The sequence below is a fragment of the Chenopodium quinoa genome, unplaced genomic scaffold (genome assembly GCF_001683475.1).
Source record: "Chenopodium quinoa cultivar QQ74 unplaced genomic scaffold, ASM168347v1, whole genome shotgun sequence".
Lineage (NCBI taxonomy): Eukaryota > Viridiplantae > Streptophyta > Magnoliopsida > Caryophyllales > Amaranthaceae > Chenopodium > Chenopodium quinoa.
In genome coordinates, this window is record NW_018743574.1 from 3,925,132 (window position 1) to 4,039,836 (window position 114,705).

General features: G+C 35.1%; 10 protein-coding genes across 18 annotated transcripts; 5 read left to right on the forward strand and 5 right to left on the reverse strand.

The window, feature by feature from the left end:
- The first annotated feature begins 6,113 nt into the window (after positions 1 to 6,113).
- Positions 6,114 to 19,226, forward strand: LOC110682137 (MORC family CW-type zinc finger protein 3-like). Of its 2 annotated transcripts, none has more exons than XM_021858385.1 (17): positions 6,114 to 6,478; positions 7,623 to 7,667; positions 7,898 to 7,979; positions 8,620 to 8,788; positions 9,248 to 9,407; positions 10,470 to 10,809; positions 11,671 to 11,854; positions 12,393 to 12,494; positions 13,101 to 13,427; positions 13,741 to 13,824; positions 13,903 to 14,061; positions 14,999 to 15,082; positions 15,448 to 15,585; positions 16,987 to 17,099; positions 17,781 to 17,944; positions 18,567 to 18,638; positions 18,845 to 19,226. In XM_021858385.1, the coding sequence occupies exons 2-17, from the start codon at positions 7,631 to 7,633 to the stop codon at positions 18,952 to 18,954; spliced, it is 2,325 nt and encodes a 774-aa protein (XP_021714077.1). In that variant the 5' UTR covers positions 6,114 to 6,478; positions 7,623 to 7,630; the 3' UTR covers positions 18,955 to 19,226. The 2 variants fall into 2 exon arrangements, with proteins under 2 accessions (XP_021714077.1, XP_021714078.1); XM_021858386.1 differs by having other exon boundaries at positions 18,570 to 18,638.
- A 17,516-nt stretch (positions 19,227 to 36,742) lies between these two features.
- Positions 36,743 to 40,328, forward strand: LOC110682138 (plant intracellular Ras-group-related LRR protein 4-like). Its single transcript, XM_021858387.1, has 4 exons — positions 36,743 to 38,122; positions 38,390 to 39,306; positions 39,424 to 39,613; positions 39,997 to 40,328. Exons 1-3 carry the CDS (start codon positions 37,513 to 37,515, stop codon positions 39,568 to 39,570), a joined length of 1,674 nt encoding a protein of 557 aa, XP_021714079.1. The 5' UTR covers positions 36,743 to 37,512; the 3' UTR covers positions 39,571 to 39,613; positions 39,997 to 40,328.
- A 2,062-nt stretch (positions 40,329 to 42,390) lies between these two features.
- On the reverse strand, positions 42,391 to 46,217 carry LOC110682139 (mitochondrial phosphate carrier protein 1, mitochondrial-like). The gene is made up of 6 exons (XM_021858388.1): positions 45,948 to 46,217; positions 45,072 to 45,421; positions 44,937 to 44,980; positions 43,809 to 44,023; positions 43,600 to 43,724; positions 42,391 to 42,832 (listed from the first exon to the last, which is right to left on the reverse strand). Exons 1-6 carry the CDS (start codon positions 46,074 to 46,076, stop codon positions 42,781 to 42,783), a joined length of 915 nt encoding a protein of 304 aa, XP_021714080.1. The 5' UTR covers positions 46,077 to 46,217; the 3' UTR covers positions 42,391 to 42,780.
- Positions 46,218 to 47,256: 1,039 nt separating this feature from the next.
- Positions 47,257 to 48,782, reverse strand: LOC110681788 (transcription factor SRM1-like). The gene is made up of 2 exons (XM_021857912.1): positions 48,469 to 48,782; positions 47,257 to 47,716 (listed from the first exon to the last, which is right to left on the reverse strand). Exons 1-2 carry the CDS (start codon positions 48,780 to 48,782, stop codon positions 47,257 to 47,259), a joined length of 774 nt encoding a protein of 257 aa, XP_021713604.1.
- Positions 48,783 to 50,517: 1,735 nt separating this feature from the next.
- On the reverse strand, positions 50,518 to 50,844 carry LOC110681789 (transcription factor SRM1-like). Its single transcript, XM_021857913.1, has one exon. The coding sequence runs from the start codon at positions 50,842 to 50,844 to the stop codon at positions 50,518 to 50,520; it is 327 nt and encodes a 108-aa protein (XP_021713605.1).
- Positions 50,845 to 53,140: 2,296 nt separating this feature from the next.
- LOC110682140 (monosaccharide-sensing protein 2-like) lies at positions 53,141 to 62,588 on the forward strand. Of its 6 annotated transcripts, XM_021858389.1 has the most exons (13): positions 53,143 to 53,335; positions 54,334 to 54,512; positions 54,599 to 54,745; positions 54,846 to 54,922; positions 55,009 to 55,210; positions 55,400 to 55,474; positions 55,570 to 55,671; positions 58,300 to 58,407; positions 58,573 to 59,139; positions 59,738 to 60,268; positions 60,703 to 61,067; positions 61,371 to 61,558; positions 61,657 to 62,588. In XM_021858389.1, exons 3-13 carry the CDS (start codon positions 54,682 to 54,684, stop codon positions 62,099 to 62,101), a joined length of 2,724 nt encoding a protein of 907 aa, XP_021714081.1. In that variant the 5' UTR covers positions 53,143 to 53,335; positions 54,334 to 54,512; positions 54,599 to 54,681; the 3' UTR covers positions 62,102 to 62,588. The 6 variants fall into 6 exon arrangements, with proteins under 6 accessions (XP_021714083.1, XP_021714081.1, XP_021714082.1 ...); XM_021858390.1 differs by lacking the exon at positions 54,599 to 54,745 and having other exon boundaries at positions 53,146 to 53,335; XM_021858391.1 differs by lacking the exons at positions 54,334 to 54,512; positions 54,599 to 54,745 and having other exon boundaries at positions 53,141 to 53,335.
- A 925-nt stretch (positions 62,589 to 63,513) lies between these two features.
- Positions 63,514 to 68,031, forward strand: LOC110682142 (branchpoint-bridging protein-like). The gene is made up of 2 exons (XM_021858395.1): positions 63,514 to 65,987; positions 66,902 to 68,031. The coding sequence occupies exon 1, from the start codon at positions 63,668 to 63,670 to the stop codon at positions 65,951 to 65,953; it is 2,286 nt and encodes a 761-aa protein (XP_021714087.1). The 5' UTR covers positions 63,514 to 63,667; the 3' UTR covers positions 65,954 to 65,987; positions 66,902 to 68,031.
- A 20,673-nt stretch (positions 68,032 to 88,704) lies between these two features.
- LOC110682144 (RING-H2 finger protein ATL80-like) lies at positions 88,705 to 89,582 on the forward strand. Its single transcript, XM_021858399.1, has one exon. It carries the CDS (start codon positions 88,923 to 88,925, stop codon positions 89,463 to 89,465), a length of 543 nt encoding a protein of 180 aa, XP_021714091.1. The 5' UTR covers positions 88,705 to 88,922; the 3' UTR covers positions 89,466 to 89,582.
- A 94-nt stretch (positions 89,583 to 89,676) lies between these two features.
- On the reverse strand, positions 89,677 to 98,600 carry LOC110682143 (MLO-like protein 10). 3 transcript variants are annotated; one of them, XM_021858396.1, is made up of 15 exons: positions 98,094 to 98,594; positions 97,727 to 97,784; positions 97,333 to 97,538; positions 95,922 to 96,038; positions 94,651 to 94,711; positions 94,446 to 94,534; positions 93,369 to 93,443; positions 93,180 to 93,268; positions 93,013 to 93,062; positions 92,829 to 92,869; positions 92,582 to 92,755; positions 91,140 to 91,175; positions 90,968 to 91,035; positions 90,800 to 90,860; positions 89,677 to 90,318 (listed from the first exon to the last, which is right to left on the reverse strand). In XM_021858396.1, the coding sequence occupies exons 1-15, from the start codon at positions 98,250 to 98,252 to the stop codon at positions 89,944 to 89,946; spliced, it is 1,659 nt and encodes a 552-aa protein (XP_021714088.1). In that variant the 5' UTR covers positions 98,253 to 98,594; the 3' UTR covers positions 89,677 to 89,943. The 3 variants fall into 3 exon arrangements, 2 of the variants coding, with proteins under 2 accessions (XP_021714088.1, XP_021714090.1); XR_002503377.1 differs by having other exon boundaries at positions 90,301 to 90,318; positions 90,947 to 91,035; positions 98,094 to 98,600; XM_021858398.1 differs by lacking the exon at positions 95,922 to 96,038 and having other exon boundaries at positions 98,094 to 98,595.
- A 2,638-nt stretch (positions 98,601 to 101,238) lies between these two features.
- Positions 101,239 to 102,309, reverse strand: LOC110681790. Its single transcript, XM_021857914.1, has one exon. It carries the CDS (start codon positions 102,307 to 102,309, stop codon positions 101,239 to 101,241), a length of 1,071 nt encoding a protein of 356 aa, XP_021713606.1.
- Between the last annotated feature and the right edge of the window lie 12,396 nt (positions 102,310 to 114,705).

Consider the following 114,705-nt stretch of genomic DNA (forward strand, 5'->3'; position numbering starts at 1 on the left):
ATTAAAAATTGGGTTTTTTATTTTTTACAGTTTATTTAGAGCCTCTTAGTTTTATCTATAACCCTGTACATTACGAATTTTACAGAATAAGATTCAAAGTAAATATAATCTTTGACTGGTAAAATAAATTTTAAATAGTAAAAACAATTTTGATATTAAATCATATTAGTTTTAATTACTCCCTTTGTTTTTGATAAATCAACATGCAATCTTGTTTGACTTGTTTCAACTTTTAACATATATTGTCATGTCATGAATGTTATTAACATTGACATTCATAGTTGTTTTATACAAGGTGATTGAAGAAATTAATGTTACTCACTCCGTTTCATATTTTATGTTCTTGGTTGGAGTCTTATAATTATTACCAATAGGGAATCTGATATTGTCAAGTCGAGTCTTGTTTGAAATTATTGAATCTCAAAATTAAAAATCACACTGAAGGAATATCATTTAGAAACGAAGAAAGTGGTATATATAAGTTTTGGTTATTAGAATAGTTTTTGATGATTAGAATTGATTGAGATTTAGATTAATTTTTAGTGCTAAAAGTTTTTTTTTTTTTTTTTTTTTTTTTTTTTTTTTTTTTTTTTTTTGCATAAAAATCAGGTTGAGTTCTTTTTTAATTTCATCCAATAGCTTTTTCATGGTAAATTAAGCCTACAATGGCAGAGAAAACCCAGTAGATTTTACTATGGTAAATGTTTGTTTAGTTTGAAAAATGGTGGGACTTGGGGGCTCAATGAGTGTGCAAATCTTGATCTTGATATTAGAGATGATTCTACTGAAGATGGAGTATTATTGGGGTTGTGTGAATACCAAAGATAGTATTCCTAATTTAAATTTTTAGTACTACCTAGATTTTGATTTTGAGGTGATAAACTAATGAATGCATAGTGTATAGTATCGAGTTGTGTCGTGTTAGGTGTTATAGATATCTAATAATCTCATGCTTTCTGGTGATAGATATGCATGTTTTGCTTATTAAATTAGGGGGTGCATATCAGAATTCATTAGCATTTGAGGTGTTTGTCTCTTTAGCTACCTTGGTATTATTATGGAACAAACAAATAAGTTAGTTAAATAGACAAGTACTACATAAGATTGGTGAGAGTATATCAACTGTACTTTTAGACTCTAGCTATGGTATTTTTGTAAAAATAATTATCACATTTTTTTTTTTGTTATTATTATTATGGATAAAACAAAGTTAGAGTGACAAGTACTACATTTGAATGGTGAGAGTACGTATAGTATTTGTACTTTAGCCTCGAGCTAAGGCTGGTCATCTGATAACTAATCAACTATGGTACTTCTTTTCACATTTGTGTTGGTTATTTTATCTTGCAAATATATTTTTTTTATGGTCATAACCTAGTACCATTCCCTTGCTCTTGCTCATGCATATTGTATATATATGTATACTTACTACTCACAATATACTCGTGCCTATTTTCAGTTGTAGTTTACATTGAAGATTGAGATGCGTATAAATGAATCATTTTACGCGCAAAGAAATAGCTCTTTGCCAAAAAGACTAAGAAGGGATCAAGGGGATTACATTCGATGCTACCAACAACGAGAGTGTTCAAGTATTTTAGTCCCTATAGATGATCATGGACACTCTAGAAGTTTTGGTTCTAGGTCCCAGCAGCTAGTGGATGATTCTGAATACCCTGGAACATTTCACCCTGATCATTATATGACATTGATAAGACCAATAAATGCAAGACCAAGTATGATTTCTGTTAGAGATTACATAGAAGAGGATGTGCATCCGGATCAACCATTATCTCGGTCAGAGTTTCTTCATAGAGGAGAATATCCTGTTGATCCATCTTATATTAGCTGTGAGTGTTATTTCATTAGATTGTTTACAATTTACTTTGGATGAGAGAAATCAAATTAACAATTACTTCTGCTAGGATAAGTTGTTGATGTTTAGTTCAAATTACACTAGTGACAATTGGTTCTTGGATGGAGAGATTATATTTGCCTTCCTAACTTGTTTGCTAATTTTTTGTAGACCACCCGGATGAGCAAATGGCTCTAGATCAACAATCTTTGCGATCACATATTCCTGGAAGAAGCAGATATGACTCTCCATCTTGTGGTAATTGTGAATGTAATTGTGAATGTAATTTTATCACAAGTTTGTTTGCAATTTATTCAGACAAAAGACAGTCATATAAGTATCCTCTTCTGTTCAGTGATACTTTTACATGTTTAATTTCTTTCCCACTCTAATAATTATTGATAAAGTATACATTGTAGTGGAAAAGGCTTGGAGATAGGGCTATGGGGCTAGATTTTAATTCATGGCCGGCTTGTTGTGGCCTCATGGGTGGAATTTGGGTAAAAGAGGAGTGGAAATAGGGCTGTGTTTGGTTGGAGGAAATTCTTTATTTATGATAAAACTAATTTTCACATTTTAATGCTACAATTATTATGAAACAATCGAATAAGTTAGTTAAAGTAACAAGTATTGCTCGAGCTAAATCTGGCATGTTTTAGTTAAGGTATGATATTTCCTTTGGGAATTATGTATGTTGATTGAGTCATTGTACAAATAAAATACAGCAATGTTTCTGTTTTGCTCATACTTATTGTATATAGTAGCTGTGAATGTGCTTTAGATGGGAGAAACCAATTTAATACTCTATTAAGGTGACAATTCAGGAGGGTTCAATAGTTTGCCTTCTTAATTTGTTTGCTGATCTTTCTTAGCTTGCCTGGAAGAGGTGGTTCCGAACCAACCAATTTCACGATCAAGTTATCCTGAAAGAAGAGGCAGATATTCTGATACTCTGGGTCCGGATCAACCAATTTCACGATCAGGTTATCCTGGAAAAAGGAGGAGATATTCTGATAATCCATCTTATGGTAACTGTGAATGTTAATGTATCACAAGTTTGTGCTATTAATTTAAGTAATGCTATCTGAATGATAATACAATTAGATTCTAGACAAAGGGAAGAATGTTTACCTTCTTACTTTGTTTACTCATCTTTTGTAGATCGAGCAGGAAGGGATGTGGCATCATATACACGTTCTAATCTTCATGGAAGGAGAAGATTTTCTGAAAATAGCCGATCTTATAGTAGATGTGAGTATGATTACATAAATTTGTTTTACAATTTCATTTACCTGGGAGAAATCAGTATAAATAATACCTCCCGTCAGTATTTAGTTTGTTCAACATACAAGTATATGTTGTAGCATGATAATTAAATCTGGTCAGAGAGAGTAACCGTTAGGCTTCTTAATTTGTTTATACTGTCTTCTTTAGATCAACGAGACTCTACAAAGTATGAAGACCCTTATGAGGAAGCTAGACATCCAAGAAATTACAAGAGAAGGCATAATGAATATCATGCAAAACGATGGGAGGGCACAAAAGAACGTGCCTTTCATGGTCGGGATAGATTACCATACATGCGAAGTAGAATCACTACTTCAAACAGATCTTTCAAGAAAACCAGGACTAATTCTGCAAAGTTTGGTGGTACGTCGAATTCTCCTTCATATGATTCGAAAGGTAACTAATTAATGTATGCAGCTTACTGATTATATCAAGTAGTTTTAATTTTCTGATGTTTTTTGCTTGTAGTTGAATAATGTTTGAATCACGTAAATTTTGAAATTTCTTTCCAGGCTCTGCATCTGCCTCTGGTTCATACTCTGCAAAGGTGTTGGAAACGAAATCCTCAAAGGGCAATGAAGAAGTTGACTCTACTAATAAGCTTGCTGCTAATTTATCCAAAGATAATGCTGAATCTAACCTTACAAAGAAGCCGGAAACAATGCAGTTTAATGATAATGCAGAAGCTGACCTTTCAAAGAAGCTTGCAACAAAATCTTCCAGAGATGATGCAGAAGCTAACCTTACAAAGAAGTTGGAAACAAAATCGTTGAAAGATAATGCAGGAACTAATCTTACTAAGAAGCTTGCAACAGTAACGTCTAATGATGATGCAGAAGCTAATGCTACAAAACCATCCAAAGTTGATGCAGAAGCTAATGCTACAAAGAAGCTTGCGACAAAACGATCCAAAAATGTTGCACAAGTTAATGCTACAAAGAGGCCTGCGACAAAACCATCCAAAAATGTTGCACAAGTTAATGCTACGAAGGAGCTTGCAACGAATCCATCCCTAGGTAATGCAGAAGCTAAACTTACAAAAGAGCTTGGAACGAAATTGTCTGAAGATAATACAGAAGCTAACTTTACTAAAGAGCTTGGAACGAAATTGTCTGAAGATAATGCAGAAGCTAACCTTACAAAGGAGCTTGGAACAAAATTGTCTGAAGATAATGCAGAAGCTAGCCTTACAAAGGAGCTTGGAACAAAATTGTCTGAAGATAATGCAGAAGCTAACCTTACGAAGGAGCTTGGAACTAAATTGTCTGAAGATAATGCAGAAGCTATTCTTACAAATGAGCTTGGAACAAAATTGTCCCAAGATAATGTTGAAGCTAACCTTACAAGGAAGCTAGAACCAAAGCCTTCAAAACTAGATCAAAAAGAAGTCAAACTCGAAACACATGATAACGGTAAGCTATCAATTCTATCATTTCATATACTATTATACATGCATGTTTGGTCATAACTTTTATTTCAATAAATATAAACAAGATGTGGGACTTTATTTTTATAAGTTACACAGTAAAGAGGGGGAGAAAGTATCACTCGTGAACGTGACATGACCATAATAACAATTGGAACTTAGGTCATTGGTACATCTTTTTTAACTTGCTCTAAATCAGATGGAAATTACAAAAACTTTTTTTTTTTTTTTTTTTTTGGGTTTTTAAATGTACTCCTTTTATCTCTTAATGACTTCATTTACTTTCTACTTACAGAGTTAATATTTGGCACATATTTTTAGTAAACTTGGAATAAGTTATGGTTCACACGTTTTTTATTTAAGGAAAAGTAGAAGCAAAAGCGAGTGGTAAATAAAGTGTTGAAAAGGGGCGGTAGGATAAAAGGTTAAGGTAAAGTTTTATTCATGTAACTGATGTAAGTATGAGGCTTTAAGTAATTACAGATTTATAGGTGGTCTACTGTGTTAATTACACTAAGTCACTAAGGTTTAAGGTGGCCTAAACTTTAGCTCTAATGGATTATGCTTACAGCCAGAGTTTCAATTTCTTTAGCACTAAAAAATTTAAAGTTGTCCAACTTCTCATCTTATTTAAGTAGAGTAATATCATATAGAATGGAGGAATGAAGACTCCTCATTTTTTAGTTGTCAAAATTCATAGCTGCATTGTGTAATATTTGTGGTTGACACAGTGCTAGTAGAGTGGATTAAAAGTTAAATCTGTTTTATGGAAGATACTACTAATAAAGAGAAGATAGAGAGAGTGAGCCAATTATGAATAACGTAGGTGTGAAAAGTTATAAGATTGTAATAAATAGGTGGATAAGTGTAAGAAAAAGGTGAATTAAGTAAGAGTATCGTGGGAAAAAATGGGTTTGAATGTAAATGGGATAGGCAAAAAAATAGAATAAATCAAGTACGTGAGCAAGAAATTAAAGATGAGTAGAACTAAAAATGAACATAGAGGGTTTGAAATAGGTGGGGAGTCATTTAATTTACCGTGCAATATTTATAATTATAATTTTACCAATACATGTACAGAGTATATGATTTGAGATTGATAATACTACAACAAAATAAGGTTGATTTTTATCTTTTGTGAATGTCAACTATTCCTTTCGACCCTATTTGTTCTTTTCATTGTCTGATTAGAAAAGTTCAAATAACTATCTCATTTGGAATTTTTTCGTATGTTGTTAAAAAATTCTCATCATTTTCCCTCTAAATAATTTGATGAAATGTGCCAATATGTATTACTAATTGAATTTTTCCGTAATTAATTAAATTTCATTAGTAGTTGGCATTTCATTAATTATCTTGTCTATTTTTTGATTTTGAAAATTGAGATTATGAAATTCAAACCTTAGAATATCTATAATTAATACTCCTCCTTGCGGTAATGAAAACCTTGAATGGAACCGTCATCACCACAATAACAAAAATAGAGTAGTCGTAAATAAGCAATGAGAAAGTAATACTGGTATCGACAAATGAAGTAATTAAACGCCAACTGTATTTGTACCGTGAATCGTCAAGAGAGAGTCAAAAAGACAAAATTCTCTCTCCTACAATCTCCATTTCCACTTCCTCCTCTCTCGTCTCACACTTTTTCTTCTGCTACTGCTACTGTAACTGCATTTTTGCTATTTCCTACCTCTCAATGTTTACCCTCTTCCTTCTTCGCTGATTCTAACATTTCGTCGCTTTTCTCTCTTTCTCTCTCTCTCTCTCTACTTTCTCTCTCTACTTCTGCTACTGCATTTTTTCTCTCTCTCTACTCAATTTCTTCTCTACGATCACCTCCATTTCTCGCCAATTTCGTCGTTTTTTTCGCATTTCTAGGGTTTACTAAGCGTCGGAGTTTTTTACTGGTAATATTTGTGGAGAATTTTCGATTTTTTTTGTATAATTTGTTCTTAATATTTTTTTTAGAGTATAATTATTGCTTCATTTGTTGATAAATCTTCTGTCTTTTGTTTTAATCTATTCTTTTAAATCTCTGTGATTGTAATATACTTGATTTGTGATCAATGTTGGTTTATTTGGAGTTTTTGTGTTCATATTTGATTGTATTGTTTTTACTCTGCTTTATTTGATTTTTTTTATGTAATGCAGAAAATTTTATTTTAAAGTGTATGCTGAATGAATGCTTAAATTTGTGCTTTTGATTGAATGCTTCAAATGTGTAATTCTAGTCCTTTTGTCGTTGTCGCGGTGTTTGCTGCAATTGGTGGTGGTGCCGTGGTGGTGGATGAAGTAATGTGAGTGACTAGGCCTGATTTTTTAATAATCTTCGTATCACAACGGAGAAGCATTATGGAATTGTAGTTATTTGAGAGTAATAGCTTTGATGAGCGGATGAAGAATTGATGATTGTTTCATGCAATTGTAGTTAATTGAGAGTAATAACTTTGAAGATAGGAAGAAGAATTGAAGAATGAAGATTGTTCCTGTGTATGTAGTTATGTAATACGTGCTAGGCTTTTGAAACTAAGTTATGGAGTAGTGTAGGGAGTTTTGATGTGAAGTTATTTGTTGTAGAAACGCTGAGATTTAAGAATTTAAGCACATTATGAAAGCGAACTTATAATTTTTCAGAATCAATACAATTAAAGTTTGATGAAAAATCAGAAGATTACGTTGATTTATCTCAGTCAAAGCTCACAATCTAGTGTAATTTTGTAAGATTCAAGCGGTGGAGCCGGAAGAAGTGGTTGAGATTGGCCTTTTCTAGTTTATTTTGCTTTATAGTGGTTGTATGCCTTTTATAGTTTATCATTTGTACATATTTCTACCTCCCTTTTCTCACATGTTTAAGTTAGTGTTTGTAATACTGCGTTATTATTAATTTCTCTATACCATCATGTATTTACTAAGCTGGTCTACTGCTTGTTTTTTTGTGTGTTAATTTTTCTTCCTAGAAGCAACTCTTGGGAAAAACCATATTTGTCTTGATGAATTTTGTTTTTTCTAATCATTATGATTAATTTAATTTTATTATTTTCCTTTCACTAGGTTCTGAAATGATGGAATTGAAGGCCAATTTTTCCGCCAAGAAAGGTAAGTCTTTAATGTGGATCGAGTTGGTTTTTTATTGAAAATATAGTTGATCAATATTATTGTATGAAATTTACTCAAAAAAAATTTTTAAAAAAAACTTTTTTTTATGAATTGAGATCTTGAACACCAATCTTAAAATTGGCAAATTTATAATCCCTTTTTCTTTACTTCTAAAATGTGTAATTTTTTATTTATTTTATTTTTATTATTTTTTTCTGTGGCTTTTGCAGATGCTTCATCATGTCACATTAAATTGAAGAAAGATGGCAAATTTATTTGTTATGCAAAATGCACCAATTCTCTCATTCAACAGTATGTGCATTCTTCTTATTTTTCATGTCATGATGAATTTAGTTTGTGTCCTATTGTGCAACATAATAAAGTTGAGCTAATTCACCCCACTTCAATCAATAAATACCTCTATTTAGGGCCAATGTGATGGTCTTATTTATGTGCTATTGCCTATTAGCCTATTAACACTTATTCTTCCTTCTGTTTTTGGATATTGGAGATGGACTTGAAATTGAAGGCTTGTCTAATCCTTTTTAAAAGACTGTCAAATGGCCATTTTTTTGGTTGAAAAATGCTCTCTTAGGTATATCTTAATCTTGAATGGCAGATATACTCACGACTTTTGCTTTACCATATAAGTGAAATGCATTAATACAGTAGAGTGTGTATACAAATACAATACCTCCAAGAATGCTTAGTATGTACATCAACAATTATACATCTTCACTTTACTTGCAATTATCTTCATCTTACATAGTTCAGGAATGTGATTGTAATCTTTGCTACTTTTGCTCATACCTACTCATTGTTTACCATTCTTTCTTTGTCTATAAGAAAGATGATTTACTCATAGTTCTTTCCTTTTTTTGCGACAATAATTCTGAAAATGTCTACTGAATGTGGATTTTCTGGTAATCACTATTTTATTTCTAACTTGCAGGTCTTCCTCTTGGAATGTGGATATAGTTAAGAAGAAAACAGTTGAAGGTCTTCTTGATTTGCCAACGTTTTCACTTTTTCCGTCATTTATGCCAGTGCCTGAGAAAAATGTGACAGATCAGAAATCTGAATGGAATAGATTTCTTACCTTCCTTTACGACAACGATAAAGTTAGCATTACCCCCTAAATTATCTTTATCTATCTATATTTATGTTTTTATTTGGATAAACTTTCCTCTATTAGTAGATGGTTCTTAATTTCCAACTTGAATGAATTTATCAACTTCAAAGTGGCAGTATGCTGACTTTTGTGCAGCCTTAATACCAAATTGGTTTCATGACACTTTCACCCACTTCCTCCTAAACCCAATTACCATATTTCATGCTACCATGATGTGATTCATCAATTATTAGTTAGTTTTATATTTGAGGCAACTAATCAAAGCATAATCAGAGCCAATTTACTAGTTTTTTTTTTTTTCAAATCGCCATCTATTGTTATTTTTGGTAACTGAAAACTTTAAAAGTACTTATGTGAACTTTCTTGGAGATTTCTTTAGAGGATTGGCAAATGCATTTTACGCCTGCAGTCAGTATGTGTAATGATGTTCTGCTATTATGTTTTGAAGGTAGCTACTGTAAAACTTGAGAATCTGAAGATTCATGTATTTCCTTCTGCACGCGAGCCTAATGAAACAGATGATGGCCTGTATTTCTCCCAAGCTGTGGTGGCTTATGATTTGCTGGAACTATGTGACACCTCTGTGGATCAAGGGCATGCAACATCAGGTGAGTTCTCCCCCGAGTATCTAACCTGCACTGATTAGGTTTTCATCTCCTCCATGACCTTGGGTGATGTTGAGGAGTTTTTTTTTTTTAAAAAAAAAAAAACATATACAACGAAGCCTTAGTCCCAAAAGGATTAGGGGTCGATTAACATGAATCGTCAAGGAATTGTCCGCAATATATAGAATAAAGATAGAAAAGTGTTTTGTTGATATTGGACGGGAAAAAAAATGTGCAAAATAAACGGTGGCAGTGTAAAGTAAAAACCCCAAAAGAGGAAATAAAATTAAAAATTTGAGAAAGTTCTGTAAAAATCGGTGTAAGGGGATGTAAAAATAGATGAAAATTATGTAAAGTAAGAACACTGCAAAAGTTTGGAGAAAACCTCAACCAAAAAAATAAATAGAGTTTGCAAAACACAATGAGTTTAGGTAGCAAAATATAAGAAAAAAAGTAGGTCATGACATGTCATGGATTTAAATACTTTAGTACAAAAGGAAGAAAGAGAAAGATGGACGGAGTTGCTTTCATTTTCTTTTTCTAGGCATTCATTAAATGCATAATGCATCTACAGTGTATGTGTAATTGTATTCATAGTGATGCTTGCTGTATCTCTTGTGACACCTAATTGTACCTTAACTTCTCACGCTTTTCACATTAAGCAGTCTCACCAGATCCCAACGCCAAGGAAAAGTATGTCATAAAATAATTGTTATTGTCACCAAGGATGTATCCATTCGAAAATGCTTGAGGAAAGATTTTAGGCTGTCGTACTCAGAAATGCCTAATTAGAGAACTGTGAACCTAATCTTCAAGGAAATGTATGATTTGTGATCATAGCTGCAAAATTACAAATGGATCTGGTTCTTAAAATAAAGAGTATATCTCAATCTATGTTAAGTGTCGGATAGAGAAGTTAAAGAACTTATGAACCTTACAAACCATAGCTCAAGCCAATAATAATCTGCTGCACCCTTTCCTTCTCTATGAACAAACCATCAAATTTTTTTATGGTTATAGCTCAAGGTAATTGTGGCTACTAATTTGAATTTGTGGTTCTTACAGTTATGTGTGGAGCTACAACAAAGGCAGTGAGCTCATTACCGAGTACTAATCCATTATCGCTTTCCAATTCTCCACATCCCTCCATGAAACACGTTGCGTTTGAGTCAGGTGCTTATGTGAAGGGAAGTAGTTCAGCTGAAAAGGCTACCTGTTCCTCTATTTCCAAGTGTCATGAGCATAATAGTCTTCAGCTCTGTTCCACAAAGGAAGATGTTGCCGCAGAAAGAAATTTTGTTACAAACCCAAGTTATTTGAAAACTCTTGGTCATGCTCATTCTGGTTGGATCTTTGGTGCAATTGCAGAGCTTGTTGATAATTCAAGGGATGCAAGGGCATCAAGGTCAGTTGAAATTCTGTCTTCCAGATATTCACCCTTCTATTTAATCTTTTGTTTGTGTCAAATGAAAATCTTTTTGAGAATTAACAATATTTAAGCTGATCTTATAGCTAAGTTTATGTATTTTTATAACTTTGTGCAATTCATTGATTATGAATTTACTTCAGGTATAAAACTTCTTTTGTCCTTAACTAATATGCCACAGCTTTTGTTGGGCTTTCCCAAAATTTGTGCACTTTCTAAATTTTTATCTCTAATTTGTTTGTATCACCCTTAATCATAGGCCACATTTGAAACCTATCATGTGCCAAGGTAGAAGGTCTTGTTTGGCAAAATTAGCGGTGGTGGATAGCTTTTAGTGGTTGAGTAGCGAGTAGTTGTGACTTAGTAGTGGATAGAGGTTAACTCTCAATGTAGCGGTTAATAGTATGAATGTTTGGCAAAAATAGCAGTTGAAATATTAAAATACAATTAAAAAAAACACAATACATAATTTTTTAAAAAAGTACACAAAATTTTATTAAGGCTTTGATTGATTGTATTGTCAAATTCTACTTGCTACTTTCAAACGCTAACATTTTTAATGTTTTAGAAAAGCTACCAAAATGCTACCTCTACCACTAATCCTTACATGAAACGCTACGTTACCAAACACGGCCGAAATGTAATTTGACTTGGTTCAAATGCTACTGCCAAACTGGGCAGAAATGTAATATTTGCATAGGGAGTTTTGTATTTATAACTTTTCTTAATTCTCTCAAAATGACCCAATCAAATGTGGCTTATCATTTAGTCATGGATGGAGTACTACTTTGCGTCCTGTTATCTGCTATGGTTAACATCATTTATGAAATTTTTAAACAGGCTAGAGATTGCTGTTGAGACTATATTTGATAAGACTGCGGGATCTGAGATTCCTATGCTATCTGTAATTGATGATGGTGTTGGAATGAACCACCAAGAGATATTGAGTATGATTTCATTTGGGCACAAAGTACCTGATGAAGATAATCAAGATTGTATTGGAAGATTTGGTGTTGGTTTCAAGGTACTTTATCATCAAATTGTTTTAATTTTACATTGTCCTTGGGCAACCAGTGGAAGAGATAATATAATGAATACTGTTGTCAAAATTGAGGCTGAAATGAATTAGTAGATGAGATTATGTTGAGCCAAAATTTGTATCTGAGCTTTCTAGCCACTATGTCATCTGCTGTACACTATCTTCAGTTGACTTCAGCATGGCTTTTGTATGCTCAATTCCTGCTTGGTAGCTCTAGCTCCCTGATGCATTGTTGTCTGCAGGTGACTTTGTGATGACAGTATTTACAGTAAGGTAGATAGTTAAGATTCCCCATGAGGAGGGGCTTTTTTTGTTGCATCAGAAATTTGAATCGGAACTATCTGCATCATATAGTTAAATACTCTGCAGCATTAATTGAGGGGTTGTTGTGTGACTTATGTTCATGAAGTTTTATGAGCTCATTCAATGTTTTTAAATTTCTTGCTTTTGTTAGTTTGAAATGGGATCTTTCCTCCTCATCTAATTCAAGCTATGTTTTTTTTTTCTTTTTTTTTTTTGTTAGACAGGATCAATGAGACTAGGCAGAGATGCTCTAGTCCTAACACAGACAACGCATTCTCGTTCTGTTGCGTTTCTTTCACAATCATTAAATGAAGGAAAGGACGTAAGCCACCACAAACTGTTCTCCTCCCTGCCCCTCATCCACTCCCTTGTGTAAAATCTCTCTGTGAAACTCCCGACTTTTGCTTTGTATGTGTATACAATGTGGTTATAATCTGGGGTTCAAAATTTACCCCACAAATCTCTGTCTCTCTTTCCTTTAATGTGACTTTGTGTCTACTCAATTTCTTCTGTGTTGCCTATCTTAATAACATCAGTTGAGAACCCTCCCCCCCCCCCCCCTCTATGCTTGTGTAATACGAAGTAAAAGGTTTTGCTGCATGCAACAGAGTTCAAGTTGGATTAACAAGATTCATATAATCCGTTACAAATTATTATTAGAGTTGTTACTACATTAGTTGGTAATTTCAGCTGCTACAAATGTTTGGATATCTCTTTTTGTCTTGTATTAATAAGTTATGGTCAATTTTAAAAGCACTCTAAGTAAGAAAAAGACTGTAGTTTCCCAAATTCCCTAGGTAAACTGCCTTATTGCACGAGTATAAATTTTCAAGAGGACACTTCTGTAGCCCGTGGGCATTACTAAGTTGTTCGCAATTTACTAGATGTGCATGATTTTCATATCGGTATGTGTCTTCCAATGATGCAGAATGTGGAGATACCTGTTGTCAGCTACCGTCGACAAGCTCAGTGCATGGACATTGATACAAGTGTACATTCTGAAGCATTAGCAAAGAACAACCTGAATGCGATAAAGCAGTTCTCACCATTCAATGAGTATCTAATTGGTGAAAAGGCTGGCCTGTTTAGAGGAAATACAGGAACGCAGATCTATATATGGAATTTGGATAAATGGGGCGCAGAGTACACTTTGGAATGGCAAGCAGGCTTGTGCGGTGGGAGTACCTTTCACCAGGGTGACATTTATATTCGTTCTAGACGTGTCAGAAAACGTCCTGGACAGACAAGTCGAAAGGTGTGGAGCACATTCTCCTCTAATATTTCTTTCTTCTGATGCTATTTCTAAACATATTGTAAGTTTTTTTTTTTTTGCAAATTTTGCCTAGTATTGTATTCTGTCGATAACTTCTTTGTGTTATCATAACTTTTATCAAAGATTAGACGCTTTGCCTTTATCTAGAGTATATTTCTGTTTTATCATTTTTTATGTTGATATTTAAATTATTATTGACGTACCTGGTCAGCTTTATATATCGTAGTTAAGTGGCTATGCTTTTATAATTATGATTAATACTTATTGCGTTTTTCTCCACCTTGTTCCTTTCCAGGTTTCCTTAGATTATTCACTTCGTTCATATTTGGAAGTCATATTTTTAGAGCCTAGGATGAAGATATATGTTCAAGGCTCACTGGTAATTCCACTTTCTCTTGCTATTTTGTTTTATAAATTTCTATTTGTCTATTGGAGAATTGTAACTCCGTTTGAACAGGTTAGAAGTCGGCCCTTGGCCAAATCTCTAAATAATACTGCTCACCATAATGGCGACATAATGGGCAAACAAGTCCGGCTTACTCTTGGTCGCTGTCAGATAGAGTGGGATGAGGCTAACTGTGGAATATTCTTATACTGGCATGGCCGTCTAATTGAGGTCTGCAAGATTTTTCTTATTGCACGCTTCCTCATTTCCTTATTGTTGAGTTTCAATTTTATGGGTGTATCGTATATGTCATGCTTTAGTGGGAAAATCTAAAAATAGCAGTAGATTTCATTGCAATATATTCTTACCAACAAATAGGAGTTAATGTTTATGTGTGTGGCTGTGTGCATAAATACATGGCAAAGTATGGAACAGTGTTACCTAATTGGCTAGTATGAGATTGGATATGGCCATATGGGTATTCTGGTCGCTACTGAGTATCGTTATATTAGGCAAAATGCACCACATTCACGCTTAAATTTTCCTATCTCGGGTAATGTACTCGTGGGTTTTTGAAGGAACATTAAGTAGAATTGTTCGCTGTTATTTGGCCTATATATCTCTTAGTTATTATAGAATAGCTTATTTTGAAGGTGGTTTACATTCTGTTTTTATGTTTGTATGCAGCTTGTAGAAGTAAATTAGAAGATGAGTTTCCTTTCAGGCTTTCGTTGACAGGAGTATCAAATATATCAGTTGTTATCAATATATTATTTTGATAGTCTATAATCTCTATATGTCATGTGTTCTTTCCTATTTAATTAAATTATTTACCACTTGTTTCTTCATTGGTTTGAATATGTGCTTAATGATGAAATTATGTGATTAAGTTTATCTTTCCCCTAAAGTAATAACATGTTACCTCTTCTAATCTAGTGTAATAATGTTTTGGGAGAAAAAAATTCATTTTATCACCAGAAGGTGCCTGCTTTTGTTTGCTTTTCCTATGACAGGAAAGTGGTTGATGAATTAAACTATAGATCTACTTAAAAGCTACAGCAATTTGTAATAATTATAATGCCTACTGTTCTTCTGTACTCCCATTCTTCCTCTACCCCTAACCAAAAGCGACCTTATTTTCTCTCTTGCCTTTTTTCTTTCTTTCCAGGCATACAAAAGAGTAGGAGGCATGGTTCACAGTGCTGATATGGGTCGAGGTGTAATTGGTGTCATAGACGTTACTGAACTAATGGTGAGCCACTGACCCCCCCCCCCCCCCCCCACTCTCCCAAATAATTTACACCATGACATCAATGCTTCTGGTGACAATCTTGTCTGGATTAGAATAGAGCCTTAGAGGGCTGAGACCGATTGCACATCACCCATGCAATTTGAATAAAGTCTTTTATTACAAAGTATTATTTGAGCAAATTAAAAGTAAATTCGGTTTGATCTGCTGTAATTTATTTCTCTAAATATTCTTCCTGGCTAACGTTGACAATGCTGTACATGTCATTATGTAATCATGTATTCTACAGCCAAAAAAAAGGTTTGTCTTTCCTGTTTATAATTATGGTGTGCAGCTAAATTATTGTTTTTTTCACCTTTTGGGCACAGGATGATGGGAATGGTGGTGTTTGGGTTCATAACAACAAGCAAGGATTTCAAGATTGTGAGCCATATGCTTTGCTTGAAGAATGGTTGGGAAAGCAGGCAGATGAATACTGGGATAAGTTTTTTGATCCAGTACAGTTGGTATGTTATCTGTATATTCTACTTTTATGCTTGCTTGATTTTTCTTTCTATGCCTACACTTGTTATTCCAGATGAACAATGATCACAGTTACATTATAATACTTAATATTGTTCAAACTGCTATATTTGTGTTATTGATATTTTAGTCCTGGTTCATTGATTAGGCTCACTTGAATATTATATATTGGCTAGCTTGGAAATTCATTAAACTTTAGCTCTTGGAAAAATTAACATAACGATCAAGAAAAAAGAAGAGCAAGCTTAGTTTACAAGACTAAAGGTGGAATTATATGGACCTCGGTTATGGCAATTTTTGTGGCATAAAGACACTGAGTCACTCTGATGTTTTATTTTCCCCTCCTCCTTTCCTTGCTGTACCACTGCAGCTCTATTTGTGCTTTGTCAACTGAAATCCAGTGTCATTGTTGGCTAAGAGCAATATTCTGCCATGGTTGGAAGGAGTTCAGAAATAATTGTCTTTCATGCAATATTGTGCCATCCGGCCATCCCCTCCTGGTAGCTGTGTTGGCTATCTTGAAGCTGGCAATAAGATTATGGCAGAAACAAATGATGAACTCTCTGGGGAAGGTTAGTTGATGGGGGTTTAAGGATCAGATAGAAAAGGAAGAGAAAGACTATAGGTGTAGGAGTGGTAGCAATAAATGGGCCACAATGGCCCATGAATGGCCTTGGAGCAACTTTACTCAGGCTTTCCAGTGGCCTTCAACCCCTCTCTGATCTATAGTCGGCAGATGGGTTTGGGGGGAGGTTGAACATTCCTCCCCCCCACCCCCCCCCCCCCCCCCCCAAGTAATGAATATTCTATAAGCTAAGTGTTGGCTTTAGGCAGGTAAGAAGCAGTCAGACAAAGCTCTTTCTTTTACCTGCTTTAAGCATTATACAATTTTGACGGGTTTAAATGTCAGTCTGTGGTTTAGTAATTACAATAAATGATCGTTTGATGTCAGTGCTTAAGATTCATTGGAAGAAGAGTTATTACATAATCATTCCTTGTATTTTGATAATTTTTTTTCTCTTTTTTTTTTTTTTTGTTTGTTTTGTTTTGTGTGTGTGTGTGTGTGTGTGTGTGTGTTGGTAATGTAGCATTTTTAAGATTGTGAACCATGTTTATTTAATCCTTTTATTGTCTGTTAATAGTATTGTCTAGTGAGGTGCTATATGGTGAACTTGCCTGCAGTATGAACTAAGAAGTGTTTACTTACCTGGTTTTCCGTATTGCTTTTGCAATGAGACCAGATAAACTTGTTGCGCTGCTTGTTTACTGCTCATTTTTTGTATAATTATTATATCAATTATCTAAATTGCTGACATTATTTAAGCTAATGAGATTTTTAAGCAGTTTAGGTTGTGTAACTTGATTTTTGTTTGTGTTTGTGTCAGAAAAAAGGTCATGCTCGATACAAGCCTGATAATAATTGGGTGCAGTGTGACAAGTGCAGGAAGTGGAGATTATTGGACGCTGATTTTGACAGCATGAATCTACCTAAAGACTGGTATTTTCCTTACAATGATTTCTTTGAATTATCTGATCTTTTGCTTTTCCTGTTGCCCATGAGAATGGTTTAAGTTTTTAAATTAAGCTGTACCAAATTTTTGTAAGTTGTCTTTGTAGAAATGACACTTGCGTAGTTGCATGAGTGAAAAGTACAAATTTTAAACAACAAAAATAAGAAAAAAAAAAAAATTCAATGATGTTCACTTCTTACCTGTTTTAAATTCTAAGGTATTGCCAAAAGGGCAACATTTTGTATTAATGTATATCAAGTTCTGGTTTTTAAGCATTATGAGAGTTCCTGTTAATAATGTCATGTACCCATGGTGCTGAAGGTTTGATGATAAACTGACACATATGTAAATGGTTGAGTGATTTTATCCATTGCAATTTCAAAATCTCTATTGCTCATTTTGAGTTGGGGTAGGGAGTCATCTCTATGTACTATTTCAATACAACTCCTAATTAATATAAATGCGATCAATGGGACAATATTTCAAGTATGGATGGAATAGGGTTTTTAACCAAGATGAATCAGTCTTTTTTCCAAAAATCTCAAATGTCATTAATGGTATGGCTCAATTTTATCCTGCCCTTGGCATCCAAAGCCAGAGGTATTGCGATATTGATAATGTGTTCTCATTTCTTCCTTTTTCTCCCCCTTTTTGGTCTATTTTAACAGGTTCTGTTACATGGAACCTTTCAATGGAAAATGTGAAATGCCTGAAGAGAAGCCTGGCCGTGGGGTAATCACAGTGGGGCTGAAGAGGTCATCTGGTCATGATCCTAGCAAAACTGCTGACTGTCAAGGCTTACAGATTGATAGTGCTAGTCCTACAGCAGAAGGTATGTACTAAGCCTGCCTTGGTTTCTTTTTATTATGATGGATAGTCCATTTGAATTGGTGGCTTGTTGCCCGATTATTTCAAGAACTTAAAGTCAAAGTTATAATTTTTATACTGAAACACAAACACTAAGTTGAACTTCCTTGCTCTTGTGGGTCCCTTCTGCACCCATTTGTGCTAGTATGCAACACCTTGAGTCTGGGGGTGCTTTTTGGCAGTTAAGACCACAAGAAGAATGGATCTGTTTGGCTGTATCGGTGTGAGAGTGGGCCGTGGGGGTTAAGTGGGAGGGTTCTAGAACTCAATTTCATAAATCAAGGTTTTTGATTAGAATAAATCCCGTCTCCTCCTTCATACTGTGCCACTCACCACTTCCTTCCCTCTCTATCATCTCATACTCTAGTGCTCCTTGCTCCCAAACTCCTCGTGATCTCACCCGTATGGCCATACCACAACCTAGGAATCCTAAGCCTGAAAGACTGTGTTTTCTCCATAGTGACTTTATGAAAATATGTGCTTGTGGAAATGACTGTACTTCATGTACATTGTTATTCTTTCACTTAAATGTGCTTTCTTGCTTATCCAATCTTGATTTACAACTACATGTGTATTCTATCTTTTAGCAGTGGGTGAAGACAAGTCAACCCAATCAGCAGAAGGTGATGAAAAAACACCTGTTAAAAAGGCCAGAAGAGGTGAGTCGATTGCTTATGCAGGAATTATTAACTTCGTCACTTTTTTTATCATTTGCAGGAATTTTGTTTTGTTTTAGAGCATATGCTCATTTTTTTACTCCCTCCGTTTTATATTGTTCTTCTCAGTTATGATCTCTTGATTTCTTTGTGAGACAATGGTCAAAGTAAGAGGGAGTAATAAAATGTTTATTTGGATCTTATCTTAGGAAAGGGTCAAGACAAATCAACTCCACCAGCAGAGGATGATGAAGAGATTCCTGTCATTAAAAGACGTAGGAGAAGTGTGCAAAATGCTAGGAAGTACATACAGGAATAGTGAGTTTTAGCACATTTTGAAGTATTGATACAGAAGATTCGCTAACACATACTTTTTGGGTTTACTCGTGTATATATGACTAGGGTGATCTTCTGCTAGATAGTAGTCGCCATTTTGTCTTGATATTTTTCATTTTGGCTTGTGTATACCGCATGGTAGATGAAATTATTTTGTATAGGAAGGCCGTTCACAATTTCTCATGCACAAATCAGGTGAAGAATGTAAAGCTCATTGCTGTTACTGAATTTTGTTTAGGTAGAATTTTTTGGCAAGCTCCTCGGTCCTCAGTGAATATAGCTTATGATTATAGTTGTGAATATAGCTCATTGCTGTTACTGAATTTTGGCTTAAGACAAGTACATGCTTATGGTTATGTTTTGTATTGAATAGTGGTTTACTACTCAACCTAGTGCAAATTTTTTGTTTTGTTTATCGACCTCATCTTAGGGCTTATGTCTTATAGTAACGGTGGCATTGGTCGTGCGCTCCTGCCATATCAATGATCCAAGGGATTAAGCCCTCGTGCATACTTTTATTCACTGGTCAAGGTCGTCATATTCTAGGCCTTCTGGCTCATGAAGAATCTGCCCATTGAGGAATGTTTGCGTAATTGCGTTACAACTTACAAGTTTATTCATGTTCAGCTGTGTTAAAATATAAAATAAAAAAACACCATAGTTTTGACATTAATCTAACTTATAATCAATCTTATTGATACATTTTATATCCAATTATAGTATTAATTCACTAGTTTAGATATAGATTGTTCTATTTCAAATGGTAATCTCAATCAAATTTCAATATACTTCATTAAACGGTAAAAGTGTAAATGGCATGTGAGTCCTTAGTTTCAGCTACTACACACCCAAACATTCAAAGTCGATCACATTCTAACTTCTGTTTACCAATAAAATTTAAAAGTTAAAAAATGTAGGTTCCAAATGGAGCAGATGTGAGCATAAAAAGGAACAACATCTGTAACGATGAGACCCTGAATTATAATTTGCCAGACTCGTAACTGTATCAGCTACTTTGATTTAACATCATTAAATCTGATACTTGACTAATGTCTGGCATTATGCAACATTTTACAGTTTCGACTACAATACCAAATTTTGTTATATGTAATACTAAGGGCTAGTTAAATCGATAAATCGACAAAAAGGAAAAACTATCCCAACCCGGACAGGGATTTTTACCGTAGTAAAAGGGTAAAAAAATCCGGGATATTTTGGGCATAAATGGTTGGGATAATTTGATGTAGCTGATCATAGAAGATGTAGAGAAGGGTTTTATTTTAATTAAAATTTCTTTACACTACATTACCAGCATTTCAAAATTCAAGAATCCAACCAAATAAAATCATTTTTATTAAAAAACTATCAAAACCCAGAAAAATAAAACTCTAATTTTAGAGAGAAAAAAATGTATCAGATCGGGACAACGGTGGGTTGCTAGAGAAAAAACACCCACCAAGTCAGATGATCGAAATTTAATTTGGCTGGTCTCAGGAAGCATCTAACACTAGATTAATCTAGATACCGCTTTTCCAGCAAATATATTTATACAAAATCGAAAAGAAATAATAGCGATTTGGGGTTTTACGCAATAAAATTACAGAAATATAAATAAATTTGTACGAAATATAAAGAGGATAGAAAGAAATAAAATGATGGTTTATAGATTAAGATGTGAAGATGGAGATTCATGGCGTCGACTGGTAAATTAATGGAAGTGATTAGCATGTATTTATATGAAGAAAGAGAGAAAGGGGGTTTTAGGGTTTCGAAGAGAGGTTTAATTGGGTTTTTGGGTTGTTTTTTGTTAAGGTTGATTTTGGGCTTTGTTTGGATTTGTTTGTTTCTTCGTCCAATATCTTTATGGGCTTATTGGTGTGTTGTGCTGACTTTTCTGCCAGAAAATTTGTACGCACCATTACATAATAAATGGTGAAAATGCTAAGTGTAATAATGTGCTAAGTGTAATAATGTGGATGAATCCAATTGTTTGTTTGTTACTTAAGTTTGGTGAAAATTCTAGGCAAAAAAGGCACCAAAATATAATGACATGACGTAAGGTTATGGACTTATGATGTCCTTTTTTGAGGAATGACAACATTTATAGAATTATAGTTGAGATATTTGAGTTTAGTACGCAATAAGTTCTGTCCATGAGGTTTCAAATGAAAGAAAGGGTCGACTATCTAATGGTAATAAATTTTTGTTTAACTTCTTAAGAAAGAAATCTCATGTCTTTGTTTATTACAATGTATAATGGATTATTGGATCACTATTTACAAGCAATATCATGGACATTGACACAAGTATTCTCTTGCAAAAATATAATGTAAATTTATTGTCTTGATCATTGTATACGTAATTAGGTACTATCGCGTAACAAATTTACAAATGTGGGTATACCTTTTTTTTTCCCCTCTAGTCCCTCTTCCGTAGCGTTTGTAAAATACAGAGTATACACTATGTTACACTACCAATTTCACAATTTATCATTTACAATTAATTTAAGATTACATTGCTAATTAGGTCTTGTAATTTGTAGGCCTGCCTTCTTATCTTTCTTTTCAATATTTTTCATGATTATAATTAAAAGTAGAAAATAGCCATTTTTTTCAAAATGGGATAAGATTTTGTGAAGAGCAAGGGTCTTTACTCCATCATTTATGCTGCCTAAAATCAAGCAATATCAACCCAGGAATAAGATGAATAGATAAGAGCACAAATTTAAGATTTATCTAATTTTAATAAAACATGTAGGATTAATTAATCTAATTTCGTGGTCAATCTACTTGCATTTATCTTGAGTTATAGAATAATTAGTCTCCATCACCTATCTACTTGATAGCATACATTGCACATATATTAATCTATCTTCAAACAAATATACAATCCGTACAATAAACACAATTAGTTGCGTCATTTATTATCTTTGATTATAGATGAAATTTATTTAGTTTGATTTCAATTAAGATTAGAGACGCATTCATTATCAAATGAGAAAACCTAGATAAGATCACTTGATCATTTTGTCAATGTTTATAGTGTGTGAAAGAAAGGTCATCTATGACTATAAATATTAAATATAATTCAAAGGATATAATACATCTTAGGTAGCGTATAATTCAATGCATTTGGTGTCAATCTCTTTCAAAACGTATACAAGTATATATTATGTATTTAATCGTACTCGTAACTCGTGGTGTATATATTTGGCTAAAAATATTGCATGGCGCAAACATGACGCACCTAGTATTTATTTCATTATGTACGGAGTATACTTTACTCTATCTCCTTTCAATATAAATCTTAATGACTCATTTAATTCAAAGTTTAAGCTTATGTAAAGTGTAATGTGTCGTCATAAGATATTCTTGATTTTTTTTTTCTTTTATACTTGTATACATTAGATGTTTATTGAATATGTGGTGTGTTAGAAAAATGACAAATTACACTCCCTTGGTTTTTTAGTTTCACTTTTTTTGCACAATTTCAAACCTGAAACCAATAAGTATGCATTATAAAGACGATAAAAAGGAAAAAAAAAATAGTTGCATTTTGAAATCACGGTAACTATAATTCACTTATTTTAAGCTTATCAGGAAGAATAAGTTATAACAAGGGTTACATACCTAGGTTTAAATAATAACTAAAACAAGCTTTAATAAGTTTATAAATTCCAATAAGTAAAAACTAAGGGTCTGTTCATATTTACTGAACTGAACTGATTGGAGCTGAACTGAACTGAACTGATTGGAGCTAAATTGAACTGAACTGAACTGAATTGAGCTGAAATGAATATTTTATGAGAGAGAGAAATTAGAAGCTGAACTGAACTGATTGGAGCTGAACTGAACTGAAATTAAGTAAATGTGAACAACCCCTAAGGGTCTGATCACTTTAGCTTAATTTCAGTTCAGTTCCTAATTTCTTCTCTCATAAAATATTCATTTCAGTTCAGTTCAGCTTCAATCAGTTCAGTTCAATTCAACACGGTTCATTAAATGTAAACATACCCTAAGTGAATAGAACACACCCATATATGGATTCAACAAAATCATGTGTACATTTGTTATACTATAGAACAAGTGATTACAAATAGCTAGATATCAAACAAACAAACCAAAAAAAAAAGTTTATCATAGGTAAATATATACTCTTACGTTCTAAAGGGCTGTCATTAAAGTATAATCCACATTTTTTATTTTTTATATAGTACATTAACTATCAATACTTTAATTTATAATCTATAAGTTGCATTGCTTTATTAATTTTGTAGAAAAATACACTATTACGTGAGCAATATATATATGACGAACAACTTTCCACAATAAGGAAGTTTCCAAGTGTTGACGCAAAAAGTGGTATAGTATGTGTGATTGTGTGAATGTGTGTGTTATTAGGGGTGAGCAAAGACCCAGGGTACCCGGTACCGGACCCGGAACCGGTTAGGATCCGCCGGGTCCGGACCCGGAACTGGTCCCACCGGTTCCGGGACCGGGTCCAAAATGTCGGACCCGGTTGTAACCGGTTCCGGGACCGGGTCCTAAAATTTCGGACCCGGTACCCACTGGGTACCCGGTTTAAACCAATTCCAGTTCCGGGTACCCGGTCCCGGATCCAGACAATCCGGGTACCCGGAACCGGTACTGATTTAGTTATAAAAAATTATTTTTTTTTTAAAAAACCCAACAATCCACAGTCCAATACAACATTAGGCCCATTTCATCCAATTCATTTCTGCTAGGGTTTCTGTCAGCCACTAAGCCTCCTCATTTCATTGAATTCATTTTTGCTAGGGTTTTGTTCTTCTCTGTTCATTCTCAATCTTCTCTGTTCTCCTCTGAAAATCTCATCTTGTCTTCTTTCGTTCTCATCAATTCACTGATTCTCGGTCTTCTTTCGTAAGTATTTTTCTCTTGGTACTCAAAATCTCATCCTCTCTTTCGTTCTCATCAAGCCACCGAACGACTGTCTCTTTCGTAAGTATTTTTCTCACTTTGTTTGCTTTTTGTTTCATCTTGCATATGTAGATCTCTGGTACTGTTTATTGCTGCTTGCATTTTCTTTGGAGATAGTTAGAGTGTTTATGTTAATTTTAATTTTTATTTTCTTCAATTTCTGAGGGTGTTACGAGTGTTTAATATGCTGAAATCAATGAATTGGTACAAATTGACTGCACTTATAGTCTTTTTCTGCAATTTCTGGGTGTTTGAATAGATTCTTATTGAGTATTAATTGGTGGGTACCATTTTTAGTTGCTGTACATGTTTAGTTCAGTCATTGCTTTTATAGAAGTTGTTGTTTGGCTGTTAACATTGTGGTGTTGATCTCAGTACATGAGGTGGGTACACTGGGGTTTCGTTTTAATGATGTTATGTTTGCTGCTTGCATTCTCCCTGATAGAGTTAAAAACATTGGAAGAAACAGAGTCAATAACTCAATGTTCTATCTTTTGGCTTTTACCACTTGCGATGGATTAGTGGAAAAATTGCTTTAGAGGAGATATTTCCCAAAGTTCAAAAATTTTTTGTTGAATTTTTTTCCTGACTGAATGATTAAATAAAAAAATCATACTACACTACACTACAATCCCATCTTCTGATCACATTCACCTTGCATCTTTGCAATAGTGTTTTTTTTTTTTTTTAATCTAGTTATCATGATATTGGTTTACCTTGTTTTTTCAGATTTTCAGATCTATTTCTTGTTTTATTGAGCTGGTCTTTTCTGAAATTTGTAGTTGTGGAGAAAGATGTAGATGGTGATGCATGTGCAGGAACTACAGTTGGATTTCTATGTAGAATTCTGCTTGTTTAAAAGGTTTTTATAGAGGAGAAAGTGTTTCAACAACTAAAGGAACCTTCTTTTCATAAGATTAATTACCATTTTTTCTTCAAGTCATCTAAAATTTTGGAATTCAGTAAACAAATGAAATATTGGGCCTTTTTTGTTATTACCAGCCCACTTACTCACAACCCATTCATCTTATAAGGAGTACTTATTATTAAAACCCTAAAACTACTCTTCACCGCCCACCAAATGCACTATCTTCACAAATTTCACCAGCCAATATCACCTTATAATTCATCAACCACCCTTTTCCATATTCTTAGATCTATATCAAATTCTTATTTTTTTTATTTTTTGTTTTTTTTTTTGACGAAAAACATATTATGAACCTGTTCTCTCTTACAAATTCTCATTCATGGCATATGAAGAAGTCGGAACCACCACCACATCAACGAAGAACACGTCAATGTTAAGAGAATGAGAGAAGAGGTGATAGTTAAGGGCGGTGACCCGAAGAAGAAGCTCGATTATATATTAAATTATAATTTATATAGATTATTTGACTCATACTAATTTGGTAGTGTATAATTCATGTATTGGTTAGATTTTAGATCTTAATTTGTTCATCTCAATATTCTGGAAATTTTCTATGGTTTCAAGTTTTTTAATGGCTGGTCAACTATAACACCGGGTACCCGGTTCTAGAACCGGTACCCACCGTTTCCGGTTCCGGGTCTAAAATTTTGGGACCCGGTTGATACCGGTTCCGGGACCAGTTGCAAAATCTTAGACCCGGTACTAACCGGTTCCGGGACTGGGTCCTTAGTTTTTGACCGGGTACCCGGTTTTGCTCACCCCTATGTGTTATGTTGATAATTGAGATAAGAAATTATTATGAGAATCGTAGTCGTAATTATTTAAAGGCAGTGCACGTGAGGGTGCATGGGGTGAGATGCACCAGAATAATAATACTCCCTAAGAGATGATGAGTAACGGTTATTCGGGTGGGTGTAGTGTTGCCAGCTCTTTTACACTTGGATTTCCTCATCTCTTCTCACTCTTCCTGTCCTTCTTCCTCCAACCTTACATCTGGCCCCTCTCTATACCTGCCATCTGCACGTATTACGTTTTTTTTTTCGGAATTAATAGTCGCATATGCTCATACTCAGTGGCGGATCCAGGATTTTAAAGTAGGGGTAGCACTAAACAATAGGGAAAAATAATATACAGCTACTAGCCTACTAACTTGAGACTAAAAAAAAAAAAAGCTAAATTTAAGCTCGTAATAACACGCCAAGTTTTTTGCTTAATGTAATGGGATTTTGTAGAAAAAGTTACCATCAATTTTTCAAATAACTATAGATTTTGCACCAAGTTATTATTACGGATAAAATTATGTTTTTTTTTTGGTGCATAAGTGGGAAAAACCCGAAAAAGAAAATACAACCTAACAAACAAACCGGGGTGAGGTAACCCCAACTATGTCCTCCCAGAGAAGTTTTTTTATTTCGATTGGAGGAGCATCGAAATAAACTATCCTCTCCTCAAGAACCACTCCTAGATTAGCCAAACGGTCGGCTACTTTATTTCCCTCTCTAAAACAATGATTAACTACGACATTACTAAAAGACTTAAAAAGATTACGACAATTGTTCAAGATGTGATAACACTCGCCTCCTTGATAATGTGCATTCGAAAGAGCTTCAATACATGCTTGGTTGTCCATTTGAACCACTAGCCTCTCTATGCCTTGATCAATAGCCATCTGCAGTCCTGTTTCCAAAGCTAGCAGCTCTGCTCTGTAGGAGTTACAGACACCAAACTTAGCTGAAAATCCCTGCACAAACCTGCTAGTAGCTTCACGCAGAACACCTCCTCCTCCTGCCTGCCCTGGTGCTCCTTTAGCAGCTCCATCAGTGTTAAGAGCAGCCCAGTTTACAGGGGGTGCCTTCCATTTGACAAAGATCTCATGTCTAATTTTCCTTCCCAGAATATTACCTTGAATCGGGTCTGCACTAAGAGCATTCCAGGTCTCTTCTACTTTTGCTGTGATAAAACCCCTGTGTCAAGTGGAATGTCATCATTTCTTCCAAACGCACCTGCATTCCTCCACCTCCACCAAAGAGTGGTAGCAAAGCAAGTTGGCCATTTGTCTGAGAAGGTTGACTCTACTGCTTCCATGTTTCGTATGAACCACTCACTGAAATTGCCAGAGAAGAAATTAGGCAGGAGAGCAGAACAGCCCACTTTCAACCAAATCTGTCGAGTTACAGGGCAATCTCTCAGCAAGTGAAGCACGGTTTCATCAGCATTGGTGGAGCAACGAGTGCACCTAGGGTCATCAGCAATCTGTCTCTTGAATCTGTTAGCGTTGCACAAGATCCTATCATGAAGACAAAGCCAGAGAAAGCAGCGAATCCTCTGCTGTACAGGGGCTTTCCAGGCCAATTCCCATTTGGGATGATTGGAAGTTGTATCCTGTTCTTTCATAGTATGCATAGCATATTTTATTGAGAATTTGCCATTAGTCAAGCCTTTCCAAAAGCGCAAGTCACATACTTCTGGATTTTCTACAAGCTTATGAGAGGCTACTAATTGCAGTGATTCATTAGGCAGAAGGTGAGCAAAAGTATCCCACTTCCACCCAAGATTCGGTTCCCACATCTGCTCAACCAAAACCCCATCCAACTCTGCTGGAATCAAGGAGGTAGCAGCATCCCTTAGTGGATCATCTGAAGCCCAGCAATGGTCCCAGAAAAGAGTCGATTTACCATTACCCACAGCCACTTTAGAACCTTTTTTGATCCATTTTGCATTGTCCGTGATGCCTCTCCAAACATTCGACATGTTTGAATTTGGAGTGAACATATCAATGTCACATCGTCCATGGCAATACTTGTGTCTCAAAACTCGAGCCCATAAAGAATTGGGTTCAGTTAGAACCCTCCATCCAAGTTTGGTGAGAAAAGCTGAATTGGATTGACGAGCCGATCTCATACCAATACCCCCTTCCTTCCTAGGTAGTTGTAGGGTGTCCCAAGAAAGCATATGAACTCGTCTCTTTTCTGATGTACCTCCCCAAATAAATCTTCTCGTGCGTTTATCAATGTCATCACAACTCGTACGAGGAAGCTTTGCGGTTTGCATAGAGTAATTGGCCATGGTCGAGATAGTTGATTTAGCCAAAGTAATGCGACCTGCTGTCGAGAGATATTTGGTCTTCCACCCCGAGAGTCTTCTATCTATTTTTTCGCAAAGATGAGCAAAAGTTTCCCGAGTGACACGACTTGTTAAAGTCGGCATACCCAAATATAATCCCAAATCATCTGTGCTTTCCATCCCCAGTTCTTGATTAATGCAATTCTGTTCTGCCTGAGACACATTGCGGGAATAATAAACACGAGATTTTGAAAGACTCACACGCTGCCTTGAAGCTTTGCCGAATCTGTCTAAGCACTCCTTGATGACAGTTGCTTGTTCTTGAGTGGCTTCCGCAAAAAGTATTAAGTCATCTGCAAAAAATAAATTTGACACAGAAGGCCCTCCACGACTTGCAAAAATCGGCTTCCACCTCCCTATAAGTACGACTTCTTCAATGACTTGATTTAATCGTTCCATACAAAGAACGAATAAATAAGGTGATAACGGATCCCCTTGTCTAATACCTCGAGAAGGGAAGAACGCATCCGATTTTTCCCCGTTCCACAACACTCTCATCGAAGGGGAAGTCACACATTGCATAATTACCTCCACAAGCAACACTGGAAAATTCATGTCAAGCATAGTGTCTCGAATAAAGGCCCACTTGAGGCGGTCATAAGCCTTTTCGAAATCTATCTTGATAGTCATGTAACCTTTTCCTCCTTGTTTGCGCTTCATAGTATGGATCACTTCTTGGACAATTACTATGTTATCAGTAATTTATCTCCCCGGGACGAAGCTTGATTGAGAGTAAGAAATAATTTTTGGGAGAAGAGGTTTAATCCGATTAACAATGGCTTTTGTGATGATTTTGTACGCGACATTACAAAGACCAATTGGTCGGAATTGGGCAGGGAGTTCGGGTTTGTCAACCTTTGGTAAAAGAACCAAGAAAGTCTCATTGATTGTCTCTGGCAGGACTTTACCTTCAAGCACACTAAGAGCCATAGAATAGACATTAGGTGCCACCAAGTCCCAATTTTTTTGGTAAAAGAGGGCTTGGTATCCATCCGGACCCGGTGCTTTGAGAGCACCCATGGTATTAATAGCTAGATCGATGTCACATCTTGAAAAGGGACGCACCAAAGCATTCCAGTCTTCATGTGAAATAGGCCAGCTTACCCCTGATGGAATATTATATTCCTCATCATTGCCATCATCCGTGAAAAGGTTGGCAAAATATTCCACCACTAATGCCTTGACTTGGCTGTTATCATGAATCCATTGATCCTCACTATTTTTGATGGCTACAATGTTGTTCCTCCACCTACGTACAATAGTGCTAAGGTGGAAAAACGTTGTATTTCTATCACCATTTTTTAGCCAATCCACTCTAGCTTTTTGATACCATAAGAGCTCTTCTTGATTGAGTACTACATCCAACTCCCTTCTCAGCTTTGCCTCGAGTTTGAGTAAACCAGAATTTCTTTCGAACACAAGCTTTTTTTGTATCCCATCGATCCTAGCCATAAGCGTCCTCTTCTCTCGAAAAATATTATGATAAATTTCCTTATTCCAATTTTGCAAATCAGAGGATAAGGACTGAAGCATGGGAATTAGAGGAGCAGAATTATCCCACTTACTTTGAATAAATTCACCAAATTTTTCATGAGTGAGCCAAGCTGCCTGAAATCGGAAAGGGCGATTAATCTCTTCCAATGGAGCAAAACCATTAGGAGATATAAACAACGGGCAGTGATCAGATTGAAGCGTTGGAAGATGTCGAACATGAGCCTTATCAAATCTCATCCCCCATTCACCAGTACATAAAGCCCTGTCGAGGCGTCCACTCCTTATAGTTTCCAAGGAATTGCCCCTGGCCCATGTGTGAGCAGGCCCCGAGAACTCCACTTCTATGAGATTATTTTCATGTATCCAAGCATTGAATTTTTGACTCCTCCAAGAAGTTTCCGCACAGCTTGAGTTTCGTTCCCATCCGAATCGAGTCTCGTTGAAATCACCAGCGAGAAGCCAAGGCTTGTTATTTCTACTGGCGAAATCTGAAAGCTCATCCCATAAATCATTTCTTTTTGCAGGGTCGGGACTGGCATATATTGCAGAAAAATACCAAGGTTCTTCCCCTACCTTCGATATTTGCATAGTGATGTATTGATTGGCTTGTTCAATCGGGTCGACAGTGACTAATTCGGGCTTCCAATATACCCAAATACCGCCACTAAAACCTTGAGCATCAACGCGAGTGTGACCATTGTAGCCAAGCACCGTAGCAATATGAGTAGCACGGTCTCCTCCCATGTGAGTTTCGACCAAGGCAAGCACAATAGGTTTATTTATACGAATTACTTCTCTGAGGACAGAAAGGAAATCTTTACTACCGGCACCCTGAACATTCCATACCATACACGTTATGGGATAGGAATTGGACATCATATTATGATTATAATTCATAAGAACAGTTGCTTGGGGGAATTTGGCTGCATAAGCTCCTAGGAGATGCCTAAAAGCTTGATTGATCTTCCACGGATAAAATTATGTACAATATATATCAAAATATTTGGTATTACAATCAAATAAAATTAGTAAAATTAATAAGAAATAACTAATTTTATTCACGAACAAATTTTATTCCATACTATTAATTGTTCTTAACCAGTTTTTTATGGGAGTTATTTTATCTAAACAAAAATGTCAAAAAAAGTGAAAAGTGATTTGGGGAAGAATCAATTTATGATGGAAGTCATATTTATTTAATCAAAATATTTGGAAGTCATATTTATAAATGAACTGAAAAAAACCATTGTGGGTTAGGGGGAGGAGATTTGAACCTAAGACTCCAAGGATACTAGAAAGTTTAAACTTCCTGCATAGCAACCACTGAATCACCTTCAATAATGTTGTCAAGTTAGCATTTTTAATCTTTATAAGCTATTTTACAGAAGGCCTTTTTGTAAACAATTTTTTTTTTCCGGGGATAGCACGTGCCCCTCCGGGTCACTACGTGGATCCGCCAATGCTCATACTATATTATACGGTAAAGGATCATCTCGACCAAAAGGTTAAATTGATGATTGAGCTCTAAAAACGTGTATTATACTCTATCATGTCCTCTCATACGAAAAGGGTGGATGAAATTCGAACTCGTGACCTTTGTGTTACGCTGGCTCTAAAACCATGTTAAAGAACCACCTCAACCAAAAGGTTAAGCTGGTGGTTGAATTCCAAGAATATGTTTTATAATCTATCACTGTACAACTCATTTGATTTTATGTATAATTTTGATATACCTTAATTACATGGAGTAAAGCGTACAATAATATTTTTAAAACGTTTAGTACGTGGTATATATGATTTAAAATTAATTAATATTTTTAAATTAGCAAAAGAGGTCGAAGCTTGATTAGTTGATTATGATACGACTGACATGTCTCGCATAAACTCCAGTTGTGATAGCAATGTAACCTATGTTGTCATTACAATAACAAGTAGTCATCTTTATTTTATTTTATTTTTGTTTTTACCTAGTATTAGTTTTCATCGTTTACATTTGGGAGGTTGTGTGATTATTTTGCTAATAGTCAATGATCATAAATTCATAACAGATAATATAGGTTTGACCTTGTTGTACTTGTGATAATTTTCCTAAAAGTCAACGATCATAACAGATAATATAAGTTTGACCTTGTTGAACTTATTATACCGTCATAAAATGTGGTATATGCGGATGTTCGGTCAAATAGATAGTAATGTTTTGGGGACGTATCCAAATACTAAACTAACTAGAATTATACAAACATCAACGTCTTTTAGGACTCTTTATGCACTATCGTTAGATCGTATGAAAAACAACAAATATGTCAATTAAGATCAATTCTATCGTTGCACGTTGTAAATGGTAGAAGTAGAACAACCCTTACTATTAATTATTAAATGATCATAAGATCAGATATTGAAGATATATATTTACATGTCATGCTTGCTATTTGTCAAAATCCTTAACAAGATTCTGGACCAAGTCAAGTTATGAATAAAAAGGATTAGTTTATCTAGTTTTATTCAAATCGTGCAAATCTAACCCCTTGCGTATAAACATTTGCATTTAATTAAGTTGTCGATAGAAGACTCCGTAGCAAAGTAGCAATACTATTTAACTTGGTAACATAAAAGAAATATACATATTCATATGCAAATACATGGGTGAATTGAATCCACTTGTACTTTTAAATTCACCAAAGATAGAGGTCTTGTACTTAAAGTCATCGCTAGAGAGATTAGTGTAAATCATTATATACGTGGTACTACCTTCGTTAAATGTTATGTGCAACTTAGGGGTATTATTTATAAGATATATAATATTTCAAAGTTGCACATAACATTTAACGGAGGTAGTATAAATAATTAAAGAGAATCAAAGTGGATTACGTAAATAGTGTGAAACTCAAACATTGCGTGCACTTATCTACATTGGGGTTCGATTTCCATTAGGGATACTTTGAGGGTGGGAATCACTTGGCCGATGGACCGATCCTACCTCCCCACTTTCAAAGTATCCAACTCGTGTATATTGAACCAAAAAAACCACAAGCTAGGGTTAAGTTAAAGCTATTATTATTTGACATTGTTCTACATGTCACGTAAGCTTTTGCAATTTTGTTTGCCTTATCTCCATTTACTATAGATAGAATATATCCATAATAAGATAATAAGTTCATATAAGATTATCGTAATTGGTGATGAACATTTAATTTAAGGATTATATAGTTACCATTACTAAGGGTTTATTCTCATACGTTAAAATTTAATTCAGTTCAGCTCAGTTCAGTTCAGTTCAGTAATTCAGTTCAGCTCCTAATTTCCTTCTCTTATAAAATATTCATTTCAGTTCAGTTTAGTTCAGTTCAGTTCAGCTCAGTTCAGTTCAATTCAGATCAGTTCAGTTCAGTTTAGTTCAGTTCAATTCAGATCAGTTCAGTTCAATTCAGATCAGTTCAGTTCAGCTGAGTTCAGTCAATGAGAACATACCCTAATTTACTATACTACTCCCTCCATCCCATAACTTTTGGGATATTGGACTTTTTTCAGTATTCATGTATTAGTTTTGACTATAATTTTTCATTAATATAATTATTATAAAATATATTGTTAAATATGTGTTAATATAAAGTTTTATAATATATTTAAAATAATTTTTATTAGTAAATAAAGGTCATGTTTGGTAAACAGCTTATTTGAGCAAAATTAGCTTATTTGACCAATATTAGCTTATTGACTATTAAATAAGCTAATTCAAGATGTTTGGTGGGAAGCTTATTTGAAGAATTTATTCCACTAAATAAGCTCTTTTTGAAAATCTTACCAAAACTAGTTACCCCACAATTAGCTTATTGGTCATTTCACATACTAAGTCACCTTGAAACTATCAATTCTTTACCAAACACTTTTATACAATCAGCTAATGTACGTATTAACATGTGTATAATGTTAATGTGTCATACTATGTACTTCGTATATTACAAGATGGATATAGTATACATGTAGAAAGTGATATTGGAAGAGGTAATATTTAGGGCCTTGCCCAAGTAATCCATGCTTCTTCTTATGTTAAAAAAAAATATTGGAACTTTGGAAGAGGTAATCCAGGTGTTGAGGAGAATAAGGATGAGGTGTGGCGGGTCCACGTCGGCTAAACTGATGTGGGTGGGTTAGGGTCCCATTCTTCAGCCCATAATCCTCGTGATTTTTTTTACCCTTTTTTTTTGGATCATGCATTTATTGCTCCACCCCTTTCTTCTACATTTTTCCAGATCTTTCCTTTTCTGCCCCCATGCTCTCTCTCTCTCTCCTTTTTTTTTTTCTTTTTTCTTTTTTCTTTTTTTTTTCCAGAATGAGTGATTCATAATGAACAGTGGATAAGTGGCATGAAATACTAGACATGAACCTTAAATTAGTTCTGTTGTACGAAAATAAAAGTACTCACATGTATAAGTACACCTAATAAAATGATGAATTAAAATGGCCTTAAGTGATTTTATTTAGGTGGCGATAGATGATTAGTTCTAATGAGTCGTAACAATATAGATCCAACGACTGAACAGTGAGAAAACATGAGAGTAAGATGGTTGGTGGAGTATAAATAGACTTTGCTTACACAGTTTCACAATGATTGCACCATTTCCTTCTTTTAATTACACAATTACAAATAAAAGGAGATACTTTGTAAAATGTTACGTACTCATAATAAAGAGGCGTTATCCTAAATTCCTCGTTCACTCCCTCAAGGAACTTCTACAGGTTGTACCATTTAATCGATCTCAACTAACCTTGACCATGGTCTTTTTCTTTGTACTAGTATTAAAGTTATTACGGAATAGTACGTTCAATTCAAATTAGTTGCAGTAGTTTGACTTTTGTATTATTTATATGTACATATTGTGATTGTATAATTTATTTCAATATGTAATGGTTAGATATTAACTTTTCTACTAGTTAAAAAATGAAAACTATGCAACTTTCGTGGAATAAAGGATATACAGTATTAAATTACATGAGAGGGAGTTTGGTCTTAAGGAGAATCAAGGAACTTCAAATTATATATGGTAAGCTATGCACATGACATGAGTACATGAGTACCCTTTAGGCTTTAAATGTTTCGATTGTTTAGATTGACTTAACCTTAAAAGTTATTTTCTAAATGCATGCTAAAAAAGAAAAATAAAAAAAAATGATTTGTGTAAAATGTAAAATAACATTAATTAAATGGTAGTCCATTTGCAAACATAGATGCATTAGAAGAAATAAAATATACTTTTCATATAAGGGTTAAAATCATGCCTAGTGGTTTTCATTATGATACAATTTTACTAATTTTAGCTAAACTGCTTTTCCAAGTACAACAATAGTATGTGATTCACTATTTATTAAGGGTGTGTTATGTTTACCTTCTTTCCACTTATTTAGTTCAGATTAGTTCAATTAAGTTTAAATAAGTAAAAAAATCACGTGAATAAAATGCACTCTAGATGAATATAACTTGATTTACTAATCTATTGTTTTTGTACAAATAACACTTTTTTAAACATGATTGTATCGTGTGTACGTTGTTGTATATTTGTATTAATTATAATGTGTATTACAATATGTGTAATTCAATGGTTTCAAAAAAAAAAAATGTGTAATTCAATTAATTGTAAATAGTCGATCAATTAGTTTCATTTTTAAAAAGAAAATATAACAAAGGAAGTAAATCGTTGTTTGATATCGATTGATATTAAGGCCTGATCATATTTACTGAATTGAGCTGAACCGAACTGAATTGTACTGATTGGAGCTGAACTGGACTGAATTGAATTAAACTAAACTAAGCTGGAATGAATATTTTATGAGAGAGGGAAATTAGAAAATGAAGTGAATTAATTGAAGATGAAGTGAAACTAAGTAAATATAAACAAGCCATAAAGTGTAAAAAACAATGAAATTTTGTAAATATACCTGTGACTTACCAAAGATAAAGAGGAAAAACAAAAAAGTTGACGTCAAAAAGAGATTGAGAGATTAAATTTTTTGTTAATTTTCTCTGTTTTTTCGAATTTGTCCTTTTTTTTCGTAAAAGACTCCTTAAAAATGGGGGTTGAGACTTTATTAATTATTAATTATTTAATTTTTTTTTTTAAAAAAAAGAGAGAAAAAAGTGGTCTTGAAATTTGACGCTTTAAGAAAACCAGTGGCGGCTCGCAAATGTGTAATGTGTTGATGAATGAGACAGCGGCAGAGGAACGTTCACGATTGCGAGTGAGTGAGGGTATTAACGTAATTTACACAACTTATCCTTATAAATAATACGACGAAAAATACCACCATAAAAGAGCTGTATCTTGTTATGAGAGCCATAAAATAAATTTCTCTTATAAACTTTTATCATTACTTTCTTTTTCATCTACTCGTAGTATAATATCAATTCCATTAATACTCTTTATTTTTTTTTCAATAATTGTTATTGCTTGTCCAAGGTGCTTAAGACAAATCACATATATCTTCCATTATAGTGGTGGAACTAGAAAATTAATAATGGGAAACAACACTAATATACGTTTATAATTTAGTTTTTCATATACATGAATAAAAGTTATGTACCGATCCATTTTTAAGTATAATGCTAATATTGTATAATTTTTTTGCATTATTATACACTTAGGGGTTGTTCTAATTTACTAAATTGAATTGTTTGGAGCTGAACTGAACTGAAATGAATATTTTATGAGTGAAGGATATTAGAAACTAAACTGAACTAATTGGAGCTGAACTGAATTTAAATTAAAAACAGAAGAGAACAAACCCATAATGAATTTATTAATTTATTTGTTTTTTTTTAAAAAACGCATAATAAACAAATGCTATCATATTCATGTGGAATATATCAATATATGTTATTAGATCAACCAATAATTATTTGTATTAATAAATTTTTTAAAATATTAATAATCTAAATTACATATTGTAAACATATTTGGTCAAAGTTTTGCCCTAGAAAAAAAAGGAGTATATGATAAACTTTACTCTTTTTTTTTTGGTGCAAAACTTAACTCATTTTTTTAAGATAAAACACTTTCATTTTTGCCCTACTTATAAATTTGAAATATATATACATGAGGAAATACATTTTTTTTAGACACCAAAATTCTATATTTTTTAACTTGTTGATAATCAAAGATTAAAAAAATAGCCGAATTTATACATTGACAAATAATACTTGCATAAAAACAATGTCAATTTACATTTAGATAGATTCAGTGTAACGCTGTAACAACAACAAAATTACGATTATTTTATGTACAATTTTTTTTTGTAAAGAATAAATCTATTGAATAATGATAAATTTATGGATAAAATTTGTAAAGTGTGACACCTAAAAACCTTTTCTTAAAACACAGATACTTAAATAAGCAATTCTATTATTCTTATCAATAAAACAAAAATAAAAATTCAATAATTCATTTTATCTGCGAAAATTATAAATTAGCACAAAGCCCTCAATCCAACTGCTGTAATTTGAACTGAAATTCAGTTCTTCTTCTTCGTCTCACATTCTCTCTCCTCATCTTCTTCTTCTTCCTCTCTCTCTGAAATTTCATTCCATTTTCAGTTTCTTCGAATTTCGAGCTGAAATATTAATAATTATTATTATAATTATACCAAACAACGAGAATGATTAATCTAATCTCGTTTTAAAATCCCGATTTGTCGGTTTCTTATCTCGATTTTTTTTGTTTTGTTTATCATCTTCTGCAACTTCTTTCTTTCTTTCCAATTTTATCTTCTCTCTTCCTTCCATAAATTTCTGCATTTTTCTGGGTTCTATATTTGATTTCATAATCTGGGTTTTGATTTTTGTTTTCTTCAAATAGTAAACCAAACAAACCCACTTACTCTATGAAAATTTACCGATATAGATTCTAACAGCTAGCAGCTTTAATGGAAGAATAGCTTCTTCTTTCCATTTCTAGAAACTTCCAGAAAAAAAAATTCATCTGGGTTTGTTTTTTAGTTTATTTGTTGATTTTCTTGTAATTTTCGATCTGGGTATTACTTAGTTTTAATGGATAATTTCTCAACAACGGCGGCGAAGACGGTGGATGGGGTGGTGGGGGAAATTATGAAGATGCATAAATCTCTACCCAGTCGTCCAGACATTGAAGAAGTTGAAGCTGCGAAAACTCTAATCAGAAACATTGAAAGAGAAGATCAGTTGAAATTGGAAGCCATTGCTAAGCAAACTAAAGGTAGAGCAGTACCAGAGGAGCTGTTCTTTCTGTACCAAGAGATGCAGAAAGCTTTAGTTCAGTTTCAGAGCAAAGAACAGAAGAGGGATGCTGTGAAATTGCTTGATCTTGAGAATGCACACAATGTGTTCGACGAAATGATTCAAAGAGTTTCTCAGTGTATTTCACCTTCTGCTGATTCTGGGCAATCATCTTCTTCGGTGCAGAAGAAGGATTTGAGTGTTGGGCCAACTGGGCCTGTGTTAAAGTCAAGGGATTTGGATTCTTCAGTTGCTTCTACAAGTTTTTATAATTTGGAGAAGAAGGCGCCTGTTAAGAGTGAGCTGTTTACTAAAGATGATAGTTATGTTAAGAAATCTAAAGCTGCTACTGCTACTTTCCATGTTGATGGGTTTGATTCTACTCTCAAGATATCCAAATATTCAGGTAAAAATAAAGTTTCCTTTTTTGTCATTAATTATAGTCTTTATTGTTGTTTTTTGAGTGGACAATGATATATTTGCTGACTTTGAGGGGTTGGGCAATTGTTTTTATTGAATTTTATTGGTGGGATTTCATGGTAAAGTGTAAATTTTTTGATTTGAATGAAATTGATGATTGTTGTTGTTTGGGGATTGGTTTTTCTGACTTTTGAGGTTGTCTGGATTTGCGCATTTATCAAGAATTTCTCTGTTTTGTTTTTGCTGTTTGTAGCTCAAGATGCTGCTGAGAAATTGAGTTTGATTAAACTAGCTAGCTTGATTGAAGTGTCTGCAAAGAAGGGTACTAAAGAGCTAATTCTCCAAAACAAGTTGTCTGATCAAGTTGAATGGTTGCCTGATTCCATTAAGAAGCTATCAGGTTTAATCACTCTTGATTTGTCAGAAAATAGGATTGTGGATTTACCTGATACTATTGGAGGGCTTTCCTCCCTGTCAAAATTGGATTTGCATTCAAACAGGATTACTGAGCTCCCAGATGCAATTGGGGATCTCTTGAATCTTGTTTGTCTGGATGTACGAGGAAATTACTTGGTTAAACTCCCTCCAAGTGTTGGTCGGTTGATCCGTCTCGAGGAGCTTGATGTGAGTTCAAATAAGTTACACTCGCTCCCTGATACTGTCGGGTCTTTGGTTAGTCTTAAGAAGCTGAATGTGGAAACTAATAATCTCGATGAACTTCCTCATACAATTGGTCTATGCTCTTCTCTTGAGGAGCTTCGACTCGACTATAACCGGCTTAGAGCCCTCCCTGAAGCTGTAGGAAAGATTGAGTCCTTGCAGGTTCTTTCTGTCCGGTACAATAACATTAGACAGCTGCCTACCACAATGTCATCTCTAGCAAAGCTTAGGGAGCTCGACGTGAGCTTTAATGAGCTTGAAGCTGTGCCTGAGAGCTTGTGTTTTGCTACCTCACTTGTCAAGCTGGTTGTCAGTAACAACTTTGCAGATCTGCGTTCTCTTCCGAGGTCAATTGGGAACCTTGAGATGCTTGAAGTGTTAGATATGAGTAACAACCAGATCCGTGTTCTGCCTGAATCATTCAGGTTGTTATCACGATTAAGAATGTTTCATTCGGATCAAAATCCTCTGGAAGTGCCTCCTAGACATATTGCTGAGAAGGGTGCACAGGTGTGTGCAAATCTCTCCCCTGCTCCCTCCCTTAATTTGTGCTGGATAGTGTGATCAGTTGTGTTTTACTTTTACAGTAGCTAATCAGTACTAATTATAAAATGTTATGCTATTCAGGCTGTTGTTCAATATATGGCCGATCTTGTAGCAAATAAGGATGTCAAGCAACAACCCACAAAGCAGAAAAAGTCTTGGGCACAAATATGCTTCTTTTCACGGTCAAACAAAAGGAAGCGCGGTGGTGCAGATTATGTCAAGACATGATTCATCTAGACTGAAAAGAAAACCAACCTCATAATTCTGCTAGGTATGCAAATTCATCTCCTTTTACTACTACGTCAATGTATTATTATCATCTGCTAAGGGTAAAAGCACCGAGCTTAAAGCCTTAAGGATCCAACTGTCACTGATTATGTAGTCTAATTTCGTAGAGTTAGGAATAATTATTGCATAGTAATAATACTACGTACACGATTACTAGGGATTATTTTCCACCAATTGTCCTTGCATATGCTACGAATAATTAAATGTAATCTATCCTAGAGGGGGGCGAAAAACGGATTCTGTGGTGCACTTTCGGAGATGCACGAACAGGCCGACAGTTAAGGGGTATGAAGGGGTGATGTTATGTTAATTGACAATGATGTATATGAAGCAAAGCTCATGTGCCTTTGCCTTGGTCATGGACAGGGAAGCTGAGCTGTTTGTTGAGTCACATGGAAGGAAGTTGAGGCTCTTCTTCTTATTTACCAACATTCAACAATGAATTCAATCCTTTCACAGCCTTGACTAAGCTGTTGTAAACGTGCCTTTGTCTCTCTCATTGTAGATTTTTTTTTTAATAATTATTTTATTTATTATGTCATAATTCAATTGTATTTCTGGAGATGGAGATATACGAGATTGTAAAGCTTTTAATTTTTTTTTTTTAAAAAAACCCAGAAAAGTATGAGTAGTTGTAATTAAAAGTTTCACGTTTATTGTTGTTGAAATGAAAGTGTATCTCTGTTCACGTTTCTTCAGTGTGCTGGCAAGTTTTTGTTGTTGATTTATTCAGATATATACTGGTTTTCTGACTTTGGAAATTGAATATTGGATCTGATTAACATGAAGTATTATTTTAAATGCTTGAAAATATAATGGTTAAATATCATTAAAAACAGATTCTAGTTGTAATCAAGATACTTTACGTGTTGTCATGTAAGAGGGCGGGAAATATAGTTGCACACCTTGTAGCTAGGTGGATTTTGTTGGATTGGAAATCAGTTTGATTTTATATAATTGCATCTAATTTCTCCCTAAAAATAACTAAATCTAATGATTGAAATATACATGGGTTTTTGTTTAGGTACCCCATAGAATGGATCCTAAGACAAGGGTCTTAATTTGGGAACCATGAAAGGGATAGTTTGTTTCTAGTAATGTGATTTATCTTCCGCTTTATTAGTCGTTGAAAAATTGAAATACTACTCCTTAATTATTATTGACTTTTCTATACCTTAATTATTATTGAATTTTCAATACCTTAAATTGTTGACAAGAAAAAATGATCAATACTACGTGCAAAATCTTTTATGTTCAGTTGTTTTCTCATTTTGTGTTGGCCTATTTAGTTCATTTTTCTTTTGGGTTGTCTTCAAATCACAAAATTCAAACTTACAACCTCCTTTTTTTTTCTTTTTTTTTTTTGGGTGTTTAATCGAGTTTATGCTTCTCAAAGATCGAACCTTCGTGGTTAATTTTCGAGTTTTTATCTGTTTTGCAAAGGTAGTTTGCAAACTTAACGGTTCTTCCAAGATGACGGTAGAAGATGATGTAGTTTGATGTCTATTTTCAAATTGCTTATTCTGCATGAAAAAATAAACAATTTTTTCAACATGAAAACTTAGAGTATAAGAATATTATTAACAGTGGGTAAAGTTTGCTGATTTAAGAGACTTTATGTACCACTAAGGAGAATATTACTCAATGTGATTTACGTAGAGAATCTTCTTGGTTGAATCAAGGTCTTAATTAATCAATTCATAAATTAATTAATGATGAATCTACACCAATGGATTTCAGGACCCGTCTAAATTAAAGTATTTAATTTGAGTAATTTCCCATCTTACCCTTACCATGGGTAAAAGAAAACTAGGCTATCCCTTTGGTAGAAGAAGCATCCTTCAAAAGACCATAGTATTTGTGAGTATTCTTGGTTTCTAAACAACAAATTAAAAAGTGTACAAATCTCCCTTTATTATCTTAAATTATGTAAAACATAACCATGAGGGAAGTCTCATAAGATTTTAGGTCACGTGACAAGAAAAATGAATGAAAACGAAAACTAATTACAAAATGAGTGATGTTTCAAGTTAATTTGAAACTTTCTTAGATGTAAAGGGTTGCCATTTTTCGTCAAAAAATGTTACATTTACTACTGCGTATGAAAGTGCGTCTCAAATTGAAGGTACAATATAAAAAAATTGCATAGAAATAATTAATTCTTTATGCAACTCCACGACGGTCTTTTTTTTTTTTTTTTTTTTTTTAATTTATCATCATAAACAAACAAAATTCAGACTATGAATAATATTAATTCAAAAAAATTATAATCCTCCGTATAAATATGCCCTAATTTTTAGAGATGGAAAAATAACAAATATATCAATGATTAATAGTGTTATTGTCCAATGAAATATCCATTTGACGGTTGTAATTAAACTTAAAACAAAATAAGAAAAGAGGAAGCATGTGGGGATGCCCAACATGTGTGGGATTGTCTACATTGATAGGGAGTGCACTAATAATGACATAAATATTGCTCCCTTGCCATCCCTCTCAAGTAGAGTATATTTTTTAGAATTATTACTGTAATTTTTTTTTGTCTTTTTTGTACTTTATTTATTTGAAGGAATTATTATTGGTACTTAATTTATTTAAAGATATTATTTTTGGTAAGATAAAGCTTATATAAAGTGGCTTTATACAATGTGGTGGCTTGAATGGAGCTCTCAAGTGGAAGCTTCTTTGATAGTAAATTACAAACAAAAGTACATCTCATCTGAGAATTTAAGAATATTTTGCATCAAAAAGTTCCTGGAATAAAAAACACTGTTTTCATGGCTTTTATGTCTTACCCTTGAGATAAACAAAAAACGCGATACAATCCAGTCAGGAATCCACATCCGACCTCATCTAACTAGATCTCATCACAGAATCAAATATGCCGTCCAGTTTGACTTCGGGAATGTAAAACTGGATGGCATGTTAGATGTTACAGAGTACAACCTATGCACTAACACAGAGACAAGAATCACAAGGTTATGATATCAAACCTGGTAAACAAAATCCAGCAAATGAATGGGTGTAATGTTAATGTAAACAGAACTCGAAGTATGGTGTTTGGTTAAGGCTGTGGGAAGTAAGCTAGTTCTTGCAACTAACATGTTTTGATGCCAAATGAAAGCTTCAGTGAATTTCAAAGGCTTGAATTCATAATGTTGTCTCCAATTCTCTATTGCAGCTAATATCTCCACTAGTCGGTCTGCACGATTTAACACAAGGAATATCATTTATCAGTAGTAAGCATCATGACATAGGGGTAGTTAACAGAATTTTGTCTTATAAATTGAAATGAAACAAAGGTTACATGAATCATGAATTAATAAGGACTACGTAGAACTAAAATGATTTTGACCCAATTATGCAGCATCATGCGTACACTGCAAGGCTCTATGGTCTATGGTGGTAGATTTCAGCTCTACTGTAGTAAACTAGTAGTTGATACTTGATAACGTTCTTAGTCAAGGCTATGAGCCTATGATTGTTATCATTCAGGGTAAAAAATGAATGCTCAAAGTAAAACTTACTAAATTCAGAAAGTGCCTTATTACTTTGGGGAAAGAATTGTGGCCTATTATACAGAGAGAGCCCAGACAGGAGTAAATTTTTGCAGGTCACCTCAAGCATAACAATTAATTGATCATACGATTATGAACTATGCTGCTTATTTAGTAATCAACAATGTAGCCTACTAGTATGAATGCAAAAGGGCATGTCAAGTATATAGCCATATACCGTGAAATCACAATGGCAAGTTGGCAACACCTATCACTAGAACAAATCTATTCTCTATAATGGTTATACTGGTTAGTGGTAATAAATGGCTTCCGCGACAGATAAGATATCTTGGCTCAAAGAAGCATTATATCTATTTATATTGAGATATATTAAACTAGCACGCTTTATGGAAGATTGGCATAAGTAAAGGGTAAGATTGATTATATTGCGCAATCATAAAAGAGTACTTACAGCCCATTCATGACCTTTATGCAATCATAGAAGAACCACTGCAAAGTGACTACTGGTCCTACTAGTATTATCCTTATGGAAAGGCTTCTTGTGAATAAGTTTGCAAGTCCAATTTTCTTTACAGCCTGCAAATCAGGGGAAAGAATTCACTTGTTTAAATCAAAGTGCTATGTGTGCGATTTAAGCTCTGAAGGAGAAGTGCGTCTCACCAATCTAATGGTGTCGGCCTTCTTGTTGTACATCGAAGTAACAATGTTATCAGCTGGATTTGATACAAGACTACCAACTGCTCCAGCCGTATATCCTGCTATACATGTTATACTGAGCTGCCTAGCTTTGGAACAATCTTCTTTTTTCTTATTGAGAACATTAGAATATAAAAAATCCACAGTATGCTCAAATGTCGAGAACATCACCATAGAGACTGCAGGAAAAAATTGAAATCAACTCAGACAAACTGGATTAGATTTAAATTTTAAAGTAAAGTTATTCGTATATATATATATCAGAAACCAGGGCACGAATACAAAATTAGGAAGAAGAGGAAAGTAAATAACAAAACTTGCACATGACCAATTTGCCGTATACATCATCAACTTAAACTCCCTTTGTCTGGAAAAAGATGTTTCATTGTCCTACAATCTTAAATTTAATGTTTTTATTAATCCCCTGACCAATTTCCCATGTATGGCCTTCTGAAAACATCGCCCCTCATCCTACGTGCTCCCTTCCTCAGCATGTCCATCCCACCTCTATTTTCTCTCTTAAATCAGAACTAAATCAGCTAAACAGTTGAGTTCTCATAATCGATAACATAACTGTCTTCTGCTACAACCTACAATACAAGTTTCTGCAGCATGTACACATTGAAATCCACTACTCTGCTTGAAACCATTCACAACTTTTGCTAACTGACAGTAGACTTGAAAAATTAATTGGATGGTCAGCTAGTTTGATCCACTTTTCATAAGCACTAATAGGCAAGTTCAGAAGAAGGTTTTGAAGGGGAACTAGCTCGATAATCATCCAACCCAGATTCACCAAGTAGGAGAGACAAAAGTTGAGTATCTTTAGAAATAGGGGCAAAATCTTGAGATTGTAGTGATAACTGATTATTATTATGGAAATTTGACGATTTTTTTCTGAACATTCCAAAATAGCACAATTGACAGTAAATCCAGATCACGGGTGTACATTACTATCCAGTGTCAAAGTCTACATTAGCTGATTTCTAGATATCCTGGTTATTATATGAATGATCCTTACAAGATATACCCCTAATTCCCTATGTTACAAATGACCAGTATACCAATGTCTAATAGAAAAGCAGAATTTACATGGAAGGTTTCGACCCCAAAGTGGAACAAGCCCTCTGTAAAAACTGCAAATTGAAATGAAAAACAACAACAATCAATAGACAAGCAATTCACAAAACAATTACCATGTAGTAACAGCGGTGGTTAGATTATTACCCATAGACGCCCTCTGATGCATACAGCTTGGGGAATCCATCACGCAACCCTTTGCCAAAAGTAGGCTGTGCTTGCACCTGGACCTTGATGGCTTCAAAAGGACAAAGCACAACGTTGGCAATCACCTCAGCAGAAGCACTACTAGCAAAGAAAACCAGACTCCTGTTGCTATCTGCGAGCACATTTGAATACAGCTTCTTGAAGTACTCATATAGACCAAACCTACAACCACCTTGCATCCCATAACCAATACATTTGGTAGCCCACCCTCTCCAAAGCACAGAAGGCCCTTGTTCTCTTAGCAAAGTAGTTAGACATGAGGTAATGCTATAGTACTTGACAGGGTTCACCTATGAACAAAAAGTTTCCAATCAGATTATTTAGATATCTGCTTGAGTGCTTGATTAGTTTCAACTAATCTACAGTAACAGAAACCTGACTCAAACTCGAGCAGAATGACTCATCACCTAAATATGACCCGATATGAATTGAGTCAAACTGAACCTAATCGAACCACGCATTCGGCGCTTCCAAATCTCTAACTATAAGAACGAACAAGAACACACCAAACTTCCCTAAACCCTAGATAGAAGTACCACATACACACATACAAGGGTCAATGGAGGTTCAAATTGACAAATAAACCAACAAGAATTTACAGAAAGATTCAACCTTTATTGCTAGAAGAAGGTATACTCTTTAAGGCTTTATTTCCCCATCAAATTAAAACATAAACAAAATGAAATCCAAGGATCAAATGTCGCAATAATAAACAAGAGAAAACCAGAAAATTAAATCAAGGAGATACCCTAAATCATATATAATCACAATTGAAAAATTGAATTGAAAGATAAAAAGGGGGTTAAGAGAAGGAACCTGCATATTGACTTTGAGAACATCAAGAGGGGTGACGATGACGTGGGTGGTTCCGGCGCTCAATACTCCTCCTACTGTGCATAGCCCAATGTACCCACTTCTTCCTCCTTTTTCTTCTTTCATTTTCATTACTTTTTTATGGTTTCCTTACCACCATTTCTGGGGTTTTAAGCCATCTCAAGAAACCTACTCCGGTGCCGGCTGGCTAGCCTCCAATGTTTCTTCACTTTGTAAAATGTTCTTATACCATAATGATCGGAGAAGAATTTCGTATTCTATTCACCTGATTTTCATTTATTTTAGAAACTTAACTTTTTTTTTTAATAGTATTTAAATTTAATTAAAACTTTATTTTAGTGGTAATTTGAAGTAATTCATATTGGAACATATTTTTCTTGAAATGAATTTATTTTATACTTATTTTTCTTAAAGTGAACTTATCTGATGTGAAATAAGTGAAAATAAAGTAAATAGAACAATACTTAAGCTGAATAAAAATTAACTTTAATTGAAAATTTAAAATTGATCTAAATTGAACCTAAGTACCTGAAGAGATGAAATTTGAAAGTAATTTGTTTCCCACAATGAGTTAATTGACCCGACCCTAATACACTCATATTGAAACTCTTCTTACCAACATACGATGTTCCTGATCAAATATACCCATGTTAAAAGAATTCTTACTCGATCTAATTTGTCTTTTACCCCAATCACATAATATACCCTTTAAAGTTTGTTATCTTCACCTAAATTAAGGTGTTTTAATTTGATTTTAATAAGGTCTAATTTGGTCAAATCTAAATTTTTTTTAGTCTGAAATGGTCTGATATATTAAATGTGAGTGCATTTTTACAAAAAATTTAAGTAAAAAATTATCAAATTGAATACTATGTTGAGTGCAGAAATTTCATCACCAATGTATCATTCAAAAATCCTAATTAGCTCATTTTGGAGTACTATGGATGCAAAATCCCTTTCATGTTTGAGGGCTAATTACTTCCTAATTTTCCGAAGTAAATACGCTTTAGACATTTCAAAATCTGACCAATGTGCTGTAATTCAACTTCAAGTTACCAAAATGCAAATCAATTAAAGAGCCAATTTGCTAAAATACTTAATTAGTACTTAATATTCAAGTTGTTCACTTAAAATACATGCATTACATGTCAAGATAATTACTTCATAATTAACTAAAATTATTTAAAGCTAACCTTAGGATACTTGACTACTAGCCAATTACATACTTACATATACGCCCTAATTAGTTTTAGACAAAGGGCATACAACTTGCTTAGCTTAAGGAACCTAATTAAATAAATATGTCATTATAATCAGAAATTATCTCATCATAATCAGCAAATAAATTATCATAATCCAAATCATCCAAACTATCCTCCACAACAATTTGTGAGTTGATGTTATTGATGCTATTCAAAGCTGTTGCTGGATCAGCATTCGACGAATCATGTTGTCCAACAACAACATCATCCTGCTTGTTATTGTTATTACGGTTGTCACTTTGAGGGATACGTTGAATGACCGAATGGCGAGTAGGTTGCCTTGGAGCAGTTTCGACGATGGAGGAGTTCACGATACGAATGTCGTGGATGCTGGAACGACGTTTTTCGACAGGGGTGCGACACTTGAGACGCCTGTAGTACTTCTGCCCATGGCTAGCTACTTGGGATGCTGTCTTAGTTGGTACGTAGATTTCTGCTATGCTCTTCCATTCTCCTTTTCCAAACATGTCTAGCCCTTCCAAAAATGCCCTGTGTATAGTAGGATTCAAACATCGATTTTTTAAATAAGGAAAGGTAAACAAAAGTTAGGAAAATCTTCTCTTAATACTGAAACCTAACATATATAATAGAATTTAAACATCATACGAGTAACATTTTAAAGTACAACTGTACAAAATCATATTTATAAGTAAAGCTAGACGACAAATTTAATACGATGTATTAGAGATTCAGGGTATGAAATAAATGAAAAGGCTAAAATTGTTAACTAAAATCTTTATTAATTCATTCTATAATTGCAAACCGATATACGACAACCGTACGGCCTAACGGTGATGAGTGACACCTAAAACATTTGATTATTGGTCGGTAATTATGTTCTAAGATGTATCTAAAAGTAAAGCTAAACGACAAATTAAATTTAATACGACATAGAAGAGATTTAGGGCATGCAATAAATTGAAGGGTCTCACCTGAAATCTTTTATTCTATAACTAGGCAAAATACCTTACATGTACTATTTTTTATTCTAAAATTGCATAAAAGTACACGACAATCGTACGGTCTGATTGTGTGACATCTTAAGTTTTTGATTGGTCAATATAACTCAAAATCTAATTTTATTCTCTTATTTTCTTACCTAGTTAATAATGAACAAATTCGTATCTAAAAGTAAAGCTAGACGACAAATTTAATATGATATAATAATAGAGATTTAGGGCATGGAATAAATTATTATGACTGCATTAGGGCACAAATAAAAGATCCGATAAGTTACTTACCTATGCTCTTTTTTTGTCCATGGTGCACCCCTGCATGGCTTGCGATCAACCTTAGCTCCGTTATCATCTCCACCAAAGCCACCAGTTTCATCCTGCTCAATCATCGCGGTATCTGCAACGAGTTTTCCATAGTGGCTCTTGATTTGTTCAAGAGATTTCCATGGCATTATAGCCATGATTTTTTCATAAAAATCAGGAGAGGTAACATCTAGCTCAGCTAAAGCATTCTCAAACATCTTGTTTTCAAAACATGTCCACTCTTGATTATTATCACTACATTCACTATTATTATTATTAGAATCGGAAGGATTCATTTTTTGTTTCCTAGAAAATGTTACTTTGTAACTTTGATAGAGATTTAAATGACCAAGCTTGCTTCTTACAACAAACATTCTTATTGTCATTTATAATGTAAAAAGAGTATCAGAAAGGATCCTCAATTTCATTACATTTAATTCAATTTCGGCATTATTATCAATAACATTAAGTGAATGAAATCTAGTTTGTGACATATGTCGAATTAAAGCCATAAAAAAAGAGGTGAAACACAAAATGAAACAATAAAATATAGATAAAGTCGAAATAGGATTCGTCATTTTGTATATTATGGACTTAAATAGGAAATAAATTGTGCTCGAAATGTACGCGATTTGATATCCATTTGGGTTGCCTTGGATTAAATATAACGTGAATGTTTCATCGGATATTTAGGTTGTTACATTGTGTGTACTATTACTGATGATATACATGTGGCACCTTTGAGAAACCTCTTTAGAACCTTTATATTTTCTTAATAACAAAGATTAGACATTTAGACACTTCATTCTTTATTGTCTTGTTGCATACAAAATATTACTTCTATGTTTGCAAAAGTTGTTACTAAGAGTATTACGTTTCCTTTAGTCATGCAAGCTTATGTGATTCAATTATACTGAGTACAAAATAAAGATACTACATGTCGCGTTGCGTATTGTGTATTTGTGTGTATATATTAATATATATTTTGGCTTAGATTTTGTACAATTTTAATCGATAGATCTTTTTAATAAGTTAAAATTACACACAAGTATGTGCGCTTTTGTAGATAAATGAGAGTAATGATACAATTAACGAGCGATTGTATGGATAATTTGTACCTAAATTATTCTAATGTTTTTTTCCCATTAATAAAGTGTATTTTTAATTAATAATTTGTATTAACATTAGGATTGATCAGATGTATATACATAACCATTATGCATCGATTGGGATGAATTCAATTCCATATATTCAATGATAGACACAATAATTGAAGTCTAATTGAAAAACGAACTCATAATATTATATCATTGCAAAATTTGCAATACATTCAAATAGCGAATAAGATTAATTAAGTTGTGAGAAACTAATTAAGGATAATTATACATTTCATGATGAAATGCACATGTTTTGCATGCTTAATACTTATATTATATATTATTCATGGAGGGGTAAACTATATAGAGATTTCCAACTTTGTCTTCAATTTTGTTTTTGGTTAACATTCTTTTGAAGCTTCTTGAAATACTTTTGGGCATGGCTACCAACTTGTTTGGGACTTTTGGATGGAATACAACACCTTGAAATAGAAGCCCAATTCCCCTTTCCATACTTCTCTAAACCTTGTAGGAAACTCCTGCGTTGACATTATTGATTTTCTTCATTAGTGTAAAATAAGGAAAAATAAATTAATTAATTACTATAATATGATTTACAATCTCTTATTTATTTGGGTGTACCAACTTGAGTTAATATAACTAAAATTAAGTTTCAATCCGTATAGTAAATCATTACTCCGTAGTAATTATTATATTACTTTAAATTGGTAACTATATAGCGTATGACAAAAAAATCACTAATAACTATTTTATTTTATTTTTTACTATTTTTTGAAAAAGTAATAACAATTTTAATTGGTCACTAGTAAAAGTGTAAAGCTACTGTAATTTAGTAAAATCGTTTTTAAAATATTAGTTAGCTAAAATAAGGTGAAGAAAACATGACAGAAAACTAATTCAATCAGTAAAACACTCACTCATGTTCATCTTCAGTCCAACGAACACCGCCGCCCTTCCTTTTCTGCCCCGGTACAACTCCTTGGCATGGCGGCGGCGGTGCACCATGGGACATCGACGATGATGAGGAATCATCACCATAGATATCATCAAGCTCTTCATCTAAAAGACCTGCTTCAATCATCATAACATCATGCATCAATTCATCAATATGTGTTTGGATTTCCTCAATTGTCTTTCCTGGCATTCTTAAGGCAATCTCTTGAACCAAATTTTGGCTCTCAAGACCCAATTCTGCTATGGCATTTTCAAATACCTTATCCTCTTCAAAACTCCAACCCATTACTTTTTTAATTAGTTTTGTTTTATTTTGTGTTTTTTAATTACTTTTTATACACTAATTAACCTCATTACTTATATATATAATTGAATAAATCATGTATATGATTATATGAATAAGAATAGAAGATCCAATTGGATGATGCAATAAAATTTTTATGCAAAATCTCCAAAGCTTTGATATCTTTGATGAATTATTACCAGAAATGTACATACAAAATGACAATTGGTGAAAATCTTCATTGCCAAAATCTTTTTTTTTTTTTTTTTTTTTTTTTTTTTTTTTTTTTTTGTTGGGTTGATTTCGTTATCAAACTCGGATATGATTTTTTTTCTTTATATTCATATCTTCCATATCCTTTAATATTCTTTCATATATTCCCATATGCTTCACAATCTACTTAATGTATTTGCAAAATCAAGAAAAAAGTGAATGTAAGGAAGTATATCAAAATGAAATAGAGGGAGCATTTTGATTTGAATCCATTTTGATTTAAAAAACTAATTGTAAAAATCATGAAATTGAAAATAATAATCATGAATCACGCACAGATGTAATTTATTAAATCATCTAATTCATTCCTTCACTTGAATAAAAATATCTCTATTATACGAAGTATAGGAATATAACCTAGTAGCTAAGCAAAAAAGATATATGAGAGTATGTAAGCTTTGAAGCTCATCAGTTGGTTAGAGCTTCCCTTTAAGTTTCTGTTATACCACGAAATCTGAATGAATTATTTATATTGATAATGCTTTAAGCATTTAAAAAAACTTTTGAAATTCAAGCATGTATATTTAATTTATTATGTTGGAACATATTAAAAAATTCTATAATCTATACTAATCTATTAAAATGCGTTACTAACAATGTCTTTGTGCCACGTAAACCACGACACGTCACTTACTCCATCTCTCATTATACCACATCATCACTATTCAATCAACCTAAATCATTATGCCACGTCACCTAATTCGAACAACCAACCTCTTATAAGAAAGATGGTTATTTTACCATCTAATCCAACTATCAACTATGTTACAAACATGAAAAAAAAATCACAAGGTTTAAAAAAAAAAAACATTAGAAATATCAAATACATATAATTACAAGAATAATTTAAGTAATAACCCGCTGCAACGCTCGGGCTACACACTAGTATTTCTATTACAAAGTGGAAATGTAATGGTTGAAGCATGAAATACATTGTTCCATTATTTATAGAAGCAAAGATAAAAAAAAAAATCCCATTAGTATTAATTATTACAATAGATAAAAAAATCCCATTAGTATTAATTATTACTTCGTATCATACAATAAAATAAAAAGTGAAATTGAATTTGCTTATAATCGCATGTAAGTCAAAGAATGTCAACTAAAAACAAACAAAGGACTGAGTACTATTCTTTTGCATGTATATTTCCCCTCTATTTTAATCTTACAACTTTAACTTCTACAATTTTCAATTCACACATATACACTGTATTACATATAATAAAACTTGTTCTTCTTATCATCATGATTAACAATTTGTTTGTGTTCTTCATATATAACACGGTTCACTATACACTTGGGTTTATGACCTAATTTGTGGGCTTCCCTTATTACTTGACAAGCATGTTTATCTAACTACGAAAAGGACTACATACTGTCCAATTCTCACCTATACATCACATGAAAATTCCTTATTAGTTTATCTAACTCACATGAAATACGGTATTGTAAGAGATGCACTGAGTATAATTATAAGGATGTCTTCTGAATAGTAGGAGTATTCAATGATAAAGCATATGCAAAAAGGTGCTCCATATAATGAGTAGGGGCAACTTCTATCAAGTCATCAACATGTGATAAGAAAAGGAGAATGAAAAAAGATGGGTCAAGTGAGTCAAGTCATGAGTCTTAGGCTATACTATCAATTAATTGAGGAAAGTTAGATATCTTTTCCAATAACATATTTAATCATGTCAAAGTTTGATTAAAGCTTCATCTTCTAGAATCATATATACCCTCCTTGGGATTCATCAGTTAAGAAAAATGGAGTATATGGAATATTTAACTGTGTTTTCCTCTATTGCGAGACTACAGTAAGTATCAACACATTAGGTTAAGACATAATTCTTGACTATAATCCTTATTATTATTATAAATAAAAATGCAAAACTAAATACTGTAGCTTATGAATAGTAACTTATGGTGCTATTACATAGTTGCCCTTACAATTAATGAATTGCCCAAATTGCCCTTGCTTAATCAATTACATTATGCGTGATAGCTGTAATTGAGAGTGGGCCCCGTGCTTCTACACCGACTTCCCTCTCTCAACAGCTCTCTGTTTTCATCTCAAAAGGAAAAGGGTCAAAGCATTTATTTTAGGGGAAACATGGAGAGAGAAAACTTCAGCAACTCAAGACCACCGATCGACGATGGGGCTTCGATTCTTCTCGGCGTCTGAGGTTGTGGAAAATGAGTTTCCGATCGTCACATTAATCAGGTTCGATCTTGTTTCTCTCTCTTGATTTAGTTTCAAATTTTTGGGTTTGATTGTCGTGGATTTTTGCATATATGTTCATGTTGTTTTCGATATGTTCAATGTGTATTCGAATTTTTTGGGTTGAATCTTTGTGGGTGTAATTGTGCGAAATCGCTTCATTTTTATTGGGGTTTATTTGATCGATTTATTTTCGATTTTTTGGCTTTATTTGTTTGATTTGTTTCCGATAATTTTGGGGTTTATTTGATCGATTTGCTTTCGATTTGTTGTCTTTATTTGTTCGATTGGTTTTCGATTATTTAGGGGTTTAGTTGATCGATTTGGTTTTGGTCTTTGGTTTTCGTATTTGGGTTGAATTTGAGTGAGTTATCGTTCTTTTGGGTTGAATTGTCTGTTTTGTAGATGAATTGTTGATCTCTAGGTACAATTCTCTTTCTCCTTTCTCTTCTGAGCTTTCTCCAACCCTCCATTGAAACTCCTGGACTTTCCTCTCCATTGAAAAAGCTTGAGAGGTTATTTGATGATTCTCTGATCTCAGGGTTTGATTCTCTCTTCTCCCACTCTCGTGTTCTAATTGTTTAAATGTTCAACTCTTTGATTAAATTTTTCCTTTTATTTGAATGTTGACTGATTTAGCTTCCTTTCCTGCGAAAAATTTGGAGTACGTTGTGTGTTTTCCTAATAAAATGTGGGAAAGTTTTGCATTTTATTTGTTTTTAGTATAAATTTGTCAAGTAAACGCAGAAATTAAATAGATTTTTGTGGTTAATATTCAAATTGTGGTGATAAATTTGTGTTTTGTGTAACAAATTGTTTGGATTATGGCTTACACATGTAATTTTAATGATGCATTGGTTTGGGATGTGTAATCTACAATTGATATGAAATGGAGGAGCTGATTTGGTTTTAGTGTTTTCGGATGCTTAATTATAGGCTATATGATCTGAGTAATTGGTTTTGGTTTTAATGGATGATTGATTGGTACTTTTGTTAAGCAGAAATGGGTGAGGAGGCTACTAAAGTTGTTGTATCGGAGTCGGTTTTGAAAAAGCAGAAGAGGGAGGAAGCATGGGCTTTGGCCAAGGAGGATCAGGATGGTCAGAAGAAGAAGAGAGTTGAAATCAGGAAGCTGATCTTTAAGAGGGCTGAGCGGTACGCTAAGGAATACGCAAACAAGGTCTGAGTTTGTTTTTTTGTGGCGTCTGTTCTTGGTGTAAGGTTATTTAATTAAGTTTCTTATTAGACTTGTTTATTGTTAATCAGGAGAGGGAATTGCTCTGTCTCAAAAGGGAGACTTGTTTATTGTATGCTTATTTGTTTGTTGTTTTTCATCTAATTTCTGTTGAATGGAACATTGGAACTGTACTAAATCCATTTGTGCCATCTGTGCTGAAGGAAACTTTAATTTAGGTGAAAAACAAGTCCTACCTCGGGTCTTGCTTTTGTCATTCTATTGGTCATTATATTGTATATACTAATTATTTGCCGGCCTCTTGTTGAGTGCTTGCAGTGACATCTCATTCTGGCATGGTGGAGAACTATGAGGAACACAGTGGTGATGTATATGATGATTGTTTGATCAAATTGGTTAGTTTTACATCTATATATACTTTAATCGTGTCAGCATAATTTTGTATCATATATTGAACTATTATATGCTTGTTTTGCTTCAGAGGGTTAATCCTAAAAGAAGACGGGATAAAGTTTATGTTGGTTGTGGAGCTGGCTTTAGTGGTGACAGGCCAATGGCAGCTTTTAAGTTGCTTCAAAGTGTGAACGAGCTTAACTATATTGTACTTGAGTGTCTTGCTGAGCGCACTCTAGCTGACCGGTACAAGGCGATGATATATGGGGGAGATGGTTATGACCCACGCAGTATGTTTGCCACATTTTTTGGCTACTTGCCATTCGCTTTTATTAGATTTGTCAATCTGCTTTATAAGTCTTGGTTTTCTTTGACCTCCCTCTCTTATTTAAGAAGGGAGTAGAATGTGCTACCAAAATTAGTTTTTTGTGTATGGATTAGTTTCTACTCCATTAATTCTGTCTTTTACATACATGCAGTTTCGGAGTGGATGCACTTGCTTTTACCTCTGGCTGTGGAAAGGGGAACATGCAGAATTACAAATATGGGTGCAAGTGAGAGCTTTATTTGTTTGGTTTGTGTAGTGTACTTGAGATCATGAATCTAAGTATTTTTCCATTCATTTTTTCTGATTCCTTCTATACAAAAGTGGATCCAATTGGTGCTCAGATAAAGGTGCTTGAAATTGCAAACAGCCTGGGGCTTAGTATAACAGTTGTTGTTGCACATGAAGTTGCCTTCAAAGATCTAGGTAATACTTGTTTGAATGTTAGGGATTTTTTTTTTGTACTAAAGTAACTAGTGAAAGGTAAACTTGATATCGGTATAACTTACTAAGTCCCTTCTATTGTATTTTCTTTCTCTAAAATTCAGGGTCAGCATCCTCACATAATATGTCTTTTGTCATGGATGGTGTAAGAAACTGAAAGCCTTGCAGTATTATCTTAGAGTTGGTATTTTCATTTTAATTGGAAAAAAGTTGTCTCTTTGGTACATATTGGCTTATTCTATATTCCTTGTCATTGAAGGGTATTAGCACATATCTAGGTGCGGCACCAATTGTCAGGTGTCTTGAGTTATACAAGCAATATGTCATCATTGTATGTACAGATATCAATATATCATGAGATTCTTATTTTCCAACATTTCATCTATGCTTGGCGCATATATGTGCTCTACATTATTAGAATATATACACGCCCAACATTTCAATAATTATTGTCTTGCATATCATTAAATGAATTAGTGTTATTACAATTTCTATTGTTAAAACCGTGGTTGATGTAAGATCAACAATATTTACATACAGAGATTAGAGGAATATTAAAAGGGGAGATTCTAGACAAAGACGGAGGAAACCATCCTTATAGAAGGAAGATATACAAGAAATCATCTTTAATGTAATTGTGGAATATATAAATAAAACTTTTTAAATTTTGATAAGTCATAAATATTGTACAATTCTTCTACATATAGAGAAGAGGATTTGACATTAAAAAGCAGATGTTGACTAAAATTTGTAAAACCATCAAAGTATTTTGCAAGGATAATTTTTTTTAACTTAGATATTCTCAAATTTGCAAACCTTACATTTGTAAAATTTGGAGTATTTCCAATATTGGTGAACGTGGTTAGTATCTCTTCTATATACTAGAAATTTATTTTCCAATACTTGGAATAATTATTGTAGCTAGGAAATTGTTTAACTTAAATACTTTTTTGGGGTTACATGACAGAGAGAGAGAGCTTAAAGCTATGAATCCACTAAAAAAGAGCAAGGAGAAGGAGAGTTTTGAGAAATAAAGAAAAGGGCTAGGAGAGATAGAGTAGAGTCAAGAGAGGAAAAGAGACTGGAGGGAGAACGAGATATATAGATAGATAGAGAAGGCAATGTTGAGAGGAAATGTTAGCTAATTTGTAGCACTAATTTGTATCACTTTCCATAGTTATTTCCCCATAAAAACTTTATCACTAATCCTAACTTGTTAATACTACAAATTCATGTGTATCATTGCTATTATACAACTCGAACACACCACGAATATCACAATAGCCGAACACAATTACGAATATCACAATAACCGAACACAACCACGAATTTCACTTATCTACCGTTGGGGGAGCACGCGCATCGCGCGTGCTCCAACGACTAGTTATCAATAAGTATAGATTGTAAAAAGTATATTGAGCCGATCTGACATGCATCTGCATGACTTCATTAAATTGTAATTTTATGCATAAAAACCAACATTGGCCAAAGAGAACAAAGGGGATACCAAAAGATTGACCCTTATGGTAAAAGTACTCTATGTTTTAATTAGTAAATTTTTCTTAGATGTAACCCTATTTGCTCTATATCTTTCTCCTCATCGTACATAATACTCACCCACATATACAATTTATCAATTTTACATTCACTCCGTACATCTTTAAAAAAAATACGCAGTAAAAAGTAAAGTAAAATTTTGAAGCAATATTTAAAAAACGGACAGAACACAACCAACCCTATGTTTAATCATTGTAAAGTTAACTAACTCTAATAATAAAAAAATCATCCTAGGAGAAACAGAGCACTGAAAAATGCACGTTCTTCGCCTCTAAAACCTTGTCTGTCTTACATCTGGCGGGAATATACCCTGTTGAAGAACTGGTAATTCGACCCCAATTCTCACCTTTTTCACTTTCTGTCTTTTTTTCATGTCAATTAATTACTGTTTGTAGTTTTTACTAAGATTCTTGAGAAGATTCTTTTGTGGGGATGATATTTTTTTAGTTTTAATTCCAGCTATCACCAAGCTAAAAGCCAATCTATGATATCAATAATGGCGGTCTTCATAATCTTCTCCTGCATCTGAAATCACAAATCTTGGCTTTCTATATTCAATCTTTTTTATTTTATTTTAGGTTTATGATTATAATTAAGGGTCGGTGCAAAATTTTTGTATAAATTTGAAATTATATCTTTTGGCAATAGTAAAGATTCCGCTTTATTTCCTGTATTTTTTGAGGGGGCTGATTTGCCCATTGCAAAAAAGGTACCTTTTTTTTTCCTTCTTCTGAATTTTAGATCTTTTTGATGGGCTTTTAGATCTATTAATATTGCTATTATTGCAATGTGTTTAGGTATATGTGTAATTCTGAATTCTGGTATTATCCCACTAAAAAAGTTTTGAACTTAGTATAAATTTGCTATAATGTATGAAATTTGATTTGGAATTATGAAATTTTGTAATGGGAGGAAGATTTAGGTATTTTTCTTGAATTCGATGTTGAATTAAGGTTAAATATTGTGGTAGTTCATTGAAAGATTTGATCTTTGATTTTGAAAGTAAGATTTAGCAGTGTTTAATCATGATTTTGATGTGAAATAATGATTCAGGTTATAGGGTGCAATTTATAGCAAGCAAGATGAGAGGAGCAGTATTTGCAGCATTAGCTGCTACAATGGGCAACTTGTTGCAAGGGTGGGACAATGCAACTATTGCAGGTAAATCAAATTCTACTCTTTTTAGTTCTTTTGCTGATTTGAATGACAATTGAGAAGAATAGTTTGTTGGGTGTTTATATGATTTATCATAGTATTAGATTTCGAAATTGGAATAAAGTAATCCTAGAATTTTGAGAGTTGAGATTATGCTTGATGCTAATGTAGGGGCTCTAATATACATCAAGAGGGAATTCAACCTTGAAACACAACCAACATTGGAGGGGCTTATTGTGGCCATGTCTCTTATTGGAGCCACAGTTATCACGACGTTCTCAGGTCCCGTTTCAGATTCAGTTGGGCGCCGGCCTATGCTGATAGTCTCATCATTGTTGTACTGTCTTGGTGGTGTTGTTATGCTATGGTCTCCCAATGTATATGTCTTGCTCTTGGGTAGGCTGTTGGATGGATTTGGAGTTGGTTTAGCAGTTACTCTTGTGCCAGTCTATATATCAGAAACTGCACCCCCGGAGATCAGAGGACAGTTGAATACCCTCCCACAGTTCACTGGTTCAGGAGGGATGTTCTTGTCTTACTGTATGGTATTTGGCATGTCTTTGATGGATGCACCGAGTTGGAGATTGATGCTCGGTGTATTATCAATTCCATCCCTTTTGTACTTTATCTTGACGGTATTTTACTTGCCTGAGTCTCCTAGGTGGTTAGTCAGCAAAGGGAAGATGAATGAGGCTAAGAAAGTCTTACAAAAATTACGCGGCAGAGAAGATGTCACTGGTTAGTATTCTGTTTTTTCCCTAAGTCAGTTATTAAACAATGCTGACAGTAGCATCCCTTATTCTGTGATCTGAAGAGTTCATATTTTGTAAGGTTTTTATGGAGTTTCTTGATAGGAGGTGCTCATTGATTTATAATTAATATATGTGGGCTTTGTTGCTACCATAGTCCCTGCCATTCTGTTGCTGGCACATAGTGAAGCAATAGTGTACTTTGCTTAGTAGCGCTGAGTGTCAACTACTAGTCAAATCTATTGTTTTGTTGAATAATTAACATGATGTGGGAGAAGAAACAGAAAAGGCCGAGTGTATACGATTTGAGAGAGCATATATATAGTGTAATTACCAGATACTACAAATTCATTGTGGCCATCAACTCAACATAAACGTGAGAAATTCTCTAGTGAATTTTACGTGATCTATAGACCTTTAATGCTAGTACAGTTGTACAGGGACATATAGTGTTTTATGCTCGCATCATTTGTTAACATTCAATGTTTTTTGTTCGTGGTTGTATAAAAAATTAAGAATACACACTGATGCTTTTTTGTCCAACTGATTACTTAATATTAATTTTGTACTATTCAATCATCTTGTAGGTGAGTTGGCACTGCTTATAGAAGGACTTGGAACTGGAGTTGATACTTCCATTGAAGAGTATGTGATGGGCCCAGCAAATGATGAGGAAGCCACCACAGATAAGGATCAAATCAAACTATACGGTGCTGAGCATGGCCAATCTTGGATTGCCAAACCAGTCACAGGACAAAGCACGCTTGGCATGGTTTCTCGTTATGGAAGCATGGCCAACCAGGGAAGTATGGCTAACATGATGGATCCTCTCGTCACTTTGTTTGGAAGTGTACACGAGAAGCTGCCCCAGACAGGAAGCATGAGGAGTGCAATATTCCCAAACTTTGGGAGCATGTTCAATACTGCTGCTGATGATAATGGTAGAGATGAAAATTGGGAGGTTGAGAGCCGAGGTGAGGATACATCTTCTGATGTTGGCCATGATGACTCTGATGATAATCTGAGGAGTCCATTGCTTTCACCTCATGCCTCTGGTGTTGCTCCTCCATCAAATGGCAGCATGCTGATGCAAAGTGGTGAACTAGTCAACAGTACAGGTATCAATTCAAATGATAATAATTCTTACATTAACAGTACTGTGATGTAATTTTGGTTTTTACTGCATTCTTTGAAAAAATTGTTCTTTCCACTCTTAGAGATCTTTTTGAAAAAGATGTTGATAATGGCTATGTAACCATCATGCAATTCTACCCTCTCCTGATATATCTGAATTCTCGGGCTTGGAGGGAATTGAGGAAAGCTTCTCATACTATTACCTTAACTAAATAATTGTCTGATAGATTTTAAGGGAAATGTGAGGTTAAAATTATGTGACCTTCTACCTAAATCCTGCAAAGAGAGGAGAGACTTGGAGGGTATTGCGCCTTTCTTTTCTGACTGAAATTTTTTCTTTTCTATTCCTTTTATGGTGCTTCCTGTTACTATTTATATGAGTTATATCCAACCTAATGTTTACATTCTTCCTTGACAGGTATCGGTGGAGGTTGGCAGCTTGCATACAAGAAAGCACAAGATGGAACAGGCGAATGGAAAAGGGTTTATCTTCACCAAGAAGCTGGCATGGGGTCTATGCGTGGGTCCATGCGTGGATCTATGCGTGGATCAGTCGTTTCACTACCTCCATCTGATCTTCTTGATGGTCAGCTTATCCAGGCTGCTGGTCTTGTGAGTCAGTCTACCCTCAACATCAAAGATTTCAAGGGAGAGTCTCCCCTTGAGGATGGTAATGTACAGCCTTCAGCAGCTGCTACTAAAGGGCAGAGCTGGAGGGAGCTTCTCGAACCAGGAGTTAAGCGAGCATTGATTGTTGGTATGGGAATGCAGATACTTCAGCAGGTAAACAGAGTTTTTTGAAGTTTAGGATTTGAATTTACAGTTGTTAAAACTGAAAACAACTCAGAAACTCGATTCTTTTTTATCCAGGATTCGAATTTTCTGATCAGTCTGTTTCTTGGTAGTTATTATTTTACTTCCAAGGCTGTTTCATCTCCCCCCTACCCCATTCTGTTTCATCTTCAGTTATCATATTTTCCTGCATAGTTAAAGGGAATGTAGGCAGTAGGCTTGACTATTTCCTCGTACTCCTGCTTATGTAATTTGTCTGACATAAATTTTGTTTTGTTTTTGTTCTGAATTCAGTTCTCTGGGATCAATGGAGTTCTCTACTACACCCCTCAGATTCTCTCACAAGCAGGAGTGGATGTTCTCCTATCAAGATTGGGGATTGGTTCAGACTCCGCTTCCCTCCTGATTAGTGGGTTGACAACATTGTTGATGCTTCCTAGCATAGGCCTTGCTATGAGGTTGATGGATATCTCTGGAAGAAGGTAACAAACTCGCACAATTGCATCATCACCACTTCATGATTTTAACACCTTCATTACTCTATTCTGCTGTAATATAAACATGTTTTTTCACCATGCAGGTTTCTTCTGTTAAATACACTCCCCGTCTTGATTGGATCACTGATTGTTCTAGTTCTTTCCAATGTTATCGAAATGGGAACTGTCTTACACGCAACATTATCTACTATTAGTGTCGTTGTCTACTTCTGCTGCTTTGTCATGGGATTTGGTCCAATCCCCAACATCCTGTGCTCCGAAATCTTCCCTACTAGAGTCCGTGGGATTTGCATTGCCATATGCTCTCTTACCTTTTGGTTTGGAGACATCATTGTCACATACTCTCTCCCTGGTTTGCTCTCCTCTATAGGCCTTGCAGGAGTCTTTGGCATCTATGCCATAGTTTGCACCATTTCTTGGTTCTTTGTTTACATGAAGGTACCCGAAACAAAGGGCATGCCCCTAGAAGTCATCAGCGAGTTCTTCAACGTGGGAGCAAGGCAAGCTGAAGCTGAGAAAGATATGTGAGTTTTGTAATATTCAGAGTTTTGATTTGCTCATTGCTTCAGGCCCTCGAAGTAGATGCCTGAAAGAAGTCAGTAATGACGAGTCTGATCAACCGTGAAAAATGGAGAAGAAAGGAGAACCTAACATTTTTTGCAATACAAACTTGATGCTGTTGCATCAGTCAAAGAAAAAGGTTACTGTGGGTGATTACACTACTCCAGTCACCCCTTCTCCTAAAAACAATAGTTCTCGGCGATTGGATTTGCAGTTTTGTTCTGTTTATTGATAGTGTAATGTGTAATTTCTATCATTAGTTTATTTGATTGTCTAATTTATTTCTCTTTATCCATTAACATTGTTACCTGGTTACAATATGGAGAAATGGTTAGCTTTTACTTTAACCTTTTGAATCCTAGGACCATGTTAGTTTCTTGAAACACCTCACATAAATCAAGAAGGAAGAGGTTACTTTGAATGTTCAAAGACATGAAGTTTCCTTTACTTTTCAGTTTACACTCATCAGCTTTGACCTATCCTTTGCCTTACAAAATTTCATTCATACATGGTTTTTTTTTTAGTCAGCAAAGGTACAAGTTTGTTCTTGACATCCCAAAATCTGAATCCCATTTGTGTCATTAAGTCTTACACAAATATACTTGCATGACACTATGAGAGAGAGAATAAGAGATAAAATTTCGAATTTGATTTATCTTGCTTTCACAAGAATCAAGTGTCTTGACTTGATCCACACTCACAAATAAGTTATGTTATGTTGAAAAATGAAAATAAACTCTAATAACTTTGAATTGTATTATTTGCTCATAAGTTCAAATAATAGAATTTCTTAAAAATAAAAAAAAGTTCAAATAATAGAAATATATATGGGTTAAATTATAATCATGTGAATCCAACTCTAAGCACCCAATTCCTAATACACACCAAGTAATACTTAATCTATTGGTAAAAACCATGATATCATCTCTCTAAGTACACTAGTTTGCGAGGATTTTTTACTCCTTCTCTCCCCCCCCCCCGCTTAAAGCACTACCAGGTTGGATAAACTTTTCCGAAGTTGTGATCTAATTGAAGCCTTCTTTGTTATCTACTACTCTCTTCATTCCATAATAATAATTGATAAAATTATCTTTTTTCCTCAATATCTTTAATCATGTATTAGTAAAAATACTTAATATTCTAATAATACACTATAAATTAAATTAAAATAAATCATGTCATTTTAATTATTTTTGTAAAACCGAAATTATTTTTATTAAAATTATTTTTACTAATTTTATGTTATTATGTTCTTATGGGTACCCGTTAACCCGTATAATACATTAACACAAAGCAAGATAGGGATTAGGGGGTATATGGATATCCCAAAAGTAATTGGATATGCCGCCCAAAAGTTGATAACTGTTTTTTAATCCAACCCTAAATTCTTCAATTCAATACACTCCATACACTTTCACTTCAAACAAACCAACAAACTCTCTTTCTTTCTCTCATTTCTTCTTCACTTTTCCCTCTTTTTTTCTGGGTTTTTTCAACTCAATCTCTTCGATTCACCTCCATTAATCTTCATCAATGGAAGCTCAAAATCTCCCTGAATCTTTACCCCAATCTTTAGATTCCTACCCTTCTCAACCTCCTCACCAAACCCTAGCTTCTTACCAAGAACTTAACGACCAAACCCTAACCCTAGCTCAGACTCAATCTGACCATCAAACCCTAGATTCTTCGCAGTTTCAGAATAATAACAGCAACAATCACCAGAATGGAAATGGGGTGAGTGAATCTTTGCCGAAAACCCAAAGTGGGACTACTACGGCCGACAGAGATCAATCCGGCGGCGAAGAGGAGACGACTAGCCGTAGAAAACGCCGGAGTAGGTGGGACCCGCCGCCGTCTTCGGATGATGGAGCTGCTGCTGCTGCTGCCGCCGGAGATGGTGCCGGAAGAAAGAGGAAATCGAGATGGGCGGATGACGAGCCGAAGCCTGCGTTTCAGTTGCCTGATTTCATGGGAGGTATTGAATTTGACCCTGAAGTTCAATCACTTAATAGTAGACTTCTTGAAATTAGTAGGAAATTGCAATCTGGATTGCCTTTAGATGATAGACCTGAAGGGGCTAGATCCCCGTCCCCCGAACCGGTTTACGATAACATGGGAATTAGGATTAATACTAGGGAGTATCGTGCTCGTGAGAAATTGAATAGAGAGAGACAGGAGATTATATCGCAGATTATCAAGAAAAACCCGGCTTTTAAGCCTCCGGCTGATTACCGGCCTCCTAAGCTTCATAAGAAGCTTTATATTCCTCAGAAGGAGTTTCCTGGTTATAATTTCATTGGATTGATTATTGGGCCGAGAGGGAATACTCAGAAACGGATGGAGAAGGAGACCGGGGCAAAAATTGTGATTAGGGGTAAGGGTTCTGTTAAAGAAGGGAGGTTGCAACAGAAGCAGAATTTGAAACCTGATCCTTCGGAGAATGAGGATTTACATGTTTTGGTTGAGGCTGATACGCCTGAATCACTAGAGGCTGCTGCTGCTATGGTGGAGAAGCTGTTGCAGCCGGTAGATGAAGTGCTTAATGAGCATAAGAGGCAGCAGCTAAGGGAGCTTGCTGCTTTGAATGGGACTATTAGAGATGAAGAGTTTTGTAGGCTGTGTGGTGAGCCTGGTCACCGACAGTATGCATGTCCTTCCAGAACTTCAACTTTCAAGAGTGATGTGCTGTGTAAAATTTGTGGTGATGGTGGACATCCAACTATTGATTGTCCGGTTAAGGGGACAACTGGGAAGAAGATGGATGATGAGTACCGCAACTTTTTGGCAGAGTTAGGAGGTACAGTCCCTGATTCTTTGGCCAAAGCTGAAGATTCTTCGTCCCCTGTTGGGTCTGGTGGTGCTGGAAGCAATCCACCTTGGCAGAGTAGCAGTAATGCCAGTAGCGCACATGCGGGTTTGGGCTCTAATCCTAGTAAACCTAAAGATTATGATGATACCAACTTGTATATTGGCTACTTGCCACCTACTCTTGATGACGATGACTTGATACGCCTTTTTACTCCTTTTGGTGAGATTGTGATGGCTAAGGTTATAAAGGACCGTGTTACTCAGTTGAGTAAAGGGTATGGTTTTGTGAAGTATTCCAGTGTTGAACAGGCCAATTCTGCCATTAATGGTATGAATGGCTATCGTTTAGATGGACGGACTATTGCAGTTAGAGTTGCTGGGAAACCTCCTCAACCCACCGCTCCCCAGCCTCCTGCTGCTCCAGCAATGCCACCGTATCCAGCTGCAAATCAAGCTCCAGGCGCTTATCCGTCTCAGCAATTCACATCTGGTGGGCCTCTAGGTAGCTCTGCTCCAGGGAGCTACGGTAATCCTGTTCCTTGGGGACCACCTGTCCCTCCCCCTCCTTATGCTTCCTATCCCCCTCCGCCACCTGGATCAAGTTATTATCCTCCTATGCAGAATCAGTCTGTGCCTCCTTATGGTGTTCAGTATCCTCCTCCGCCTGTTCCTAGTAGCACTTCCACACAAACTGTACCTCCTGGTGATGCACATCAAAATTTCCCGCCTGGTGTGCAATCTCAGAGTAGTGCATCTGGTCAATCCCCTACATCTAGTGTATATGGTTCAGCAGCTACTTTGGCACCGCCTGCACCACCTGCCTACTTGCCTTCTTATGGCTATGCACCTTATTATGGAGCACCTCCTCCCCCACCTCCTGCTGATCAGGCACAAAACATGCAGAATGTCCCATGGGCTTCAAATCCTCCAGCGCCACCTGTATCAGCTTCAGAACAGTCATCCCAGGGAGTAGATATGGAGTATGAGAAGTTCATGGCAGAGATGAAATAATTCTTGTTTTGGCATACTGCTTAAATGCAATGAGGTATTGATACTTATCTTTTTTTGTTCACTTTACAGTCAATTATGTTTTGCTTAGCTATCTTTTATTATATTGGGCTGACAACTATAGAATTTGTTTCCTGTAACTAATCTTCTCTGCAATAGCTTTTTAGCTGAATATATATCCCGGCTTCTTTGGATTTGGAAAATGTAAGATAGATTTGTCCATAGCATTGTCATATACCTTGTAAATATTGTGTGTTGGAAGATTTACATTGTGCTGACATTTATGTCTTTTAATTAAGATGCTGTGAACTGAAATCAGGCTGAAGTATTACAGTATCGTTTTTAACTCTTTAATGTCAGTTGGACAGCAATTTTTTTTTTTTATTATCATCCATTACAGGAGACGAAACTCTTTAGAGAGAGCAGTTTGAGGACAGGCCCTCGTTTTGTCATGAAACTCGAGCTAATTTAAGTGTAGTGACTAGACAAAAATAAAAAATTAAAAAACTCGTCAAAAAAAAAGGTGTAGTGACTAGACAGACAGTATCACAGTAGGCTTGAGGATTTGATCTTTTAAGTATTGTGGAAGGAACTAGGCTGATATTTTAGGAAACTTTGACTTGGGAGTTAACATGTTAGTGTTGAAGAGAGGATTGCGAGTTTGTTTTATAAATCCTTTCAATTTTATTTTATCTATTTTTTGACATCTTATCCTTGTCAATTCTTCACTGTGGTTTGTCATGAAGTTTGGTGTGCAGTTCTCAGCTTCTGCTGTCTGAATGTCGGTATTCCTTTCTGCTTCTGGTAGATCTATACGCTTCTTTCTAGTATCATATAACTTGGTGGGAATTATTTTCATAGAATGTATCCATGCTGCTGTATCTTTTGGCTTGTTTCCATATTTTCGTTTGCTAACCTTTGTCATTGTTATTGTTGTAATATTCTTGACAGGCATCATGTTTCTTGGAGCTGTTGTGAACCTGATTTCTTACATATTGCCATGACTTGTTGGAAGTTTAGGACTCACCTCTTTAACCTTGCTGTACTGTTATGACATTTGCAGAGACGTGGGATACAAGTTGAGCTCCTCCAGCCTCTATTAAACTAGCAATTCTGAAGTTCATCTATTTTACGTTTTCTTATGCAGGACTTCTCTGTACTGGGATCTCATGGCATTCATGGATCTGCATCTATTTTTGTTTGATATTATTTTTGCTGTCAAGATAGCTATATGTTACCTGGATAAGACTTGCTGATCCTGTATTGTATTTTTTTGTCAACTTTAATGTTTCACCTTCATACTTTTTCTTAATATCCTAATTTTTTTTTCAAGTGATTACCACGTGTTCCTTTCCTCACTGTGGTGGAAGTTTTCTTGTTGACAATGCTGCTCACTGATGGTATGTTCAGAGCCTCGATAGCTGTTCCTGCAGGATGGAAAAGGCTCCTATGGGGGGTTTTTGATTACTTGACATTTATAAATCTACCCAAGCCATTGATTTTTTCACATGCCAGATGACATTGCTAATGTAATTATTGAGCTGTTATTGGCAGGTTAAATAGCAATTCCTTGTGGTTGTATGCTTGGATTCTGCAAGGGAGAATGTTGCTGCTTTTTGGATGATCCATGAATTTTGTGACTTCATAAATTCTTCTTCTAGTTATTGATAATTAGTCTGATTCTACAACTCTCTAGATGTACTATGATAGATTGATAGCTCAGATTATGTTATAAATCCATTGTTGTGCTTCATTAATTTTAGTAGAAGTCTCTACATAAGTTATACCCTTTGAGGTTTGATCATTCCCTGGGTATTGGTGGTACCTAGAGAAGATATACTATTAAGATAGACAACCAGTGATAGTTTTGGTCTAGACTTGTGTTGTTGAGAAACTTGAGATTTAAAGAAGTATTATAAGGATAGGTAAGGTACATTAGAGTCATCAATAAGAGGGAGAATGAGGATGTGTAAAGAACTACATCATTTAATGTTCATATTAAGGGTATGGAACAGCCCGTTGTCTCGTATTTGTATGGAAATTGAATCTGGATTTTGTAATTATCAGGTTAACCTTGAATAGTTCTGAGGTCTGTGTAGCTTTCATTTTACAGGAGGGTGTTATGAGTCATATTGCTGTGATAGCATATATTGTGCTCTTGGAATGTCGTTTCCTTGTGAATTCATCTTCGTTTCTAGTAATATGTCACTTAGGTGGCCTGTTTTTCTTATAGCCTTAATTTCATTGTCATAGGCTCATAGCCCCCATAGGTGTTCTACATAAACTGTCCTAGTTTGTAATCCTCCAATCACCTTCCTTACATAGTATCAAGCTGAACCAAATACAAGTGTACATACAATGGTTGATATTGTTATATGTGTTCATTGCTTTCTTTTGATGTCAAAGTGAGTCTTTACCTTCAAATTCTAGATGTTTTATGTTTTCTTTTGTCTGGTATGTAGATTTTGTAGGTATGATAGATGAAATACGAGCATTGATTGTTTTTTCTGCCTTGTCATTTTCTTATGCCAATCACCTACCTATTTCTAAAATTTCCCCCCATTGATGATCTGATTATACTTTTAAAATATCAAGTGGTAATCATTTGATTGAGTCAATGGTTATACAGTATACACATATAAGGGCGCACACACTGACATGTTCCAGTTATCGTTGATAGTTTTTTAGGCCATGAACTACTACATGATTTTTGCACGTTGTGCATAGTAAATAGTCCATCAATAAGCTGTACTCACTCTCCTTGATCTTTGTTCCTGATCCTTACATCTCACTTGTTTGACTTTGTGGTGACCTCGATATCTCACATTGTGCCTTTTTGAGTGTGGTTGAACATCAAAAATTGTTATTTGCTAATTTATTCTGTGCCTTGTTTGCCTTCATGCCTGTTATTATATGTTACTTTGTGACTGGTTGAACATCAAAAATTGTTTGATCTTTATTTCCTGATCCTTACTGGTTTCTATTACTTTGTGACTGTTTTTATTCAACTGTTTATTTGTTGTGGGGCTAGTCTACCGAGTTATTAATATTAGATGGCAGTTTCTTATTTTACCTTCATATGTGTGTGATTATTATCCTTGATGAATGTCCTGATGTTACAACCTTTTTGTTCTTGTTGATCTATTGATATTTGACTGATACTATCATCAGCCTTCTATCTCCTTATAGATTTTCTAGTGTTAAAATTTTTCTAAAAATAACTTACTAATATTTTGGCTGATGATATGTCTATGTTAATCTTTGTACAACTAGTATATAGTATGTCAGGGGGTAGGAGGCCTTCAAAAGAAGTATGCTGCTGTTGCTAATCTGCTGGACATCTGTTTATCTCATCCTTTGAAGAAGTTGGTATTCTCGTCCGATTGCGAACAAGTGAGTTAATTTAGGGGGTGATGTTGTACTGCTAGGTATTAATGAGACGCTAAGGGTTGGTTTTTTTTTTTTTTTTTTTTTTTTTTTTTTTTTTTTTTTACATTATAATATTTATTCGGATTTGGGGGGTTGTGGTGTGGGCTTGATACAAGCATCTATTGCTACTAGGATATGGGTCTGGTAGGCAGATTTATTTTTTTTAAGGAATTTTTGTTTAAGGTCAGATTATCCTGCTTTATGATTTGCATTTGAAATTATGAATTATCCTCACTTTTGTGAAAAACTGTCTAGTTTTTTTTGTTTAACCATGGCTATGCTGTGAATTTGTGATGACGTGCTTTGTTATTTATTTTTCTGATTGTATCATGTATTCCTGAGATCGTATGACTTGTGGTTTATACCTGTTACCTGGTGCTGTTATTCGTTTCCACAGAATACAGGTGAAAACAACATAAACATTTGGTTAAGTTGTTGGTACAAGTAGTCTAACTGGCCTTTATGTTCAGGTAAGTGCAGTAAGTATACTAGATTCCTGAGTGCATGTTGTCGTGTACATGCTGTTTGGGAAACATGGAGACGCTGTGCTCCTTTCTGATGGCGATAGTGGTTTTCTAAGTGTACTGGGGGTAGTTTTCTAGTGGGGATTTCCTCCCTTGGTGCATCTGCATATACTTTATATTTATGTAGTGGCTTGAAAGGCATTTAATTGCGTAACCTGGTAAATGATAGGGACCAACGGCGGCAAGTCTGCCACTTTGATTGTTTCCCACTTGCATGATACAGAATAGTGCCTATTTGCTTTGCTCTTGACTTGAGTCATCTGAAACCATTTCTAGGACACCTGGGAAGTGTTATTGTCATTTGTTGGCCTTTTATTATTGAGGGGTTCCGCACACTTAATTTCTGGTTGAATTTGAATCATTGAGTTTTTTTTTTTTTTTTTTTTTTTTTTTTTTTTTTTTTTTTTTTTTTTTTAGGGACAGTGTTTATGATGTTTACTTTGCCCCAAATGATTACCAATGTGTATAAAATGAAACAACATACGAGTATTATACTATCTTATGATCTTTTGGCGGGCAATTATGTGTGTATCGTCAGGATTTAATTTGCAAACTTTCTTAAAATACATAGACAATAACACAACAGAAAAATAAGCTATGATCTTAGATCTGTCAAAAATTGACCCAACTCGAAATACTGACTAAAACTTGATATATCTAAACTCGAAAAAATGGTGACCAAAACCCGACCTGAAACCAATCGTAGACCCGAGCTGACTCGAGTATTGTGAGACTCAAACCCGAACATGAACTGACTTGAAAATAACCTGACTCGTAAGTAATCCGTAAATTATTAACCTGAACCGAACTCGACTTGAACCGAAATTGATCCAAACTCGTTTAACCTGTCAGAACCCGAATTTGACCCGACATGTTACTAACCTGATTTGAATTAAACCTGAACCGTTCCATACCCAACCCGAATTTAACCCAACCTGAATTTAACCTAACCTGTTACAAACCCAAACCGACTTATTATTGACCTAACCCAAAGTTTATTAGACCTACTACTAACCCGACCCAAAAATTCAACCCAATTTGTTACTAAACCGACTCAAAATCAACCAACTTGTTATTGAGCCGACCTAAATTCAAACCAAATTGTTCCTGACCCGATTTCAAATCACTTTAAATGCAATTTAGACCACCTTGTTATTGTTGATCAAAGAATTTTATCTAGGGCGACCAAGTTGGTCCAGGGCAACAAAATAAAGGAGCATCATCCTCAAATTTAAGTTAATTATAGTATATATTTGTTGTATGGTCAAAAGAGATAATTATCTTCTTAAATTATAAACTATATTTCCCTAGTATATTGCCGTATATTGATATATATTATAGTCAAATGAAATAATTTGCTGGATAAAAATGATAATTATCTATTCATAGTTAGTTGAATCCGAATATGACCTGACTTGGAAAATGATTCGACCTGATTGTAACCTACAAATTATTGACTTGAATAACCCGAATTAAATCCGAGAATGACTCGACTTGGAAATGACCTAACCTGATTATAACCCGCAAATTATTGACTTGAACCGAACCCGATTTGAACTCGAGAATGACCCGACTTGAAAATGACCCAACCTGATTATAACCTGCAAATTATTGACTTGAACTGATCCTTACTCAAACCTGAGATTGACCCAACCTGATTATAACCTGCAAATTATTGACTCGAACCGAATTCGACTCGAACTCCGGAATTAACCTAACCCATAAAAACCCGAATTAATCCTCACCTATTGTTCACCCGACCCTATTATAACCCGACCTGTTATTAACCCAGCCAAAATCCGACCCAAATCCGATAAAAAGTATGACCCGACTCAAGCGTGACCCAACCCAAATCCGACTCGCATAGGTTATGGAATTTATTCGAATTGATCCGACCCGATTTCACCGACCCAAAGCCGACCTGTTTACCCGAATTGACAACTCTACTCGAAACCTCCAAATTTTATCAAAAAACGTGGATATTTGTCTTCAATTTTGGATTTTTATTATATTTTACTTTTTTTCACCCGGAAATTAAAATTGCCGAAATGTTTACCATGGTCCCTAATACCCTCCGGAAGTCCAATTGGGTGGGTGGAACCATCCAATTTGCCTTTAAACGACCAATTTACCGGTTTACAACTTGCACTGATTTCATTAACTCAAGCTTACCATGAACATTTTTGACAACATATAATGATCATATATGGATCCAAACGTCATTATATGACCCCGATATGTATCCCCCTAAAATATCAATACTTTTCGACACCAGACCTCGAACATTCGAAATTTCTCAAAAGCGTGGATATTAGCCTTCAATTTTGGAATTTTTTGACGTTTTTTTGCCCATATATAAAAATTGCCAAAATGTTTACAATGTTCCCAAATACCCTCAAGGAGTTCAATTAGTAGGGTGGAACCATCCAATTTGCCTTTAAATGACCAATTTACCGGTTTACAACTTACACCGATTTTATTAATTCAAACCTACCACAAACATTTATGATAACAAATAATGATCATATATGGTTCCAAACGACATTATATGACCCCGAAATGTATTCCCTATAATTTCAAGACTTTTCGACATTGTACTCCAAAGACTCTAAAAATTCTCAAAAAAACATGGATAACCTTCAATTTTTGATTTATTTTTTTTGACTTTTTTCGCCTGGAAATAAAAACTACCGAAATGTTTACCATGGTCCCTAATATCCTCCGAGAGTCCAATTGGATGGTTGGAACCATCCAATTTGCCTTTAAACGGCCAATTTACCGATTTACAACTTGCACCGATTTCATTGACTCTAGCTAATCATGAACCTTTATGGAAACATATAATGATCATTTATGGTTATAAAAGGCATTATATGACCCCGAGATGTATCCCCCAAAACCTCAAGGATTTTGGACACCGGGTCTCGAAACCTCCAAATATTTTTCAAAAAGCGTGGATATTAACCTTAAATTTTGGTATTTTTTTTACTTTTTTTTCGCTTGTAAATAAAAATTGCCGAAATATTTACCATGGTCCCTTATACCCTCCGGGAGTCCAATTAGGTGGGTGAAACCATCCACTTTGCCTTGAAATGGTGAATTTACCGGTTTACAACTTGCACCGATTTAATTAACTCAAGTCTGCCACGAACATTTAAGACAACATGTAATGATCATTTATGGTTTAAAACTGTATTATATGACCCCCGAGATGTATCTCCTAAATTCTCCTTTCTTTTCGACACCGAGTCCCAAAAACCATCAAAATTTCTAAAAAAGCATGGATATTTGCCTTTAATTTTGTTAATTTTTTGACTTTTTTTCGCCCGTGAATAAAAATTGCAGAAATGTTTACCATGGTCTCTAAAACCCTCTGTCAGTCCAATTAGTTGGGTGGAACCATTCAATTTGCATTCAAATGGCGAATTTTACCGATTTACAACCTGCACCAATTTCATAAACTCAAGCCTACCACGAACATTTATGACAACATATAATGATCATTTATTGTTCCAAACGACATTATATGACCCCGAGATGTATCTCCTAAAATATCTTTTAATTTCAAATTCGGGCCTTGAAACCCTCGAAATTTCCAAAAAAAAAGCATGGATATTTCAATTTTTAAAATTTTTTACTTTTTTCCGCACGGAAATAAAAATTGTCGAAATTTTTACCATGGTCCCTTGAACCATCTGGAGTCCAATTGGGTGGGTGGAACCATCCAATTCTCCTTTAATCAACCTATTTACCGGTTCACAATTTGCACCGATTTCATTAACTTAAGCCTACAACGATCGTTTACGACAACAAATAATGACCATAATGGTTCCAAACGACATTATATGACCCCGAGATATATTTCCTAAAATCTCAAGTTTTTTTGACATCGGATCCCGAAACCTCCAAAATTTCTCAAAAAACGTGGATATTAGCCTTCAATTTTGGAAAATTTTGACTTATTTTCGCCTGAAAATAAAAATTGCAGAAATTTTTACCATGGTCTTTAAAACCCTCTGGCAGTCCAATTAGCTGGGTGTAACCATTCAATTTGCATTCAAACGGCGAATTTTACCGGTTTACAACTTGCACCGATTTCATTAACTCAAGCCTACCACGAACATTTATGACAACATATAATGATCATTTATTGTTCCAAACGGCATTATATGACACCAAAATGTATCCCCTAAAATCTCTTTTTTTTTCGACTTCGGGCCCCGAAACCCTCGAAATTTCCAATAAAAAGCTTGGATATATCAATTTTGAAAATTTTCGACTTTTTTTCGCATGGAAATAAAAATTGTCGAAATGTTTTTCATGGTCCCTAAAACCCCCAGAGAGTCCAATTGGGTGGGTGGAACCATCCAATTCTCCTTTAATCAACCTATTTACCAGTTTACAATTTGCACCGATTTCAATAAATTAAGCCTACAACAAACATTTATGACAACAAATAATGATCATAAATGGTTCCACACGACACTATATGACCCCAAGATATATTTCCTAAAATCTCAAGTCTTTTCGACACCGGATCCCGAAACCTCCAAAATTTCTCTAAAAACGTGGATATTAGCCTTCAATTTTGGAATTTTTTTGACTAATTTTCGCCCGGAAATAAAAATTGCCGAAATGTTTACCATGGTCCCTAATACCCTCCGAGAGTCCAATTGGGTGGTTGGAACCATCCAATTTGCTTTTAAACGGTCAATTTACCGGTTTACAACTTGCACTGAATTCATTAACTCTAGTTTACCACGAACATTTATGACAACATATAATGATCATTTATGGCTCCAAACGGCATTATATGACCCCGAGATGTATCCCCCAAAATTTCAAGGATTTTTGACACCGGGTCTCGAAACCTCCAAAAAAATTTCAAAAAGCGTGGATATTAACCTTAAATTTTGGTATTTTATTTTACTTTTTTTTCGCTTTTAAATAAAAATTGCCGAAATGTTTACCATTGTCCGTTATAACCTCCGGGAGTCCAATTAGGTGGGTGAAACCATCCACTTTGCCTTGAAATGGAGAATTTACCGGTTTACAACTTGCACCGATTTAATTAACTCAAGTCTGCCACGAACATTTATGACAACATGTAATGATCATTTATGGTTTAAAACCGTATTATATGACCCCCGAGATGTATCTCCTAAAATCTCCTTTCTTTTCGACACCGGGTCCCGAAACCATCAAAATTTGTGAAAAAGCATGGATATTAGCCTTTAATTTTGGTAATTTTTTGACTTTTTTTCGCCCGTGAATAAAAATTACAGAAATGTTTACCATGGTCTCTAAAACCCTTTGGCTCCAATTAGCTGGGTGTAAACATCCAATTTGCATTCAAACGGCGAATTTTACCGATTTACAACTTGCACCGATTTCATTAATTCAAGCCTACCACGAACATTTATGACAACATATAATGATCATTTATTGTTCCAAACGGAATTATATGACACCGGGATGTATCCTCTAAAATCTCTTTTTTTTCGACTTCGGGCCCCGAAACCCTCGAAATTTCCAATAAAAAGCATGGATATTTCAATTTTGAAATTTTTTGACTTTTTTCGCATGGAAATAAAAATTGTCAAAATGTTTATCATGGTCTCTAAAACCTCCAGAGAGTCCAATTGGGTGGGTGGAACCATCCAATTCTCCTTTAATCAACCTATTTATCTGTTTACAATTTGCACCGATTTCATTAAATTAAGCCTACAACGAACATTTATGACAAAAAATAATGATCATAAATGGTTCCAAGCGACATTATATGACCCCGAGATATATTTTCTAAAATCTCAAATCTTTTCGACACCGGATCCCGAAACTTCCAAAATTTCTCAAAAAACGTGGATATTAGCCTTCAATTTTGGAATTTTTTGACTTATTTTCGCCCGGAAATAAAAATTGCTGAAATGTTTACCATGGTCCCTAATACACTCCGAGAGTCCAATTGGATGGTTGGAACCATCCAATTTGCCTTTAAACGACCAATTTACCGGTTTACAAGTAGTTGTTTTTGCAGCCCTCGGGTTAGGCCCGGGGGTTGTTTTTTTTTTTTTTTTTTTTTTTTTGCCAACATATATATGAATTTAGATTAAAAGTGTGATTGAAATAAATACTTACCATAGTATCGTCCCAAAATGTTTGAAGCAACCCGTGAGGTATATCGGCAAACTCAAGTGTGATTGGTATTTTACGAGTTAGAATGCCAACTTGACTAGAAAATTTGTCGCGCCATTGGCCAGTAGGTTGACCTAACTCATCAAACTCAAGAACCATAGGAACGCCGGGTTTCTTGAAAGCTTTAGTTGCACCACTACTCCTTCTGTTCACCGGTGGCTTTACCCCTCCTCCACCACCGGTTGTTTTCACTTGGATTTGCATTTGAGTTTCACAATGTGAATCACCTACAACTTCGGTAACCACGTTATCATCAATAGGTGGGGCAGTTTCAGCTATACGCTCAAATTCATCAAGATTATGTCGGAACTCGTCATAAGCTTGGTCTTCCGGTTCCCTCATATCCGTCTCCTTATTAACATCATACAACTCGTCACCATCATCATCATCCATATCCTCATCAGAATGAAGGTTCTCATCAGGATCCATGATATGTGCACACCTACAGTAAACAAGCAAAGCATGTTGTTAGTCATCAGTAATGGCAATCAAATCTGAGGCACGAAGAAAGACAAACACTTACCCAACTTCTTTGGTTTCATAACAAATTCACATATAATCCTCTAAACAATTCATATATTTATTTCATATTACATGCTTATACGTTGAAAATGCAAAAAAATAAAACACTTCCCGAAATAAACAAGGTTGTTGGAGCATAAGATATTTAGTAAATAAAACATGCATTAATAAAAGTACCTCATTCGTGTATTCCCTCATTGTGGTCAGATCGAATATAAGTAGCATCATCATCTACATCAGTTGCTACATCAAGTGTAGGAGCAGTGAAAGGGGGAGAATCATCAAATGCATCATATTATTCCTCGTCCTCAACCTCTTCAACCCCTAAAATTCTCCTTTTGCAAGCCAGGACGATGGACCATCTTGGATCGGACGGGTTAGTTACATAGAACACTTGCTTAGCCTGAGATGCAAGGATGAATGGTTCAAGACTACCCCGCAAGTGGCCAAGATCTACAAGAGTGAAGTCATCATTTCTCACGTTGCGCCTATTATTATCGACCCATTTACACTTGAATAGACCAAACTTGAAGTCACGGTAATCTAGTTCCCATATTTCCTGAATTCGTCCATAGTATGATAATAGTGCGTCAACTGGTGATGTATCCTTTGCACTTTCAAACTCTCTTGATGAAGCCACAAGAGTGACACCACTATTTTGAGTCGATGAGGATTTCTGATCCCGACTTTCAGTCCAAAATGTGTACCCATTTATATCATATCTCTCAAATGAATGAACATCTTCCTTTTGACCATAAGCTAGCCACTTTATTGTATCAGACACAATCTCATCCAATTGACGCATCACACGATCATGGAAAAACTTCACAAACATCTTATTATGCACTTGCATTAGTGCTCTTTCCCCTTTTGATGGATATTCAACATGCAAACTATCCATTGCTCTTCTAAATATGGGTGAACCTCCGCAATATGATGAAGCACAAATAGGTGAGCTTGCATGATTTGATCTCGAGCATCCTAGATCCTTTTTGACCCAATTGTGCCATGACCATCAAGTCTCCCTTCATGTCGGGAAGTGGGAAGCCCAATAGGTTCGGCAACGGCAACATACTCTGCTACGAAATTCCCAATCTCCTCGGACACAATTCCTTGTATCATAATGCCTTCCGGATGGGCTGGATTTCTTACTTTATCTTGCAGTGTACCCATGTGTCGTTCAAAAGGGTAGCACCACCTCATAAATACTGGACCGCACAACTTAATCTCACGAACCAAATGCAGAATCAAATGCACCATTATGTCAAAAAGTGAAGGTGGGAAAAACATCTCAAATTTGCACAAAGTTACCACAACAGTCGCCTGGAGAGCATCAAATGTAAAGGGATCAAGAACTTTGCTGCAGATAGTATTGAAAAACCCACAGAGGCTTGTTATAACTTCTCTCACGTGCTTTGGTAAAATACCACGAAGTGCAATCGGTAGGAAAACTTGCATCATCATGTGACAATCATGGGATTTCATACTTGTCAACTTCAATTCTCTATTTAAGGAAACAAACCTTTTCAAGTTTGATGAGAACCCAGATGGAAGCTTAATGTCATACAAACAAGCACAAAACCTCCGTTTTACTTCCTTTGATAATGTGTAGCAAGCTGGAGGTAAATCACCTTTTGGTTCTTTCCTTTTCCATCACCTTTCTTCTTTGCGATACCCGTGGCCTTTTCCTTGCGCTTCCCCTTACGGTTTTGACCACCATCTTCGTTTCCCTTTTCCTTAACCTTCGCCATCCCTACCTTAGCTTGAACCCACAACTCCGGACGAACACCCCACTCTTGCAAATCTAACCGCGCACTCTTGCCATCCTTCGTTTTTCCAGGAATGTTCATAATTGTCCCCAGAATTGCATCACAAACATTCTTCTCTATATGCATCACATCGAGACAATGTCTAACATCATGTTCTTTCCGGTACTCAAGCTTCCAAAAGATTGATTCCTTTTTAAAGAGAGCGTGTGGGTCAATTGGTTTCATTGTTTTACCAAAAACACATGGAATACCCTTCACTCTCTCATAAACCTCCTTTCCACTCAATGGCCTAGGCGCAACCCCCTCATCAACTTTCCCATCGAAGGCCTTTTTCTGCTCACGGTACGGATGATCGCGCCTAAGAAATCTTCGGGTCCTCACGTACACATCTTTGCCATAGTGGTCAAGGTACACGTTCGGTGTGTCATCAATACAAATGGGACATGCTTTATGCCCTTTGTTCTTGTACCCGGACAGATTGCCATATGCAGGAAAATCATTGATGGTCCACATAAGGGCAGCACGCAAAAGAAACATCTCGTTCTTATGGGCATCATAAACGGTAACACCTTCGTCCCACATCTTTCTCAAATCATCAATAAGGGGCTCAAGGTAAACATCAATGTCGTTTCCAGGTTGCCTTGGCCCCATTATCAAAAGTGAAAGCATTATATATTTCCGTTTTATACACAACCACGGAGGCAAGTTGTAAATCACAAAAAGTACCGTCCATGTGCTATGTTTAGTACTAAGAGTGCCCAATGGATTCATACCGTCCGTGCACAACCCAAACCTTAAATTTCTGACCTCACCACCAAATGCCCTAAACTTCATATCGATGTTCTTCCATTGTGGAGAGTCAATAGGATGCTTCAACAAACCATTTTTCTTTCTTCCCTCAGCATGCCATCTCAGGTTCTTGGCGTTTTTTGGTATTGAAAATAGACGCTTTAACCTTGGAATAATAGGAAGATACCACAACACCTTGGCAGGAGGTCCTTTACTACCAGCATTGCAGCTTGATACAGAACACAGTCATTAGGACATGCATGTATCTTTTTATACTCCAAACCAAATGGACACATTAGTTTCTTTGCATAATAATAGGAATTAGGAAGTTCATTCCCATATGGCAACATATCACATAACGCAGTCAACAAAGAAGTGACACTAGTGTCACTCCAGTTATGCTTAGACTTAATGTTAAATAGTGTAAGCACGGCTGAGAGTTTTGTGTATTTTTTGGACCCGGGATACAAAGGCTTTTTGGCAGCCTCTGATAATGACTCAAATACATCAGGTCGGTCACCAAATTCACCTTCAACATCACGCATCATCTCATCCAAGTGATCATCACCACCACCATCCTCGGTGTCATCCCCTTTACCACCATCTCATCACTCCCATTTTCACTCCCATTTTCTTCTTCAACATGAATCTCGGCACTTTCAACATGCGTCTCATTGCCAACAACATTCTCCCTATACGATCCCTTCTCACCATGCCAAACCCAAACATGATATTGAGGCCTAAACCCATGACATTGTACATGAGCCATGATGGTATCCACACTATTGACCCTTATGACATTATTGCAATTGACACAAGGACAATAAAGGTAATTGACACCCATTCTAAGCTGATACTGTGAAGCACTCTTGCAAAACTCTTGAACCCCATTAAAAAATTCCAATGTATCACGTCTACCATACATCCAACCGCGATCCATTGACGCTTTAAATTGCCTTTAAACATACCAACACATTTCAAACAATGATAAATGTAACATATATTATGTAATCAAAGTACATAGCATATATATCATCCATATATCGTAAAAATGAATGCTCCCAAAAGGTCCTTATCACTCCAACCTAACCCATCCTTGAACGTCTAATCTCACTAGTGAATGTATGTCAACTTTTCAATTTTAAGGAAAATCCGGCAGCATTTCCCCCCAGTTCTCCAAGTACACGATGTAGGTAATAACTTACCTACATATGTACCTAGAGAACATGGTGAGAAAATGAGAAGCCCGGATATTCCTTAAAATCGAAAAAGAGACATACATTCACTATCTAAGTGAGATTAAACGTCCAAGAACAGTCCCAACTGGGGACTATTCAAGACTTTCTCCTATTGAGAAAGACTCGAACGGGTATCTAGGCAAATGATGATGCAAGCATTCAATTATTATTTGCATTTATTTGACATTCAACAATAAACAAGTTCATTCATTTAAATAGGGCTAATAATTAAATTAACGTACATACAATCAAACTAAGTTTACTTATATATATATATATATATATATATATATATATATATATATATATATATATATATATATATATATATATATATATATATATATATATATATATATAGAAATCCATTATATTCATACATTGCAATTTACTAACCACATTTAACAAACTAAATTGTTAACTAATATATATTCTATTCATAAATTTCATTTAAAGCTACTCAAATTCAAACAATATATATATACATATGAAACTTGGGTTAATTACTTGAAACCCTAACTTGAAATTTTAGAATAACAAACAATTAATACTAATTAATACATATGAAACTAAAATTTAGCAATAACTCGCCCTAATTTAAGAGTGAGAAAGACAAAGATTGAGGATGACAATTGGAGGGAGAGAGAGAGACAACACCCTCGAACACCACCACCAAGTGCACCCACGAACACCACCAGCAAACACCGACAGCCTCGAGCAACCACCAGCAACCTCGACCAACCACCAGCAGCGCCTCGAGCAGCCTCCACCCACGACCCACAACGCAGCTTCAATTCACAATTAAATAGCCAAATAAAAAAATAATAATAAAGTATATGAATGGAGTGGTGGTGGTGGTGGCCGGAAGCTAAAGAAGTGAGAATAGAGGTAAGGACGAGGGAGACAGAGAGGAGGAGTGAAGGCGGGAGACAGAGAGGAGGAGTGAAGTGAGAACGAAGAAGTGAAGTGGTGAAATTTCAGGGAGGAGAAGAGGGTCGTATCCCGCTTTTTTTTTACAAAAAAATGGTAAGCGGTTCGACCTTGAACCGCTTGCCAATTTAACTAATGGTAAGCGGTTCAAGGCCAAACCGCTGGCCATTAGTTAAAAGGCAAGCGGTTTGCGCCAAAACCGCTTGCCAATTCACTTCTCTCTTTTTTTCTTTTTTTTTTTTACTTAAATGGGAAGCGGATTTTGTAAACCGCTTGCCTATTATGGCTTCCCATCATATTTATTATACCGCAAGCTTGCACCGATTTCATTAACTCTAGCTTACCACGAATATTTACGACAACATATAATGATCATTTATGGCTCCAAACGGCATTATATGACCCCGAGATGTATCCCCCAAAATTTCAAGGATTTTCGACATCGGGTCTCGAAACCTCCAAATTTTTTTAAAAAAGCATGGATATTAACCTTAAATTTTGTTTTTTTTTTTTTACTTTTTTTTCGCTTGTAAATAAAAATTGCCGAAATATTTACCATGGTCCCTTATACCCTCCGGGAGTCCAATTAGGTGGGTGAAACCATCCAATTTGCCTTGAAATGGTGAATTTACCGGTTTACAACTTGCACCGATTTAATTAACTCAAGTCTGCCACGAACATTCATGACACCATGTAATGATCATTTATGGTTTAAAACCGTATTATTTGACCCCCGAGATGTATCTCCTAAAATCTCCTTTCTTTTCGACACCGGGTCCCAAAACCATCGAAATTTCTAAAAAAGTATGGATATTAGCCTTTAATTTTGGTAATTTATTGACTTTTTTTCGCCCGTGAATAAAAATTGCAGAAATGTTTACCATGGTCTCTAAAACCCTCTGGCAGTCCAATTAGATGGGTGTAACCATCCAATTTGCATTCAAACGACGAATTTTACTGATTTACAACTTGCACCGATTTCATAAACTCAAGCCTACCACGAACATTTATGACAACATATAATGATCATTTATTGTTCCAAACGGCATTATATGACCCCAAAATGTATCCCCTAAAATCTCTTTTTTTTTTCGACTTCGGGCCTCGAAACTCCCGAAATTTCCAATAAAAAGCATGGATATTTCAATTTTGAAAATTTTTGAATTTTTTTCGCATAGAAATAAAAATTGTCGAAATGTTTACCATGGTCCCTAAAACCCCCAGAGAGTCCAATTGGGTGGGTGGAACCATCCAATTCTCCTTTAATCAACCTATTTACCGGTTTACAATTTGCACCGATTTCATTACATTAAGCCTACAACGAACATTTATGACAACACATAATGATCATAAATGGTTCCAAACGACATTATATGACCCCGAGATATATTTCCTAAAATCTCAAGTCTTTTCGATACCGGATCCCGAAATTTCCAAAATTTCTCAAAAAACGTGGATATTAGCCTTCAATTTTGGAATTTTTTGACTTATTTTCGCCCGAAAATAATAATTGCTGAAATGTTTACCATGGTCCCTAATACCCTCCGAGAGTCCAATTGGATGGTTGGAACCATCCAATTTGCCTTTAAACGACCAATTTACTGGTTTACAACTTGCACCGATTTCATTAACTCTAGCTTACCACGAACATTTATGACAACATATAATGATCATTTATTGTTCCAAACGGCATTGTATGACCCCGAGATTTATTTCCTAGAATCTCAAGTCTTTTCGATACCGGGCCTAGAAACTCTAAAATTTCTCAAAAAGCGTGGATAAAAGCCTTCAATTTTTCAATTTTTAGACTTTTTTCGCACGAAAATAATAATTGCCGAAATGATTATCATGATCCCTAATACCCTTCGGAAGTCCAATTGGGTGGGTATAACCATCCAATTTGCCTTTAAATGACCTGTTTACTGGTTTATAACTTGTAACGATTTCATCAACTCAAGCCTACCACGAACTTTTATAACAACAAATAATGATCATATATGGTTCCAAACGACATTAAATGACCGCAAGATGTATCCCTTAAAATTTAAAAACTTTTCGACACCAGGCCATGAATCCTTCTAAATTTCTCAAAAAGCGTCGATATTAGCCTTCAATTTTGAAATTTTTGACTTTTTTTTTGCCCGGAAATAAAAATTGCCAAAATCTTTATATGGTCCTTAATACCATCCATGAGTCCCATTGGGTGGGTGGAACCATCCAATTTGCCTTTAAACGACTAATTTACCAGTTTACAACTTGCACCGATTTCATTAACTTAAGCCTACCACGAACATTTATGACAACAAATAAGGATCATATATATATGGTTCCAAACAACATTATATGACCCCGAGATGTATCCCCTAGAATTTCAAGACTTTTTGACACCGGGCCCCTCCTAAATTTCTCAAAAAGCGTGGATAATTAGTATTCAATTTTGGAATTTTTTGACTTTTTTTTCGCCCGAAAATAAAAATTGCCGAAATGTTTACCATGGTCCTTAATACCGTCCGGGAGTCCAATTGGGTTGGTGGAATGATAAGTGGTTTATTTGACCACTTATTGTGTAAATTTAAACCCGATTTTGCGATCATTTCCCCTCTTTCTAACCCAATTTTGAATGAAAATGTTTTGTCTCGGCTTTCCCCCCCTCTTGGTTTGTGTTTGTCCATGTTTTGCAGGTCTATGGACTCAATTAGGCAGGCTTTCGGTGCATGAATCGTGTTTAAGACAAGAGGATTGAAGATTGGAGAGGGCGCTCCAGGGGAGCGGGCGTGCACCTCTCATGGAGCGGGCGCTCCTCCCTGACACTTTCAAATCTGATCCTTCATTGAAGCATTCTGGAGAGGGCGTGCAGCCGAAAGGAGCGGGCGCTCCCAGCTTAGGAGCGGGCGCTCTTCATTGCGGAGCGGGCGCTCCTCGCTGGGAATCCGTTTTCTTTTGACGGATTTCCCTATGTGTTTCGGGGAGTATAAATACTTCCCCTTTAGCTCATTTAGAAGGGGGGTACAGTAGCCTAGTTTTCAGAAACCTCTCTTAGTTTGAAACATTCCTTAGGATTAATTTAGCTTAGTTTTCAACAAATCAAATCATTGTATTAGTGAAATTCAAGAATTATTCTCAAAGTTTGGCAATTTGTATTCAACATTTGAAGCTTCAATTAGTACTTTCTCCAACCTTCTTCCTTTTAATTTCAGATTTTATTTGGTATTTGCATGTTATTTAAATCTTCTTAGTTCTTGGTAATTTGTTATTGGATGATAGTTATTTCAATTGTTAACCACTTTTCCCCAATTATTGAAGTATTTAGAACCCTAATTCTTGATTGCATGTTGATAAACATGAGTTGTGAGTAGTCTTCTTGCTAGGGGTTGGGTGAAGCTCGACCTTTTGGGTTAACTATGCAAATGTGGGAGAAGCATTGATGTTTGTATTGCAATTAAATTGATTATATGAGATTGCTTGTTAGTTCCCCATGATAGGTTTAGCTACCCTTGACTAAGGAGCTTGATAGTATGATATGCCTAATTTGACATGGAAGTGTAAATTGAGTACGTCATTACTTATTGTAATTTGATTATGTATCATCTATTGCTAAACTAATGAGGAATCTAAGTTTAGTAGTGTGAGTTGTTTTCTAATTGCATGAGGTTGATTTTACATATAGTCCTTGCTATATCTTGTCTATTTTACTCCCAGTTTGCCTATTTGCCTTGGTTGAGTGGATCTCATTCCCTAGTATCTTTAATTCATTGATTTAGAACCATAGTTTGTTTCTCTTCTTGACGAACCCCAATTCACCAATTGACTTCGAGTTAGCTTAAGTGTAAAGATCTTTGGCAATCATATCCCGTTCCTTGTGGACCGAACTCTTACTTGTCATTATGCTTGGTTTGTAAGGTGTTTGTTAATAAATGTGTTTGATTGAATGTGGAATGTACGACCGTTCTAACGCCCATCATGGAACCATCCAATTTTCCTTTAAACAACCAGTTTAATTACCGGTTTAAAACTTGCACGGATTTCATTAACTCAAGTCTACTACGAACATTTATGACAACATATAATGATCACATATGGTTTTAAATGTAACTATATGACCCCAAGAAGTATCCCCTAAAATATTAATACTTTTCTACACCGGTCCCCGAAATCTCAAAAATTTCTCAAAAAGCGTGGATATTAAGCCTTCAATTTTGAATTTTTTTTATTTTTTTCGCCCAGAAATAAAAATTGCCAAAATGTTTACTATGGTCCCTAATACCCTTTGGTAGTCCAATTGGGTGGGTGAAACCATCCAATTTGCCTTTAAACGACCAATTTACCTGTTTACAACTTGCACCGATTTCATTAATTCAAGCCTACCACAGACATTTATGACAACAAATAATGATCATATATGTTTCCAAAAGGCATTATATGACCCCGTGATGTATCCCATAGAATTTCAAGATTTTTTGCCACTAGGCCCCGAAACCTCCAAAATTTTTCAAAAAGCGTGGATATTAGACTTCAATTTTGGAATTTTTAGACTTTTTTTCGCCCAGATATAAAAATTGCCGAAATGTTTACCATGGTCCCTAATATCCTTCGAGAGTCCAATTGGGAGTGTTGAACCATTCAATTTGCTTTTAAACGGCTAATTTACCGGTTTACAACTTGCACCAATTTATCAGTTTAGAACGGCCAATTTATTTAACTTTCACCGAACTCGACTTGAACCGAAATGGACCTAAATCCGTTTTAACCCCTCAAAACCTGAATTTAAACCGACTTTTTACTAACCTGACTTGAATTCATCCCGACCCGAATTTAACCTAACTTGTTACAAACCCGACCCGAAATCAACCCGACTTGTTATTGACCGGACACAAATTTTACCATACCTATTACTTACCCAACCTAAAAATTCAACCTGATCTGTTACTAATCCGATTTGAAATTATCACGACTTGTTATTGACTCGACCTAAATTCAACCCAAATTGTTCCTGACCCGATTTCAAATCACCTTAAATACAATTTAGACCACCGTATTATTGTTGATCAAAGCATTTTGTCTTGGGAGACCAAGTCGGTCCAGGCCAGCAAAAGAAAGGAGCATCATCCTCAAATTTAAGAGTTAAATATAGTATATATTTGTTGTATGGTCAAAGGAGATAATTATCTTCTAAAATTATAGATTGTAGTTCCCGAGTATATTGCCATATATATTATAGTCAAAGGAAATAATTAACTTAATAAAAATGATAATTATCTATTTATAGTTAGTTGAACTCGAATATGACCTGACTTGGAAATGACCCGACTTGATTGTAACTTGCAAATTATTAATTGAACATAACCCGATTTGAATCCGAGAATGTCCTGACTTGGAAATGACCCAACCTGATTATAACCCGCAAATTATTGATTTGAACCGAACCCGACTTGAATTCCCGACTTGAAAATGACCCTACCTGATTATAATCCGCAAATTATTGACTTGAACTAAACCCGAGAATGACCCAACCTGATTCTCACCCGCAAATTATTGACTTGAACCAAACTCGACTCGAATCCGAGAATTACCTTAACCCGTTTTAACCGTAAAAACCCGAATTCAACCCGACCTATTGTTCACCCGACCCGAATGTAACCCGACCTGTTATTAACCCGACCCAAACCCGATAAGAAGTATGACCCGATGTGTCCCGACTCAAGCATGACCCAACCCAAACCCGACCCGCATAGGTTATGAAGTTAATCTGAATGGACCCGACCCGACCCGAGTTGACCCGACCCACTCTTACCCGACCTGTTTACCCGAATTGACAGCTCTATATGATCTTTAAACCTAGTTTTGCAATCACTTGACAGCTAAATTTTAACCTCTAAGAAGCAATCACTTGATAGTTTTGCATTCCACCATAGCTTGCTAATTAAGAATTTTTCAACGGCTAATATTTCTGGCATTTCTACTTGGTCTAATCCAAATCAATCTGAACCGAATTTGGACAGCTAATATTTTGGACAGAAAACATCTAAATTAATTATTGTTCTTAATGTTTGAAGAGTAATAAATTAATAATGTGACGCTCTTTTTGAATTACTAAAGATGTAGTACGAGCATAATATATTAAGAACGGAAAGATGCATAAGGTTAGATTAATTTTCTCTCAAGACCATAGAGTACGGGCATATATATATGCACCTAAATGAGAGTTGCATCATTGCATGACATAAGAATGAGGCTGCGTTAAATTAAGTTCTACGTTCATTATTGTCACGTGAAAATTTCATGCATGGGATTCATACCTCTTTCTCTGTTTTCTTTTTGCTCTTAATCTTACTTTTGATTTTTATTACAATTATTGTAGAGAAAAGTGGATGAAAGTTGACAACGATATTACCATTTCATATAAAATGAATATGGACGAACATGGAGGACGTGTCTCTCGTTTGTTGTGATGAAACATAAATAAAAGACCAAAAGTGGTATTCAGTCAAAAATACCTAAAAAAAGAAAGAAAAGGGTAGGTTGAAAATCAAAGATGAAAACTGCTCCCAACTTAATATGAGTTGGTGGATGATATTATCACTTACAAAGTACTACTCACTTGGTGTATATTGTCCTATTATGAGTTCACAATTTTGATAGGAAAGTGAAATAATTTATCAATTGTAAGCTTAATTTGCAATTATCAATTGTGCCATCTATTTATTTATTTATTTATTTATTAAATACTTAACTTATTTTAGAAGCATTTTCGTTAAAAAGTATATATTATTGGTATATAAGATAAGCAAAAATTAGAAAGTTGATATTCAACAAAGTATTTTAAATGAATCTAACAAAATCTTATGTAACTAAAATTTTGCTATATATAAATCACAAAACATAGTCAATGATAGAAGAATAATGTGAAAAATTATGAAAGGACAAAAGCAAGTACTTTATAAGAACACAGGAGTGTATAATATATATGAATATTTCTATACTACATTTAAATAACTTAAACAGTCCCTAGCAAAGTATGGAGTGTAAGAGTTTAAGTACTAAACTTAAAATAAATAAATAAATAATAAATTAAAAAATTGTTGGTTTTTATTAATGTTTCACTTATAAAAATTTCTTATATATCGCTATTCATACTCAGTCAGTGTTATAGCAGTTACTCGATTAGTATTATAAAGGTTACTCGATCAGTGTTATAGGGATTATTTTGTTTTTTTACAAGCGGTCATGTGGTGTAGCTAGCCGCACACAAGACGCGCTGAAGTTTTAAAGTTAGTCTAATTATATTTTCCATAAATATTTGAAATGTAAAACAATTTCCGAATTTCGCCTTTCAACTTTTGGTCATACTCTTTCAAGCAACCAAAAAGCACCAACAAAAAACAGTCAAGGATGCTGAATATAAACGACATAAGTCCTAAAAGTTGACTGAACCTCAGAATAATTAGGATGTAAATGTTTTTATATTTTTATTTTCCTTAAAAATAAAATCCTCAAAAAAGCTAACTTCACTTGATCCACTGCCCTACTCCTATATATAGACATACAGTCATTGCTCCAAAGTATCGCCTTGCAATTTATGGAAACTATTATCAATAGAAAATTCTCACACCTCAATACATCAAAAGCAGCATTCTCAGTAAACTCGAACATGCTGATCATCATAACCTGCATTCTCTGTGCCCTCATTTGTGTAATGGGACTCATGGCAGTAACCCACTGCGTGTGGCCCTGCCCTCAGCTTCCTACTACGCGGGGGAATACTGTTGAAGTGGTTCCCAACAAATGCTTGAAGAGGGAGATCATTGACTCGCTCCCTAGAAAGGTCTTCAAGTCTGGCAGTCCAATAGCTGCTGCTGATGCGGCTACAAGTGAGAATGATAAAGCAGCAGCAGAGTGTGTGATTTGTTTGGCTGAGTTTGTGGAAGGAGAGGAGGTTAGGGAATTCCCAGGATGTTCCCACGTGTTCCATGTTGAATGTATTGACACGTGGTTGATTGGGTCCCATTCCTCCAGCTGCCCTTCCTGCCGTCAAACGCTGGTTGTTGTTGGCCAGTGCCAGACCTGCAGGACCGGTGTATCTGTGGTGTTTCAACAGCAAGAAGCTGATTTCTTACCTTAATTTTGCATCTTACTCTATAATATCATACAAGTAGTATATATACTGTTCATAAAATAAGATCTCTCAGAAGAGAGAATTCTGTTACCACTGCTACTCTGCAAGTTTTCAAAGTGGTACACTAGATAAAAATTTAAGGTTACAGTGTCAAATCAAACTCAGCCAAACTTTCACGTCCAAAAAAAAATAATTAAAAAAAAAAAGAGTGAATATATCACAAGGGAATGCAACTATGTACTGCTTCATTATGTAATCAATAGTATGTAAAGATGTACAAGAAACGCTAGTACAATTCGAGTTCTTCCTTTCACCTTTCTGAAGAGTGAAGACTGAAGTGCCCTACTACTAAACAAACCTCGTAAGCATTACTTCGTATATGGCCTTAATAAAACCAACCTATCTAAAAGGAAAAATTAGTCTATAATACCTGTGTAGGCTGTTTACATGGGTAGCAATCAACTAACTTCAACGCTAGCAACTGTCAATTCTGGCTGGGCGTGCCAAACAGGTCATCTCCTTGCTTAATTTCCTTCCTAGTAGACAATAAAGCCATTTCACTCTCCCCGTGATTATCATCAACCTTACTTATCTCATCACCTTCACCATCCGTCACATGAAGCTCAACATAGGATGGCAAATGAGTTGAGTGGCCTGTTGTCATGAATCGGTGTAGGATGGGGCCAGATGAGTGCCGTCTCTTGGAATTGCTTATGCTCTTTGGGCTTCCTCCCAGGGTTTGGGTAGAAGGAGACTTCTCTGTGGTATGCTCTTGCTTCCTCTTAACTCCCATGTGCCATTTCGTAAGAGCTTTGGAAGTTTGCTCATCAAAGATGGACTTCTTCAAGTTTGATCCCATCTGTCAAAGTTTTCATCACCAAGTTTCATTCTTGAGGCTGTTCTAAAATCTAACATTAACTATGATTTTCAGACTTGAAGATAGCTACTAAGAACTGACAACTAATGTAAATTAAAGATAAAGATATATCCAATTGTCAGGTCTTTACTAAATTTTTGATGAGTGAAACTAGACATTTTAGGATGAAATAAAGAGTAATGTAGAGTAGAGAAACCTTAAATAGAGAAGGGAAAACCAATTTTTCGCATCAAATTTGCTCACATGTGGGTAATAAATCATTACAGGTTGTAAGGTTTGGGTCTATTTAAATCGGATCATACTCCTATTGTACATAATCTTGCCAAAAATCAATCAATCATAGTCACACTAACTTTCGGGCTCATTTGTGTTAGATTTAGATTATAACGAAGCTTAAGTGACTTAAAGCTTTGATTTTGGTTGTTCAAGAGGAAGTGATAAGCAAAAGAAAGTATGATGATACCTGGGTCACAAGAGCATAGAGTGGCAGAGTACTATAACTGCAAAGAACCATAGCACCAATCCTATAATCCCAAGTTATACTCCATTAATCCAAAGAGAGAAGATGATGCAACACAAATGACAAATGAAGATTTTCATGCGGAATTACCAGAATTTATGGAGACATTACCCGATAATTATTTTAATAAGCACAAAGATGTGTCTATCATGGAAACAGGACTTCAATCCGAATTCATACTACAACCAAAAAGAAAGGGGAAAAAAATCAGCATTTCATTATAATATTTTGAAATTTGGTATATTTGGGTCGAGTAATATTTCAAAGGATATTAAATTATTACCAGTATCCACAGGAAGTATGTTATCTGGAAGGCATTCTGCAGAATATGAAACCAAAAGGCAGAATATGTCCTCGTCAGATAAACAATTTCCATGCAAAAACAAGTTTTAAATGCTCAACAGATTTAAAGTAGCAATTTACGATTTATAAAATCGTATGAGAAGCAATGCTAAAGAAAATAATCTACCATAATTTGATATCACAAAGCTATATCACGTTTGTCTCTTAACATTTGTCAAGTTTTTCTTTGATTTTTTTTTTTTTTTTTTTTTTTTTTTTTGGTGAGGATCTTAATGAGGTTGGTGGAGTTAAAATCATGACAGGAACTTGATATAGGGTTTTAGATGCGATTAGTGGCTAAGCAATGCACAAGCCTCTTGTCTTATTTAGAACTGTCAAACACTGGCCTGCCAGCAACCCACCCCAAATTAACTTTAATAGTGTGTTTGGATTGAAGGAAATGGAGGGAAGGGAAATGGAGGGAGGGAGTTTCTTTCATTTGGATGAAAAAATAGGGATGAAGGGAATTAGAAGGGAGAGAAATGGAGGGATTTAATTCAAAGAAAATGATCCCTCCAACAATGGAGAGATTTGGAAGGAAAACTCATCCATCTTCCTTCCCCTTCCCTCTCGTTCACCTCCCTCCCTTTCTTTTCCTTCCTTTAACATTACCCAAACAAACCGTGAATCTTGAAAACCTGTGAAAAGTTATTCTAATGCTATGTTTGGATAACAAATTCAAAGGGAAATGGAAGGGAGGGAAATAGAAGGGAGGGAAAGGAAGGGAAAGTGAAGGAAATGATGAGCTCCATTTTCCCTCCAAATCTCTCTAATTTTGAAGGGATGGTCTTTATTAAAGGAGGAGGGAAAATGGATCCCTCCCTCCCCCTCCCCTTTCCTCCCCCAACATATTATCCAAACAAGGAAGTTTGTCTCCCTCCCTTTCCCTTCCCTTCCTTTCCTTCCATTTTTTGTTATCCAAACATAGCCTATGAGACTGACCAACCTGAACAAAATTCAACCCACTGGCAAAAATTTTGAGCATAAAACGATTCAACACCCAAACACTGCAATTTAATACTCAAGAACTTGAAAGCCACATTTTAAATTGGTATACATATACACTTCAAACCCGAAAAATAAGACCAACCCATTTGGCACATTACTCTTGTCAACAGTAATGCAGTGAACTTGTATTTGTCAATCCAATAATAATCATAATCCACACTACAGAAAACGTGAGACAAAAGACAGGAGAGTCTTTTGATCGAATGGACATGCATATCCTGAAGTTCAGCCTACATTTTGAGTTGTTGATGTATAATAACGTCATCATCGACAATGACATCCGAAATTTTGTAATAAAGACTTCCATTGAAAAGCAAAATTCAATATGCTTCATAGGATACGTAGTGTGATAAAACACCAAGACATAGTTTATACCTGAAACAGAGTAAAATGGAGGAGATGAAGAATAAATTGAGGCCGCGAGAACCAAAAGTATTCATCTGAACCTTGCACAAGAGGAATCCCTTGGACCACAGCATGCCTCTCTTTGATTTCCAAAGCCATCCTTGTCAGAATGGCTTGCAGCTTTGTTCCAACAGCTAATATAACCTAATGCAAACTGTAGTCTTAGAAAGTTCCTCTGATACAATTTCACAATTCATTTCTGAAAACAATGTCTTACCAACAGTGGAAGTATAGAAGCCCAGAAAAGTGTGTGCCACCCTGGGAATGCAACAGCACCAGTGGAAGAAGAGTAACGAGTTACAGTAATCAGTAAGCAGATAAAAAATCAATAGTAGCTCCGTCCTTGAATTGTGGCCTCTAGACAAGATACATAGAGAATTGAATAAAGAATAGTGGCTCACCTTTGACATTTAGAAGCAAGAAAATCACAAAAGATGCCCATAAAAGTGGACTGCAAATAACATAAATTTTAAAAAAAATGTAAAAAGATTTAAATTTGGTGTTAAATGATAAATGATGGTTTAAATCTGTACTACACATATCAATTGCTCCATATGTGAAACTTCACCTGACACCAACAACCACTATAAAATCATCTTCCAATGACTTTTTGATATACTTCTGGAAGTTGAATTGACTTCCTGGAGCTATATGAGCCTAAAAGCCATACCAAGCAGAAATCAGAATTAGGCAAGGAAGATTATATATGAATGAGAGTAAAACAGCTCCAATCAATAAAATATTAAGAGGCACTCACGGTTATGAATCCATTTCTTAATGTCATGTAATCAGACCTAGCAACTGATCTGTAGAATTGGCGAAAAAAACATCCCTGCAAGATTATGAAAGGAGAAATTACAGTGCTAGTAGTTAAGGTATGACCTCGTGGTAAATGGCTGATTAATGTAGCAATAATACGATGAACAAGAGGAACATAACAGGTCCTCGACTTTCAGCTAAGCAAACATTTACAAAATCCTCCTATTGAAGTTTTAATCTTCCTTTTGAACATCTCACTCACTTATTCTGCAACTACAATCCTCTATAAGCTAGGATACTTGAGGAAAATATTAAAGCATATGATTTTCAAAAAATACTTTCCAACTTTTCTTCACCCTTTAACATACTTTTGCCTTAGAATCTGTATTATTCCCTCCGTCCCAGAATTGCAACACCTGATTAAAGAAAAGAACTGCTAATACTTTATATTTCTTGGTACTTTCCACTCCTTTGGACTCACTATCTCTTTTTACATTACAATTTCATCCACAATAATGATTACAATACCCTACAAACTCTTATCACATCTAAATTTACAACAACAACAAAGAAAGGAAAAACAAAACTCAACAAATGGTCCAACTAACTCTATGCAAAGGCAAGTGAATGATTATTCAGAAGCAAAGGGCCAGAGAGTATTCCACATGCACAGGCATCAGATCAGAAAAGGCTAAATCTCAATCATGATTCATGAATGCTCTTACACATTGTGACTGACAGCATGGAAGGAAGAAATATTGAAGAATATATTTTCTTCATCCCAAGACTCCCAACTCAGGGTAACAAATGAAGTGAATTTTCTACATTTACCCATTTTTCCTATCTACTTTTCTCCCTCCTTAATCTCTCTGCTCCTCATCTATAATATCCTGAGCTGAGATTGAGGGAGTAATATTTTGATTAATTCTTTGTGTGCATTTTAAAAAAAAAAAACAGATTAATTCAACTCTCTTTCTGATGATATATGCTTAAGCACTAAATCAAAACTGGAAAGATTTACATTAAATGATATCTACTCACTTTCAATAATTCATCCAAAATTTCTAGTGCTTACCACATAAAAGAAGAATGGGATCCTTGTCCAAAAGCTGTTGTGTGTTCTTACAAAAGTTGTCTGATGCGTGAGCCTGAATCTTGAAGGATCTGATACATATTGGCAATAAAACACACAGTCATAAACATGTCATGGATAAAAACGAAGAGAAAATAAAGAATAAATAAACAGTTCACGCATCCCTCAGGGGCAAGAAATAATGTACCGTTCCTTAACTCATAGTTAATCGATGATGTCTCATACTCCCATGCTTTCCAGCCTTTTATCTGCAGAAAAAGTGTTATAGTGGGGAGAATCAACAAGCGATTCATATTTAGCATGATCAGCTACCCTACTTTTTTCCCAAAGAATCAACAGTTAGAAGGCCAGTTAACCACAGGAATAAAACATAGAATAATAGGAATCTTCTGAGAAGCAGGAATTTCCAATAATGAACAGGGACATGTGAACTGCTATACAAGTGACTCTGGGCCATCAATCGAAACCCAGCGCCATGTGTAATTTCATTGATGTAGCCGATAAGGCACTATAAGAACCTCGTCACTTCTATTCAAATGATCTGACGATGGACATTGAAATTACAAAATCATAGGTCAAACATGCTTGCACAGATGAATCTACCCACTCCAAATTTTCCAAAATTATTACCCAAACTACAGTTCAAACATGATAGCATGGTATAAAAAATTCCTACTCCTCAACTGTCAGTTATCTAAAAAAAGGTTAGAGCTGTTCATTCATGACTCGTGAGTAGTGTTGGGTAACTTGGGCTAGTTGGTTATATTGGCGGTTGCAGTCAGGTCATTATCATCGTCGTTGATTATTGCAGTTAAAATGGATTAAAGCATTGACTTAGGTCATCTATCATTATTAGCTTGCTTATTACTGTCATTTCAATTTTAGTTTTGGAATCCAACCTTTTAGTCCCAGTTCTCTCCAAAAAAATAACAATAACAATAACAACAGCTTGGTGCAGAGCTTTCCTGAATAGGTAATGACACTAATGAGACCTCACAAAAAATAAATTCAGGTATTTTTGCAGTTAGCATATGAACAATCTGTGAAATATATGATGGACTACTGAAGTTATAATGCACCTACATTCAGAGAATTATGCCCCAGCCACTTTTGACACGTCAGCTCGAGCTTGTTGAGAATTAGTTAAAATAAGGCCAGCTGTAATAAATGCCTTAAGCATAATCATTGTAACAAGTAGCAGAGTAGTATAAATACTACTGCTACCTAGCGTTTCACATTTATTCTTTCCTTTTGCTTTCTTCTTCATTCATACACTTGTAATAACTAAGAGATTTTCTCTTACCTCCATTAATGAAGTTTTAGTTTAGAACCCGAGCTCAAAGACTCTACGGATAGAGCTATGAGAGTTGAAAATCGTGTGTTCTGTTTTGATTTCATCTTCAAATTCAAAACACAATCACCCAAAAATTTAAATAAATAAATTTCTGGCAAGGTTACCTTTAGCCTTCCAAGCATCATTGTTGCTGCACTGTATAGCACATGAAAGACAGCTAAAAAGAATATGAGAATGTGTAGCTGATGAGCAGCATCAACTGTAATAAGTGGCACTTGATCCTGGTTTAGCAGAAAAATGAGTAGCGTTGGAGTAAGTAATAGGAAGTAATAAGGAAAAAAACAGTTTACGTAAACTAACCAAATAATAGGAAGGATGAAGACAAAAGGTTTAAAGTAACAAGCTACAATACTTGAGATGATTGAATCTTGTTTTTTGTTGCAGTCAGCAGACTGAAGCTGCAGCAAATGAGCTTAAGTAGTGTTGGTTGGTTCAAATTTGTATAAAATATAATTTATTCTGCTGGTGTCAATAACTGGCAAGACTCTAGAGATCAACAGGTAAAGTATAGTTCAATATTTATCTAATCACTACAATTGTTGAGACCTTCGAAGATTTAACACAGAAAACATGAAACCAAAGAGCAATTATTGAACAAATAATACTCATTACAAATTGTGTCTGACAAGGTAATCAGAAAAGCTCCAAGTAAATTGCAAATTTTGCCAGACTATTTAAGATGAGTACACCCAGTGCCATAGATTCATAGCAATGTAGTATCACTGAGGCAATCAAGAAACGGTACCAGCGCTCAGAGTTGATGCACATATTTGAAATGCAATCAAAATATATATCCAAGGTTGTGCTATAAAATGCTAAATCTAGTGAGTTACTCCCTTGGTCCAGAAACAAGTGGTACTTGAATATTTTATGTTCATTTGTAAACGGAGAGAGGAATCGGCATAAACTAGGATTTAATACGAGATACTGGATAGGGTATGGCCGGTATGGGAATGAACCAACAACTATAAAGTGTCTTTTATATAGTTGGGACAACTTAACAATTATCAAGAGATAAAACAATGAATTAACTTCATCTCTTATCAAAGGTTATTAAATTCAAGAACAGAACCTAGGTACTTGGAATTTCTACACATACAAACAAAAAACAAAACAGATTTTAAAAAAGTAAACTCATGATTAAAGTACTCTTGTATGAAGTACATAAAAAATCATACTAAATTTGCACGATACTTCATTTAAATAAAATAAAGGTCAGTCACTCAGTCAACTACAAATAAACCCGGATTTAAATAGGCGTTGTAAACCAACAAGAATAGCTTGCTGAACAAATGCAATCTAGCACCCAACTTCAGTACTTGGGTAATTGCAACATCCACTCAAATCATCATAGTCGCCATAAATTCAATGTATATATCAAAGCAAACCATAATCACCAATTCACCATTAGTAATAGCTATGACATCAGTATCTTACTATCTTTCCTTGAGAAAGTTAAGCAATCAACTTTCAAAAGCATTAACATACCAATATACCCCGACTCAACAATCATACCTTAGGACAATGATGAGAAACACCACCAGATACTAAAACACGGCGCTTGTTCCAGAGCAGCCGCCTTCGATTTTCTTCACCTAAGTCACGGCTTTGGAGTTCACATGGTAACATATGGTCTGCAAAGTTGGAAGGGATACAGATTTTCGCGATGTATCCTTGACTAAATGTCAAGAGAAGTGAAATGAATCCCATAACCATCAACTCTGTAATATTTAAACAGCTCCTCAGTAAAAACATCACCCAATGTATAGCTCAATCACAAATTTATAAATTTCAAATACTATCATAAATTCCACTATAATGTACAACAAATATACAGGATATTTCAGTCCGAATTAAAAATTACAGTATTAAATTACTCCAATATAAAATAATATACAGAAAGAATTACCCTCTTTAACCTTGTCTAAGGCCTCATAAAGTGCCCTCTTCTGCTTTTTTGTTAACCACTAAACAATCAAATTCAACCGCAATATCAGCAACAATACTAATCAAATTCAACTACAATTTCAGCAAAAATACTAATAAATCCCTTATTTCAGTACAGTAGAAATTAGGCTAATGTGCAACACCATATATAATATTGTTCAACAAATTTAACAAAACATACAAATTGTAACACCCACATGAAGAAAAATAATATAAACCCATCAATAAAATTCCCCATTTTTTAAATTAGCCAAAAAAAAAAAAAAAAAAAAAAAACCTTTAATTTTACTACCATTAAACAAGAAAAAAAAATGGAGAAAAAGACAAACCGTTCCAACTCTGTGAAGACCCTTTTCCAGAATGAATGAAATGAGAATAATAAAAGCACAAACTCCAGCAACAGCCCAAGTTGGAGTTTGATGAAGCATTCTCTCAGCATCTCCAACTTCCTCTCTATTATTTTTACTACCATGATTTTCATTCTCCATTAAAATCTTGATTTCCCAGATTGTTTTATTTTTTTATGGAATAAAATCAAAAGTTGCAGAATTTGAATAAATTTGCTATAAATTTCAATGATTTAATAGGGTTGATTTATTTCATAAATGACAAAATGGGTCCCAAGAAAATGTAATGGGGATTCGGTTGCAAAAATGAAGAATTCAAAAATGGGTGACAACTGATAGTAGGGACATTTCACACTTTTGAGCATACAAGACTACAAAATCAAAGATATTTCAAGGGTTATAAATTAGGAATTGTAGATTGTATAATTACATACTCAATGTTGAAAATATTTGACAAATGAAAGTGACAAAGTGTAGGGGGAGTTTCTTTAGCCATTCACTCCTTTAATGAAGGGATTTCCTGTCTAATTACTAATTGTCTGTTTTTCATAACGTGGATATTTTGGTACCCGACTACCCAGTACACGAAAGCACTTTTAATTTGAAACTAGATACACTACTATTCACATCTTTTAAATTCTTAACTAGTGAGTGGCGTTGTTCGGGGTATTACTTTTTTTAGTTATGTTACTGCGAATTTTTAAGAGCATTTAATAGTTTGTATATAGTATATGTCTTCAATACTTTGTACTACGTATTATAATAAGTAAAAAATCAGGTGTATGTCAAAGGAAAAAAAAAAAAAGTTAAAATCAGGTGAATAAAACACACCCTAATCTCGAATTCTCAATTAATATTTTAGCATATCAAATAATAGTTTTACCATGCTTAATTTGTAAAGACCGGCATGTGCCGGGCCAACTCTTCAACAATGATGTATTGTTTCCGGGCTTATAACGAAACATTAAAACAATGATGTTTTTGGTTTTACTTTGCAGATTCAACGTTTTGACCTAACTACTTACTTCTCATCAACCAGAATATCTAGTGGAGTAGAAGTAATAAAGGGTCTACACGTCAATTTAACTAACCACTACTCCATGATCATAAATTCTCCATATATAATAAAATAGATTAATCATTTTTTTTAATTTTCCTTATACTTGGTAAGTAGAATACTCCGCAGTTGATAACATTAGGCATTTTTAATAGTTTGATTGATTGTATGTTGTTTGGAAATGATGTTGTAATTTTTACATTTTACATCGTACTTAGGCTCCTTTTATCTTGATGAAAAATGTTTTGCAAGAAAATGATTTTTCCCAATTACTCTTCTAAGTTCAAATTTAAGGGTGGACAATTATTTTTGGCCCTTTTCATTTCTATGGTCTTATATACTCCTTAACTTATCAAAGTGTCCAATATTTAATTTGCATGCAGTTTCAATTGATTACGAAATACTTTGTATCAAACAATCTTAATGTTAAGTGTCCCGTGCAAGATATGCTTTTTTTTTTTAATAATCAATATAGTATGTATAATTATTGATAAGTACTCCATAGTATTTTTAGATATTTACTTTGTACATATTTGTGGGAAAATACTCTTTCATACAGAGTGATGTTAATGGATCAGATTTTGAATGAATTAGGCTTCATTTATAGGGAATCACCACTTACTACAAACGTCATTTATATAAGATATATCAGCACCTACATTTGATATAGAAAAATACCATTATCTTTATCGCTAATATAAATAAAAGGCCAAATGGCAAATACTAGACAATGAAGGTCGTCATTAGATGTCTTGACCTAGGGCCACTATTTCTTGAGTACTAGTATAGAGTTGCACTCTACTGCTAGACAACAAACACTCCATATGGTTCGGATGAAGGAGAAAAATCCACGAGTTCGGGTGAAATTGCCAACTCTTACATTTGTTTATGTATGGAAAAGTAGTGTTACTCTGTACAATGTTAAGGCAATTTCACCTAAATGTTTTCTCAAGTTTATACTGTAATTGAAGAAACAATGGTACAACTCTCTTATCAGTTGTGTATTTTAATGTGTTGGTTGACAAGACTCACAAGAGTGTAATATTACGGAGTAACTCATTATAGGAGTATAAACGTAATAGATACTTTGGTGGAGTTTGTATAACCATTGCTTCCGGGCGCAAAAGATATAGGGGAAGTTATGTTTTGGACTCTCTTAATCAAATCATTTACAATGATTGACTATGGGCCTCTGAAACTTCTGAACATCAGCCCATATAATATAATATATGCACTCTAACTTTGACAATAAATTTTTGATTCATTCCTAATTCTTCTGTAGGTGTCTTGAGTTCCTCACATTGATTTCTTAGAGCATCCCCACTAGTGAGCGAAAAAAATTCTCCTCATTCTCTCTCTACCCGCTTTCTCTCTCTTCCCAACTAAATTTGCTCATTAGCATTTTTAGTGAGCAAAATTTATCCCACTAGTGAGCAAAAAAAAAATGTTCATCAATCTCTCTCCTACTTTTTATCATACCCCACCAATATCTCTCTCTCTTACACATCACCCTATTAATATTTATTATGTTTTGGTTAAATGAATATTTATGGGTACTAATTACAATTATACTTTTATTTAATTTAATACAATTATTAAAAATTCATTCATAATATTGAAATTTAATCGCTAATTAATTATAAATTTAATACAACATAAAATTTAATTAGCGTATGAATACATTTAATACTACAAACCAATAACGAACCTAGATTTTAAACGTACGATTAATACTCTATTAAATTGTAATCTTACGACAAATTTATTTTTTTTACTCATTAATAGAACCATATTTTTGCCAAATATGTTCCACTAAATCCGCTTTTAATTGAACATGAGTGTCTCTATCACGTAGTGACATTCTTCTGTGGACGTACGTGTCGAAATCAACGTTTGGCGGTCGGCCAACATTGAATTCAAAAGGCTCGTTGTTGTTAAATGTAGCACTTGTAGTGGGTCTTGTAATTTACGGGCGATCTTGTTCATAGTACCTTCTTAAAACTTCGGCCCGAGCATAGTTGTGTCGTTCATCTTCGACAATCACGTTGTGCATAATGATACAAGTTTTCATTATGTCACACAATATGTCTTCGTTAAACGCAAGGGAGGTTGTCGTAGAACGGCAAACCTAGCCTGTAAAACCCCAAAAGCTCGTTTAACGTCCTTCCGAGCTGCAACTTGTTTATCAGCAAATAATTTATCCTTTTGAAGTTGTGGAAGTGTTATACCTTGAATAAAAGTAGCCCATTTGGGGTAAATGCCATCTGCTAAGTAATAGCCCAAGTTATACTCATGGTCGTTCACGGTGAAATGAATTGGAGGTGCCCGACCATGAAGAACATCATCAAAGACCAAAGATCGGTAAAGGACATTAAGATCATTACAAGATCCCGGGATCCCAAAGAATGCATGCCAAATCCATAAATCTTGATCTGCAACGGCCTCTAGAATGAGGGTTGCATTTTTATTACGGCCTGCGTATTGCGCTTTCCAAGCCATAGGACAATTCTTCCACTCCCAATGCATGCATTCAATGCTACCTATCATACCGGGAAAACCTCGCATTTCATTTTGATGCAAGATTCTCCTTAAATCTTCGTCGATGGGATTTCTGAGATATTCAGCTTCAAAATGTGTAATAACCCTTTGACAAAAATGTTGCAAAGCCAATCTGGAGATAGTTTCGCCAATGCGCAGATACTCATCCACCGCATCTGGACAGGTACCGTACGCCAACATTCTAATCGCAGCGGTGCATTTCTGCAACGGTGATAACCCAAGCCTTCCAGCTGCATTCCTACGCTGCTGGAAGAATTGATCCCCCTCGACCACCTTGTTCATAATCCTATAAAACAAAGGTCGTTGCATTCGAAATCTACACCGGAATTGTTTGTCGCTATAAACTGGATTACTTGCAAAGTAATCATTAAATAATTGAACATGCCCTTTTTCCCTATCTCTTCTATCCATATCTCCTCTACGTTCTGGAACACATTCAACATCGGATACGGGTTGGGGTTGTGTTTGGTTGTTATACAACAAAGTTGGTAGATGGGTTGTGACAAATTCGTCAACTAAATGATCAAATTCAACGTATTGATCAGAATCAGACGAGCTGGAGGTTGAGCTAATGGAAAACATTGTGTTTGCTGGTTACTTGGGTGTTTGGATATTTTTGAGGAGTTGGATTATATTTGCGTAAGATGGTATCACTATCATTTATAAGCATGAAAACTCAATGACAAGTCCAAAATATGAATGAAAATTCCATGACTGATGAAACATGATTGACAATTCAATGAGTGATGAAACATGATTGACAATTCAATGACACTTAAGATAGTAAAACAGAAAAGAATCTTGACTATTCAAAATACAATTATACAACTGACATGAAAGACATATGACTACTCAATGTCTAATAAGACAAGGGACATGAATACAACTCATAAAAATTAAACTAATTAAAGATTAACTAAGTAAAGAAAGCTAACCTCAAAATAGTACTAATTAAAATTGAACAAAATAAAGATATACTAATTAAAGATAAAATAATTAAACAAATCTAAACTCAGAATACAACTAATTAAAAATAAACTAATTAAAATTGCACAAAATAAAGATAAGCTAATTAAAGATAAACTAATTAAACAAATCTAACCAAATAATACAACTAATTAAAAATAAACTCATTAAGGAAATACAGTCAATTTCTACCGTAGACTAATTGAAGTAACTCGTCCTTGTGGGCCTCTTCAGCTGGAGTGAGTGGTGTTGTCCTTGCTAAAAGTGATTGAAGCATATCAAAATTCATCTTCTTCTCTGCTAAATCAACTTGTTTTTGCTTCCTCTTTTCCTTTTCTCTATCAAGTTCCAACCATTGTTGTCGTAAATTCGCCTCCCTTTCTCTAACCTCAGTACACGCCTTTATCTGCTCACTAATGCTCAATATTGCACTTTCGGAAGCAACTGCTTTGCCCTTACGCTTAGCCTTCGTTTTTTTGACACCGTTTGGGGTAATCCTCCGGACATAAATCCATCAGTACGGATTTCATTCTCACTCTCCGCCCTAGACCTTTTCCCACTTCCACTGCTATCTTCCTCATCATCGGCACCGCAACCCTTTCTTTCCTCTTTTGACAGACCCCATCTTAGTTTAGTCCTCCACTTCAGATCTTTATTAACCATTTCCACTCCATGTGGAAATGCAAAATTATGTTGTGGATTAGAGGAGATATAAAACAACTTGGAAGCGTGTTTAATTCGATCGGCTTCGTTGTAACCACTTCCGCTTTCAGGGAGTTTGCCCGCCTCCTCATAGCAATCAGTCCTCTGTAGCAAATCAGCTGCCATTCTTCTCCAATGTGTCTCCAAACTCTTCATAGGTCTTGGCAGGAGAATATGCGGTTTCTCAGCTTGTAGTTTACAGTAAGCTGCATGAACTTTTCGCCATAGTTCGGATGCCTTTTGGCTCGTACCACGAAGCGCATCATCACTTAGTTCTAGGTAGAACCCAATTAGAGCTTTATCCTCAGCAACCGACCAAATGCGACTCGCTTTGGCAAGTGGTTGATTGGCCGGAATCCTTGGAGGTGGTGGAGGGTACTGTGGTGTCTCCGGAACAGCTTCCTCTTGGCTGACATCGTACTCAGAGTTGCTCCCTTCGGTAACGGGAGGAGTTTGTTGCTAAAAAAAAGTGTTTTCATTGTTGGGAATTTGTGGAGGTGCTGGTTGATGAACAGAATTTTGAGAAGAAGGATTGCCTAATCTTTCTAGGAATAATTGAAAATTTGGACTACTAATGAAATCATCACCTAAATCAGAAAAATGTTGAGCAAGTTGATTGTAATTAGGGTTGTTTGGATCCATTATATTGTATAATAAATTAAAAGCAACAATATATACTTAAGAGGCACACCTAAATTAAAATAAAATAACGTTAATAACATTTTAAATAATTTTCGAGTGCTACAAAAAGTAATTAAATATATATTTTTTTTTGTTGAGAAAAAAAGTAGTTATACTAAAAAATAAAGAGTAATATTAGAAAATGAAAATTTAATATAACTAAACTTGGGAGTAAAAATAATAAAGAGTTTTTTGGATTTTTTAAACTTAAAAAAAATATTGCTACTTAAAATATCATTAATAACGTTTTGAAAAATTATTAAAGTACTAAAAACAGTAATTAAAAATAATAAACCAAAAAAAAAAAAAAACCTTTCTCAACTTTATATTAGAAATTATAACATAAATCTCACTAGAAATGAGATTAAGTGTAATATTGAGTGTTTTTGTGATTTTTGAAATTATACCAAAATATGTCAAAATGGATCTCTATTTGTAGAGAAAAAAAAATATAACCGTTGATGAATTTTTTTTTTAATAATTATAAAACGGCCAAATTACCGTTTTAATTTAATTACCGTTGCTAAACGGTAACATTTTTTTATTGGAGGAACAAGCTGACAGGGACGCGTGTCAGCTTCCCATTCGCTGGACTAACGCGCCCCTGTCAGCAGCTGCAATTATTTTTATTTTTTTGCTTGGCTGCCAACAAAACGCGTCGTTTTGGGGGACATTTCTTCAGACCAAACCCCAAAACTCGTTGTTTTGAGGGTGTCAAAAGCAAAAAAAAATAGTCAGTTAGTACTATTGCTGGGCCCCACGATTTCACTATTCACTTTCATTTTCATTTTTGCTCATAGGATGAGCAAATTTCATTATGCTCATGAGCATATTTTGATTTGCTCATTGGTGGGGGATGAAATATTGCAATTTTGCTCATCAATTTTGCTCATGAGCAAAATTCTCCTCGCTGATGGGAATGCTCTTAGGGCTTGTTTGGCATCAGTTTTGGTTTTCAGTTTTCTGTTTTTTTTTAAAACCAAAAACAGGAAACAAGAAAAAAAAAGTGTTTCCACTTTTCTGTTGTCAGTTTTCAAAATTATCATAATTTTAATAAGTTTATATAATTTTTTATTCATTATTGGACTCATATCATACTTTTAGAAAACAAAAAACCAAAAAACAGAAAACCACAGCAATGCCAAACGAACCCTTAATTTCTAGTGTTTTTTTTTTTTTGAGAGGCTAGTGCCGCTAGTCCAATCTTAGACTTAGGGTCTATTCTGATTTACTGAACTAAACTGAACTGAAATGAATTGTTTATGAGAATAGAAAATTAGAACGGAACTGATTGGAGCTGAACTAATTGGAGTTGAACTAATTGGAGTTGAACTAAACTAAACTGAATTGAAATTAAACAGAAGAGAACAGGCCCTTAGTCAGTTAGTCAATCAAGAATTTAATGTATTTTATGTTAAATAGTTAAAATAAACACTAATAATTGGAATTTTGCAAAATTCCTCTAAATATTTATTTTAAGAATTGACAACACCAATTAAAAATGTCGTAATAAGTTCATGAAAAAATAAAAATATAATTAGAACATACTTAGAGTATGTTCACATTTACTGAACTGAACGGATTGGAGCTTAACTGAATTGATTGGAACTGAACTGGGTTGAAGAAATGAATATTTTATGAGAGAGGGAAATTAGGAGTTGAACTAAATTGAACTGGACTGATTGAAACTGAACTGAATTGAATTGAGTTGAAATGAATATTTTATGAGAGAAAGAGATTAGGAGCTGAACTAAACTGATTGAAATTGAATTGAACTGAACTGAACTGAAATTAAGATGAATTAAATTATGATATTATGTTTGAGTTAAACAACAATAATTATCTGGCAAAAAAAAAAAGTTATAAAATATTACTTGTATGAATTGATTAAAGAGAAGAGTTTGAAGACAATATAATTAAAATCGAAAAGGAAATAAAACTTTTCTCGTCCATACATCAAATACTTGGTAAAAGGCAAGTTAACAACGTAGTTGTAAAAGAGAAAGCATGAAAAACGTGGACACGTTCAAACTAAAACAATGCAGGGATAGTAATGTTGATATATAATTACGAGTATTAATTAGCTGTTTGTCGTCAAAAAAAAAAAAAAAAAAAGTATTAATTAGCTGTTTTACTTTTAGAAATGTCCCATAATAATTACATGTGCTCTATTCCATATTTTCAAGCTAAAATGAAATGAAGGGACGACAATCACCACTTTCCGTAGCAAACATACATAATGTTAATGGTTGATTTTGCGAGGTATGATGCGGTAAAGTGATTTGTTCCCACGGTTGTACTTCAACGAGTTTAACCCAATTCTAATTAATACTGTACTGAATTATTGACTCTATTCTTAAGATATTTTGATTACATATATATCCCTTGCTCATTCCGAATAATTCTTACACATGTTATCAAAATTTACCACTCTGTATTAGAAATGTGTGTAACATCCCTAGGCTAGAGGTGTCAATTCGGATATTTAATTAGGTTGGTTTGGTGAGATCGAGTCAGGTCTATACGAGTAATGCTAAATTCATAGTCCCTATTAGTCGAAAATCTAAATTGTTTTTTAATTCATTCGAATTAGTTTTTGACACCTTTATCAAGTCATTATCATTTGTGCATGCAATGTATACTAACTCAGTCATTTTGGTTGTCAGCGATTCATTATAGGTTTTTTACTTCTTTTTTTTTTTTTTGTTGCATGCAGAAATTCCATTAGAGAACCGATCAAATGGCCCGGTACTTGCAACTTAGGCGGTGATGGATTTGCATGCGGCATGCCTTTTTTGGTCCCCGTTCACACCATACTAAATTAGTGATTGAATCTAATACCCTTAACCTAATTTAATTTGCCCTCAAAAAAATTACAAAAAAAATAATAATAAATTAATTTTGACTTTTAATTCAAGAGAACATAAATTCATCATTACAAACTATATTATTGTTTTCTCTTTTGTGGCTATAAAGGAGGGCCTAATGATTTATTTAAAATGTGATAGCAGACCATTTTTTGGCTCCATAATTATGTGAGGTGGGGATTAAAGAGATCCGGTGTTTGTTAAAAGGGATAGATAGAGATAATGTTGGTGGGAGGGGGATAGAAGAAATCTTGTGGTATTTATGTTGAAGCTTAAGATGATGGTATTTAAAAACGAATACATCAATATTATACCTAAAGTAAGTTAAAAACCATACACATGTGTCATGTAAAAAAAGAAAGAAAGAAAGAAAGAAAGAAAAAGTTTAGTTGATCAATGAGGTCTTTGAGAATAATTGGCGATGTTAGACAAAAAATAAGTAAAATAAAAGGTGAAGATAACATAATTATTAGGAATTTTAGATTTTAACACCACACAAAAACCCGAAAATGGTTTTTAACACCTCCAGAAGAAAAAAAAATTGATTTTAACACCACACAAACTAACAAAAAATTGGTATTACCATCACTTAACGGATTCTGTCCAAAAATTCCGTTAAGTGGAGTCCTCAGTGACACGTGTCACCAATTTAGTTGTTTAAAAAAAATTAAAAAAAATTAAACAAAATAAAAAAAACCCTAAAACTAACCCAGCCACCCCAGCCCCACCACCGCGCCACCACCGCCAACCACAGACCTACCCCTTCCCTCCCCGAAACCACCACCGGCCGCGACGCCTTCACACCCCCAACCCAGATGAACCCTCCCTCCCCCTCCCTTTCCCGCAATGGCTTCGCCCCTAACAACGACCAAACCCAAAATCTCCTTCCCCAATACGGTCGCGATTCCGGCCACAAATGGACGAAATCGGCCGGTTTTGGGTTTGAGTTGCCTTAATCGGCCGATTTCGACCATTTTTGGCCGGAATCGTGACCGTATTAGGGAAGGAGGGTTTTGGGGGCGAAGCGGTTGCGGGAAAGGGAGGGGGAGGTTTCAACTAGGTTGGGTGAACGAAGGCGTCGCTGGTGGTGGTTTTTGGGAGGGCAGGGGTGGGTGGGTGGTTAGGTGGTGGTGGCGCGGCGGCGGGGCTGGGATGGCTGGGTAGTTTTAGGTCTTTTTATTTTTTTATTTTATTTATATTTTTTTGGCCAATAAGAAAGCGACATGTGGCACTTAACTGATTCCGTTTAGGAATCCGTAAAGTGGTGGTAATACCCATTTTTTGTTATTTTGTGTGGTGTTAAAATCAATTTTTTTTTTATGGAGGTGTTAAAAACCATTTTCGGGTTCCATTTTGACAATTCAAAAACGCGTGGAGGTTTCGAGGCTCAGTTTCGAAAATCCTTGAGATTTTAGGGGATATATATCGAGGTCATATAATGTCGTTTGGAACCATATATGATAATTATATGTTGTCATAAATGTTCGCGGTAGACTTGGGTTAATGAAATTGGTGCAAGTTGTAATCTGGTAAATTGGCCGTTCAATGGCAAATTGGATGGTTCCACCCACCCAATTGGACTCTCGGAGGATATTAGAGACCATGGTGAACATTTCGGCAATTTTTATTTTCGGGCGAAAAAAGTTAAAAAATTCAAAAATTGCCGAAATGTTCACCATGGTCTCTAATATCCTCCGGGAGTCCAATTGGGTGGGTGGAACCATCCAATTTGCCATTAAACGGCCAATTTTTACCAGTTTACAACTTGCACCAATTTCATTACGGCCAATTTACCAGTTTACAACTTGCACCAATTTCATTAACCCAAGTCTACCACGAACATTTATGACAACATATAATTATCATATATGGTTCCAAACGGCATTATATGACCTCGATATATATCCCCTAAAATCTTAAGGATTTTCGAAACCGAGCCTCGAAACCTCAAAAAATTCTCAAAAAGCATGGATATTAGCCTTAGCTTAAATTTTGGAATTTTTTGAATTTATTTCGCCTGTAAATAAAAATCACCGAAATGTTAACCATGGTCCTTAATACGATCCGGGAGTCTAACTAGATGGGTGAAACCACTCAATTTGCCTTTAAATGGCTAATTTACCAATTTACAATTTGCGATTTCATTATCTCAAGCCTACCACGAACATTTATGATAACATATAATGATCATTTAAGGTTTAAAACAGTAATATATGAACCTGAGATGTATCCCCTAAACCTCAAATCTTTTCGACACCAGGTCTCAAAACCTAAAAAAATTCTTAAAACGCGTGGATATTAGTCTTCAATTTTTGAATTTTTTAACTTTTTTTTTGCCCAAAAATAAAAATAGCCGAAATATTTACCATGATCCTTAATACCCTCCGGTAGTCCAATTGGGTAGGTGGAACCACCAATTTGCCTTTAAATGACCAATATACCAGTTTACAACTTCCACCTATTTCATTAAATTAAGCCTACCACGAACATTTATCACAACAAATAATAATTATAAATGGTCCCAAAGGACATTATATGACCCCAAGATATATTCTGTAAAATCTCAAAGGTTTTCGACACTGGGCCTCGCAACTTCAAAAATTTCTCAAAAAGCATGGATATTAGTCTTTAATTTTGGAATTTTTTGACTTTTTTTCGCCCGAAAAAAAAAATTCCGAATTGTTTACCATGGTTCTTAATACCCTCCGGTAGTCCAATTAGGTGGGTGGAACCATCCAATTTGCATTTAAACAACCAATTTAATTACCAGTTTACAACTTGCACTGATTTCATTAACTCAAGCCTACCACGAACATTTATGACAACATACAATGGTCATTTATGGTTTCAAACATCATTATATGACCCCGAGATGTGTCTAATAAAATCTCATTTCTTTTCGACACCTGCCCTGAAATCTTCGAAATTTCTCAAAAAACGTGGATATTAGCCTTCAGTTTAGGAATTTTTTAAAAAATTTCCGCACGGAAATAAAAATTGCCGAAATGTTTACTATGGTCCCTAATATCCTCCGGGGGTCCAATTGGGTGGTTGGAACCATTCAATTTGCCTTTAAACGACCAATTTACCAGTTTACAACTTGCACCGATTTCATTAAGTGAAGCCTACAATGAACATTTATGACAAAATATAATGATCATATATGGTTCCAAACGACATTATATGACCCCGAGACGTATTCCCTAGTATTTCAAGACTTTTAAACTTCAAAATTTCTCAAAAAGCGTGGATATTAGCCTTCAATTTTTGAATTTTTTTGACTTTTTTTCCCCCGTAAATAAAAATTTCCGAAATGTTTACCATGGTCCCTTATACCCTCCGGGTGTCCAATTGTATGGGTGAAACCATCCAATTTGCCTTTAAACGACCTATTTACCGGATTCCAACTTGCACCGATTTCATTAACTCAAGCTTACCGCGAACATTTATGACAACATATAATGATCATATTTGGTTCCAAACGACATTATATGAACCTGAGATATAATCCTAAAATTTCAAGGCTTTTCGACACCGGGCCTCGAAATCTCCAAAATTTCTCAACAACCATGGATCTTAGACTTTAATTTTAACAAATTTTTGACTTTTTTTCGCTCGGAAATAAAAATTTCTGAAATGTTTACCATGGTCAATAATACCCTCCTAGAGGCCAATTAGATGGAAAAAACCATCCAATTTGCCTTTAAACGACCAATTACCGGTTTACAACTTGTACCAGTTTCATTAACTCAAGCCTACCACGAACATTTATGACAACATATAATGATCATATACTGTTTCAAACGACATTATATGACCCGAGATGTATCCCCTAATTCTTTAGGATTTTTCGACATCGGGCCCCGAAATCTCCAAAATTACTCAAAAAGCGTAGATATTAGCCTTCAATTTTTGATTTTTTTTACTTATATTCTTCTGAAAATAAAAAATTTCCGAAATGTTTACCATGGTCCCTAATACCCTCCGGGCGTCCAATTGGGTGGGAGGAATTATCCAATTTGCCTTTAAACGACCAATTTACCGGTTTACAACTTGCACTGATTTCATTAATTCAAGCCTACCACGAACATTTATGACAACATATAATGATCATATATGGTTCCAAACGGCATTATATGCCCCCAAGATGTAGTACCAAAAATCTCAAGGTTTTTCGACACCGTACCCAACCTTAAAATTTTCTCAAAAAGCGTGGATATAAGCCTTCAATTTTGGAATTTTCGACTTTTTTTGCCCGGAAATAAAAATTGCCAAAATTTTTACCAAGGTTCCTAATACCCTCCAGAAGTTCAATTGGGTGAGTGTATCCATCCAATTTGCCTTTAAATGACCAATTTACCGGTTTACAACTTGCACCGATTTCATTAAATCAAGCCTACCACGAACGTTTATGACAATATATAATGATCATAAATGGTTTCAAACGACATTATATGACCCTGAGATGTATCTCCTAAAATTTCAATGCTTTTCGACACCGGGCCTCGAAACCTCCAAAATTTCTCAAAAAGCATGGAGCTTATCCTTCAAATTTGGAATTTTTGACTTTTTTTTGCAATAAAATAAAAATTGCCGGAATTTTTACCATGGTCCCTAATACCCTCCAGTACTCCAATTGGGTGGGTGGAACCATCCAATTTGCTTTTAAACGGCTAATTTACCGGTTTACATCTTGCACCAATTTCATTAACTCAAGCCTACCACGAATATTTATGACAACAAATAGTGATCATATATGGTTCCAAACGACATTATATGACCACGAGATATATTCCCAAGAACCTCAAGACTTTTCGATACCGGATCCCGAAACCTCTAAAATTTCTCAAAAAGCGTGGATATTAGCCTTTAATTTTTGAACTTTTAGACTTTTTTTTTTGCCCGGAAATAATAATTGCCGAAATGTTTACCATGGTCCCTACACTAGTAGAAAATAAGTGATGAGAAGCCCCCAAATGGCAAGCGGTTTTTAAAATCCGCTTGCCATTAACCTTTTATTTTAAAAAAATCCTGTAAGTTTAAATGGAAAGCGGTTTTGGCGCAAACCGCTTGCCAATATATATAATGACAAGTGATTTGGGGTTGAACCGCTTTCCATTAGATATATTGGCAAGCGGTTCAACCCCAAACCGCTTGCCATTTAAAAAAAAACCCTAAATGCGCGCAATTGCGCGCAATTCACCTTCCCCTTCTTTTATTTCTCTCTCTCCTCTTTCTTTACTCAACTCTCTCTCTCCTCTTTCATTTCCGCCGAGTTCCATATCTCTCCTCCTTCATTTTTACTCCCGTTTTTCCTCTCTCTCCTCTTCTCTTCCTAATTCGCCCCTTTCTTCTCTTTCGCTTTCTCTTTGCTCTTTCTCATCTCCTTATATTCGAACCAAAACCAGGTAATTTCGAGCAAAATCGAACAAAACCCCAAGTAAAATCGAGCAAATTTCGAACAAGATCGAGCAAATTTCGAACAAGATCGAGCAAATTTGTGCATGTGTTGGTGTTCAAGTTTTTTAGGTCAAATTCGACCATGAAAACCCTAGATCTAGAGTTTTTATGGTCGAATTTGACCTTTAAAACCATAATTTCAAGCCCAAATCGGCTTTTTCTGGTCGTTGTGGTTAGATGGTATGTTTTTTAAGGTGGGTCGAATTTCTTTTGTCCAAATCGGCGTTTTCTGGTCGTTGTTTGGGTGGGGGTGTGGTCGTGGTGGGCGGGAGTTGTGGTTTGGGTTAGGGTCGTGGTGGCTGTTGTGGTTTGAGTTACGGTCGTGGTGGGTGGGGGTTGTGGTTTGGGTTAGGGTCGTGGTGGGTGGGGGTTGTGGTTTGGGTTTGGGTCGTGGTGGGTGGGGGTTGTGGTTTGGGTTTGGGTCGTGGTGGGTGGGGGTTGTGGTTTGGGTTTGGGTTTGGGTGGGGGTCTGGTCGTGGGTGGGGGTCTGGTCGTATTTTCTACTAGTCTTGTGGTGGTTGTTGTTTGGTGGTGGCTGTTGTTGTGGGTGGTGGCTGGTGGTGTTTGGTGGTTGGAAATCACAATTTTTTTTTTTTTGTTGTTGGTGGTGTGGGGTGGTGGCTGGTGGTTGGTGGCTGTTGTTGTTGTGGGTGGTGGCTGGTGGTGTTTGGTGGCTGTTGTTGTGGGTGGTGGCTGGTGGTGTAAATTAAATAATATTATAGCAATTAATTAATAAAAATATTAATGTTTTTACATTTGGATTATGTATCAATTTAATTGAAAACAATCCAAATTTATTTTTATTTTTATTTTTAATACCCCTAATGGGCAGCGGTTTGGCGCCAAAACCGCTGCCCTTTCACTACAATTGGCAAGCGGTTCAGAACTGCTTTCCATTTTAAAGACCAATTGGCAAGCCCCCTAAGGGCATGCGGCTCAGAACCGCTTTCCATTAGGGGGTTTGAACCGCTTCCCATCACTTATTTTCTACTAGTGCTAATATACTTCAGGAGTCCAATTGGACGGGTGTAACCATCCAATTTGCCTTTAAACCTACGAAGCACGGACACTCGTAAGTTCAGGCGTGTCCAAGTCGACACGCGTGTCGGACACGGACACGCGTGGGACACGGGGTAAAACGTCTCGGACACTCCAAAAATCGTGTCCGGTTTATTTTTGACGTTTTTGATTTTTGGACACGGGTCGTGTCACCCTTAGACACGGGCCGTTTTGGTATGACACGGGAAATAACCTAAAGTCTTGCTCTCTGCTTTGCCTCTCTGCCTCCCTGCCTATTTCCACTTCTCAATTTCTCATCTTCCTCTCTGCCTCACGCGAAATCAGTCATCACCATTGTCATCACTCAGTCACTGTCGTCGTTGCTCCACCCACCACCCACCACTCCACCGTTCGCATCAACACAGTCAGCTGTCGTCGTTGCTCCACTGTCGTCGTTGCTCCACGCTTGGTGTCACTCAGTCACTGTCGTCGCTGCCTCTGCCTCATTCAATTGCCGCTGTTCGTCCTCAGCCACCACCCACCACTCCACCGTTCTCATTGTCGTTGCTGACTTGCTGTCCCAGACTCCCAGGTATGGTTCTCAACGTTTTTTTTTTTTTTAAATTCAATTAATTTTCTGCATTTCAGTTTCATGAATCATGTAATTAGAAATTTAGAAGTTGAAGCTGAAGGGTAATTGGATGTCTCGGACGAAATTTGTGGGTATCAAAGAAATTTTGGTTGAAATTGAAGAAATTTTGTAAGGGATTTTATAGTATAATAATAATAATTGAGTTTTTGGAATCTGGGTTTGGTGAGCATGTGCACAAGAATACCTCATACACTTCTTTCTAAATTTGTGAAAAGTTAGATTTTTTAATTTAATTAATTTTATTTAAATGTATCTTCTTTGAGATCAGTGGAATATTGCTTCTGGATTATTTTTTTCATTTGTGTTTATTAAATGTAGCATGTGGATCCTGGGGTTTTGAAGATGCAATGTTCACTGTGTCTTGATTCCTATTGTTCTGGGATTTGTGTAATTATGTTTGCTTTTATACTTGGAGCTTTGATAGCATTTATCTCCTTCATATTTGGTTGATTAAAGAGTGTATTACCAACGTGAATGACGAGGCTTTATAATTGTGTTATTAAGCTTCTTTGATCTGGTTTTATTATATAAGAAAACTTTGATGCTTTGAGAGAAGTTTCTAATTTTAGTTTTGATTAGTGGTTCTATAAGTAGAAAATTCAGTTTTTGTGGTTCTTGTTGTTGCTAATTTTGCTGTGATGTGAATAATGT

Excerpts from the sequence above, each read along its gene's own strand:
- LOC110682137 (XM_021858385.1), top strand. The coding sequence starts at position 7,631 with ATGATGGAATTGAAGGCCAATTTTTCCGCCAAGAAAG. Across the intron at positions 10,810-11,670 it reads AGGGATGCAAGGGCATCAAG|GCTAGAGATTGCTGTTGAGA; the intron begins GTCAGTTGAAAT and ends ATTTTTAAACAG. Across the intron at positions 17,945-18,566 it reads TGCTAGTCCTACAGCAGAAG|CAGTGGGTGAAGACAAGTCA; the intron begins GTATGTACTAAG and ends TCTATCTTTTAG.
- LOC110682138 (XM_021858387.1), top strand. The coding sequence starts at position 37,513 with ATGGATAATTTCTCAACAACGGCGGCGAAGACGGTGGATGGGGTGGTG. Across the intron at positions 38,123-38,389 it reads CAAGATATCCAAATATTCAG|CTCAAGATGCTGCTGAGAAA; the intron begins GTAAAAATAAAG and ends TGCTGTTTGTAG. Across the intron at positions 39,307-39,423 it reads TTGCTGAGAAGGGTGCACAG|GCTGTTGTTCAATATATGGC; the intron begins GTGTGTGCAAAT and ends TATGCTATTCAG.
- LOC110682139 (XM_021858388.1), bottom strand. The coding sequence starts at position 46,076 with ATGAAAATGAAAGAAGAAAAAGGAGGAAGAAGTGGGTACATTGGGCTA. Across the intron at positions 44,981-45,071 it reads GCATCAGAGGGCGTCTATGG|TTTTTACAGAGGGCTTGTTC; the intron begins GTAATAATCTAA and ends TTCAATTTGCAG. Across the intron at positions 44,024-44,936 it reads TTGGGGTCGAAACCTTCCAT|TCTCTATGGTGATGTTCTCG; the intron begins GTAAATTCTGCT and ends TTTTTCCTGCAG.
- LOC110681788 (XM_021857912.1), bottom strand. The coding sequence starts at position 48,782 with ATGAATCCTTCCGATTCTAATAATAATAATAGTGAATGTAGTGATAAT. Across the intron at positions 47,717-48,468 it reads TGGACAAAAAAAGAGCATAG|GGCATTTTTGGAAGGGCTAG; the intron begins GTAAGTAACTTA and ends TACTATACACAG.
- LOC110681789 (XM_021857913.1), bottom strand. The coding sequence starts at position 50,844 with ATGGGTTGGAGTTTTGAAGAGGATAAGGTATTTGAAAATGCCATAGCA.
- LOC110682140 (XM_021858389.1), top strand. The coding sequence starts at position 54,682 with ATGGAACATTGGAACTGTACTAAATCCATTTGTGCCATCTGTGCTGAA. Across the intron at positions 55,211-55,399 it reads AGATGGTTATGACCCACGCA|TTTCGGAGTGGATGCACTTG; the intron begins GTATGTTTGCCA and ends ACATACATGCAG. Across the intron at positions 58,408-58,572 it reads GGACAATGCAACTATTGCAG|GGGCTCTAATATACATCAAG; the intron begins GTAAATCAAATT and ends ATGCTAATGTAG.
- LOC110682142 (XM_021858395.1), top strand. The coding sequence starts at position 63,668 with ATGGAAGCTCAAAATCTCCCTGAATCTTTACCCCAATCTTTAGATTCC.
- LOC110682144 (XM_021858399.1), top strand. The coding sequence starts at position 88,923 with ATGGAAACTATTATCAATAGAAAATTCTCACACCTCAATACATCAAAA.
- LOC110682143 (XM_021858396.1), bottom strand. The coding sequence starts at position 98,252 with ATGGAGAATGAAAATCATGGTAGTAAAAATAATAGAGAGGAAGTTGGA. Across the intron at positions 93,063-93,179 it reads ATAGTGGTTGTTGGTGTCAG|TCCACTTTTATGGGCATCTT; the intron begins GTGAAGTTTCAC and ends TGTTATTTGCAG. Across the intron at positions 92,870-93,012 it reads CTTGCTTCTAAATGTCAAAG|GGTGGCACACACTTTTCTGG; the intron begins GTGAGCCACTAT and ends TTGCATTCCCAG.
- LOC110681790 (XM_021857914.1), bottom strand. The coding sequence starts at position 102,309 with ATGTTTTCCATTAGCTCAACCTCCAGCTCGTCTGATTCTGATCAATAC.